This window comes from Diuraphis noxia, unplaced genomic scaffold, assembly GCF_037042655.1.
Source record: "Diuraphis noxia isolate RWA-SAM2 unplaced genomic scaffold, SU_Dnox_SAM2 contig0004, whole genome shotgun sequence".
NCBI lineage: Eukaryota > Metazoa > Arthropoda > Insecta > Hemiptera > Aphididae > Diuraphis > Diuraphis noxia.
In genome coordinates, this window is record NW_028301714.1 from 47,202,460 (window position 1) to 47,346,638 (window position 144,179).

The 144,179-nt window shown below is 30.2% G+C and overlaps 5 protein-coding genes across 13 annotated transcripts in view; 3 read left to right on the forward strand and 2 right to left on the reverse strand.

The window, feature by feature from the left end:
* Positions 1 to 3,132: 3,132 nt before the first annotated feature.
* Positions 3,133 to 85,602, reverse strand: Hr4 (nuclear hormone receptor 4). Of its 7 annotated transcripts, none has more exons than XM_015512837.2 (16): positions 85,106 to 85,602; positions 83,957 to 84,300; positions 27,635 to 27,733; positions 17,756 to 17,860; positions 15,371 to 15,485; positions 13,451 to 14,196; positions 12,612 to 13,251; positions 11,621 to 11,769; positions 11,448 to 11,509; positions 10,673 to 10,855; positions 10,448 to 10,582; positions 9,875 to 10,003; positions 8,530 to 8,676; positions 8,261 to 8,453; positions 8,030 to 8,160; positions 3,133 to 7,228 (listed from the first exon to the last, which is right to left on the reverse strand). In XM_015512837.2, the coding sequence occupies exons 3-16, from the start codon at positions 27,657 to 27,659 to the stop codon at positions 7,148 to 7,150; spliced, it is 2,841 nt and encodes a 946-aa protein (XP_015368323.1). In that variant the 5' UTR covers positions 27,660 to 27,733; positions 83,957 to 84,300; positions 85,106 to 85,602; the 3' UTR covers positions 3,133 to 7,147. The 7 variants fall into 7 exon arrangements, with proteins under 7 accessions (XP_015368323.1, XP_015368324.1, XP_015368321.1 ...); XM_015512838.2 differs by having other exon boundaries at positions 84,861 to 85,602; XM_015512835.2 differs by having other exon boundaries at positions 84,616 to 85,602.
* An 8,004-nt stretch (positions 85,603 to 93,606) lies between these two features.
* LOC107172431 (PHD finger-like domain-containing protein 5A) lies at positions 93,607 to 94,917 on the forward strand. The gene is made up of 3 exons (XM_015522721.2): positions 93,607 to 93,780; positions 93,904 to 94,094; positions 94,166 to 94,917. The coding sequence occupies exons 1-3, from the start codon at positions 93,729 to 93,731 to the stop codon at positions 94,253 to 94,255; spliced, it is 333 nt and encodes a 110-aa protein (XP_015378207.1). The 5' UTR covers positions 93,607 to 93,728; the 3' UTR covers positions 94,256 to 94,917.
* Positions 94,307 to 98,836, reverse strand: LOC107164842 (glutamate receptor ionotropic, kainate glr-3-like). Its single transcript, XM_089226891.1, has 7 exons — positions 98,634 to 98,836; positions 98,415 to 98,563; positions 97,397 to 97,772; positions 97,053 to 97,339; positions 96,492 to 96,995; positions 95,978 to 96,246; positions 94,307 to 94,867 (listed from the first exon to the last, which is right to left on the reverse strand). The coding sequence occupies exons 2-7, from the start codon at positions 98,534 to 98,536 to the stop codon at positions 94,473 to 94,475; spliced, it is 1,953 nt and encodes a 650-aa protein (XP_089083017.1). The 5' UTR covers positions 98,537 to 98,563; positions 98,634 to 98,836; the 3' UTR covers positions 94,307 to 94,472.
* A 4,560-nt stretch (positions 98,837 to 103,396) lies between these two features.
* On the forward strand, positions 103,397 to 141,908 carry tay (tay bridge kinase). Of its 3 annotated transcripts, none has more exons than XM_015512844.2 (17): positions 103,397 to 104,392; positions 121,157 to 121,387; positions 121,530 to 121,703; positions 121,766 to 121,801; positions 125,969 to 125,995; positions 130,700 to 130,748; positions 131,094 to 131,464; positions 133,372 to 133,935; positions 136,455 to 136,654; positions 136,726 to 136,887; positions 136,964 to 137,136; positions 137,195 to 137,439; positions 137,511 to 137,669; positions 138,630 to 138,662; positions 138,729 to 138,966; positions 139,043 to 139,694; positions 139,848 to 141,908. In XM_015512844.2, exons 1-17 carry the CDS (start codon positions 104,153 to 104,155, stop codon positions 140,041 to 140,043), a joined length of 3,750 nt encoding a protein of 1,249 aa, XP_015368330.2. In that variant the 5' UTR covers positions 103,397 to 104,152; the 3' UTR covers positions 140,044 to 141,908. The 3 variants fall into 3 exon arrangements, with proteins under 3 accessions (XP_015368330.2, XP_015368328.2, XP_015368331.2); XM_015512842.2 differs by having other exon boundaries at positions 103,400 to 104,392; positions 138,627 to 138,662; XM_015512845.2 differs by lacking the exons at positions 103,397 to 104,392; positions 121,157 to 121,387; positions 121,530 to 121,703; positions 121,766 to 121,801; positions 125,969 to 125,995 and adding an exon at positions 128,443 to 128,772 and having other exon boundaries at positions 138,627 to 138,662.
* Positions 141,909 to 143,032: 1,124 nt separating this feature from the next.
* Positions 143,033 to 144,179, forward strand: part of LOC107164853 (leukocyte surface antigen CD53-like) — an 8,059-nt gene continuing 6,912 nt past the window's right edge. The window contains exons 1-2 of the mRNA XM_015512828.2: positions 143,033 to 143,266; positions 143,567 to 143,761. Of these exons, the coding sequence (XP_015368314.1) occupies positions 143,207 to 143,266; positions 143,567 to 143,761 (255 nt within the window). The 5' untranslated portion in view covers positions 143,033 to 143,206. The remainder of the gene's footprint in view (positions 143,267 to 143,566; positions 143,762 to 144,179) is intronic.

A 144,179-nucleotide genomic window follows, 5' to 3' on the forward strand; every position in this document is an offset into this window, starting at 1 on the left:
CATTTGCCTGTGGGCGCCAATACCCCCTTTCAATTTTTATTTTCAAAATATATCATTAGTTTAGTTTTGTGGACACAATTTATAAACCTAATTAGCCACTTGCGACAAAAAACATATTTTTATCATGATTTAATAATCCTTCATGTTTTATTTCATTTATTTTTCTTGAAATTACATAGTGAAGGCTTCCTTGTGTATTCTAAGACTGTAATTTTTTCCAAATTTATATTTTTTATCCTTAAAAATCATTTGCCTTGAGCGCCAATACCCCCTTTCCATTTTTATTTTCAAAATATAACTGCAGTTTATTTTTGTGGTCACAATTTTCAAACTTTTTAAATCATGTTCAACTAAAAAACATAATTTTCATAATTTAATTATCATTCTTTTACTTTTCTTGAGAATACATATTGCAGTCTTCATTGAGTATTCCAAGGACTCTAATTTTTTCCAAATTTCTTTTTTGATCCTTAAAAATCATTTGCCTGCGGGCGCCAATACCCCCTTTCAGTTTTTATTTCAAAATTTATCACCAGTTTCTTTTTGTGGACACAATTTTTAAACTTTATTAGCAACTTGCCACTAAAAAACATAGTTTTATCATGATTTAATAATCCATCATCTTTTATTTCATTTATTATTATTAAAAATAAATATTGAAGGCTTCATTGTGTATTCTTAGAACATAATTTTTCCAAATTTATATTTTTAATCCATAAAAATCATTTGCCTGCGGTCACAAATGCCCCTTTCCATTTCTCTTTTCAAAATATACTTGTAGCTATAGTTTATTTATGTGGTCACAATTTTCAAACTTTATCATTGGTATTGGTATTGGAATTGGTATTGGTATTGGTATTGGTATTGGTATTGGTATTGGTATTGGTATTGGTATTGGTATTGGTATTGGTATTGGTATTGGTATTGGTATTGGTAATGGTATTGGTATTGGTATTGGTATTGGTATTGGTATTGGTATTGGTATTGGTATTGGTATTGGTATTGGTATTGGTATTGGTATTGGCACAAGCAGGCAAATGATTTTTAAGGATCAAAAATGCTATTTGGAAAAAAATTGTCCTTGGAATACACAATTAAGACTGCACTATGTCTTTTCAACGAAAATAAAATGTTTTACGTGAATTGTATGATTTAAAAAAATATATCCACTTTTCTTAACCTCATTAAGAAGTTGTATGTACCTACTCAAAAGACAAATATGTATATTTTATATATATAGTTTAGCGTTGAATAAAAATAAATCGACTTTTATTCCATTTGCCTTGTCCAATATTAACACCCCTGACCAAATAATTATAAAATCTTATTGTAATGATTGGAAAATGAAACATTTAACAGATATATGCAATAAGAATTGTAGCCTTATAACAAGAGTTAAATCAGCAAGATATCTTGGTGTGATTTTTGACGAGCATTTAAAATGGAAGCCACTTTTCGATATACTGTAATATTAAGCTTAAGAAAATGTTTTCATATATTTAAAGAGCTACGAAATATTCTTGACATACCTTGTCTAAAAATGGTATATTTTGCGTTGGTTCAATCGATATTATTATATAGCATAATAGTATAATGGAATTCAACAAATCAAAATGTATTGGAACCTTTAAATATAACTCATAGAATACTTATTAGAATAATGATGAAAAATGATTTTATTGATCAAATTTATAACACTGCTGATCTATTTAAAAAACTAAAAATATTAACGTTAAAAAAATTATACAATAAAGCATCAGTAATCAGGGCCGGCCGTAGGTTTTTTGTCGCCCTAGGCAAATCTAATTTACGCTGCCCTATGCAATAGTTAATTTTTTATAGAGGAGGGGGTTGAATAAAATAAGGACATTCATTTTTATCTATGAACCATTGTTTGGTATATTTTGAACAATGAACATACAATTCAGCATACTTTATTATATATATATTATAATGATTAAATCACTTTGGTTCATTTGAAATTTGCCGCCCCCACACTAGTGCCGCCCTAGGCGGTGCCTATTTTGCTACCACATTGAGCCGACCCTGTCAGTAATAAAAATTGTCATCAATAAAAGACTTTAAAACGTATATCTATAACACATGAGGTGAAGATAATGGTAATTTTCTTATTAATAAATCTAATACAACACTAATGCAAAATTATTATATAATTATATAGAGGCATAAGATTATATTTTAACTATCTTCCCTCAGATACCTATTAAATTAATAGAGAGCAATCATATTTTAAATTAATGCCCCGTGCTCTATATATATACCAGCCACTTACATAAATTGTCAAGTCCTAAAATACAAGATCAAAATACGCTCATTCTCAAAATATAAGGTACCTACATAAACGTCTCATTAATAACACATTTTCCTAATTAAAACTAATATTTTCGAAACTTTTTTTCACAAAAATGTAATTTATTGATAATGTAATTTTTTTATCGTACAATGTACAACAGTGCCTAATAATAATAGGCACTTTTTATTTAACACTTGTACCTATACATAGTATACATAATTTGTTGATACAAAAACTTAAAATTTTGGTTTGCTGTTAAAATTATGTTTTTTATTTATAACGCAAAACCCAGCTAAATCTGGCACTGAATTTAGGCAATATAAAAATTAATTTTCTCTTAAAAAAAACGTATGGCCGAGTTATTTAATGGAGATTCAGATGTTATATATGCATACAACTACAATGTATTTCTATACTATTTTTATAACAATACATTATGTTTAATAAACTGCAGTGGTGTAGTAGTACATATTAGCTTTATCTGACTTGCAGCTGCCTGTGGTCTATACTGTAAAAGAACTAAGTGAAACAACGTAATTATTACTCAAAACACTCGAATCGAAATAATTAAACGCACTGATAATTGCTCAACATAAGGAGTCCAGTTGTCGCTCGCAGGATTCGGTATTTGGGAGGTTGTTACTGTCGTGAATGTTGCCCATGCACTCTTGAATGGTGCTCATGCACTGATGAGAAGATACGACGTGGTCAAGCCAGCCAGAGTATAGCAGGCGGCCCCATCGGAGGCTTCTGCGTTTCCAAATAGGTCTTATATATTATAATAGATATAAATAATAAAACATTAAACGGAAACAGTATTGTTATTTTTTATTTTTTATTATTTATTTACCAAATTACCTGTCTAGTTTATAAAACAAATAGGTAGGCGTTACATGTAAGATATCATACAGTAAAAGATGTTTTTTCATTTTGCTTTGCAGAAGAAAAAATAAAGTTTTTTCTCTTTTCCAATCATAGATTTTAAATAGGCTAATGATAATAATAATAATAATAATATTAAAAACAAAATTAAAATAAAAACAAACAAACAAAATGCAATATTACACTAGTATCGACATTTAAAAAGAAATAAAACAAACAACATCAAATATATATTATAAATTATAATTATGTTTATCTTTCAAAACTTAATCAGCGTGTTTAATAATCAATTAATTTAATACCCTAGCTAATAATATGTAATAATCTTTTACTTGAATCGTATCAAAAATCAAAATATTACACTATAGTAGTAGGTATAAAGTGAATGTCTATAAATTTTGTACAAATACTGACTGAACGTTTTTTATTTACAAAATAAAATATTGTAATAATTAAAATATCAATTTATGTACAAAATATAAATAATTTCCTAGCGTATTGTTTTAAGTCATGTAGGCTATAATATTCGCATTTATATAGAAAAATGACGACTCACATTAAAAAAAATTTAAACAAAAAATGATAATAATAAAAATACACTATATCATAATATGTATGTATTATGCAGTGAATATTATGTAATATTAAAGTCAAATGAAAAGCAAAATATTTTTGAAAAATCTAGAAAAAAAGGAAAACAATTGAGCTCGTTTAATGTTCAAATAGTTATCACAATTATGTTTTAATTTTTTAATTAAATATTATATTAATTATTTTTGTTAGAAAACCATTGTTTAAAAAAAAAATTAGAAACGTATAAAATTGTCTTTTATGTGTCATGAATTACTTAAAATTCCATAATAAAATGATATATTTACAGGTGGTTAAGTGTTTCAGAACGTTTTACAGTCATTTTGGGTGTTTAAAATAAATATCATCGTTACTAAGTTACAAAAAAATTACATTGATTTAAATCGCAGTATTAAAAAGTACGATAAAAAATAAAAATTGATTATAAACTATAATAAATTACACCGATAGAATTTAATAAGGTTGTGTGAACATTACATAGATGATTTGAACAATAACAGGCCCGATAGACAAGCTGTTGAGTGTTCTAACTCTATTTTTTTTTTATTATAAGAAATCATTTATCGCGTGTAGTTCACTAATTAAAACTAAAAACTAAAACACAAAGAATTTAATTCCAAATTAAAAACATTCTGTATCACTTTTTTGTATTGCAGATGTTCGAAAAAAAAATCGAACTGAACCGATATAAATATTACATTATATTGGCCGGTTAAAATTATATAGTAAACAACCATCAATAAAAGAATTATTATATTTTTGTGTACGTAAAAATGTTAAAATAAAAATTGTACATTAGTAATCGTATAAAATTGAAAAAATGATTATTTTTATATATAGATATTATAATAAAACAAGTCTTTTGATTCAGTTATTTAAATTTGTTTTCCAATTTACTACTTTTTATTGCTTTGATAGATAATTTTTATTTTAAATTACTTTTATAGCCTACATTTCTATCAAACATATTAAATTATATATTTTTTATCAAAATGACAGATTTTGTTACAATATGATTTAAAACAAAAACAAGCGCAAAGGCACCGATTTTCACGGATAACAGTCAGTGTTTACATAATATAATATTATTATTATTTTACATATATATAAATATGTATATTATGTATATATTATTATAGTATTATAAATATTTTTTCTTATACACAAGTAATAAACATTTAAACATTTTACAAAATCTAGTTTTCAAGTACAACGTTAGTTATGTTGGAACACAATTTATAACGATCAAGAAAATAATAAAGGTTACAAATTAACAAAAAAAGGTTAAACAAGATAATAATACCTATCCCCAATATCATATTACTCCTATAAAAAAAAATTACAATGGACATAATTTACAATATTTTTCTTATCAGTTATACTAAAGGAACATGTTTGCAACATATATTATATTATATGTGTGTACCTATTTTCAACATTATTTTTTTCGAGCCTAATATTCGTTTTATGTTTTTATTATGCACCTTAGCCTACGTAGCATATAGTCCGTAGGTATATTATATTTTATTATTTATAATAATATCTCTTTTTTAGTTTAGGAGTCGTTTTTATTATATTTCAATAAATTGGTAACTTTAATATTTGACTACCTACTCAGCTATAGATTTAAATCTAAACATGTATAATTTTGTGTAGTGTAACTACCTAAACCGTTAGGTATATTAAGTATATATTTCAATAATCGTGAATATTAAATAGGTTATCTATTTGAGGTAAATATATCATATCATATTTTTTGTATGTGTAGGTAACCTAGAAATTGCTTGAGGAATAGGGTGGTATTTGAAAACAAACCGACCGATACGATTGAGATTAAAACGCATTGGGATTTTATTAAGAAAAAACCTAAGTATTAAATTTAAATGGGTACCTACCATCCGTTGAGATGATGTTGTGAAATGCATAATACATATTATATCATTTATGTTAATATGTATAAACATAGATATCTATCGAAATTCAATTTTTTTAATTTAACTTAAATTTTACATTATTATTATTTTAATATATTAAAATTAATTTTTCGTTTATACGAAAAATGTATAAAAATATAATTTTCACGTTTTATTTTTTTTACTTATTTTTTTTTTATGAAAATATAAAAGTAGTATAATGCAAAATTGTTATTTATATACTGGCAGTGTGTCAATTAAAAAAATTAAGTATTTACTTATTTTTTAAAAATAATATAGGTACGAAAGTAATATATATTTATTTATATTACGAGACGAATGAAAATTATGTAAGTCAAACTATATTTTTACTATTATAATTACATAATTACGTTAATAAGAAATCACAAAGTTGTCAGAAATACCAAAATAATTTATAGCCATCTCGAGTATATTATGTATGTGTGTGTGTGTGTGTGTGTGTGTGACAATGACGGTGCACATTATGTTTTGCCTACCGCCAATGGAGCGAAATAAGGAAGAGAGTTTACTGTATAGAAACACCCGAAAAGAAAAAAAATAGATACATGGGGGATGGAGATGTAAAGAAACACAGACAGAGAAGATAATATACTTCAGCAATCAGCCTACTTCATTTAAACATAGTACATACCTATACTATCGTATTTAATGTATATATGTATATAATATGATTTAGGTACGCACCAGTTTATAGTTTTATACGCTCGAAATACAATATAACATTACTACTACAATTAAGCCTAATTAATAATTAATAATAATACAAAGGTAACCCATATGCGTATACCTATATCATAATCATCATATATTATTATTATTATAATCTCATTCAAAAACTTTTCTCGTATTGTAATAATTATACTATCTTAAAATTATATATATATATATATATATATATATGTATATATATTTATATACGTAGTTTATACAGAAGTGGGACAAATTTTCGCGGACATTTATTATTATACTAACATTATGTTAACATTATATAGATATTCTCATAAAGCTTGTACCGACGACTAAATAACTCCCAAATCATAAAGGAAAATATCAAGAGTTACAAAATGAAACGTATTAGTAATACATTAAAAAAAAAAACAAGACAAACTTAAAAAAAATATTCCTAATATAAGAATATAAGAATCTCCTCTCGGTCACATAATAATATAACAATCAACAATGCTCAATTTACCTACAAAACGAATACGTACTAACTATATAATTATTATACGGTAGCAATCACACACGCGTGCGCGTGAAGGTGACAACATCTAGTCGTTTCCATTTCTTCTGTGTTCTAACTTTCATATATTACATAATATATTATAGTTATTATTTTGGTAACTGGTTCTATTCTATTATAATAATGATGATCAGTAGCTATCCTCCGTGCATAATGTACGCACTAACTTCTGATCGTGGAGTTCAAGAGGAAAGGCACATAAAACATTTTTGACTCTAACAAGAGCGAAGCAGCTGACTGAATCTGTAAGGTGGAAAAAAGTGTAACGTAAATCAATTCAAATAACGCGATTAAATGTCAATTGCATCTGACGGTATTTATATTTTTCGTGAGAAGGGGTAAGTAAAAGGTACACGCAGGCCTTGTTCTAAGAATTTTGCACTTTACAATCCAAAGAAGAATGTTGATGACTAATACTCTGAAGACAATTGGCAAGATAGTAGTAAGTGTTGTAAATTTTAAAATCAATAATTTAAGCACAATATAATTTTGATATAATTGTAATTGTGGTATGGGTATACGAGAATGTATTGGAATTGAAATAATATATATATGCAGTGTTGTAAAGTATTTGAATAGTATTGAACAGGTATTTAGTTTTTATTTTCTGGTTGTTCAATTTAAAAATTTTTATTTTACATGAAATTTTCATGGTAGTGTGTTATTTACAATTGTGAAAACGCAATATTGTAGAATCATTGATTAAATTATGTGTTGGTAGGATGATTGATGGACATTTCAAATAAACAGTGTTAGTTGTACTAAAGTGTAACAATATCTTATTTAAAAATGTATATATATAATATATTATATTGTATTGTATTACCAACCTGTACATAAATTAATGTTTTTATGTATTAAACCTATAATTATTTGAGTATTACTTAGAATTATTATTCGATAAGTTTTTAATATGTATATATATATATATATTAAAAGTATTTGCCAACTTTGATTTTTGTATATTTCCTTAGATTAAGGCCAGATAGTACCTATACTCGATTTAAGGACACGGTCGTTATATTGCAAAAGTATATAATTTACCTCTGGCAGTCGTTGAAGGAGATCTTGCAACCTGTTGGGTTGCATGGGAAAAGTGTGTTCGACATAAGTCTTCAGGCAAGATGTATATCTCTCTTGGATGGTTTCCAGCTCACTAGTGGTATTACCATTATCTGTAGAAGAAGAAAGTGTTGAGTAAAACGATTATTATAAGATTTTATTCTGGAATCTGGATTGCCTATAGGTGCTCATGGTAATATTTAATGCACTTACTCTGTGTCAACATAATTATGACTTTCAGGCAAACGTACTCTTCCATTCGCAGCTTTACCCTCCTGAACATGAGAGTGACGTGTGTGATCTTCTCCACCATTACGCCAACATCTTGCCGGAGCTGGTCCATCGTTATGGGTTTGCCCATCATCGAGGACAGACAGTTTTGTAGTATACACAGATTTTGAAACACCTGCGGACAATCAGGTTTAATATGAAGTATATTGTAAATTTGTAACAGTAAATATAGCGTCGTCAAAAGTTCATACCTCTTGGTGGAACTCGGAATCCTCGTTCCGGTCACCGTTCATATTGGTTGAGTTCCATATCTTCTGAGGCCCATGTATTGCTTGGTACGCAGAGGTGGTCAACACTAGTAGTTCATGCCACTTGTGTGTCAAAAGTCTCGTATGCACCTGTAAAACGTAATATTTGAGTTATTGTGATCTCAAAATACGTAAACACGCCTCATGCTCTAATCAATTCGTAGTTTATGAATTGATTTGTAGCAGGGTGTATTAAGATGATAGGACAATTTTACATTTCGATTGAATTAAAAGTTAGTTATTCCTATATGGCTATATATATTGCACGCACACGACTTTTCCGGTACAAATGATCTGACTGGAAAATGTATATAGTGTACGGTGAAACTGCTTTCTGTACACTATCACCGTAAGTCGTCGACCTTCATATGTATGTATTTAATACAATGACGTTAGTTATAAGTTTAGCTAACGAATAGTAATATTGAATTATTAAATTGAACGGATATTATTTGTATACCGATTGTCAAAATAAAAAAATGTATATTTAATTATTTTAGTAATATAATGTATAATATATTGTAAATCACGCTATTTGAATATATGTATTGAAACATTTGAAACAAATATATAATATTTTTATTTTATAAGTTTAATGATCATAGTAGGTATTGAATTATTTAATGGATTTATATTTATGAAAATTTTCATATTTCTTTTCAATGGCATCCAAACTGGTTGTCAAGTATATTGCAACTGAGTGTGCTCTCGAAGGGATGGATGTAAATTACTGGTGTCACAAGAAAATTTATAAATTTATAATATAAACAAGGCTATAATAATCAATTTCCACGAACTACAGTGGTCAGTGATTAATAAGTGATTATAATTGATAGATTGAGTACAATAAAATTGTAGAGAGCAGCAAGAATATTTTTTTAAATAAAAAAAAATTAAGTGGATGGTTGGATGGATAACTTTTTTTACATGTGCTATCAAAACACCTCTATGCATCAATGTTTCTTTCTATATGAATATAATGTTACTATAAAACTTAATATTGACAATATTGTACATAACATATCAAACAACACTGTTGCTAAAATTATTTATATGATTTATAATGAAAAAAACTCCACGTTTATCTTTATACAAAAATGTAGTATATACCTACAGAAATAAGAATAATTTGTAAACTAGATAACCTTGGGCCTCCACACGAATTTTTCTCAGTGAGGTCCAGTAACCAAAATATTAAATTAAATTAAAAAAAAAAATCTGTAATCTATATAAACTTTAATAATAGAGCTTTTTTACACCAAAGTTTTCAGTAGTTAACTAGACTTACTTCGACTGGCAATTCGAGATAAAACGGAAGACGCTTGGTCCACTGCACCAGTTTGTACACGATCGAGTCGCCGATCTGCATCAGTTTGGCTGACAGATCGGAATTATGTTCGAGCAAGTCCTCCATGTTCTATAAACATTAAACAAAATACCGTACAGTAATATTATATAGAAATCAACTCAACAAAATAACAATATTATGCAATTTACATAATATTTAATATTAAAACCGGTATTTTCGATGTGTGTTTACAAATACACAATATGCTATACAAAATTTTTTACAGTATTATACAGCACACGAATTGGAATATATCAACCAACGTTTTCAGTTTTGTATATCAACCATTATTTTATTTGCTGCTTAGATTGTAAAATGAAAAAAAAAAGTTTTCAGTGTAAGACTTAAAGAATTTATTATGAGTATGTTTACAATTTTCACTCGTCAAAATTAATGTAACATATTATTATTTATGTTACCATTTGATAAATAAATGTTAAAATTACCTATATATCTATCTACATACTGTAGGTTTTCATTTCTTAACAAAATGTTAATATATCGTGTATTTACCCGCAGAGTAGCAATATCTTGAAACTCGTCGCAGTCCATGAGGTTCTTGATCATGTTCACCGTAGCTTCGATCGAAAACGTACGGTCTCTTGACGAACTCACAGCATTGTCTAGTCGTTGTCTGAGATAAACGACCTGTGGAGGACAATGACAATAGGTATACATTTTTTTTTATACAAACATAAATTTAACACTCTGGCGTAACATTTAAAATGTACTATTTACCTCGCTGGGATTCGTTAGTGCAGTCTTTAATATGGTGCCGTTGACCAGAGTCGACATGGACGAGGAATTGTTATCCTGGTTTTCTGTTTTAATTGTGGTCATCGTACTGGCCGTTGTACAAGCAACAGACTTCTCCATTTTGACTTGTCCATTCTTTGGAGGCCTCTTCTTCTTATATTTTACCTAAAATGTGAGTGGTTTAGTATAATGTTATTTAAGTAAGCGTATAATAATTCAACGATGATAATGTTACATTTCTTAAATCTTAATTTAAAAAAACAAAATAAAAAAATTGTAAACATCTAATGATCAATAACAATTAATCCGTAATAATATTATGCAACATGTCATAATTACTTTTTCTATAGCCAGTGGAGTGACTTGGGCGAATTCAAATTATTTAAACAGGGATATTTTTTTTAATAGGTAGTCATTAAAATACTTACAATAAAAATTTAAAAAAACATTATTCGTATTTTTAATAAATTAAGTAGTTACATAAAAGTGCAACATTAATCAAATTAATCATAATACAATATTATTAATTATTATAAACGTGTATTAAAAGTATAACGACAGGGAACAACAAAAGTCGACAAAATAATTAAATTATATTTATAATTATTATACCGTTTGTGCTGGTCACTACTCACAAAAGCAAAATCAAAGGTGCCTACAAACGTTATATAATTTAATACGTGACCCCTGCTTTAATCCCATGACACTTGGCTATGCAAAAATAACTCAACACTAATAAGCTTATTAGTATTATTACCTTGTACAAATTGTATACAGCGCCAGAATTTCGTCCACCGGGCATTCTATCTTCTCGGACGGCTAAATGAAAGAAACACGACAAAATAAAATATTATTACCGTATTATTTCTTTAATGATGTCTTTATTTTTATAAATATAGTTAATTAGTGCTCTCGACACAATTTGCTTACCCTGCAACACCATTCCTTGACCGATGCATTTCTTAAACCGGCAGTATTGACATCGGTTTCTTTGAGCTTTTGTTATTTCACAAGTGCCTTCAGCTATACACGTGTATATCCTCCGATTTTGAACGGTACGTTTGAAGAACCCCTTGCATCTGTTTTAGAAAATAAGAAAAACGTTAAACATTTGTCAGATAAAAAAATAATTATAATAAATACGATAAATTTTATGATTTTTATGCTAGTGTTAACGACTCCTATATCGAATGAATGGAAACGTGCGCGTAATAAAATTACTATGCTATAACCTTGTAGTAAAAAAGTCGTCGTCCTTGAGGGAGACGAGGCGTACCGTTAAGAGTTATACAGTTACACTGACGACGATACGTACTTATAACATATATATATATTATATACCTACACCGCACCGTTGATACATTTGCGACATCCGTTGTGCCGTGTGTTTTTCCAGAAAAAATACGCACTTTAACCGAATTTTGAAGCGATGCAATTTGGACTTTAAAATCTTAGAAATTAATTCAAGTGATAGTCGTATACGACATTAAACTCTTGAGCAACGCGACTTCATAAAAAAGGAAAAACGTAATGAAAGCTACGTGCAGAATGCCCACCTGATATGCATTATTGCTGCACAATTTGCGGTGGAATAGTGAGAGTGTTCGATTCTAGTTATCTAGCTCAAATGCGCTCAACCAAACCTAACCTAATAATACATAAAATATTTTTATTTTTAACATCTTATAATTTTTTTTTTATATATTAAAAATCCACACTCCAGCTACCTAATTTAGGTTATTATTTTATTTATTGAACTATCATCGAGATGCACGTCCTATATTAACGTTGCGACTGTTCTAACTTCGACTAACCCTTGTAATTTGTAATACTAAGCTGCTCTCACGCAAAATCACGTCAACAAACTATTTTTATGGATTTACCCCTACACAGTATTTACTTCGAATTTAATAATACGTACCCTTCGCAAGTGATAATGCCGTAGTGGAGACCTGTGGCTCGGTCGTCACAGATCATACACACCATGGGCTGTTCCTGTTCGTCGGCCTCCTCCATTTGGTGATATGCGTTGACAGGCGCAGACTTGTTGTCGTTATTGGAACCGGCCATTGGCCATCCAGGTCCCGTGTTAGCCGTCAGGTTGAGCGCGTGCATCTGATGCGTGGCGGCCACCGGCAGTTGCGACAGGTCTCCAGCCCACAGCCGTTCCATATTGAGCGGCACGTGAAAGCTCTGCTGTCCACCACCGGTGACGTTTCCACCACCACCACCGCCTCCGTTTCCACCACCAGCAACCGATGTCTGCTGTAGTTGACCCCCAATGGGCCTGAGACCGGGCACGTGGCTGATGACAGACGCTACATCGTGGCCAGCGGCCACGCCAAGGTTCAGCAGGAGATGGGCAGCTGACTCTTCACTGACCGACGCGGGTGACGGTGACGGTGACGAAGTGGACGACGTATTGGACGACCACGTGCTCGCAGACGACCAGTACGGCGTGCTGACCGTTGATGCTACAGAACCGCAACCAGTGCTGGCGGGTGACGTAGATTGTTCCACGGTGCAGGGTGGACTGGACCAGATCATAGTCCGCACTCCACCTGTGAAACACAATTATCTTAGAATTACAAAACTGTCATTGAATGAATGACGTGTGGTTGATCACTTTGGTTGTTATTATAATTGACAGCAGAAAATAAAATTTCGGCCCCCCCCCCAAAAAAATCGTCTACTCCTCGAATCGTTGTATAGGTTACGTTTAAAACGATGATGATGATATTATGCATTTTAATGACTAACCTGCTTCACCCATTATGACAGTAGGTGCAGACCGGGTAGTCCGTGGAGGTATGGCAGCAGGTGGTTTCATATCAGTGTTGCAGGTAGCGACCGCAGTCGTGGTCGCGAATCCTGCACCACCAATAAGCTCAGGCCGGACGCCGTTGATGCGACACACGGACAGCACGGACGCTGCGGCGGCGGTGGCCGCGGATGCGTTACCCGGCGCAGTGGACGCGGCTGAAGTCTGCGTGCCCGTGTTCCAAAACGCTGATGACACGGAAGTGACTACGGATTGCCGGCGCTGCTGGTACTGCTGCGTCACCGACATCGAGTTGGCGACGGAGGAGGGTGTGTAACACCTCAGCGGTGATGGATTCGTTTGAGCTGTCGCCGTCGTCCAAGTTAAGGGTGGCGACAACGACGACGACGATGGTGGCGGTGGTGGGGTTGATGGTGACTTGACAACGCAACTCAACGGACTGGTCATCACCACCGACTCGCGTCTCTGCTGCTGCTGCTCCTGTTGCGCTGCTGCCGTCGCCGCCGCCAACGCCGCTGTGACCACCGCCGAAGGTGATGGCGACGGCGACGGTGGTTCCGTCTTGTTATCGGCCACCGTCCCGTTTTCGTATCCCATCCCGATCGCATCTTTCGGTTGCGTGTCGTCTAACATCTCCTCTTTTACTTTGACGCCTTCTCCCACGTCATTCGGGTCTTGCCCGCTATCCGTGGTCACGCTTCCGCATTCCGGAGACGACGTCATTCTGTATACACACATACCCGAGACGAATTTATAAGCAAATGTATATTATTTTACGTTCACAAATAATATTGAGTAATGATGATTGGCGCTTAGACGAAATATTTTTATTTAATTGTATATGGTATAGTCGGTATAGAGCACATAAAGCCATAAAGATATAAATATTCAATCTAAAGCTGGACCTACTCGGGTACAATATTTGGGCATCGAACCTTATCGGGGGGGGGGGGGGGGGCGTTAAATTAAACGTGGGTTAATCATGGTTGTACATCAGTAAAAGCAGAAAAGTTAAAATAATAACTTATAAACATAAAAATGTTTAATTTTGTAACCAATCTGCTACTTAAAAAGAGATTTATTCACACAGAACTAATTTTTTTGCCGAAAACATAAACCTATATTACTTTGTATTTACATACTGTTGTACCGATATCACTAGTAATATGATAAATAAATCTAAAATCAAATTTAACTAAATTTTTTATCAAGGTAACTTGAGATTGATTATTCCACTTTATAAAATGTCGACTTTTACCTTTCGCTTAGATTGAATAATGTTGAAACACTAAACAGAACAGCCACTACACATAATTAAAAAAAAAAGAATAAATGAAATTTGGATGATTAATCTCAAGTAAACTTCTTAAAAATTTTAAATATGTTTTTGAAATTTAACTGAATATGATGGTACCATGGGATAAAAAGAACTTTTTAGCAGAAAATATTAGTCGACAATTACAGATTGTTGAAATGTGGATGCGTGTGCTGAAGCACTCGTCAATCTCTTAGACAATAAAGTCGCAAGCACTTAAATTTGCCTATACTAACTCCCTTAAAACGGTCGGAATCGAATCTACTTAATATGACGTTTGCCTATTATTGCGTCTCATACGATACTTTAGAGGTCTTCGAGGTAATGAATATTCTTGAAAGTTGAAAGCATTGTGTATAAACAGATTTTTGTTTATAGACAGTTGTATTTTTCAACTGTTGAATAAAGTGATAAAAAAACATAGAATTTAATCAAGAGGTTATATCGCAGTGTATAGTTGCAATCACGCGATTTTGTTGAAAAACGAGTTGTTTATAGATGGTTTCAAAATCTATTGAAAACCACGATCAAATACATTTGCAATTCCTAAATACGTTTTTCGATATGTTAGCATAAATCGTACCTATCCATCGATATGATGAGCCCAGGTGACGGTACTGATCTGTCCATTCGGTTAGATGGTGACGCCGGACCAGCGACGTCTGGTGATGAAGTACTAGTGTCCGCTATGCTCTCGCCTGTCCAAACATAAATACAAAAAAAGATCATTAAAACTTGTATAATTAATAAGAAGTATTTAATTAAAGTTTATTTTAATGGATGTATACGCGTTATACCGATATTGTTGTCCGTATAGTTTCGTGCATACATAAATAGGCCCGCAAATAAATGTATAGGTATAGTCATATAGGTATTTCACTATTGCAGGACAGATAAGATAAACTAAGTTTATATTAAGTCGTTTTGACTACTCCTTATTAGGTCACGCACTCAGGGGGCCATATATACGCAGCGAATTACAATAAAGTAACTATAATAACATTATATTCGCCTAACTACTGAATGATGTGATTTTCAAATAAAGTATATAATAAAATAATAGGTATCTATATTGATTACATATACACACAGATTTATATATATATATATATATTTATATGTTTATACCCTTATAAACCTAAGTCAGGAGAATGACAGGTATATTACAGTGAAATTGTTAGAAAAAAATCGAAAACATTTGGTTTCGGTTTTAGAAATAGGCGTGTACCTTAATATATAATAAATAATAATATTGTTATTATTGTTGTCAAAGATTATCGATGAATTATATGATAATATAGGTCGTCTGATTCTTGGGGAAAAAAATATCATGAAGGAACTGATATGTATATATTATATTGTACATAATAATACTGATATATGAAAAGAAATAAAAACGACATTACGGAATTGGGTCAGGTCAGTTCCCATGAGTCGTACCGGTGTGGCCACGTGGGCGAAAACCCCACGTGCTGCACAAAAAACTACCGTGACAAACCCGTGATTAGGGGTTGTGTTACAGATAGGTTCCCATGACCTTAGCCACAATGGAAACCAGTCGGTGTCCAACTATTCTGGACGGCTTGGACGTATTTATTGCCATGTATTGTAGTATTTTATAATAAGTACCTAATGTACGTTATTGCGGCTACTATTTACTACATAAGTTTTCTTCCCCAATAATAAATATACGGTGACTCGTAAAGAATCATCATAATACGGACGAGTTCAGTGTCAAAACAACAAATATGTTGTATCTGAGATGTCGATTTGTCTCGGTCAGTGGGTTAAATATTTCGTTCCAACGGCTTGTAGCTAGGGTCAACTTCGATTAATAAGTATATTATATAAATACGTCATATTGTTACGGGTTGACGACGAAGAAATTACAAAAACTAGTATTCGTTGTGACGCTTGTTATACATAAATATTATAATATATACAATATAATATAGATAGAATAAAATGATAAAAATTAAATTTTTATTATATTGTATTTCTGATTTTATTAAAAATGAGACTTTTAAATAGGTATGTCTGTATGTCCATATATTATACTCCTCTAATTGTTATTTAATATTACTATATAATATCTAACATGAAATAACTGGAGGAGGTGTTAAAATCGTCTAAATGGTTTATGCAAAATAGTAAAAAAATTGTTAGGAAGTTATCTAAGTAAAACTATGATATATTAATAGGGTGAATAAATGAATCAAGTGAATAATATGAAACAAATCGAAAATAAGATTTTAGATATCATTTGTTATATGAAAGCAATAAATAGCTTATTTTACCACCTTAAATCATGAATTTTAATATAAATATTTCAATAAAACTGCAAACATAGATAGTTAAAATACTTAAGAATTATATGTTATTATAATAACTTGAAAAGCTTAAAATTATTAAAGGAATTAGTGGTTAAGATGTGGGGAAATATTAAATTATTTTTAAGGGTTTTATGCAAATAATTATACAATAATCTTTTTTTTGAATAAGCAGACATTGAAAACTATTACCTCATGGCTCATAAATAGGTACAGTACGACAGAAATAATACATAAACTAAGCAATTGAACAAAATAGGTACACATTATATTTATATTTTTACAGTATAAGTTCCTTATCATTGATTTAAAAGTTGGTAAAATTTATTTTTTATAAGAAATAAAAACTGCAAGATATTAATAAAAATAAGATTGAGCTATTATCTATTATCACATATTAGTTATCACGATACAGCTGAATCAAAACAAAAATTAATTTCATCTGATCTGAACGAGATATTTTCGTCAAAATGAAATAGTTATCTTTCTAATTAGATTGAATTTAACTATAAAACAAACATAGTTTACTTCTTTAAAATCGCCCTAGTAAAAATCATAAGATCGTTAACCAAAAAAGAGTTAAATATGATAGTTTTAGGTACATAATACTACTATTATAGGTATCTAAAAAATCTTACCGTCACTGCTGCACCTTGAATCTATTTTGCGCCTCTTCAGTTTCAGGTCTTGAAACAGACTCATGGTACTCAGGTCACACGGGGTACTTGTTAGGGTCATAATTCCTGTTCAACAAACAATATATTGTTGCAATTAAAATCTGGCGAAGAAAAAACGGTTTGTTTATTGTACAACAATAATATCACGTCTGATATTTTTTTTTTTGCGAACTTTACGATGTATTTTTGTGTACTCAAACACGTGAAATCATAAAAAAAAAAGTAACAAAATAGTAGGTACAGTAGGTATATTACATAAACGTTAAACAATTACCTCGCTTAACGTAAAAAATATTATTCGTCAATATGTGCGCGTACAAGTCCGATCATTTAAAACGTGACGCGGCGGAGTGTAAAAAAATCTGCCCCATTTCACATAACAATAATCGCTACTGTAGTCGCATCGCCGCAAATAGTAAGAAAAAATTCAATCGTATTATTGTTATCACGTCGAAGAGAGCGCGGCGGCGTCGTACATAATGGGAGAAAATCTTAACTAACGATTATGTCGAATACGACCGACACCGTGCGGCGCGTTCGGTCATCGAGCGAATACTGTCACTTTCTCTTCAATCTTTTGTCGCACACGAGCTACACGAGCACGCCCCGTAGCGCACAACACCCGCGTCACGCGGCATCTATCTCCCAGCGACCGCGAACACGGGGTAACGCCCAGCCATCGCGATTGTTTAACGCCGAAAATGGTATTTAAAAAAAAATATTTTCGGACATAACCGTCGAAAAACGTCTTTGGTGACGCGAAACGAATATCGACGATGAGAGAATTTTTTTCTTCCCAAAGTTTTCGGATTTTTGAGTTGCGGCGGCGGCGGCGGCGGCGGCGGCTACAACGATAACGGGACCGGCGTATAATATCGATGGCGATTGGTTCGGGAATGATCGAGCCGCTGTCGGCGGCGGCGGAGAAAAGCGAGAAAGACGAAATAGAAAAAAAAATATATGTGTTAAACGAGCGTACACACGGAGCGGAGGCTTGTGCAATCTTTGTCTGTTTAATGCAAAACGAACGGTTTTTTTTCTGGTGGGACTTTCGGCCGCCAATGGTAGATGAGGCCACTGCCGGCGAACGACGACGGTATGAGAGCGTGTGCGTGTATGTGTGCGTGTGAGCGCTTGTTTGTATATCACGTGAAGGTTATAAGTGGGGCCTCCGCTGCTGCCGGTGTAAACGAAGAGGGAAGAGGTCGGTAACCTGCGCCGCGGTAAGTAGGTCAGCGCCGTGCGAGTTCGCCCACCCGTTCGGCGGCGGTAACGCTACCGTCACCATCGTCGCCGTATATTTAAACATCGTCAAAACACACGTACTGTGTTATACTCATTTATACGCCTTTTGTATGTACCCCACCTCATCGTCCTTATCCCGGGAAAACAAACATCATCATCCCCCGCGTGGCTATTCTATTTTCCTCACCACCAAGCGAAAACGGCGTGAAAGTGTGCACAAACGTGGGCGCACGCGCGCACCCGGAGTCTGATATCGGTCGTCTGCCTCAAAGTCACCCCAAATTATAGTGGGTAAGGGAATAACTGATATTTTGTAAGTGGTTGCGTTCCAAGGGATTGGGAGTTTTGATTTCGATTAATGACTTACTCTCGTTGACTAATCACGATTAAACGATATTTTATTTTACAGCCCTTACACAAATCATTGTTGTTAATTATTATCAGTCAATATTTACTATTACCGAAACATTTTTTCGATTGCATATAACTACATGACTCGCATTAACAATGATAAATATGCAAACGATTTTTGGTTGTCGGGTTTTTATCTTTTAAATTTTTCGTTTCTTTGCGTAAACATTTTAGTGTCTATATATTATAGAGGAAGAACATATTATGGACTATTAGGCTTGTTATTATTATTATTGTTGTCTTTTACCTAACCGGATTGCCAGACAGAGCGAATTTCGTTCGGATTTTTATTTTTGTTTATGTAACATGCATCTTACTCGTTACAGGTTACATCTTTCACAGGTATAATACATGTAACAGAGTAACAACCTAACCCATTTATAAGACTAACATAATATTCACCGTTGACGTAACGATATTATAATATCACATATCCATATACAATATACATGCTATATCTATACGAAAAAGTTGATTCCTAAAAGTTTCGTTTTATTAGATAGGATAAAGCCAATCTATTTTTACACGCATCGATTTTTTTTCTAAAACGTAAATATTGCACTAAAACCCATTGGAAAAAAGAGTTTTACATAATTATATGCATATTATATAATTAAATTTTGGGTTTGTTTAGTAAATAAATAAAATACCAACATAATATGCAAAATGTATCCAATATAAAAAAGCTATATATGCCAATAATGGTACGAATAGGTTCATGCCGTTTATAGACTGCGACGGTAAGTTTAAAATGGAAAAATATAATGCCTACGTTTGAATGTCACACTATGAACGACATACGTTTCTATATATATATATATATATATATATATATATTTGTGTGTGTGTAAATGTGAATATGCGTGTTGCCGCATACAACAAAGGGGCTGTTAGTTTTGGCTGCAGAATAATTTCTGTATTGTTTGCGTTCGGAAATTTCTTTTCGTGACAGCCGACGCGAAAAAGGAAAGGGCTTTGAAAATACTATACCATATATTATGTTTTATTATAGGTTCGCGCTGCGAGACATACGATCTTAATAATGATTGTGCACGACACAGCCAACGTTTTATTTCTAGGCATTCTTTACGCGCCGGACCGTATCAAGTCTTGGAGGTTTTGTTTTGTCTGAACGTCCTTCTATCGAATTACGTCCTTTACGTACAGTTAAGTACAGCGACGGCGTATATCGAGATAAACTCGCAAATTATATAGATTTGTAAACGCAGCTATTGAAGCTGCTGACTTAAGTAAGTTATCACCGTCGTTTGCGTTTCCCTTGTCTTAAGACTTAGGGAAACACACAAAAATGAACATTAGCGATAACACCACGCAGTCCGCTGCAATGCTGATAAATGATAATCAACGAAATTTCATCGTGTACATCGTAATATCGTACTTATTATTATTCATGTCGTTATACAAGTGTTGTCGGATCATTAGCCGCGACGCGACGTAAAAAACACAATAACCGATATATTATAATATGTAGGTCGAATTTGTTTTTCAAACGTTATATCTAACATATGACGTCATTTCGAATCCCGGATTCGACTATGCGCGATTATTATTATTATTATAATCATCGTTGAATAAAGCCTTACCAAACCTCATCACTGACGTGTGGCTGATACACATGTTTGTATATTATGTAGATGCAATAGGGATTGAAATCTTAAAGGAGGGGGACTGGGAAGCCAGATACGACTAATGTCGGTTTATATCGTTTTGTCTATTAGGAGGTATTAATTATACTTCTTTAAAATTAAAAAATATAAAATCGATACGACATTATATGGCTTTGACAAGCTATTACTTATTAATTGTTTGCCTATTATATAGGTACATCGTATTATTATTATAATACTGATCACTACAGGATGATTCATTTAACAGTAGATAGTAAATAATAATTATCTCAAGAAGTACCTACTAATGTTCTTAAAAATAAATTTTTTCCTCAAAAAATTGTAATTTTACCTACTTTGAGAGATAACTGGTGTATAATGTTAAAATTGTAATCACCCTGTACATATAGTTTGAGTTCTCAAATTGGTACTATAGAGATGATCGCTGTGCAACGTTGGTTAAACTGACCTGTCAAACGATTTTGGAAATGTAGGGGATATATTCCCCCTAACCTTTATTTTAAATATTATATTAAGCTAATATTTTTATAATCAAAAATTAATGTACCCAAATATTAGTTTTTTTTTTCTGTAATTATTAATCTGATAAAAATGTTCACAATTTTCTATATAAAAATTAATTTTTATTTTGATAAGTGATAAAAAAAAAAACAAGCTTAGATTTTAAAATATTCATTTTTATGATCAAAGTGCAAGAAAATCAACGTTATAGCGCTGTAATATATTTTAGTGTGTGTATATTATAATATCATTGCAATAATAATAATATATAGGTAAGGTATCATACAATAAATAGAAATATAATAATAATAATAATTATATTGTAATATAGGTAGGTATAGTCGGTAGTCCGACATAATCGTTTGGTCGGCAGGTAACAATAAAACGCGGTGGCAACTTTTGTCGTTCTTTCGCAACACGAATAGAGCTGTTTTTTTTTTAATTATTTGTTAGACGTTTGTTTTTAATTCTCTCTCTACGCCAATCAAGTTCACGTCCACGAATATAGTTACAGATATTATTATTATTTTATTTCGTGCCTATTACAAGTAATGTCAGCGGCGGTATCAAATGTAAAAATGTGACACTAGCCAAGAGCCGATCGTACGAAAATAGAATGGTTCTTGGAAGATAACTCTACTGTGCGCAGCGGCAGACATGGGACTTTTTCGGCCAACAACTGTGACATACATTCGCCGTGGTTTTAACACAATATATTCCCCAACAATAATTGACATAATAATGATAATATATTCCGCAACGATACATTTTAATATACTCGTGCAAATATGCAATACGTATGCCATGTACTGTATTCATTAAACATGTGATTCCGATGACTGTCATACCGCGGCCCGGATGTAATTCCGGCATCCGGCTTACGCATCTATCCTGTATAACTATCCAACAAGACGGTTAAAAAAAAAAAAATGTAGGTACGTTGAATTCGAGTCATGGGTTATCGTTTGAAAACGTTTGTTAATCACGACACTTGGTTTAAAAATCAACAATATTATTGCAACCATCAAGGTCTGCTAGAACGGAATAACAAAAAAATATTTTTTTAACTGCTTTTCTGACACATTTGTAGAACATCAACAATACTCGATATCGATTGTTATAATTATGTTTATCAAAAAAATGATCATCAAATCGTCATCATTGTTGTCACAAAAGATGACCCACCCAAGTTTAGAGTTGAAATTCGCACACGTAGCATTACCCAATATATATTATTATTATAAACCGTTTTATATTTTTGGCACAGTGAATATCCAATATCCCATATGCAATCGTAGCAATACAACACACTACCGCACTACCGTAGCCGTCGTACTCTCGTACCTAACTATATGGCAGCTTATTATCTATACCTAGGTTACGGTAAATACGTATCACATAATGAGAAACGGAATACGAATTATATTCCGAAATTATAGACGGGTTAACGTTAAGTTTGTTGTTCCGGCTAATGCAGAAGGCTTTATAATTACATTATTTTTTCGGCACCTTTATTTTATAATAAGATAAACAAATTAATTACATTATTATACAACACTAAGCAACGTTCTTTGCGTTACGTTCAACGTTGTAGTCAGGTTTGAGAGATAAGAGGAAAATAAAATAGAATAACCGGCTGCCTATATCATTGGAAACGAGTTCAAGGCAAAACGGGCGGCAAAAACCTCGCACCCGTTGTCGGCCGGCCAACGACCCGGCGACCGAGATCTCGGTTAGTGCAAAGGTCGTTACATGAGATATTCTCGTCCCCACTTCCATTCAACCATTTAGTAACATAATAATCAATGGCCATAATTAGTTTGGCCGTCATCTTCCAAACGATTTGTACTTGTGAAAGATTCCCATTATACATTATATATATATATATTATATATTATATTTATATTATATATATACATTATACACTATAATGCCTGCGTATATATTATTAATATTATCATCATCATCATCATCATCATTATTATTATTATTATAAATTACTATGTACAGGATTTTTATCAAAAAAATTCGCTGTTGTAATAATTATTATATAGTATAAACTGTGTGTACGTAGGTATTTAATTTCTCGAAGAAATTCAATGACATTTTTCATAAAAAGCACATTTTGCAACATTTATAATTTTTGCGTACTACGGTTGTATATAAATAGCTTATATGCTATAGTAGCTACACTGCATGTATAATTATATACGAGCAACCATGTAAGTATCTAATAAGTAAGTATAATAACCCCGTACGATGAGATAAAAAAAAAAAAAATACAATTCTGTTGTTTTTCGAGATACTTAACAGTATATTATTTTATTAATTCGTTTACTTGTTAAAAGTGATATGCGACGAGGTTGTTATAATATTTTCATATTACACGCATGTAGGTATACCTATATTGTATTATATATTAATAGTTATTATATTATACATTTCAAGACTATTAATGATAACAAGAGAAAAGAGTAACCTAATACTTTATATTATTAAATATTGGTGTATTAATGTAAAATATATAAAGAGTTTTTATTTAAAATAATTGCACTTATTTTTTTAACGTTTGATATTGAATTAAAAAGGTTGACAATATATAATTTGTATTAACCTGTAATAATATTATAATTAGTTGTAGGTATTAATTTTTTTACAAACAACATTCGATTTTATATTATTTAGTGTATTAAAATATTTTATTTTAATAAATTTGTTAAAAACAAATATATGATTTGATGTTGTTACATTTATAAATTTAATTTTTATATTATCTCTTATTTAGAAAAATAAAAGTTTTGTGAGCACACATTTGAAATGTCCAATACTACCTATTACGTCATTTAACTAATTGTTATTTAATAAAATAACATACATTCTCCTTAGACATAGTAGGTAAAATCGGTCATGATTTTATATAAATACGTCATTGCAATTTGAAAAATAACTTAATTTTTACTTTATTGAAACTATCCAGTAAGTTTGACGTAATATGTAAAAATCATTTATACTAAGACAGGTTGTACACTATAGTTCGTTTCTTTTACCTGCAGCATAATATATTGACATAATATTGTGAATGTATCATTATGATATTATATAAAAATTTGAAGTTTATTATTCCCTAATAAATATATTGATCAAAAATATTATATGAAATTAAAACTAAAAAAAATATTAATATGTAAATAAATTATGGAAAATATTGTGTCAAGTATGATTTCGTTGAGAATATATTAAAATATAATATAAACATAAAGTAATTACTTATTAGTAACAGATAACCTCTAACAATAGTTTGATTTAGAACAAAGCAAAACATTCGTCACTTGAAAAAAATTAACGATTAAGTACCTACTATTCGATTATTTTCAAATGTATAATTTTTATGATAAATAAATTATAATACAGTTATTGTATTTGAAAAATATTGTATTTTAAATAAAATGTTGTGTAACAGATTGTAAGTTTAAAATGATGAACCTATTATACGATTATCATTGATATATTACCATTTAAATTAATGAATTCAAATTTAATCAAAACTGATTGACAAACCAAATTAACACTTGTCATTATAAATAAGAAAATAAACAACTATAAAGTGAATAAGTGTTTCACATTTGGTACCCGCTACTCATACTATATTTTAAAGTATAGTAGATATAATATTTTAGGATTATAGTCTATGATCAGATTAAAATTATTGTAAAAAAAGTAAGTACCAATAAATAATATTAGATCAAAATAAATGATTATCAAATATGAATACATAATTAATATAGTTTTTATTTAAATTTGTTATTAGTCATCATGGTATCTCCAGTATGGAGATGCATGTAATATATTTAAACGTAATCCTGCAAAACATCTACTTATAGGACGTTATTAGCCTGTATAATATAATGCACTAATGTTCACTAAAAACCGTTACAAAAACATCATGGCATTATTGTACCTACGTTTTGTTTATTTGGCATGCACATTGTACAAAAAAAAAGTAAAAAAAAATCGAACAATAGCTCCGCTATAGGTTGTCACAATAAATAGGTCCTTGAAGCTTCAATCTGCCTTGAACCATACCGGCCCAATAATTAATTCCAGCACCGTTTGAGCTGTGTAGGTAAAGCCGGTATTAAATAGGTACACGTTTTATCCACTAGTTTAGAGGTTGTGACGTCAACATCCTTCTCGAAGATTAAAAGCGAAAAAAATGAAAACGAAAAAAAAATAATAGATAATAACATGAGAATAATAACTGCCGTTCCATCCACACCTGTCCTCATCATTTCTGCTGCAGCACACGATGCACCAAACCACACGAGACCAATAACATATTATAATATCGTATTTTTTTATGTTTAGCATTGGCCTGAACTATAAAGCAAAAAATACATGTTCAGGGAAAAAATATAATGAAGTAGTTTCAGGTTTGCAAAAGTAAAAAGATAATACGAGTGTTTGGTTATATAGGTGTAGTATATATATAGTGTTTGGTTTAAATAAATATACTAAATATAGAACTAAATGCAGATATATGGATGGAAAATGAAAAATCCGTAGAATAAACGAACTATTTCGATATTAAATGTACCTACTTATATAATAATAATAATTATTATAATTAAAATAAAATAATAATAATTATTATTATTATTATACCCAGGTATTAGTATAAGACAATAAATGAATGGACAAAACGCGTCCAATAACGGATGAAATGGAATTATTGTTCTAATTATTGTTGTTATTATTATACGCATACGTTATTATTGTGCTTACTGTTCTAAAGTTCGATTACGACATTAGAGCACTACAAGATAACGACGCTTCCAATCGTCGACTGGTAACAACCGGGCCAAGGTTATAATCGTTCATAATATTATAATATAGTGGGTATAGTCGCGCGCGTCCTATCACGCTTGCACATCGAACAAACGACATAGCTGCATTAGAACTTAGAATACAATGAACTTCACGCACTTCATTATGTATTATTATTTACTTGTCTCCTCCATCCTCACGTCACACGTGCGCACGTATGCTTGTGCACTCCATATTGTAATACACATTGTGAATCATATGCATTTGTGTATTGATCGATTGATATTCAATTTATATACTATTGTAGCGTTTTTATTTAAGTATACGACGATAATATTGATTTTTATTATTAATCGTATAAAATTATGTGTTCTTGACGATGATAATATAGCGATTTCGCTATTGTCTTTATCGTTTACTCCGAGATCAAGTTTTTGCGATCACGCGAGACAATTTAAATCTACGTATAATAATAAACCTATAACTAAGCAAAGTAACACGTATACAAATATTACTAGACACAATAGACGTTATCCGTCATCCGTTTAAGCCAAAACCCCCTCGGCTTCTGTTTGAAGTACCTAGGCATATTTCACAATTATTGATAGACAATCAAACACAGTGCCGTATTACTAATCAAAGATAAACTGTAAGGTACTTTCGAGAAATAACAATTCCAGTGGTGTAAATATTTCGGCAGATCAGTGTAATTGCAATGTAGGAGATATTTATCTAATATTTCAATAATTCGTTATACCAGATGTCCCTGGACTAGTTGCACGAAGGTGGACACTGTTAGAAGGTTGTAGGGGGTCAAAAACCTCGACGCGCGGAGTAAGTTTTTTATTTTTTAGAATACGGTCACGTCGTGTTGTTGTTAAATATATTGGATAACATTTGTTCAACACTACATCGTAAAAAAGTCATCGACTCCATTCTGTCCAAAAATATCAGTAACAAATACCAATATGGGTGCCATATATTGGTCACACATATAGTACCAATATAATATTAAGTATAAACATACGCGATTCGCGACTATTGACTATGTATAATAACTAATAACTAATATAAAACTCGTTTAGTTATATATATTTGTATGATTAAGTCCTATATATAACACACATATAAGTGCATAACATATTACTATATTATTGAACCTGAAAAGAACAGATATTATATCTTAGTTCACTGAAAAATGAAGGTATACTTGTTTTGTCCAACGTCTGTGTCATTTTATCTTAATCTTCCCGGGTCTTCGTTTTACATTTAACACAGCTGTTTCAAAATCTTTTTTTCAGTCCAAATTCTAAAACACAACCGTAAAAGCTTTTTAGCTCATTTGATAATATCTTTGGTTCTCCGAGCCGTTAATTTACAAAAATAAATAAATAAATAAGATAAATTATAATTACATTGCAATGCACATTTCATATATATATATATATATATATATATATATATATATGTACTATGTAGATATACATAATAATATATTATCCACACATTACATATTCTATTTATAAACATTTTATATGCAAATATTCAATTTAAACAATCTGATTCTCGGACCAAATTGCGGTTCTCAGAGTGCAATCATTATGAACTATGCTTTTAGTTAGCTAACACCAGGCTACACTGGTTATAGCCCAAGGCCTGCGCGCAAAAGTGAAAGTGACAAACCAAGCGGCATTGAGCCAGTCCATCTACGTTAATGTTAAGGAAGGCGTTTTGATTATGCAGGTTGTGGCAATGTAGCGATCATTGAACTCGGTTACAGCCAAACATTCTGAGAAATTTGAAAAAAATCTGTGTGTAATAGGTTCATGATGACGGACGCAATATGTACAAGAAACACAATCGAAAACCGTTTTATGTATAAATATATAGATTATAGGTATAGTAATCTATCAAGAAAAAAATCAGACTACAGACATCATTGCTTCCGCTGAAATAATGACATAAAAATAGTAAATAATATAATTAGTTTATGACTACTAATTATGTACGATTTAATAACAATTTGAAAGATATTAATAACAAATTATTTTATAATTAGTCATTGGGTTTTTAAGTAGTACAACTGTACAAGTATAAATTCTCATGTCATCAAATACTCGAACTATCATGATTCCAACATAAAGTCGGCATAGATGGTCACAAAAAATTTAAAAAGAAATTATGTAATAAAGAAAAGTTTAATTTTAATTTTAACGAACCGTGTTTTATGCGATAAATGCAACGAGACACACAGCTTTTGACTTGCGAAGTGAGTGTGTTAATGTGTTATACAATAAAGAGAGCGGATTCTCCCCCTCAAATATAATTGAATACGTAATATATAATGTTCAAACCGGTTTGTATGTTTAACTTGAGATGAACAATTTCTTTTATTTTTTTAGTTATAAATTTTAAATTTTTTTTATTTATTTCGTTGATAATAATATTAGAGGCAAATATATATTAGCTTGGTAATATATATTTATTTATTTTTGGAGGAAAACAATATTGCGTGCCGAAGAACACCAAGGTTACGCTTTACTCGACAATCTCTATTGCGATACACGCTCGAATGCAAAATAGAATCTTTTGGCGTTCATAAAAAAAAATAAGTTCCAACTCGAGTACATTATATAGTTTTCTCTAAAATTTTACCTTATGACATTAAATAACATTTATTTTCATATGAATTGATTCAATTATATAGTCTATGTTAATTAATAGTTGTTGTAAAATTTTGAATAGAGTCTACGATAGTGTAGGTTCAATTAGAATCGGAGTTTCATACACAGTTATCGAATAGTTATGATATTTTATGAATGAATGATATTTGTAAATTTAATTAAATAAATATAATGAAGATATAATTAGTATAAATGAATAATACACGATGAGTTGTAATTATAAATCTTAATGTTATATGCGTGGGAAAGTCTAGTACATGTAATATAAATAATATCAAATATATAATATGTAATATGTATAATATTTACATAATTAAAATAACTTGCACACCATTTGGTTGACCGCTCTATTCAGTGGTTGATGCACCGCAATAAGGAAATGCAAGTGCAATTGACCTTACACAAGGCGTTGGTGGTAGTCTCAAGGAGGTCATTCAGTTGGTAACAGTTCTAATTCATTGGATACGACAGTTCGGTTTCTAAATTATCAGTCAATAATCACAGTATACTTGTCTGTATATTTAATTATATATAATGTAATAGATGGTAGGAGCAAGAGATGTTGGTGGTCATTTTAAACACTCGATACAACGCTAGTCGCTAGAAGTACAATGTTTATATATACGTAGTGAATGTTTTTCCTGTAAAAACTTTGGATAAGTTTCTGGATGCAATTTATGTAAACGAATTGTTAAGAAATTTGCAAATGTTATTTTGCTAATACAGGTACTTTATAATAATAACTATTATTGATTTTTCTATATACCTACTCTATACATTATCTCAACACATAGTTGTATTCATAAGCCATTGTTATTGTCAATTGATACATATATATTATATAGACTAGATTATGTTAGGGCTCTGCATGTTCCTCATTTTTAGCTTAACCTAACTCATATTCTAATATGAAAAACCCCGTCCAATAGTACACTTATACATAATATAAGATGCGTTGTTTGTTAACACCTCATAAAAAATAATAAATAATACCGTTTCCTATATTAAATCTCCAGGACGATAGTTTGAAACGAGTGATGTACACTTATTTTCTAGATTATATTACTCATAATTATTATAATATAGTAACGGCGATACACACTTAAAGTTTTCAATCCGGAAATGGAATTAGGTATGTTACTTTAATGTTCCTTGTGAATAGAAGTCAAAGATTTTATAAAAATAGTAAAATCTAATATTTTATATCATTGAAATATCTCCAATGCAACGGAGTTGTGCAGTGGGCGCAATAATGTCTATTTCTGTACAATGATACAAATAGTATGGGTGTATGGTCCTATGTTTAGAAAAAATATAGTGCTTTATACATTATATATAGGAACGAGAGCAGAGACTTATAGATGATGATGAGTGAGAAAAATATCGGTCACCGACCTTCAAATCTATCTGTTATTTCAATTATGTGTGAAAACTAAAAAGTCACAAACTGTACTCATTGACTGTATTGATATTATTATAGATATATTTGCGATTTGCATCACGCTGAATACATAATACAATGACCCCGGCAGCACATCGTTTAACGATATCATCCGGGATATACCATAGGTATATTATAATGCAGTATAACGATAACAATTAGCTATACCTACTAATATTACAACATTGAATGTAAAAACTATGTACAATATTCTATAAAATGTAGCTAATCAGCTTATAGTGATTTCCAAAAGTTATTAAGATATTAAAGGTTAGTTAGAATTTTTTTTATGTATTTGTAAACAATTTTAGGTACATTGGTAAATTGATGTATTATGAGTAGAGGTCGGATTTTTATGATTTTACATATTTGTTTCTAGTCTGTGCAGTTAAGTGGGAGTGAGAAATCTTTACGATTCATGAAACACAGAATTCATAGGAAAAAATTTATTTTGCATAAAAAAACATATTTTATGGGTTAGAGAATATTTAACACGTTAGAGAATATTTGAGAATATTTTTGTAATATCGGCATATTATAATGAATATATTTCACGTATATCAGCACTTTGATAGGTATAATGTTCACTAAATAATTCTGTTTATAAATAATTAATTTCTGGATTTTAATAAAAATTAATCTCCAGGTATTCCTTATCGATTGCGATAACACGTAGGTTATTTCGTTAGCTAAAATAAATTTAAACTGATTTTTTTTAATATTAAAAGAATATTTTGCATATTTAAAGACATAAAACATCATATATCTGGTATTTTAAAAGAATATTAAGAGAATATATTGCCTAATTTATGCGACATAAAAGCATCATATTTTAAGGATTTTAAGAGAATATAAATCCTACCTCTACATAATTATATGGGGTAGGAAGGTGCTTATAGAAATATTTGCTCAGACTAATATTGTTTGTCTTTCTATTCTTTCTCTCTACATATATGCATATATATTATATATATAAATATAAACATAAATATAAATATAAACATAAATAATATACTTGGCACTTATTAATTATAAATATATACATATTACATATTACACATTACACACAATATATTCTATACCCGAGTGAGTTATTGGATAACCTAACCTATAAGTACTGCGGAAAAATTACAACAATCAAACTGCAAAAGCTGTAGTAGTGTGGTTCGATAGTGTCTTCGGACTTCTCTTCACACATAATAATAACATAGGATTTACGCGCAGGTAAATATGAGGTTATACGAAGTACGCGGGGGAGCATCAAGAAGTTTGCGCATTATGGTAGAAATAAGTCTTCTATAAGGTCAAGTTCAAGGCGCCTGCGTATTTTTTCACCTATACCACGTAGACTAAGACGTCATATGATCAATAGTCGTAAAATATAGACATTAAGAAAATAGGCACAAAGACACGTACCTTAGTGACAAGGAATCCATTTATTTTGGTGTCTGTTAATTAATCGGGAAAATGGTCCTCGAATGTCGTACTACAGAACCGTAGAAAACTAAAAAACGTCGTTAATGTTATTTATATATTACACCAAAGACGGACAATCCACGATTTTTTGCGCACAATATTGTCAACGAATATAAAACGCACAAAGCGCAAAACTTCCAAATAAACGGCGGTGACGACGACAACGAAAGTATTATTGTAATCGTTTTGTTCTTTATGATATTCTTTATTATTGTTGTTAAAATCATACAAAATACGTTTGAATATGATCGGTACGCGCGCGGCGTGTGTACCCGCTGTACTATACGCTTTAGGACGCCGAGGAACGCATTTCCGAACCGGCCGACCGGCAAACACTTTCTCCGGGTCCCGGGCATGGTCCACCGCGGAGAGCATGAATCCTTTCTCCTTTCGTTACCACCGTACCACTATTGTACAGGTCTTCGTCGCCGTCGTTAGGTGGAGGGGAGGGATCTATAGTGTATACATAAAAGTAATGTATACCGTATGTGCGTGCGTGCGTGTGTGTGTGTGTGTTTGACGTTTGTGTATGATTTGATTCGCCGAGTCAGTCACCCAATGGTATATACTGGAGAATACTCTCACTCACCGCAAGCATACGAAGGTTTATCCCCACTCCACCAACAAAGTCGTAAACTTATAAGAATACAACAATAATGCATCTATAAACATAAACCTATATATAGTTAATTTCCACCTATTGCACTTCCGCCTTTTTACTTTTATATATATTATATAGTATCTATTAAGAATTATCATTTTATCGTCGTGATCGGCTTCAGAATTTTTCACCACCCACAACTATATGTACCTATAACCCCCAGTCCGTGATCAGTTATCACGATATAAATATCAAATAGAGATTTTATAGACCTACCTATATATATAGGTAATTTATTGTTGCGTCAATAGACTACAATGGCATCAAACGCGTATTCGATGATCGCGTTTCAATCGAGTACCTATATATATATATATATATCGACGACGATTCATCAAGTGAACCGTTCTCACAGATTGGCGATCATTATATCAATCGTCTATTTAGAATATATATATATTCATGTCCGTAAATAACAACACACTCGAGACTCGACGAAGTAATCGTACGTTTATAGAAAGTCAAATAAAGACTAAATACACATTTCACGAACCAATGATCTTGAATCGAAGAAAAAATTGCATTGAAAACAATTTAACTAAACGAAATATAAACGCGAATATTAATTATAGTACCTATATTGGAAAAATTAATGTAAACTTATAAACTAAAGGGACAATAAACAACCATCATCTTTGTGTCATCACCTTACGTCATGCGAAACAACAATTACTTCGTTCCTGGATTCGACCGCGTAAAAAAATTGAACTCGATCACGATGTGATTATTCCGTAACATATTTATTTGTTACGTATTTCTGTAAGAGAAATGTCAATATTAAATTCTAGATTGACGGGTTTCGAGCCAAAAATATCCATATTAACTTTCACATTTACCGTGTTAGATACCGAAAATAGTAGCAGAAGAACAAAGTTCTTACATTAATCATTATTGAAACAAGTCAACTCATTATGTCTAACTAATGAGTAAATAGTTTAATTATTAATACACAATTTGTATGTCGGATCATTTAGGTTCATTTAATATAATAGTATAATATACTATCGCTATTCACTATGTACCCCCGAGTATCATTAAAGTTAACATAGACTTCGTATATAGACAATGATGATATCACCCATATCAATGTATCTCTTTATCGTCATTTATCTAGTTTTAAAAATATTATTATTTTCATAGGATATTCTGAAGTGCTTCCGGTATTATTTATAATATCAAATAAACGTAATAAGATATTAATTATTATTTAAATTTTAAACTACATACTTTAATTTTTATCATAATTGTATGAAATTAATAATAGTAATTTTATTAATACATACCTATATAAAATCAGATTATTGAATTATTTATAATATCTCTATGATTAAATATCCTCCAAATAAAAATATGTGATGATTCAGTAACGTCAAATCCTATGTTATAAACGGGCCATGGCCCGACATAATTTGAAAATTTAGGATAGGGCTCACTAGGGCTGCTTCATATTGACCACTTTCCTCTCCACGGTACGCTATTTTTCCCAATATTAAGATATTGAGCCTCTTGAAATATTTTTCTTCCTACTAAATTTTTAGGACTTCAGAGCCACTATGATGATTAATGATTTATTATTAATTGTTCTAATATAAAAATTTATTACATGCCTACATTCGTGTAAATGTAAGTAAATACATTTCTTTTAAATGATAAATATTATTAATTGTAACTTTAGTAGAAATTACAAATTATAATTAAATTTTTAAAATAGGCAACAAAAGAAAGACAATAATATTTAACTAAGGCTTATTGTAGTTTAATAGTCGAATATTCGTTCATATAGTTATAGTACCTATTTACTACCTACTATTCTAATATTCTATCAAGATAAATACAAATAATTTTTTTTTTAATGTTTTATTTAGGTTAATTCTCTATTTTATACTAATTACATTTTCACAAATACCAGATTTGAAATATTGCCTTGTTATCATTAAGACATAAATTAATGGAAAATATTAGGCACCGTTACAATAAATGGAAATTGAAAATTTGGGCGGTACTTATTATTGTTGATCAACTAAGAATACTTTCTAAAATATGAATTTAGTTTACATAATTCAGACGATATAAAAGCATAATCAAGCATTGTGGAAATTATTTACATTATACATAAACATAATAATTATTTTATAGTTATAAAACAGTTATCTTGTGAAAATAATTATCATTGTTTCAAATCGGAAGTATACTGCAATAAGCTTTGAAAAGTAGGATAACATTTTTATACGACAACTGTATTTTATTAGGTAAAAAAAAAAATTGGATCAGCATTTCGGTGGTGAATGTTTCACCTTCATCCCTTCAGTCCTCGAACAGGATAGTGTAATTTTACTGTATTCAATTTGAATGCAATGATTGCATTCGATAAAAAAAAATTCTGAGCGGACGAGGGAATCATTTTATTCAATTTTATTCGTTTCTATGGTGATAAACATAATGCGTTATAAGAACAGCTTAAGAACGATTTATATAAATAGGTAATTTATATAATTATTATAATTATAATTTATAATTACGAAATATCATAAGAATGAAAAAAAAAATATAAAAGAAAAGAAAAAGTTCAAAAGTCGCTCAAATTTTTTGAAAATTTTTATCATGTCTAGGTAAGGATAATATAAGTAAATAACCCAAATTTAAAGTTTTTAATCGAATTACAACAATAACTCCCAAAATTAAAATTTCTTTAAATAGCTCAAAAATGACTAAAATTTTCCGAACTTTTACCGAAACCGTAAGGAACAAAATCAAAAATACAACAAAAAGATCTCTTGTCATTTTTTATTTGAAGTAATATTTCTGGTAGAAAACGTCATCCGTAATTATTTATTAATATAAAATCGTGAAATGGTACTTTTTTCTCCTTTAACCACTTTTATTTCAAGTACCTTTTCGAAAATCGAAAAATGACCTGTTTAAAGTACCAGCGCGAGAACATTACCATTCAGAAAAAATGCTACACTTGATACTTTTGAGTAAGTTTAGAGGGAGAAAAAGTGTTTACAGATTAAAAAAGAAAAAGAAATAAACATCATTGTAAAACCAATACATTCCTCGTTCCGCTCAGAATCTAAAAATATCTCATAGTAAACCATAATACAGAATATTGAATAGTATAATGTTTTAATTCGATATAATAAAATTGTTTAATATAATTATTATTATTAAGTGAGTGTACCATGTGGTATAGTTATATTAATCATAATAATTATTGCATAGAACTATTATAAAAGTTAAACTAGTTGTGTACTTATTATGTAATACCTACCGCGTTTTATTTTAACACGCTCCTATACTACGTAATATTAATTATTTTAATAAACAAAATAAATACCCGGTAGATATATACATATAGGTATAAAATAAGTGCAGATTATAGGTATATGGTTTTCTCGGTTTATCAGAACAACATTTAACTTCGAGATTAAAATGTTATGCCAAATATATATCATCTTATATGAGTGTCTAATTATAAAAAGCATCAGCAGTTCTACAGAATCTGTTCAAATTAATTTGTCTGATTGACTTGCTAAATATGATAAAATACTACTGATCAACGTTTAAACCTCTCCACTATTTAGAAATAAACAATATTAAAAAATATTAAAACGAAAGTATAGTTAAAAGGCAAACGAGTTGAATAATATTGTACTTCTAGATAACTTTTATTTTTTCAGTTAATTACCCATTTTTCGTATTAAAAATAAAACAAAATAATAATATTTTCTATTAATTTTTCGTACTATAATTTATAATATTCATTTTTAGAGAGTTAAGGAGTAAATTTATTTTCATAAGATCATAAGGTCAATCTTTGTTTATATATTATTGATACTCGTTATAAACATATTATTACACTATTACAATGTTTGGTAATGAATATTGTATGAATTCATTTCTTATAACAGTATAAGTACATATCTACAGATATATTGAAAAAAATAGCATCACACAACTTTAGGTGAAGGTTAAAATACCAATATCAGATTAAAATCGACCAATTTATACATATATTATACTAGAATATAAAAAGTTAGGTATACTGACGGCATTAAGATTAATATTTTATTATATTCTTAATTGCGTGAAAGCAACTGAAAAAATAACCGTGATGTACTCGTATAATAATATCTAATAATATAATCGACAATAGCGTACAGGAGAGCGGGACGATAATTAAGAAAGAAAAAAGTTCTGTTTTTTTTTTTTTACCATCTATAATAGTGTAATAAATACTTCAACGGATTCACGCAGGTAGTGTATTATAATTCTATTATATTCGTCCGTTGTCAAGTGTAAATATTCGGTTTTGGTTTCGTGGAAGACCACGTACCTGCATTCACATTAGAATACCTACACTGGGTATGCATAATATTACTTTTTACTATAACGACAATAATGAAAAAAACAACACAATAATAATAGACAAAACAAAATATGGCGTGTAGGTTTGAACAAAACCCCTTGCACACGCATGTATAAAAATTTGTATATATAAATATATATATATATATACACACACACACACACACACACACACACACACACACACACACACACACACACACACACATCTTTATAATATCTTCAATACATCTACATATTATAAGTATAATATAGGCATGAAGATCTATGGCGGAGCGCGTTGTCCTCGCCAATAATAATAATATAATAACCCGGTCCCGCGCGCAGTCGAAAATATCGCGCAAGAACAATGGTGAAATGAGAAACCGTGACCTCTGTGAATTTATTGAATACATAAAATCCGGTGAAAGTCGCCCAAACCATAACGCGTTTTAAACAACAATATTATATAGGTATATATGCGCACGCGCAAAATATCTGCCAACAGACACATGCGCACGAAAATACGTGAACAATCGGCGGCGGCCGACGAACCCTATGAAAGATTTTGGTTCGATTTTACGGTGTGACGTTTCATCCTGCACTTGACGTGTATATGAAATTATTATAGTAAGTATGCAAGGAGATGGATAATTCGATAATTCATGAACATTTTTGGTTTGGGTAGCATAGTGGTATTAATTGTGTTAGGAGAAGGTGGATCTCACAGCGATGAAATATAATATTAATTACTCGTATAGATGGCCCAATGTTTTTTATACAATTATTGTAGTCTACCATTCGCCGCTCCATTTATATATTTTCCAGAATAAACGTATCCGTAATCTCGAGCTATATACTTGGGCAAACGTAAATTGCGCCCAATAAAAGGAAATAGTTGTAAATTGCGCCCGGTATTTTTCAGGTAAAAATGTCTGTATAGTAAATTGCACCCAATAGAAGTATTATTTTTATGATAGTCATTTAGCATTACCCAGAGGACACCACGAGGAGGCGATTTTGTTAGGTTAAAAATGTTAATAATAAAAAATACAGTTATAAGTTATCTGCATATAGTAATGAGACATCATCTTCACATATTCAGCCCTAACCTAACCTAACGTTCGGCTTATCCACCAATAAATGAACAACAGTATTTTTAAAATACACATAATAGGTAACGATGAATTCAAGATAGTAGATACTATGGACGCAATTACTATACCCGTTTTAGACCCCGAAAAATCTCGGGCGCAATTTACTATAGTATTTTTACTACCTACTTAATGTGAGCGCAATTTACAAGCGCCCATATACTTAAATACAGTCTATGTATAGCGTAATGTAAATAATAATATATATTATCATATAGGTACTATGGGTGGGATATAGTCCTTGCCGTTTTGTTGTTGGTTGAGTTATTCATCCCACGCGGTTATCAATCAATATACGCAAGACATAACATATTAGTATTTTAATCTCGTAACACGACAAATTACAGCAAATTTTACCGATGAATGACATATGCCATTTTAAAGCCAAAAAGTGAAGTAAATGTGATTAATATACTCAATATATAATAACTACTCGAGTTAGTAATATCAGCATATTATAGATGATATACATTAAACACATTACATACCTCCATACCTGTCCTACGAAGCTTTGCCTGATTAGCGTGAACGGTATTATAACATATATCGATTTTTATTATTGACACACGATCATATTAATTTATTAAAGGTACTTATTAGGACGTAAGACTGCAGAAGGGCACTCTTATACATATGGAATCACCCTCGAATTGAAATAATAATTATAATGACGCAGATATACTTTTTCTGCATCACATCCTTTACGCGTGGGTGTAATTAATTTACTCCTGTAGCAGCACTAATATTATAACAAGATCGCATGATACATAGAAAATAAAATTATTTTCTAATCAGTCTTGTTATAGCAGTGACTAACGAGTAATCGTCGTGAACCGTGGAACATATGTAGGGTAGTCCCCTACCGCACAGTTTTACAACCGTAAAATGATTTCAAGCCCCCTTCATAATACTTATGAGGTCTAGTTATAGTTAGTAGTTACACGTGTGGATTTTATACAAAAACGTGCTCCGGAAAATCGTTTCGGACCTACACTATACACATAATATTATATAGTAGGTTGCAGTAGGTATATTATATTATATAGAATACACACGCCTGTATGCGCAAATGGGAAAGACGTCGCTATATAAGGGTTCTTACATTGGATACCTCCCCACACATAAAATTCAAGTCCATCTTACCGATTTGTCTGTATTTGGCGGATTTCTAATAATAACTTAAAAGTTAAAACTATAGTTGGAAAAAATAATTATTATATAGCATGACCGGTCAAAAAAATACTTAAATCTTATCAATTATAGGTTTAAGAATAATTAGGATTTTAGGAATTATGACAATATATCAATAATTTTATAAACATAAATTATTATTGTAGATTCCGAGTGCCACGATGAATATACATATTACTTCTACAACGAGGTGACTCGTGAAGAGTACCTATTATTTTTATTTTTGTAGTAGAAATTGTGCTCGATATTCAACTACCCATAAGGTTTTTGGTAACAAATTATAACTAGTTGATAATTATAAGTTATAAGGGATCAAATGTAAACAATTCCCAGGAGGTATTTAAGGTAGGTAATAAAAAAATAATCGCAATATGAATTTTTGACAACATTTAATTTGTTATTTTGTTGCAATTAATAAAAAAATAACCGCACATATTTGACAATTTTTATAAAATACTCCTTTCAATTTTTAATCAGGTACCTACATAATTTTTTTTTAAATATTATCTACTAAATAATTTACATTAAAAAAGGGAGATTTTCATTTGAAAACCAGAAGTTTGTATCGCCACAGGACACTCCTTGTAAGTAGTACAAAAAATATTAAGAACTTGAAAATATGGTCCGGGTATTAGAAAATCCCGAGGTTTAGAATTAGAATAAATTCTTTATTAAAGGAAAAAATGGGGACAGCAATCACCCTGTGTAACATATTTCTAGATATAATTAAATTTTCAAAATAATTTGGTTTTTATTTTTAAATTTATAGATATTTGAAAGTTTCGACTTTTGATAGTTATTTTCCTAGAAAGATCAATATAAATGTAATTTTAGTTTATAAAAAACTATATTAAGTTTATTTTGATTGAAATAATATTATATTATAATAATGTGTGTACTGTGTATGACGTGTATCAAAAGTTTTATTAATTGGATCGTATGGTAATCGTTAAAATGACTTCAAAACTTCATATTATACAGCCGTTCACAATAGCATTGATCACGAATACTAAATAGTATTTTTAATCAATGATAGTAGTTTTGATAAAACTATAACAAAACAGTCGTCTGTAGCAAGACGTATCAAATTACCCATGTATTAATAATTAATATTGCATATTCATTGTAGGTATGGTAAATATTGAAATTAACAATAATTAATACTCTTAGAACGTGGTTAAAAGAATTCTTTGGAAGCAATATTGTACCCAATATATTATTAAAAAATGTTTACTAGCCTTATTTAATTAAAGACATCATAAAATATGTGTATGTAGGTACATATATTATGTAATAACGATTAAATTCACTTTGTATATGTATGTACCTAAATTTAGGTACATGCAATATACAATATGCATAATATATAAATATTATATTATATATACCTATATATAGGTACTTTTTATAGTATTGGGGCTACGCCCGTTTTTGTAATAAATTAGGATCTATCGACGTAGTGTTACTAATTAGTAATATTTTGCCATCATAATAATAAACTTAAAAGATCTGAAGCATTGCGACAAAGCGTCTCCACGATCCTAAATAAGTAAACACTAAACACTTACTTCGAGTCGCACGCGGATCTGGCCGTGAAAAAACTATTATCATAATATGTAGACGTAAATTAGTATATCGCACGAATGATATTACGGTTGAAGAGAGAGAAAGGTTTTCGTCATCGGTTGCGAATGTTCGCGAATATAAACCTACCTATCTATAATATATATTATTATTATTATTATTATTGATATCTATTCCTACGATTTGCAGCGGCTGGAGTCTGGTTATGAATACGAATTTCGACCGGTCATTGCCACAGTATATCATAATATTATATGAGCGGAGACGGTAGTAAAAATAATAATAAATTATGATAACTTATATTTTACCAATAATTTACCTCTAAGCAAAACAAAAGCGGTTTTGAAAAATATCGTCCCGGTCATAATAACAATAATAATACACCTTAATATAATATGTTGTAATTATTGCACTGCAGTCCTACGCGCACGACGAAATATATATAAAATTTATATTATAGTAACGGAAACGCGCGGGCGTGTGTAAATACGCGTTTTATTTTCCCTCTCATCGCAGTTCGAATCGTTTCTATTCCCAAAAAAATTTTCACTTTTTCCAAACATCACTTTCCCTTCGATCCGAATTGCCGCTTTCTCGGCGCGCCACCGACGCCGCCGGTACCGTTATGTTGTATAATAATGATATTATTATTGTAGAGGTACGCCGGAGTGGCGCGTATTATACGATAAATCAAGCGACGGCCAAGTCACACTCGCGCGGTTAACGGCCCGGGCGGCGGATGGCAACGGTGCCCGCCACTGCCTCGAGAAGAAAACCGCCAATTAAAATCCGTCGACGGCGGTTCCGCGCCGCCCATGGAAACCGGTCTGCGCACTGCCAACTGTACGCCACCGCCGATTCCTACGCGTCCAACGGTGTTGCGTAAACCCGCAGAGATGTATGACCGACTGTCCATATACCTAAATTATTATGTTATACCTAATATACCATGTATAGTCGTACAACCATTGTACACGATATACCTGTATATATATCATTATACTGTTAGGTATTATTATTATTATTATTATTATTTTTTTTTTTATCTAATAATAAAACATACTTTTATTTTTTTCTCAAAACCAGTCGAGTGTATTAATGTAACGTAGCTTTCAGCGATGTTGTTCCGCTGCATCGCGTATAACAGACAGTGTGTATAAATTATATGGATGTGTGATGTTACGACCATATCAACAGAACGTTTGATACCAACACTTTGGTTGTTGTTGTACAACAACAAGTTGTAACAAATTAACGACTAACGGGTCCCGTAAATCCGGAATTCCGGAGTTACGCAATATAGTATAACATATTATTATATTATCATTATTGGCACAATTGGTTCTATGTATTTTTTATAAACCAAAATATGTAAATATTGTAAAATTAATTCTAGAAATATTAATTTAATTTAATGTAAAAAAATCTTTTTGGAATAGCCGGAACTTTTATACAATTTCCTTTGCTACAGTCTGTTGTGTTGACTGTTAACGCGCACAACTGTAATAGGTATACACCTAATATAATAGACAATAGTACCTTTCCCCCCCACCCCCCCCCCGTTCAAAAAACCAGGATCGGGTGAGAACCCAGACAATAGTACCTAGCTAACATCATGTGAACGATGTTATAATATAATATGTAAGTTTATTCAAAAAAAAAAAAATTATTTAATTTGTAATTTAACTGGAAAATACGAATTCCCACAATTTATACGTACAAAAATGGAAAACAATATTATGAAATAAAATCTCTTTAAACATATTTGCATGTCAAAGTCACTTAATTGTGATTCATAAGAAATATTGATTAAATATTTTTCATGGAATGATAAAACTTAAAATGTATTATAATAGTAAACAGAGTTTACTAGATGTATACGTATCTAGTACATTTACTGGTTTAAACGCGTATAATACTTTTAGTGTTATATTCTGCGACAACAATCCGTGAAAAACCGTTTTGTGTTTTATAAAATATAATTCCCATTATATATGTGACATAATTTACATGTATAGTTTCAAAATAGTATTGTTATTATATTATAATAGTTTTTTGAAAATCAAGGTTACAATAGTAGGTACCTAAAACATAATGATAACGATTTCACGCATCACATGATGTGTAGGCATTTCATTCAAAAAACGCTTGCCAAACAATGTATAATATATTAATATATTTCAATTGGAAGTTTACATTTTTGCCTTCATTCTTTAATAGCTTTAGAACAAATGGAAAATTTCAATCAAGATCATTATACAGATAACTGCATGATACTTTACACACCTTTACATCAACCTCTCAAAGTTATTTGTTCGCATGGTAGTTTTCCTAGGGTTGTGCACTCAGTGATTAGCCGTGCTGATATATGCAACTTCTCAATCCTTGTCTTGCTTTCATCAAAACGGCACCGCAATCGCTACACGCGTATTGCAGCAGCTCTCCGAGTATATTACTACAACCATGGTATCACAATAACATCATCATCATCATAACGGTTAAACCGACGTGACTCGATGCAATCGTCGTGACCCGGTGTGCGGGGCAGGCGGTGGCGACGATGGTGAAAGTAGTGCCAGTTTTTTAGCAAAGCTGTCTCCCCCTCCGCACACCACTTATTATTACTATTATACTATTATAACGGGTAGGATAGCCTTCGCGCTCGCGTTTACTCCTGACCACAACCTTCTTTCCTTTCACTGTCGTCGACGATCATTAAATATATTATATTTTACATGGTACACAAACGTATACGGTAATACAATCACAACAAATACACGATTAATGCGCGCACACACGCCATCGAACGTCATAACGGTGGTGCTGCAGCGCACTGTCCAATTCGTTCGAAATCTTTTTCGAATTGTTCACTCTCGCTTTTCCCTCCCACTATAATCTCTTTTACATCGTGATTGATGATTATTTTTTTATTCTTCACCGAGTAAACGTTTACCGAACGAATTTATCACGAAGGAACTATATATAACAAAATTTAAATCACATATACATTTTAGATATGATCATAGGTACTTAATATTATTAGGGCTTAGGTGCATGTGCGCATAAATCATTATTATTATTATTTATTTAACTGCGAAAGCCCAATAAATATATTGGGTGGATACATATTAAATGAAGTTCAATATTATTTTACTTGAATATTTCGTAGACGATCAATTTTTTAAATAAACATTACGCCATAATGATTTTAAAAATTTAATTTTTAAATATAAACTTAGTTATAAATTATAATTTGTTAGCGCTACCTAGTTTTAATATATGGGGTATATATTATTATACAGATTAAACTTCCATTACACGCGCACTGTTTGAAACAAATTAAAAATAATAGTTATTAAATCGCTAAAGTTGAGATCATTTTTAGATACAACCATTTTCAGTTTTTGCATTTATTCATTGAAACGACCTCTAGGTCTTCGCCAATGCTTATCACAAGTGGGTAGTAGGGAGATCATGTGATCTATTTATCTATGTATATATCATCACTATATACATATGATACTACCCCCCTTCTCCAAGAAGAGACATGTGCGGTCTTCACTCCCAGTGGAGTAGGACCTAGTTGGAAACCGGATGACGCAATCGGACGACAGCTTGGGGATTTGGTGATCACGTAGAACCACACAAATTTTTTTTTGCACTTTGCTATGAATCGAACCGATTACTGTGATTACTGTGTAAGTCGTATAGTCAACTGCGCCACTCCGGCCCCCTAAACCATCTGCAGTAAAAAAAAAACCTTTTACTATTTTTGTACTTACCCATAGAAAATGATATGATTACACAGTCGTTGAATTGTATACTAATGACTTATATAGGGTTTTGCTGCATGGAAACAATATTATTTCGCGACTATTTAGTATTTACCCCACTCAACACTCGTTTTCGGGATTCAGAGTCACAGACACTATGAATACGGGTGTGAGGTATACATGAATGTATAATAAACTACTGTAGTGCCGAAATTATGTATTTGGATACACGACAAGCCGACATTGGCGGTTATAACCCCGGGGCAACAACTTTTTCTAGATAATATCTTATATTACATTATAATATCATATATTGTAATATACCTAGTATTATAGTTTATAATCATGAACCTACGCATGTGTAATATGTGTATATATAGTGAATAAATTACTAAAGATATATTTTCATTTTTAATATATTATCTACTTACTGATCAATAGGTACTCGGAATTTTTTTTTATTAAGCTAATACAATAAAAAAAAATAAATAATATCAGTTGCTTAAAATTAACCTATGCTAAAAAGGTTTTGAATTTTCAATTGTCGTAGAAGTAGAATCAAATTTGAATATTGTAATTCGCATAATATAAAAATAGTACTTAAAGAGTACAAACAAACAACTGCCACGATGTAATATACTATTTAAGTTTTTTAATTATTAAGCACTATAAATTAACATTTAAAAAAAATTGTTTGAAAATAAATTGATTCTTCGTGTTATGATTGTCTGTATTATTTTCGTGAATTTTTTTAGAAAATTATATTACTTTAAACGTTATGTTTACGAAACGTCCTTAACTTAAAATGCTCGATAGGTATGCTGCAATGTCCGATTTCTGATGAAAACATTATATATATCAGCCACGTGTAAATTAATCATGGAGGGGTGGGGTTATTAAAATCTACCAAATATTAATAATAATAATATAAGACAGAATAAAAACAATTTTAAAATGAGACACCTTTATAGTTATACAGAAGATATTAATCAATAATCAATGATACTAATACATTCAACTAATAATCCTACAATAATGTTATTAATCAATCTATTAAATTATGGTTGTTAAATAATACTATAGTGACCTACACCCTATGTATTAATATATCAATGTACCTATATAATGTAGTCTATTTATTTATTTATCTATTCTATTTTTTATGTACTTTTTTATATTTTAGTTATATATTGATTGCAATTTATGCTTTTATTACTATAGTTGTACAGATATGTCTATTCAGGCTTTTGAATAATTATAGTCAGATATGATGCAATTTCTTACAAAATATCTAAAATATTATAAAATTATTAATATATACTAACTTAGCTCTTAATAGTACTCCATCATCACCGATAAGAGGTTATCCTCAGTGGTGAGATAGGCCATCTAACCAAATTATGTATATAATCAATGATTACTTATTGAAATTGTATTTTTCTTTTGGCCAATAAATATTATTATTATTATTATTAATTTACACGGATTAAACAATTGCATCAGCAATCACATAATAATAATGTATTGTATCTCAATATATATTATGTTAAAATTAGTGGGGTAATCATATATTTATCCGTAATTAAGATTGTTTATTCGTGTCCAGAGCTTGAAATATCAACATTACCCGGTCTCCGAACATAACATGTTGGAGCATATACACATTATAAATATTTAATATAATATGCATAAGAGAAAGATAATTAGTATTATATATTTATATCACATATAATGACTTTACATTGTGTTTAAAAGAATGAAAGTTATTTCGTGTGAAAACCTCGACACCACCGACGCCTCCCGTTTATAATTTGAATAATACTTGTGTGTGATGGTATTTAGATACATATAAATGTTATGTACAATTTTTACATTAAAGAACGTATTTCCGCGAGTTCCATCGGGGTCGATAACCGAAACGTCGTGGAAAAACACACGACTGGGTCATGACCAACCGCGTTGGTAGCTCCGACGTAACGGTTGCCATGGCGACAACGGGGTATACGTGTAATGTGTATATTGTATATAATACAGTATAATATAATATATTACTGTATTTATGTACGTCCATGCATGTATTATATATGTAATGTGTGTGTGTGTGTGAGAGTGTGTTATAGTGTGTACGTATAGTATATACATTATACATACGTATACAAAGGAATAACGTGTATAGACTCGACGTGAGAGGGAGGTTTGTTGACCTCCCACGACGGTAGCAGCAGCCCAAAAACAAAAACCGTCACCCTGACGTCATTCGTCCGATGATATTCTCTGTTTATATGTATATACAGGGTGATTTTTTGACCACGCTCACCTCATTTTTATGCTTGAATTTTACATATATTCAACTACTTGATGATGATCCTGCAACAATCAAAACTTCTGATCGCAATTTTCACTTTTAATTATTTAGTAGATATTTTTGTTGAAAATGTTGATTTATTTATGAATCAAAATTTGAGCGAGTAGTTTTTTGAATTATAAAACTTCGTGTATACTCAGAAATTTATTATATATCCATGACGCCCTATGTTAATGGATAACATATAGTTTATATTTTTGAAAGATAATTTTCAAGTATTATTAATCTTAGTATAAAATTTTTAACAACTCAGAAATTATCTATTAGAGTTTTCATTTAATTATTAGATACAGCAACATTTTAAAGAAAATCATCCGTTAAATAATTTTCAGTAAAAAAAAAAGGATTCTCATTTGAAAAATAGAAAATTGTATTGCCACGAAGACACTTCTTAGTAGTACAAAAGAAATCAGAAATCAGAAACTATGGTTTTTTAGATAAAACCTAACCTTTTTTTTAGATAAAATAGTATTAAATGTACTATTAAAGGAAAAATGGGGTGTGCGTGATTAAAAATCACTCTGTATGTACTCGTTTACTACTCTCGCTACACCACTCATCATCACTCAGTTAAATACTTATGATGCGTGTACGCACCTATAGAACGAGTGTATATAATATCACCTCTCACAATCAATACTCATCGAAAATACGCTGTATTTAATAATGTGTGATTTTGTTAGATCATTCTGCTCATTTTTATGCTTAAATTCACCGAACGAATCTCAATGATTTTTGATTTTTTTCGTAGTTATTAGGTAGTTATATTTATTTATATACTTAATAATAGTAAACGTCATACAGCTTTTAGCAAACTAGTAGGTAATATAATTGCATTTGAGGTAAATACCATAATAATATACATAGTAATAATCATACTAATTAATGTACAATTGAATATTACAGGCGTGTTACATATTATATATTATAACGTACATATTAAGTAAAAAATCTCAGAAACTAGTAAACTACTAACTAAAACTTTAATTTTAATATAAGTACAAGATTACTAGTTAACCATCGTTAACATGTGTAGAATAAAATATATGATAACCAGTTGATGCCTGGTTTTTGTTCGGGAACTAAATAGCAACGCATGTATATTATGTATTATAAATTATAATTTAAAATATATTTTAGGTATTATACGTTTCTCAAATCTTTTATGAATTGATTTATTTATAGATCATTACAGAAATGTTTGAATTATTAAATACTAAAATTTTAAAATAACAAAATATAATTTATTAAATATTAACGAAGACAAGTAATAGGTAAGTTTGATTTTCATCATTTATTAATTACAATTAATATTATATTAGTTGAGCTAAACTATACTTATGAACTATTCGTATACTTAAAATTTAAAAACCGTTTAAATTTGACTGTTTTAAGGTTTAACACTTATATTATATTAAAGAGGTCATTTATTGTTGTAATGAATATTATTTAAATTTGTCGCATACAATAAAATCAAAGACTGCAGTGTAGTATAAATGCCTACACAGAGCGCCTTCCTACATCTATAAATTCCACATTGCTTTCAGTGGAAGTGTCCTTCTTGTGTTTTATTGTGTCAGTGTCCAATGCCGAACATAGTAGTATACTCGTGATTACAAATTTATAACTATCAAAACGCAATAATTATAGTAGATTAATTTCAAAGCCCATTACTCGTGATTTACATCATGTGAAAAATTCCCATTTTAAAAACATAATATCTTCTACTATATAATATGATATAACGTATAATTTATTATTGCACGCAAATAATATTTAGTTAGAATTTTTATTTAATTAATGTTTGACCTCTACACTGTTTGTTCTGAAAACGTTTACGTGATATAATTATGACAAAATATAATATTAAACTTGCATTTAACCACCGTGGTGTACAAAAACCATATAAATATAAGGACGAAAAACATTTGGAAATTTCAATATGAGGGGAGGTTAGAGGGGTGATTGTAAACTCGGCCCGAGGGGAAAAAAATGTTTAATAGGTCTATTGTAAACTAGGCCCGTGTTTTTTTCAGGTAAAAATTATTTAGGTGTAAACTCGGCCCGGATAAAAATGTTTTTATATAATTTTCTTATAATATTTTTAAAAACCATTTAGCATTACAGGACACCACGAGGAGGCGATTCTCATTATCCTGCAAAAATTATTTTCATTTTCGTATTATTATTCATAGTATGAAAATCGTTATACATATAACTGTAAAATGTAGGTATTTGTGTAAATTTGTAATTGTAAAAAGTGTAAAAATATAATAATGTATAAATCTATTTTTTTAAGTAAAAATGTGTTTAACGTGTTCACTTACTGATATTTCCTAATTTGTATATTTTGTAAGTTTTCTTTCTAAGAGTTCTCTTTTTTTTTAGTTTTCGTATTCTGAAATTGGAATAGTGCATCTAGGCTGTTGATTTTAATGTACGTTCTGTTTGTATTTCTTTTAATTTCGCAATGACGGAATATATATTGGGGTGAGTGGAATTGAAACTTGAATTAAAATGCGCATGAAACGATTCACATGCATTCGTTGTTAAACACGTATCAACTGATGCACAGGCCCACAAATCAGGTGGAAACATAGCATCTTCTCCTATGTTTGTATCGACTTAATAATCAGCAAATTTGGTAACTCGATTATCATCAGGTTTCAATGCAATTAAAGTTGTAAAAAATCTGTATATTTGCGGTTTATATGAAGCTAACGTACGAATTACCTTAGAATATTTAAAATGTTCTAAAACTAAAAGTGGTTTTCCTCGTTGGGATTCAAGTGATTCAACTATGCGTGCCATCGTCACTGTTGTAAGAACACTACTGAAACGTCATTTCAAAAGTCCAATACGAAAATGAAATTATTTGTCTCATTGTTTAAATAAGCTAACAACAAATTGTTCACGATAAGATATAGAAAGGTAGGTTATTTATTATTTTCAGATTAAATTATACGTCGTGCTTATTATATTTTGTCGGCAAATATTATCGGGCCGAGATTACAACCGACCTTTTTTATTACCTGAAATTTCCGGGCCGAGTTTACAACAAAAAAGGTAATCGCGGGCCAAGTTTACATTTGCCCGGTTAGAGTCGGGGACATGTACGTCCGAAATTCAATAGGTGCTTTTAAGAGTATAGATAGTGTAATGACTATAATGAGTCTAATAAACACCAGCAATAATCTGACGACCACTGTCTACATAATATAACCACCGATTTTAAAAAAAAATCTACGATTATGACGCAATAATAAGAAAGACCAAGATATTTTTATACCGTACAAGCTACAATCATTAATATACAGGGTGTCACGCTTTGTAATCATTTTGTAATCAACAAACATTTTTTTTTAAATCAATATTTTTCAAATTATCATTACTGTAATATAAGCTCTCTGAGAGAAAGCCACAATTATTATGACACATATCTCGATATATCATGGTGGATATATATAGATTACTATATATTTATTGTATATACGTAGTATAGGCCAGTTGGTATTGACAGTTGACATGGTACACGGACACCCTATATTCTAATTTTGTTTATCGTTATTCACATTAAGAAGAATAAATTTACATCGCAAAAACACACAATATTTACACATAATAAATAATATCATATCGACGAGTATAACCTGCATCACACCGACCATTATAGATGGCTCTCAATATTTCTCCCTCTCCTTCGCTGAATCTTGCACTCTCTATCTTTCTCTCTCTTTCTCATTGTGTGTCTCGGTCACTCACTTGAACTCTTTCTCCCGCCCGCACAACAATTCATCAGCGCGACGTTGGCACGAACAATGAAAACTGTGTAAAAATGTACACATGTAACGGGCCCGAGTTCGGGTCAACGTACTGACGCCATGGTGCAGAAGCGCGCGCGACAGTGACGGCGACAAGCGATTTTAACGAAACGTTGGAGGCGTCGTTTATTTTTGTAAAAAAAAAAAAAAACTAAAAGAAAAATAATGGCAATCGTCACGAAATGGGAGAAACATCTTATGCACTCTGACAGAGAAATCAGAGTGATAGAGTAAGAGAGAGAGAGAGATGTTGACGGAGATGGAAAATGTCGATGAAAAAGAGAAAGAAAAAGACGGGAAAAAAGAACAACATTGCGTAATCGTATATCGTTGGCATTATGTGTGCGCGAAATGTGCAAGCCCACCGCTTTCACCCGATGACGACTACGCCATCGCTACAGCCGTCCACATAGGATTCTATGTATATATACACATATATATATATATATATGTGTGTGTGCACGAATACGCGTACTTTTCGGGTCATCAAACTCTTGACACCGGTCAGACCGTTCAGGCTTAAACGCACTGGGTAACGCACAACTACATAATAATATAATATGCACGCTGATTAATAATAATAATAGTCATCCGCGCATAATATTTATTATTATCATTATGTTTCTACATCACTTATCAAACGAACTATTATACGTACACATTGCACTGTGTTTTACACGTCGTTTCGCAAATGCACACACTATATAGGTATAACTAAATCACATTTTGTTTCACGTAACAAATTGTATTATACGATATAATATATTATATTATACTATAGAAGTATTTGTCTGCAGTGTAGTCTTTGTATTTTCTGCCGTGAATTTTTTAATTTTTAAATAGTGTACACGTATACTGCAGGTAGTGTAATATAATGTTATATTATAAACGATATATTTTATTTAAGTGCATAATTTTGACGTCCAGTGTATAAATACAATTTGACGAGTGCTTATGAATTTTATAAAATTAGCATACAAGTAGACGATAAGTTCTGTCAACTTGTACATCTATCCATACATACATACATACATAAGATACAATAGCTAAAAATAATGAATAATGTATAAGTACAAGGTAATATTACATATGGACAGCAAGCGAGCGAATTAAATTTAAACTATGTAAATTATGATTGACTTGAAATTTCAAAAGCAAATCGAGTATTTGTTTATATTATACGCTACATGTGAAGACTTTAAAGGAGCTCGTTGATATAGACCTGAATAGGCTGTAATAGCGGATAAATGGCTACAGGGGATACTTAAAACCGATAAGAGACAATGCAACGATAGGTAAGTATAAAAAGCTCACGCGCGATTCGTATTTGTGAAGTATTTGCCAAGAAATTCGCCATCTTAAATCAATTTAGGCATTTTAAAAATTACAGAGCTTTTCAACAACTATATCATATTGGTACCATCAAGGTTTCTATATCCATCGTTAATATCCTGTGAATTACCGGTCAACGACTTTTCTATAACAACTATGATGTGGCTCATGCATAAAATCACATGGCTTTCAGAGTTATATAATATAATAACGAGGTAATAGATAGTACTGCAGCTTTATTGTCGAATAATCAACAATTGAGTAATACAAAGACTGAAAAATGTATTTATCTCGTATATTATTATGGATATAAATGTTTGCAATTAAAATTGTAATATTGTTAATTAAATACAGGTAGGGGAGGTGAAAAAGGGATGGGATGAAAAATAATTATGGTAACTGAATTATGGCAGACTGTTTATAATTCAAGGTATAGGAGGTACAGTAATAATCGACTGATGGTTCACATTACATTTCCTTTTTATACCACCAGTTATGTTGTTTATAAAAATATTAAACTGGTCGTTTTTTTTAAATGTCTACCACAAATCAAAGCACAAACTACGGAAAATATTATAAGCTATGTTATAAAATTCGAATAAACAAAAAGAATATCATTAAAATACGCCATTTTAATTACTCTCTCTTGTTTTAGTCACGGTTTTAAAATAATAATAATAAACTTCGCAATAATTAAAAATGTCTGAAATCTACATCTCTAATCTGAGAAACCATAATATATATATATTTATATACTAATACATGTATATGTTGAGCTTAAATTTAAAAGTCTGCAGTCTGTGTTAAGAGTGCGTCCTTGATGAACAACAGACCTTTGTATCCTCACCCACAGTGTTCACGAAGAGGGTTCTTTGATGAAAGGGTCTGCGCTGCAGCAATGAATACCAGAATAAAACACTTGAAATTCGGTAATACACCCGAGGAAAATTGCGAAACTCCACGAATTCACGATTAAATGATATTGTTTCTAAAGATTAAAATTTGAATGCCGTACTGCAGTTTTCATAGATATACATTATAAACGCACGCTTGGTGAAGAGCTGGTGTATGAGAACAGACATGTACAATAGCCGCCTTTATTAATTTACAACGATTGTTATGAGAACGAGTACTTTTTTATAAAAAAATTAATTTCCATCCATATTGGTTGAAAAGAACCGTCACATATATCGTATATTATAAAATAGAGCCTAAAACAGTTTGCACAAAGTAAGTAGTGAGAGCCGACAAGTGCATATCGACAAAATAACCCTCCATCATTATCAAAATTTTTAAGATTAATTTTTTAATTAATCATTTATTACTTTCATTTTTTTTAACCAAGATTGTATGTCTGAATTTTCACTCAAACAGACCAAACTTTAGGCTGATCCACCCAAACAGTCTAAGTTCGATTACAACTACATAATTATTGATATTTAATTTAGTTTATAATTTAAAGTTTATTTAAAAATCAAAAACAATAATTTTCGAATCTGTACACAGTAGACAAAGTGTTTTGATGTGGAGCATGAAGTTTTATTTCTAGCATTCATAATATAGTCATAACAGTTATAAACATAATACATAATACATTTAATTCAATAATAGTATGCTATATATATAAGTATAGGTATACCGTATGGTATATACAACGTTTAAAAAATGCAGGTACTGTATACGCACATATAAAGCCTTGATGATGTTAATTTTTATTCATTTCATATTTTTTTTTACTCTTACGCAGCTTGTAACGTTCATCCTTTTTATTTTATACAATCAAGTTTTATGTAACGTGCGATATTATATATATAATATTATAGTTCTTGCACGAGTTCGCGGTCGGCAGGGGTCTCGGTGCGCTGAGGTCGACGAACCGATACACCTGCAGATTTCACTTTCTATATTCCGAAGTTTGCATTACCGTTCGTCCGAAATCCCCTAGCCCGCACCGTCATCACTCTCACCACGACCTAAAGACCAGCCTATATACTTATACTGTGTATTGTATATACTATTATATTATATTCATCTGGTTTTAATTATATATATTTTTTTTAATACCAAAAATATAACATAAAAATTAATATTTATTTTGCAACGACAACACACTAATAATATGTTTGGCTCTCGTTGTTTTCCAGACTACATTATCAAGATCAATATAAGAAAATCCTTATTAAAATCGGTTAAAACTGCGATATATATGTATATCGTAGTACCTTCAAATAAATATATAAATTATGCATTTTTCGTGAGGAAATATTGTTGTAGGCTATTGGTGGAATTTTATTATAATATGACTTATTTGGAAAAATAATCATTATTCATTACTCAGTGTCACAAACCAAATACCATGTGCCATTTGTTAAAAAACAAATATCGAACATTCACACAGTTTTTGTTGAAACCAAAATAGAAATAACTAATAATAAACATCGATTCGTTGAATATAAGCTACCTATATACAGTAATATACAGTATGTTTTTTTATAATGAAATAATCAATATTAACTGGTAGAGCACAGGTACCTATTTACTATTAAAATAATCGCAGATAGTAATAAATCGATGAAAATATCAGTTAACCGGTCTAGATTATTTCTTTACAAACTACTAATTTCAAGACTAACAGATCTGTATTTTTGTTTTTTGAATTTTGAATATCCCTTATACAACATACTCAAATTTCTAAGTATTTAATAAACAATATATAAATTTGTATAGACTTTATGTGGATAAAATTGGAAATACAGAGTTACAGAATCACGTTTAATTGTAATGTTATGCCATCTATATTTTTAACACCTAACACCATAACATGTTTACACACCATTCGTCCATTTTAAGAATTTTATTCTTAACAATTAATTATGCAACGGAAATTTGAGATTTTAAAGTGAACTATAGATTAGTAAAGCTATTGTTAACAACATTTTGATTCAAAAGTTGCATTTGTAAAACTTTTACTTTATTATAGTATTTAAACTATAGAAATTGCAAAACACTTAATGTTTTTTTAGAAACAAACATATTATACATATGTTGAACTGTCAATCTAAAAGTAACGGTTAGCTGGCTTTTAAAATATTAACACTGTTCAAATTTAACTTGACAATGCATTCAACAAAGTTGCTTACCACCTGCACATCGTTCAAAGAATGTCCTATTTTTTATCTTAATGTCATTAAATTCTTCAATTTGTTTTTGTTAAGGACGTCGGAGCCGGTGCGTTTTTAGTAATAAAACATGTCATACAGGAAAATATCTAACGCCCTCTGAAGAATAGTAGGATTTTATTATTATTACAATTTTTTCAAAATAAAATAAAATTTTTCGGGCTAATCAAGCCCAATTTTAAAAAAAACTATAGAAGCTGAAGTATGAGATTAAATGGTGCACAATATTTGTTATTTTTCAAACGTATCTTTTAACACTAATTAAAATATAACCAAAATGGCGTGGTCTTTTATTTAACTAATAAAAAGTTTTTATTTTCCAGATAAAAAAAATGATCAAAATTGGACATATCAATGAGGCATGAAATTTAAACGTTTAAAACGTCAAATTGGTACTCTAAATTCTTATTATGCGTATAAATTAAAAAGTAGACACATGCAGCTTTTATTATTATGTATTAGTATCCATACTTGTGTATAGCCCTGTACAGAATAGGTATAGACTTAACTACAAACTAGGTATTTTAAAATATATGCGAATAACAATAATATTATTTTTGTTTTTTGTTTTGTAACTGTTAAGTTACGTAGTTGTATATTAGTGGCTTTAAAATAAAAAAACAATAATATTGAAAATAGATAACTATCAAATTTAAATTACATTTGAACAACTTTTCAAAATCATCCAAACATTCGTATATGATTCAATAAAATTATTAAATTGGCAAATAATTATTTTTTCTAAATAATCGCCCACACACACATACACTCATATTTATAAATGTTAAGCACACTTAATTGTCTTATGTCCTTGACAAACAAAAGCGAACGTCGAACCGGTTTGTTGACAGTGGCATTAAACCAACCGTTTACGGAAAGCGTCACTCTCAGTCATATTACATATTCTAAGCTTTCTCTTTTTTCGTTGTTTTTTTTTTCACATAATAATAGTTCTATAATTTTTTGCATTTGTTTAATCATTCACAACACGCTTATTTACATTATTATTTATTATCAAATTTTGTTTTTTGAAAATGTTATACAATAAACTACAAATGTGCATTAAATGTCAATATTATATACTTGAGGTTTTCCACGAATATTTGCCATTGTATGCAAATTTTGGGAAATATCGATCAAAAAAAATTCAATAATGAAAGAGCGAAGCAACAACTGAGCCTCAAGAAAATAACGTTTATCTCTTATGTCCTACTTCACAAGGTCAATTGATAATCGACTCGAATCTGTATAGAGTCTGATTGTACTGGTACAATAATTTTCCAATACAAATACAATGTACCTATACCGACACAGATGAAATTGTTATGATCGCACGCAACCGTTATATAGGTATACTGGTATACAAAAGTTTAATGTTTTCAATTTTTGTTAAAGTTAAAATTAATCATGATGCGGTAAACGTCGCTTTACAAGTCTTAAATTTTGATTTTAATTACAGAAATCACAATAACACATTGTTCTGTAGAAATTATTCTAACGTTGCGTATCTGAAATAATAAAATATCTGACTAAGGACTGTATATATACTTCACCAAAATAATGAATACAATAAATGGCTAAAAACAGTTCTAACACGTATGTGAACTGCGTTCTTACTTCTTAGTGAATGATATTAAATCGAATTTGGTTTGAATAATCACATTTCAACTTATGCTACCCCTAAACATAAATTATAAATATAGATGCCTATACCAGAGTAGAAACCCTTTTGATATTCTTAGACATTTTTTCGCTAAATCTTAAATGTTTTACTACGCTTGTGCTGTACAGTCATTTGACTCGATACATTAATTTTCGGATGATCGGAAACGTCGGATAATATTTTTTTATATTCTTAAGTGGGTTAAACAAGTATTCCTTAGTTCTCGCAGTTTCTCACTACACGAAAATCGCATCGAAAGACCGAACACTTAGTCTATGCCATTTTCCACCAGTCATAGCTGGCAGAGTCAACGATGTATATAATAGAATTATCGCACCGGATTATCGAACGATTGATACTTATATGTACCTATTATACCCAGTTACACATACGTCGGAGGAGGAGACCTTTGTACTCGTCTAACATACCGCCATTGTTGGCAATGTTTGTAGTGTTTGGTACGCACACGCGCACATTTATGCGACCGAATAACACACACACACACACACACACACGCGCGCGCGCGCACACCTTAGGTACTATAAAATACACACGCACACTATATTGTAGTATATTATTATTGTACGTTATAATATATACACACACGCACTCGCACGCATGACAGTCGACGTTGACGACCTCGGGTATGCACGGCACATTGGTGGCGAATGACGAACCGTGGTTTGCGGAGGCAGGGGGAACCGCGCGTGACCCACATTCGCCATCCGAGTGGATTGACCGCGTCAAGGACTCGCCAACTTTCTCGGTCGTGCTCGGGCCCCTTCCCGCAACGCACACACACACACATACATGCGCGCAAACTGTGTATACGAGTTTCGTACATGCATAATATCACCTGTCGCTATAGATAATGAACGATAAAAACCTAATAGTAAACTACATATATATTATATGTGTGTGTGTGTGTGAGTGTGTGCACATTATACTCGATTACAGTTACGCAACTGTTATATACTTGGTACGTACTTACGATGGATAATGTATACGTGAATAATGTGTAAATATAATACGGTGTACACTTCTTGGAGACTCCACCGTCGCGCTGTTTAATCCCTACGCATAGTCTTATTTCTCTATCTCCCCTCTTTCTCTCTCTGTCTCACACACACACTTCCATCCACCACTCGTCGTGGCCAGTACGAAAACCCGAAATAGGTAGTCAAAACCCTCGTTTTAATTGATCATAATGTTACGCAACATGATTTTACTGTAGTAATAGTGAGTAAGTAGTAAATACCTCGTATCGTATAATTTATGTAAGTTTATTGTATTTAATATTTTTGTATAATTTAGATAATACGAGATATAAACTGTTATAAGTTTATTATTATCGGCCAACAATACTAGGTATGTTTTTGTACCTACTGACTTTTATCGTACAATTATAAATAATTAATAACATAATATTACAAATATTAAACCACCAACATTGATTTTGGCTATTCAGGCAATATTTGATGTGACACGAAAATTCGATCGAGCAGCATTGTTTATAGTTTATTGTTGATGTTGTACCTACCTATATTATTAGTGGTATACATTAAATTATAGACCTTACAACCAACCTTAACATTTTGAACGTTTCAATTGAGTGAACACAAATTTGTACATTAGATTTAAATGACCAACTATTGGACATCAAAAAATAGTTAATGATAAATAATAATAATTTACAACAATATTGAGAAAATAAATTAGTGGCACTTCTCTAATGACTGTAATTGGTATTTAGTATTTATCTCTTTACTAATATTTAATTTAATTTATTTGAAACATAAAATTTAGCGATGATATTATGTAAAATAACTATTAATTATAATGTCATATTTTTATTATATTAACACTTATCTGAAATTCAAAAGAACAATTCTTTTTTAAATGTTTTTTTTTTTTTTTTTTTTTTTTTTTTAATGATATTTATGCGTACTTTTGAAGATAGAAATGCATAATATTAAAACTAAAATTGTAAAACAATGAGTGCACTATCTATCGGCTAAGGTAGAAACTAAACAATTTCACCAGATTTCTTTCCCAGTTGTTTAATTAATTGCATCAAGTGTTTAAACTTAAAAAAAAAAACATTTTAATCATCTAAAATAAAAATATGTAAGCCTTATCGGACTACTTATAAACTTCAAATATTTTAATATTTATAGTAAATACAATATGTACTTATGTAGGTACATATTATGTTTGTTAATTATTAATAATTTGTAAATTCATAATTATTGTTAGTTAATAATCTATTATATTTTATGAGAAAAGAGAAATGAATTAAGATAATTATTTATGCTTACTAAGTTTCAACTCAAAAGTAGTTTTTAAAATAGGTACCTGCAATTAAAACAATAATATGTAGTATCAGGTACTATACTTATACTATACAATACTCAAGCGTAATATTAATAAGTTTATCATAAAAATAACATTTCATTTTCAAACAATTGAGTACCTAATAAAGATAAATTGATGAAATACCAAAAGATAATTTTTATTGGTAAAATAAATACATATAACACTAAAAATAACATGTTATTGAAAACATTAATTAGGTAAGTACCCCAAGTTATGAATGAAAATTTTAAAGTCAATATAAAATGTTTCAACAGTTAAATATCAAAGCAAAAAAAATAAAATTTAAAACTATTTAATAGTTAATAAACGTAAATAAATGCTATATAAACCATAAAAGTTTTTTTATCGATTTTTTGAACATTTGCACTACATAAGTTAAATTATGTATTATAAACATTTTCTAAACATGCTATACTTGAATAATGAAAAATACAACCTGCAATACTGTAAAATAAACCTATACTGTCAGTACCTATAGTAAATCTTTAGTATTTTTTAAACATATACGTGGATATCTCTTGATACAAGAACTAAGAACCAGATAGACCACGTCATAGTTAATAGAAGACATAAAACATGCATAACCAATTTTGAAGTATAATCGGGGTTAAAACAGAGAGATGCCCTCCCTCCCATATTGTTTAACCTAGCTCTTGAACAAGTAGTTAGAGATGTAGGAGAAGACCGAGTAACGAAGCTCAATAAAAATATGACAATGCTGACGTATGCGGATGACATTGTCATACTAGGAAACACTGTGGAAAAATTAATTACATCTAGTTGGAAGATGGGTCTCATAATTAACGAAGCAAAAACAAAATACATGCTAATGACACACCACACGCCCGCTATATAAGAACAATCTGATAGTCGGACCATTCACCTTCGAACAGGACGATGATTTTAAGTACTTGGGGGTTAATATCAACTAATCAACTATAAAAATGACATGCAAAATGAAGTTAAACTTAGAATTAACTCGGTGAACCGAGCATAGGTACTACTCAATGAATAAATTATTAAGCTCAAAAATGCTATCATGGGCTACAAAGGAAAAAATTTAGGTAACATATTTACGCCCAATAGTAATGTATGCTTGTGAGACGTGATCGACGACTCTTCAAGGGGATGAGGAGAAACTTCTTATCTTCGACAGAAAAGTGCTGAGGAAAATATACGGTCCTGTCAGAAATGAAACTGCAGGGGTCTATGAAAGGAGGAAAAATACCATTTTGAAATCTCTGTACAATAAACCAAGTATTAAATGCTTTCTGAATTCCAAGCGTTTAGAATGGACTGGCCGTGAGTGGCGCGCTGAAGAAAGCACAATTCGGGAGGTATACTGATAAATAAACCAGCTGGCAAGCGCTCCAGGAGAAGACCTCGACAACGATGGCAAGATAGAGTCAATGCAGATATAATAAGGATGGTAGACGGAACAGCAGACATTGAGACCGCTACTGAACGTGACGTGTGGAGAGGATTAGTAGAAGCTGCAATAGGCCTGTATGAACATGGTACGTATTGACATAGGTACTAATGAAATTCCAGTAACTACGAATACATTTTATGGTAATTATGTTAAGAGATTTTCTTCAGACATGATATCATAATAAATAATCAATATGTATGTATTTTTATTTGTTTATCAATAATAATATTCTAATTGTTGTAATTATTTAAAAATAAGCTTCAACGTGAAATGTATAGGTACATATATCATAATAATATAAATATATAATATACATAATTCAAACTACACACCCATCATGATGTAGAAAATATTAATTTAAGTTAGGTAAGCGATTAAAATTAGTAACGGTCGAAGTCCAATAAGGCAATAACTAATGTGTGGTTATACTAATTTTCGACTGCAGAACGTCAAAATAAATGTAACTACATAAAATATAATCGGTTTTACTATGTAGGTAGGTACGAAATAAAGACTAATATATATTATAGGAGTATAGACACAATATACATTATGTATAGAAAGTGCTGATAGGTATGCATATATGGAAAAATAATTAAATTTGTTTGTGTCATCTAGAATTAGTTACCTAGATATATTAATTGATTATACATTATTTGAGAGCCTGTATATTATTATCTATTGTGTATCCATGCATGCAAAAATATAATACTAGTTTTCAATTGAAATTAACACATTCATATTTAATTTTGCATGTTAACTAATTGTAATACATTACAAACAATACAAACCATCGGGTATTTATATTATATACATTGAATAAACAAAATAAATAACATGATATTCTATAATAATTCGTAATAACATAATATAATATTGTAAATAAGTATAAAATGTAAATACCAAATGATTCAACACGTTAGTATATATAGCCTAGGTATAAATATTTTAGATGTCAATGTATACTTACTTAACACTGTTATTGACTATTTTTTTGTTAAGCCCCCCCTTTTTTCATTTCTAGATCCACGCCTGCTTAACAGTTTACCTACATGTAGATGGAACAACACTTCCGATAAGGAGATCTTTGCCTCCTTCTAGTAACTATTTAGTAATTTATTATCTTAAATTAACTCCTATGATTTCCAAAATTCAAACTTTTGAATTATAAAGTATATCATATATATTATGCTATTAATTATATTACATTTTACCATAGTAATACAATAACTGTTCATTTATATTCATGTCGGTAATTGGAATAAACTAATAATAACTTTAAAATAAAGCTAATCACAGTAGATATTATATATATAGAGGAATAGGATAGCAGCTATAATGAGCTTATATTCAACCATAACTGAACGGACAGAGGAAACTGCAGACCGCTCTAAATTTAAAGGCGAACGAGTCATCATCAATGGTGTATTGGTGTGGCCGTGTGGATGTCATATCCTCTACTATGACTTATCTTTTTCATTTAGCATATGAATATATGGTAAACCAATGGAAGTATATTTGCCACTATATAACGTTGTCTGAGAATAGCCAAAAATTGATATCACTACCACGTTAAAAAAATCTGAGCATGTCACTGCAGCAGAGCAGCAACAATTATTAATTTGTACTGTTATCATAACTTTTTACTCAATTAAATTTGAGATCATATTCTATAAATTGCAGCATCGTAAACCGTAATCGTACATAATATATTAATTACAACTTTCGTTTCATATTTGAGTTCATCTATTAAAGCGCATACCCAGATCTACACTATTAAAATACTTAGACACGTGCCGGAATTCGGAAGTGATCATACGAAACCATAGAAAATTAGTGTGTACTGTAATACATGAAGCAGAAACGGTAATTAGTTCATAGGCCCGACGACACTACGTTACGTATGTCCAAGTATTTCGAAATCCAACGCTTACTATATATGCTACACAACAGTTCATAGGTACGTTCATACTTCAGAGCGATTTTACTAAAAGTTAACCGTTCGAACGCCATAACGATGTACTTATTTTTCATATTATTATTATACATTTATATCATACACATTTTTATGTATAGGTACTATAGCACCACCATCGTTATAAAATTCAACGAGGGAATAAATTTAAAAACGTACAGTAAACAATAACGACTGCAGTCTGCAATGTATCTGTACCTATACGTATTCAGAATATTACTAAACATATTACAAAAACATAACTAAGTAATTAAATAATATTGTAATGAAGTCGTACGATGTCGGGCGCACACGTCCTTACGCGGGCCACGACGACCGCCGCCGTCATCACCGGTACCAACATTGGCGACGCAAGCACAGGCGCCAAATGCACATGCGTGTACATTTCCGGAGAGTATGGTGTGGGAGGCGGGTGGGTGAACACCGCCGTTACAAGCTTACAACATAATAATATAGACGTACGATATAATGTAGAGGGTGATTCGTTGAACACGGTCGTATACATATTACATATATATTAAACAGTGGGCATAACATGGCTGGGGTTTCGATTGGTCGACCGTAAAACGGCTATATTATGTAGCTGCAGAGAGGTATAGACATTACACGTGCATATTATTATTGATAAACTGCAGACTTAGCGAGTTCGTGGGGTGGGAGTGCGATAATATGTTGACACGACCCACGCGCCGTATTCTTAGCGCACGCGTAACGCAATATCGTACTTACCATTCTCTTTATTTAGGTATATAAATGTGAATGGCGAATAAATCGGTAAAAAGACAAAAACGTACCAAAAACGTTTGAATATTTTCTGAAGCCTTGACTGTTGATTGTTGACTTTAACGATGAAGTTTAGATCAGTGTGCAATGGTGTATCCAATTATACAAATGAAACGGTGGCAAAGTGGGTTTCAAAAAGCCGTAGTGCCTTAGTTCAAGCTCACCGCGAATGAAGTGTATATGTACATATTATATTGTAATCACCTTAGGAAATATGTGGTTCGGAACTATTTTTTTTTAGGAATTCCTTTGATTCGATCCTGCAGTGACTGCTCAATGTCAATAGATTTATGATAGGTTAGGTTAGCGACCAATGGAAAAAAAGATTTTATAAATATATATAATTTATTAAAAAGACCTTAATTTTGGAATATCGATCATAATTTTTAAAAATCTATCAATTTATTTTATACATTGTTTTAATACGTTAAGTTATATTATTCTTATGTATAATTTTAATTTAATATAAAATATGTATACTATAATATTTAATATTGATGTATTGATATTTAAAAATATTTGATAAAATCCTAGCCAAACTTGAATTTTCATGTTTGTTAATCATTTGAACTAGATCGTATTAATCAACGTAGCTTACGTCTTGTTTAGGTACTTTTGTTTTGTTTAATAGGCTGTATTTATATGTTTTATACAATTTTAAATTAAACATTAGTTTTAGTTAATTTAATTGCCAAAGTAAAGTAAAATATGTGATACGTAAACACGTCTATGTAGGTATATTTATCTAAATTAAAAATTTAACTACTTACCACGGTAGCGGTATCAAAACTACGATGACTACGACGAAAATAAAGTTCAGACATCAGACGGTGTCGGACAACATTCGCCGTACATCATAGAATAGCACTGCGATGGTGGCAAAAATAAACTATTCCGGTTCTCTTTCGGTGATACCGGAATAATAAGAACGAGAAAAAATCGTCATCGCGATAATTTTAAGAATTTAGGTATTAATCTTAGTTTATACTTTATTTACGATAAAATAATATGTCGCGCATCAACTGCCGCTGCTGCTGCTACTTTACTGTGGGCCACGCCGCGACTAGACAATTTATTATTTGTTTTGTTCATTACGCACGTGTATAATATAATAATAATTATCGTATGTCGTTGCACAAATATAGTGCATACTGGCATACTGCATTTAGAGCATATACGCGAAATATACGCGACGCGACTCTCTATTAATATAATAGCACTGCACGTCCGTTATGCCGGCTGTAACGCACACGTTATATTTTCAAGTTCAGTAACCCGCGCGGGCCCGCGTCGAGCACAACCCTTTCACGGCCAGACGCACTACACCGCAGAGGCCACCGCCCTTCGCAGACGGTCGGGTCGAAGTTCATGCTCGGCGAGCTTCGATTTCGCGCGCACACTTGAACCACCGCCCCCGCCGATCGTGCCCACCACCACCCATCGGCGAGCGTCTCATCCCTCTCGCCGCCACCGTCCAAGCCGCTAGTCGGTTTTAGCAGCCACCGAGGACGCCGCCGTCGGTCCCGGACCTATCGCAAATCTGCCGCTCGAATCTAGCCGTGTAACCATGACGACGACGACGACCGCCACCGCCGCCTAAGTACACTTATACGTACACATACGCATTAAAATATCGAGTAGGTATATACCTGGTAGAGCGCTGACGCCCTGTTGTCTATAAATGGTTCGCCTCCGCTTCCGGCCACCGCCACTGTACGGTCGCTAACATCACCGCCGCCAAACGGACGCACGCAAAAGTGAAAGCGGAAACGAAAGGTGGTTGAACCGTCGACTAATAAATACATAAACACACACGCCGCCGCCGTATGCATATTATATTGTGCAATAATACAAACAGTCATAAAATATAATATATTTTATAAAAGTATAACGTAGTCATATCAAATGGCCGATAAAAGTTAGTGATGATTTGTATATTGAACATTATTATATTATATTGCCATTCTAGAATATAACAAGAATACGACTATCGTAGTCGTAATTTGAGGGTTGGAGTAATATGTCCCATCCCAACTCCTCGAAGTCTACTCTTGGAATTAGGTATACGAAAATAAATATTGATCAATGATGTCGATGAAAAATCCCGAGTTATTTATTTAATCTATTTAATTTTAACTCATCAATGTAAAGCTAGGGGATGATTTAGTCTAGTAAGTCAATAAATAAACGTCGTTTATAATTCCCATCAGAATATTTTTGTTTAGGTGTTTTAATATTGATATGATCTGATGAAATAATAAATTATATAACTTCAGGTAAATTATAATATTCTAATCAATGTACCATATTACTCGTAAACATATTATTTTATAGCTGACAGATTTCAATAAAAGTTTGTTTATTATAGCTTAAAACAACCACACGATTAAATATATTTCTGTAGTCGATTTACTTTTATAGTTTTATGTAAAGGAAGGTTATACCTTATACATTCTTACGTAATATAGAGTATGATAAATATTAAATATCTATTCAGTTTTTAATATTATACCTACTTATATTAAATTTTCTCTAGTTTTTCAATATATGATGTAGGTATAATGGCACATTCATCTAAGAATCTTAAACCAATAGTCAGGCTCACAAAAAATGAGCGCTACAAGTTGAAAATGTCCATTAGTGGTTTTCAAAATAACTGGGACGCTTTTTAAAAACTATGTACAGTCTCTACTCAACAGCTGCTAACAACAACTATGGTACTATAAAAAAAATGATAAACGTAAACTGTAATCATATACACACAATACTGAATATTCTAAAAAATAATATATAATATGACTTTATCCAACAGCTGACAACAATTATAATATAATATACAATTCGAAGAACTCATGGCGTCGACAATGCCGTATTTGGACATCCCCCATAGACTGCCATCGACCATCTTTCACTTTTCGTGAGCCCGCGACTATGGGTTGATTTTTAAAAATCAGACAAATTTATTAAGAATATTATGGTATTTATATTGTATATATTCTTTCATAATCCATTTGATGTGAAATACAAATTTTGACATCAGTTAAACTTTCATATAATTTAATAAAATAATATTAATGACTTGTATAGACCTGAGTACTACTCGACAAAAAGATAACGATTCATCGCGTGTTAATACAAATGATACGATGTACATACACCATTATGATTTATGATTAAGCGTGTTATTAAAAAGACTCGTTAAAAATTAAATGGGAGTAAATATTTGAATAGATGGCTCGATAAATTGTGAATAATCCAAACTAAATTAAATTTGAGTTGGTATGAAAAATTATATGTTATGAGGTGGAACATTTAAAGCACATTTGAAAGTACAAAACAAAAACATAAGTTTTCAGTTTAAAGTCAACAACCAACAACAGATATTAGGTGGATAGCCTTTAATCTATTCTGAGAAAGAAAAGTACCGGTGGTCGACTTATATGAGCATGGGTGTGGCTTCGTTCCGAAACTTTGCCACGCGCACCAGCTAGCATTGATGCAAGGATCATCTGACTGCCACGGACGAAAACCGGTCACCACCCGGTGCTTTTCTTATTATGAATACTTTGTAGATTATTTTTACCAAAATCATAAGGATATGGTATATTATAATATAATTATTAATAGTTCTGGTACATATTATCACATTATAGATTCTAAGTATGTTAATTTTAGACACATATGATTTATTAACGGAAAATGCATATAGAAACTAACAACTTGGCATGCTCGCAGAGTGTATGCAGTTGGTTATAACTAAGCATGTTTTTTTTTACAATGTCTCAACTTATCTAAATCTAATGTAGACATTTTGAAATCCACTAATCTCTACATTATGTGCGATTATAATAAATTAATTAACTATTGAGACACTAAAACAAACCTAACACGGTGTCGCCGAAAAGTTTTGAGTGGTTTGACAAATCGTCGAAAGCAATATCGACGAATCGAGGAATATCGCACGAAAGCAGGTATAACTGCTATTATGTTTCCGATTATTTTTTTATTAACATATTATATGACTTATTACATTCAAAATGCAAATAATCTATAATGCATTATTAGAAACGTCTGAATGCCGATAATGTCATAGAGCGTAGAATGATTTGTGCGATCAGCTACCTACTTATAATTTTATTATACTGAACATCGTCATGAGTATTAATTAAATAAACGAAAAAATCTAAAAAAATTCAATCATTCTCTTGCTTTGCAAACTAAAATATTGTGAATAAGGAAATAAAGATTTTGGTCGGTGTCACTTGATGAAATTGAAAATATAGAATATTTGATATACCTATATCGGGATAAACATATTATATTGCATTATAACGTATTACGAATATAATATATATTATTCATAAAAATTAAAAATCTGCATCAGCATCAGCGGCGTCCTAAACTACATAATTGTGATGAACAAAATGTTAGATATATTTATTATATTTGTTGTATATATAATATATTATTAGAACTAACGCATTCTGTATCGTGCCACACACCAGCCAACTTTTTCTCCACGTTCAACCACTCGATTTAGATTTAAGTACGAGTATATGTACAAAATTAAACTAATCGTTGACTAGACGAAAAAAGTTTACGGCAGATTAATATTTAACCTACTTTATACTGGAGTAAAACATATACAAGTGTAAATATTAAGTGTAATATGCTACACTATAAATATAAGATATAACTACAATACAGTCGTGTTCTTTTTATTCGAAAACGAACAGTCATTAAACATAACTATAGATATTAATAAATAATACTAATTTAATGTTACAGATTCTACTCACAAATAACCAAAAACATCGGACTTGGAAATTTAAAAATAAAACCTATTGGAAACAAAAAAAAGTGTAAGCCTTAACAAATATGGCCCATAAAATAAAACACTAAAAAATAATTGTATAATTTTAAAAGCACATTATTAAATGCAATGCAGTATTACAATTTACAATTAAATGAATCGTGGTGGTTAAAATTGAAAAGCAAAAAACGTAGTGACTACATGGTATATTTTATTCAATCACAAAAATGGTTATGTTTAGTGCATCGTCGAAATATTTCTTAAATGATTTTAATGGTCATAACAAATTAACAATTAGTACAATTGGTAATCAATAAATGTTCAAAATATTATAATTCAAACATAGCTAAATAGAACTCAATAAAATAATTTATGGTTAAAGAAAAGTTTAAACAGTTATATACTTATCTTCTATTCTCGATTTAAATTATCACGATTTAAAAAATATATTAAGGATTAATAGTATTAACACAAGTCACAAGCTATATGAATATGATACATTTTAAAATATAACTGATATTGAGATTTTTAAGAATTTTAACCTATAATTAAATTATGGTTTACTTTGTACAATATTTTTAAAAATTTTGTAATGTAATATCAAGCATTAAAATAGAGTTTGGTAATTATAAGTTCGTAAGTATTATGTTTCGTTAGCGAAAAAAATGTTCAGTAGAAATGTCAAAGAATAAAAATAATGAAACCAAAAATATTAAATATAATCGTTTGTGGGTGTATTAGACAAGTAGTAAGTACTTCAAAACTTAAACCAAAATATATATTTCCATGATTCTTTTCATCGTGTGCAGTCATTCTATACCTATTTGTATAATAAATTCATAAACATCACTCAACGATACGATAGTTTCGTATAAATGAAATTATTTAATGACTATAACTATACAAATATCTATAATTAAGTATATATATATCATTAATATTCAATATAAATTTAGAGATCAGTTTGCTAGTTAACATTTTTATTTTAATACCAAAAAAAAAGAAAGTGTTTAATATTAATTAGACATTAATATTATGAATGTAGAAATAACAAAAACATTTTGAATATTAATATTATGAATTATGATTGTATTTTTAATACTTACACATTGCAATTTATATCTACATGTAAATTTACTATTAACTTTTTTTTTTAGGAGGAACCCACGGCAACATAGGCAATTGGGTGTGGTTTGGTACGGTAGGGGTTATTTTTTGTATATTTTTGTTTATAGGTTTTTAAGTTGGTAGGGTACTAACACGTATTCGTGTATGTGTGGCAAGGATATTTTGCTAAAAATCCAGGCTGGTCACCCATCCAGGAGCTAGCAACTGTAGCCGATACGTACGCTCAGATACGTCTTCGCAGATTGAGCGTACGACCGCGTCTCACCAAGCCATCATTTACTATTAATATAAAACCGAATACCTACAGTTTTATTGAACTGTCAAATTAGAGAACAGATATATAAATAGGTAAATAAATTATTAAAATAATTTGATCATAGGTACAAGTATTGGAAAGAAGCTTGGAGAGAAGGGGTTAGCCTCCACTGTATTTCCATAGCCCCCCCCCCCCCCAGGTGAAATATATAATGAATTTCAGAATGCTATAATGTATTTTGATAAATTTTAAAAGTATTTTAATTAATATAGATTATATAATTAGTAGAGTAAAGAAATTTACCAGGAGGAAAAATAATACAATATGATCGACTTTCAAGATGTATTATACAGAGTACTTTTCATACATCTGAAGTTGAAAATCGAAACACTATTTCGAAAACTTGTCATGTGCACAGACACAAAAAAAAACACACACACACACATCATTGTAAAATCAATACATTCATCGCTCCACTCGGAATCTAAAATAACATTCTGTGATGCGGTCAGCTGTGATCTTTACCTGCTTCTATATATAGTTGCATGATACCTATATAAATTTAAATTTCTTGTACGTTACGTATTGTTAAAGTGGAGTGTTGAAACAAATCTGTCAAATGCTTATATTTATTATAATATATATTATGCTGGAATGAGTAGGAGAGACGTTATATTTCGGGAGGTGATGAGTATATTGACCGAGTCAGCCCTGCACCCCACACGTAATATTATTATATATATATACCAGCCAGTCATATTTTTCTCCACAATTTATTAGACTGTAAAATGTATGCAATATGGGTTATTATGCTTGTAAAATACACAACGTTGTCCAGGCAACCATTGCTAAGTATTACGGACTTGATGGATACCTTACCTTATATTATATTATAAATACCTTATGAACGTTATTATAAAAACCCTTAATGTTTACGGTGTGCATAATACACGCACAGATCATCGCGAATTCGGGCGTCTCCCCTGTACCCGGAACACCGACTTTTATAATATCTTGTCCTGCGAACGTCATCTTTCGCGGAAGTTATATCGTTCTGCGCAGCTACCGCGATATGCCTCGAATACAATACGCATGGCCATAATAATTTGTTCTCTGTGCGTGATATAAACAATATTGTGTACAATGCCGATATACTGCGGCTATAATATAGTTGGGCTCAAAACCGTATGCGATGCGATATTCGTGACTGATGTTGCAGTATAGTAAAACGCGAAATCTGCTGCATCGCGGACGACCCTATATAGTAGTGAAGTATCCGCCTCAATAAGAATAATAATAATATTATACAACCGTTAAACGTATAGCGTTGTAGGCATAAATATATTATGTATACTAAAACACGGCATGGCCGCCGCCGCCGACGCGATGGGGTCGACGCTCTTATGGCTCACCCCCTCACCCCCCACCCTCCCATCACCCCAAACGAACGTCGCCCGAAAGCTACTAGTGGCGCGACGTTATTGATTATATTCCGACGGCTCTTCCGGACGAAGCCCGCGGGGCTGCCATTGGACGTAAAGTTCCGGCGATGACGTCACGGCGCGGCGCTTACCCGTTGTCGTAGGTCAGTAACCCTTAAATCCTTGTACACAGACAGACGCCGTCTCGTTCGAGCGTGCTGTACCATCGCATATAAAACAGTATAATACACTATAATGGCAGCATTGAGCATAATATAACATAATATTATCATCCAACTTCAATCTTTTGAGTAGTACATATATGTGCCATGTGGTGTATATATATGTATTAATCAAGTGCTTTGGGGGATAAACGATACACCATAAATAACTGTTAAAAGATATTTCATTGTAGAAAAACATTGTGACGAATTACGGCGATAGCGATTCATATTTTGTAGACGGAGTAAAATTTTATTTTTAAAACTTAATTAATATACTCGGTTAACATGCAGTTTTTAATTTTTTTGCGTTATCTAATGACACTTGGTTACACGGTTACACCACTTAATCACGTTATAAAATGAATAACAATAATATTATAATCGTGGTTCACTTTATAACATCCGAGTCATTTATCAACAACTGGAGTCCTAGTCCTGTACTGGACAGTCGTAGTATTAGTTTATAGTAATCAGAAGCATGAAGAAGTATTGTATAGTCTCATGTTCGTACAGTTATCGTTTGTGGCAAATGATTTTACTTCGAATGTGATTATGCATTATTATTCGTCAAAGTCGAAAAATCCAATTTAGTCTCCGTTTTAGAATAAAAAAGATTACGTGAGACTATGACCTGTAAAATTACGAAGGGAACAAACTCTAGAACTGTAACCAAAAAACCCTCAATCCACGTGGAACATACACCATACATGCTGTAATGCAGTGTATGTAATTTTAATAATAATTATTATTATCATTTAAAAGAATAGGTGTTGATTGTTCTTTTTTTATCAAGGCCGATTCAGAAAAAATTTACAACATTTTTGATAGATATACCTAGGTATGATTTAAAACGTCGCTTACAGTTTTTATTTAAAGAACACCAAGCGCCATCTGTTGGTTAGGTTAAGTCTGTCTCTCGGCGAATGCTATTCACCGCACGGAGAAAGAGACAACATTTACGTGCAGTTCTAATTTTCCCGCCATAATATTTAATGTACCTACTTCAAGTATTGCGGAACAATAATACAAAAAAACTACAACCGTGTTTGTACAACACAACATATTAATAACACTTCGTTTATTAAAACGTGTCAGACTTTAAACGAAAACAAAAGTAATCATGAGCCTATATCTGAATAATAAAATTACTGACATTTATTGTTGACCGAACGCATGCTAATAATTAAACATCGTAATCGATTTCAAAATCAAAATACTTATTGTTTTAACTTAATTTTAATGTCAAATCGATTACATTGTTATAATGAAGATAAGGTATTAATTTCTATACATTTTTTTTTAAACTAACTTACGTAAGCACCTATATTTTGGTAATAGGCGATGAAATTTAAAAAAATAAATAACATTCAATGCGCTCTATCGGCCAATGGTTGTCAACAAACAAGAATTAGAAAACTCGTTCATTTCCAAAATAAATAGATAAAATAGGTAATAATTTTATAGATAATGAATTAATGAATAATAAATATTTAACTGTGTGACATTGTCACATCGATATTGTATGAGTACCTATAACATGATTTGAGGTAGAACTTTAAATCCAATGCATATGACTATATTGTGAATTTATGATTTGAATAATAGGGAAATCATAAAACGATTAAATTCAAACCTGGCGGGATATTTGTACGGGTGTATAGCAAAAAGTTATACAAAAAGTCAAGCCTTAAGTAAAGTATATTTAAATATTTAAAAGTTTTCAGATAGTTTGAATAATACAATTATAATAATAAATATGATAGATTAATAACTATTGTACTATATAACTATTAAAACGGAATATATTAAATTAATTAATCTAAATTTCTACTTGAACGATATAAATTACTAACTAACCTATTAAAAATATCACACCAAAATAAACCAAGAGTATTTTGTATCTGAAAAAAATGTTACAAATTTAATAATGTAAATAACATTGGTTGTAATAAAATTCGTTGTATTATATATTTTTTTAATTGTTTCGTAATTTAATAAGATATCATATTTAAAAAAAAATGCCAGACACACATTAATATCACGTTTATCGCAACGTGATGAAAATGATTAAATTCATCTGATGTCAATAATAGTTTTATTATTCATTAAACTTCAGATAATAAAATCTCTTTTTTATTTTATTCGACTTTTATAAAAGAACATATTATTAAGATCAAAGGTAACAAACGTAAAATATGCAAATAAATAATGATCATATCATATGCAATAGGTATAGCCACGTACAGAATCAAGAGTTAAAATATTTACGGTATACCTAAAATATAACAATAAAGTACTTATCACTATAATTTATTAAAAACTCTAATTTATTACGGTTATGAACAGTTTTCACATCAACTGTCATGTATTATTTCAGATTTTTTTACTGCTGTAAATCTGTAATATACGTATTTTAACTGTTTTGAAATATGTTGTGGAGTGACATATTTTGATTTCCTTCAGACATATTATTATAAAAGGTTGGGTGAGTTAACTATCTATAGTGTTAACTTGCAGGTTTTCCTTCCAAACGTCAATCGATTTTAAATAACCCATACGAAAAGAGTAGGTGCGGACAGGATATTAAAATTGGTTGTTGGGCACTCGTCTCGCTTCGCTCACCTTCATTGTGTTATTACTATTATTACTTTAAATTTTAAAGCTACATTATTACCGAAAATTATTTAATTTAAAACACGATTCTGCTGTGTTCTTCAATAATCTTAAATAGAACGGCTGTATAAACAATTTGAAGTTAATTAACTGCTTCAAAAAATATTTAAATATTAAAAAAAAAAAAAACAAACATTAAAATTATATTGTTATGCATCATAATATATGCTTTTTACTCGCCTTGAAATCTAAAATAAAAATTACTTACAAATCGTTAAATGGTAAAAAAGTCAATAAATTTGCAATAATGAAAATCATATATTTCATTCGAAAAATTACTTGAATTTATTATTAAATAGTTTTTTAATAGATTAATATTTTAGTATTAAATGTATTACAATATAACATGATATATTATGATAATTCATAATTTATAAAATAAAAATGTTTTTACTCCTGTCAATTTAATTCATAATTTAAAGTTTTTATTAAAATGATGATTCAAATAAAATGTGTATCTACCGTTATTTTATAGTTTTTGTTTATGTTGGTATAAAATTCTGTACTGTACTATTAGTGTCATACTGCAGCACACAATTTTAGCTTCAAATTTAATTCTAAAACAATTTTTTATTTAAGTAAAAACTTATCTTAATTTGATTATTTTTACATGTTTTACAACATGTCAATGGTCAACACACCACATAATAAAGGTAGGTACTTATCATTTTATTATTCATTACGTTATTACCGTTATATTTTATAATGAGTACCTACACACTACACGAACAATTTTAATTGACAACAAATAAAAAAATACTTAAATAATAATTTATTCACCTATATACATGTACTCACATTTACAAAATATTGCACGCAATATGTAACAAGACATCTATTTCATTACAAACCTTGTTAATGAATTCGTTTTTCGACAAATTGTCAACACTTAAGCGAGCCTTTTGAAAAGATACCGGCTTAAATATAATTTAACGAGTATAGGTATTCACCATTCTCAACATCACACTCAGTGGCGTACCTGTGGGGGGGATACAGGGGCATTAGCCCTCCCCCCGCCGAATTTTCCATTGCAATTTCTAACAATAATTAGTGGACAATATAGTAGTAAGTCATAAATTCATAATACACAAATATATCCATCATATATTTGTTTTAATTTTTATATGAATTTTTGTTCATCGTTTGGTACATGATGAATAAATTAAGGATGTATACGAAATTTTAAAAATTTTACTACCATTTGCGACCAAATATTATTAATTTCTTGATTTGTGTACGGATTCTTGGTATAATGAATATACTGATAACGGGTATAAAATATGCTTATAGAATATTATTAAATATTAAATTAAATCGAAACTTTTAAAAATAACTCGAAATGAAGTGTACATTATAGAAACATTAGAAACACTTAATTTTATCTAATGTTTTTAAACGAAGTGCAATTGCGCAATTCATACACAAATGCAATGGTAAATATACGTGGTAAATTATATTAGTTTGATTTTGATGGGTTGTTTCAGCGATCGATAGTGATTCTGTGGCGTATCCAGCATTTTTTTTCGGGGATGGGGGGGTTAAAAAATATAACATTAAATTGTGTTGAATTTTGTTTGTGATGTGTCGATCGATCATTAAATGAATTATTAATTGAATAATTTTCAGGGGGGATTACAACCCCATAACCCCCCCCCCCCCCACCTGGATACGCCACTGGGGTGATTTGTTTTACATGCAAGACCGTTGAAAATGAACAGCAGCATCAAACTACTGGATTTATTTGTGCAACCACCATATTATATATAGTTATAGATTCAAGGATTTATTTTCTTAATTAGAATTTGAAAAGATAATCGACAATGACAAACGCGAGTGGGAGGCACCTATCATAAGTAATACCAAATGTAATAACCATCATATAATGAGTTATCAGCCTCATCGTATCTATAACATTGTAAGCATGCATAAAATAATGTAAACGTTTTATATAGAATATAATACAATCTTTTGTCCTATTATTTTTAACTCGATTAAATATCTACATAATATAAATAAATATAACATCATCGGTGTGTCGCAGATATATAACGACATATTCCAGAGTTCTGTAATTTTGGTGTATATAGTGGCAAACAGTAAGAATATGTAATGCACCTAGATTCGAGACGCCAGCTGGGGGGCAATAAACTTTGAATACCATTTGCGTAGATGGTTAGTCGTTAGTGCGTTCGTGTTTATATCGATATAAGCTATGTGCAACGACGATGACCTTTCAGCCACATATGTGTGTAAATGTGTAATATTGGGATCCGCCATCCAAAAATCAAAATTGTTTAATAAAACTTTGTTTTTTTTCTAGTATTTGATATTATTTACGATGGTATTTAGTAACATTGAACCAAAAACCGTTATTACAGATATTTGCAGTCTAATCAGTGTTTGTAAAGTTGAAATACAGTTGGGCTGCAGTGCAATTGTCCGTTGAACAGGATGTAGAGATTCTTCCAAATTTTTTAGTCATTTTTTCTACTTTAAAATTTAAATAAATAAATTGAAACTGAATCGATCAGTTATACTTGTAATAAATTATTTAGGCCTTTTCTAAAGTATTATTTATGCAGTTTTTATTGATATTGTTTTATTGTTTCGTGTGCCTAGCATTTCTGAAAATCTGTTCTATCAAAATATTCGGCATGCCGAGAGAATGCGTTATCCTCGGATTGCGGACCTTTTGCGTATTCGGTTAATCGTAAACACGCAAAGGTGATCATGGGTATAACTGTATGCATGAATTAATTAAAATTCAATAATAACAATTATGTTGAGAAGAAAAAAACACTTTTTTCGGGGTCATACCACATCGCGTTTTGGAAGTGCTGCTGTGGCGGCTGATGTTGTGTTGGAAAATAATATAAACTATAAAGTCGATGCGGAAGTGGTGGGCCGCATGTGCGGGGGTGACCGTTGGACCTGTGCACAGAGTTCGTTGAACCGGGAGTGAGCGCGCGCGCGCGCAAAACGCTCGAGCCGCTGGCATCGTTCACACGCGCGCACGCACAAGTACAGTCACTTTGATAGTACGCACGCACGCACACGCAAGCGAGCTAGGGATCCCGTGCGAGTGCGAAGGCGGCGTCAACGGCGGCGGCGGCGGCGGCGGCTTTCGAAAAGTGGCCGTTATTACTTATTGTTTTCGAAAAACAAAAATATTAAACCACGGCGATCCGAACCGTTACGTGTACGAGTTCGATCAATCACGTGCACCGTCAATCAACGAGTTTTGCTATTTTTATCGTTATTCGCGCGCGTATTTATATATATCTAGGTTCTATAATATTGTTATTATTATTATTATTTCGTGCGTGCGACGAAGACCGAGCGGTAGAGGGCTGGAGAGCGAGCGCGCGCGCGCGAGAGAGAGAGAATCGACGGCGCGAAGCCGTTACGGGTTCATTGGCCGTCCTTTGCATCATCTGTGGCCGTCAGTAAAGAGCATGAGGTCATGAACCTCCCGCCGCCGCCGATCGTCTATACCTGCGATGGGTGACGCGCCGCGCGCGCTCTCCTCGATCGTTTTATCACTGTTATTCCCTCTAAACGCATCTTTCGATCGTCTTCATAAAAATAACGATTACAATATAATTGTAAAAACTGTTCCTACGTTTATTGTTATCGTAACATTACAATATTGTCGTGTTTACACGTTTTTACGTTTATAATTTCTCCACTGCGACAGCGCGCGTGCGTGTAACCATGCAATAATAACTGTTAGACATTATACAACTATAATAACTGATACACGATAATACATTACAATGTACGGTCTTGCTGGTTTTCAGGAGAAAAAGGTCGTTCGCCCCGCGTTGACTTCGCGAATCACGAGTGTACCACGCACCATTGTGGCGCATCGACCAGATGACTGTGGGGGGAGTGGATCAAAGAAATTAACTACCTACTAAGAAACCGCACTTGCTTATAGTTTTTTTGCACAACTTTTTTCCGTGCTGTATTTCGATAGTTTTAATATAATTACACGTTACAATAGTGAGGGAGGGGAATCCTAGAGTTCGCCCGCTTGAATGGTCTACATTGCAACAAAATCTCATCAGTTATAGTCGTTCGTTACGTCACCCACTGAAATCCATCGACGTTAATCATTATTAACCCAATGGCGGTATTTATGCAGTAGTTAGTCGTTACTCATAATATTAAGTCGATTTATCAAAATGTTTTCGTCTATCTCTGTGTATTAACACACTTGCGCACGCAATGTATTATCGATATTCCCAGTTGAACCGTGTATAGACACATTTCACCTATAACCCGATACCATGTTTGGATCGAGATAACAGCGCGGAGAAATGAAAAAAAGCACTATAGTCGTCACGCCGAATTGGACTTGACATTGGAGTGCACAGCGATTAACTATTGCCTTCGTATTCGTAAACATAATAAAATCATTTTTTTACGAATAATATTTCTGACGAACACGTATGCACCGCACGGACAGCATTAGCAGTTCTCGAAAATTCTTATCTTTATCGACTTGCGCTCGAGTGTTGTTGCGAACGTTACATCGGGCAGCATATAACCCCTCCCCCCCTAATACTATGTTTTAACAAACAGCGTCTGGTTGCCCCTCCTACGGCGCCAAAAAGATAATTACTACTTACGTCCAGATAATAATGCATATTTCATAAATAATATAGTCATCAATAATAAATTAATATGTATAGCATACTGGTTCATCGTTGGTCGGAAGACTAAACGCGTACGTATATAACATGTATAATATAATATTATGGTTCATATGGTGTAGATGATGATATATATATTATATTATGTGATATATTTTGAATGACGTATTTCGAGATAGCGACCACATTGTTTTGTTCGATGACCGCCAATTGGCGCAACGCAGAACGAATGCCGAATGCCGAAACAGTCTACTACGCCGCCTGCACTGCAGCACCCAGAAACATTAATTTTAGGAATGAGCAATAATTTTATAGTGTTTGAGGATATTTATTTCTAAAAACCGAAAAAAAGTGAGACTCTTTGAGGTAGATACTCAAACGCTGTAAAATAAAATATATAGCCGTATCAATAACTACTGCTTATACAAATGCACACAAAATGCAATATTATTATAACAATTTATGATTTAAAATTGTAGCGATGACAATTCTCTATATATTATTTAGCAATAACGTAACCTGCAGGGTTATAACAATATTATGTATTATTAATAATTATAACAGTTATAAAATCGAATTATTCGTCTGAATTTAATGTGGAGTAGAAATATATTGAGTATAAGTTTCAGATTATTTTAGTGAAATCCTGTAAAAGTAAATTATAATTTATATGAATGTTTGAATAAAGTATTATACAAACAATAACGCCCACTTTAGCTGTTGATTATTTACTTTACCGACTCATATAGGTAATAATATTTGTAGGATATGCTTTTGGAACTGAAATGTGGTATAATTTGTGTGAATAAAAAAAAAAAAATAATCAAATTATTATATTCTCGATAAACAGAAGACTAAAACATTCAAACTTCTAATTTAGTTTTGTTTGTATTTGAAACTAAAGAAAACGGAAAAAAGTTAGAATTGAACATTGAACACAGTTTTATAATTTTCAATTTTAAATGTACGTGGCTATAAATTTATTACACTTATTACTTGCGTATTTATTATATTATTATTTCTAATGCTCTGTATAATACTCATTATTTCAATAAGTATTAAGTTTTTGGAAATATTTTTATCTATACAACTATATTTTTATATATTTTTCAACCTTATAATTTTTAAGGTTTTAGCAAAAAAATCAGCTGTTTTCATTAATTTTATTTAGAAATTCTTGTATCTTGTTGTTAATTTTTTACAATGAACTATTGTATACTGATACTGACCATCACTAAAAAAACATTCCTAAGAACTTTAAACATGAAGAATGCAATTTTTGGGATTCCTTCATAATCAAAAGGTCTATAGTTTATTAGTTTATGTATCTGGCTTTTACTGCATACATTGTCATAATATATTATCCAGTTGATGTTATACAATTACTATTTACTTTACAAAACACAGTATAACATAACTAATGCCATTTTAATAAGCAGATGTAAGATGATAAAGGGTTATTATTAATAATAATATGATTTTTTTTTTTTTATTTAATAAAACAAAATACATTGTTATATCTACTACTTTTAAGCAGAGCGTGAGTTGGCTTTAATTACTTATTTTAAATTTATGAGATTTGAATAAAGTGTTAAAACTATAAACTAAGTAATTTACTAAAATGTTTTATTTCTAAAATGCTTTTGAACAATAAGATATAATTATATATACAAGTTTTTAAAGAAATTTGAAAGTTCGGACATTATGCATTTATATAGTATACATAACGTGACCATACGTTCCGCTTTCGAGATAAGTGTCCCGCTGTCCCCAAAGAACCTAAAAATGTCCCGTTTTAAGAAAAATCGACATGTGGTAGGTATTTATTGATTACATATCACAATCATAAATTTATACTATATCTATATACAGTTAACAGTATATTATGACGTATACCTACATATTTTAAATATACTGTGAAACACTAAAATCCATAGTTGTTGGGAGACTATTATGATTAATATAATATCGCATTTTTCTGTTGTCATTTTTCATATAAACAATTAATGTTTTTTATTCAATAAAAAAAATTGTTATTTTACCCAAAATTATATGGTTTTCTTATTAAAGTGTAGGTACAGGTGTCCCGCTTTGAATACCAAAAATTATGCTCACATTAAGTATACATGTTACAAGCTATAAAGTTTTAAACTTTTTACCTTGTGTTATAGAGAAAGATATTTTAGTTAACTTCAATGTGAATTTCAACGTGCTCTGTTGAAAACAGTATAGGTACGTTTGATAACGAATGAAAATAGTATATATAATAACGTTTGCTCGTACATTTATAAGCGTATCGCGTATGTAGTGTAATATACAAATATATATGTGTGTTTTTGTATGCGAGTGTGGTCTATGAACTTGATGATAAGACCTCAACCTTCAATTGTTGCAGTCGAAAAAAATCCAATATACATACGTGAAATATTTTTACAATATCACTTACAACCTTACTTGTATATGCTTGCAGCTATTATACCGCACTGGTACGCGATAACTAAGATTTAACAGCTGGTCTTACTAATAAGTACTAACAAATAATATTATCGATACAATAACCAAGAATGGAAGAAAAATCTATAGAAAATATTTACGGAATTCATACAGTGACGTCACGACTACAATATTATTATGATATGACGGTATCTGAACAAACAGAAATAAGTTAACGATAATACTATAAAAAGGGATGACGCAAGAGGGTATGAGTTTCTATTATAATATAGTATAATGGGGGAGAGAACGCCGAACCCGAAAAAATATGACGAACAAAAAGATCTGTCGTTAGCGTCGAGTTTACACGTGCGGTCTTTGGGCACCCGTCGACTACTTATCCGCCACCGCTAGCTCGAACGCAGCCCGAGCGGTCGTTGCTCTCGTTCGGAATCTGAATGTAGGTCAGTAATGAGGCAACGACCCCAAACGACCCCGCAACGCCGCCCTCAGTTATTATTTGTACACCGAGAACGTGAAAACAAATAACCGATTTCCTCCGTTTCTCGTCACGATTTTTCCTAATTCGGAGCTAGATCAGTATTATATACTTATATCATCTTAAATTATCGATAATCAATCTAAGAATTTTCAAAATTTATATCTGTGGCAATTTACAATCGGGTGATGTAAGAAACCCATACATCATAATAACAACGAAATGAGTAATAAATAAAAAATTGCTCATGACGTTATTCCGTCAACCAAACAAAATTCAATACATGCGGTTTTTGTTGTTTTTTTAAGAAAGTAAAGAAGCCGTGACGCCGAACAAGGCCAAGGCCAGTTAAACCGGTTCTTTTACGTTTGGTTATTTATATATTTTTACTATTATTATATTTGTTTCGTCTTCCCACTGCAGGTTTGCTGACATCGACTTTCCTCCAACAAGTATACACAATAATAACATATTAACATAATAGATAAACAATTATTTTAGTTAACATTATAACACTGCAGTTATACTTAAATTTTAATAAATAAATTATTTTATGAACATTATTAATTTTTTTGTTTTATACTTCGTCAAACAGAAACATTCAAAATAAAATAATGTACTAACTGCAATTCTTCGCAAACACGACGTCGCAAGTCTCTCTCTCGCTCCGGTCGCCAATTAACGCGCCTCTGCGCACCCAACAAACACATATACTCGAGTCGGTCGTTGAACTCGACGCGCTCGCGGGAGAGCTAGCACCGCGTATAAATATAGACCACAACTTTCGACCGTTCAACTTTCCACGTATACACGCGCCAACTCAAGTTATCCAATATAGTTTGTTATGTACTGTAAGTTAAATTGATTGTGTTTTTGTCCGAAAACCAAAATCTAGTAAGGATAGGTTATTGCCGCAAACCATTACTACCGCGACAATATCTTATTAATTATTATGTACCTATGCATTGCACGATAATGTCATATAATGCAATACAATTTCGTCACGACGACAATACTACTATTCGGCACCATAAGGTAGTTTATTGAGTACTTAAATAAGTTGCCTGCGGGGTCATCGTTTGGGACGTAACTATACATAAGTGAATAAGTAGACAAATATATATAAATCTTAAATACATTATATTATATAATATTACAATAAGAATAAAATTGTATCACCAAAGCAATGGAGTGATGGTGAATAAAGAAGGTACTGGCAGTATAGTGGCGTAGCCAGAATTATGAAATGATGAGCGGAGGGGTGTCAAGTATAAATTATACTAAGGTTTTTCACAGTTTTCGTGATAAATGATAAAAATAAAACATTTATCACGGAAAAAATGCCAATTGATAATTGATATAATAATAAGTATTATACCTACATCATTGTTATTATTTGATACATAAATAAAAGCACAACTATTCACAAACCCCTTCTAAAATTAAAAGAAATGATAAGGTGATACCAAGGATGGGCAGTAATCAATTAAATATATGTATCAATGTTATGTGAATTAGTTACTTATATTTAAATAATATTAATGTGGTCTTATATACTTATATTCCCATGGTTAGTTATTTTAAATTATATATTTTTAGTAAATACTGTATAATAAGTTAATACTTTACGTATTAGTATTATAAGTACTAAATAAAATAAATCAGTTTGTTATACGAACATTCGACCATCTTTTTTTAGGAGAATGGATTTCAATAATATTTATAGGTAAGTTATTACATATGTTATACAAGTAAAAATAAGACTTTAAGTACTTTAATAAGTTACACAAAATTAATTATTTTTAAATAATTTAAGTCTTGGCATTTTTAGTATTTAATATTCAATTAAATATTTAAATATTTTTATCAAAAAGTCCAATTTCTCTAGGCATTTCATATATTTGTATTGTATTTTATTGATTGACTGCTCTAATGTATATAAACAATATATGATTATTTCATATTTGTTTAAACTTGAAATCAATTATTCTAAATATATATAATATGTAACATTATATAACTAGTAGGTAACTATTAATTGTATCCAGTTACATTAAGTACTGTAACGTGTCCAAGTGCCCAACGCTGGTTCACGATGCCACTGACAACCATGCTATATGATTACGTCACTCGAATAAAAATTAAAACTAAACAACAATACTTGCTAGTGAAAACTGAAAGAAAACTTACATTTTAACGACATACGCCGGCATATTGTTGCTGTGTTGAGGTGCGCGTGGACGGACAATTAATATTATAATTATTGTTGACGTATCAGCAAAGTTTATGTGCCGCTAAACGTCTGGCGGCCACTAGCGGTTTGCCCGAAATAATGTCGCCCACAGCACTCACGAGCGCCGTCACGCCCGATCATCGTGTTTATCGCCGGCGAAAATGAGCGGCTGGCGACGCCGACACCTCGCAAAACGTGTACACATCAAACAATTCGTCCGCACACGAAACGACGTCGCGCACGTCCAACATATATATTCAATTATTATATACGTGTGACAGTTAATATTTTAATTTTTCACCTAAAACACAAAAAAAAAAAAAACGAATCACGTGTCTTTCGTATATAACTACCTATGTAAATATGATATACATAAACATATACGAGCACACATATATATTATACACTCATATATATATATATATATACACACACAGTTGTATAAGTGTGTGTGTGTGTGTGTGTGTTTGTGTATATATACTATTTAGTATTTATAATATATATGAATTTCACGTATATTATCTCATCCGATCTATCCCCGTGGGTCGTACCTACGTGGATTCATATACGGAAATTGTTGATACAATGCGTCTTACGAACGGCCGATGGTACAAACCTGAATAGCATTGATATTCGGGGAACTTGGGAAAAGTTTTCTTTTTCTCATACCTTTCCGTCGACGTTATAGTTGTTATACGCGTCAGTTTGTTTTAAGTGTGACACGATATGTATGGGGACGATAAGTAACGAGGTCGCATATAGCGGTGGGCAAAAATGTCCTGACGTATCAGCTATTCTGTTGAAACGTGGACGGGGATGGGTCAATACTCAATATAATACTACTGTGATCGCAAGATATACCAGATATTTGTATGCCCCTCCCCTAAGGATAGATCGGATCAGATAAACCTTCGTCAGTCCTATGGTGCACCCGCGTATACGGTCAGCGCGTAGCTAAGACTGACGAAATATAGGCATATAGTCCACCGAACAAGGCACGTGATGCACTAAAAAAAAAAAAAAAACACGTAATGATAGATAAACATATGAATCGTAAGCGTGGATATATATATATGAGCGCGTGTTTAAAATTGTCAAAACTGTACTCGATTCTATATCAGTTCCCGGATATTAAACAACGGTAGTATGTAGGTACCGACGCACTGCACGACATGTCAAAAAACAATATTATAATGGGAAAAGAATGAAAGACCACGGCCGATTAATATCACCACACCGAAACACAAACAAAATTATACGTAAACATCAAATTGGAAAAAAAACTAAACTTTGATCGTGGTACAACGCATAAAAATTACTTTAAAAACACACGAAAACACTATGGTTCGACAGCGGTCGATGATAATAATATTGTCGTATATAGCACAGCGTATTATTAACAAGTAATGATTTATTACGGATCAATGTTTTTTTTTTTTTTTTTTTTCAAAAACCCGCGGAAACGAAAGACCGCGTGTGACTCGTGCGAATGCGACGGTGGCGTTGGCGGGCTTTCGACGGGTGCGGAGTTGTACGATCGCGAGCTGGTGCCGGCGCAAACTTGGGAGCCGGGCGACGGCGGTCCGAGCGTGTGCTGCGAATGTATACGAACTGCGGCGGCAGTAACGGCGGCAGCGGTTGTTGTACGGCGGGGTGCGCGCGCACGGCGGGGCAACATGTGCCAACAGTTATCGCCGGTCATCGACCTCAGCCGTGGCCGCCGCCGCGCGCGCATTTACGTTTGTAGTGATATATATATATATATATATATATATATACTGTTTTGTGACTTATATACTTAAATTAGTGTAATATTATGTGCGACTGTGAGAGTATGTGTGTGTGAATCTTCAGTGGTTTTGTTTACGCGTGTACAACGGAAAAAATTAACGATCATTACCGAATCGAAATCGATAGGCCCACCGGCCATCGGCCTGCAGCGATCCTAAACATTCGGGGGGAGGGGGGAGACATTTTGAATTTGTTAAATGTGTGGGAAATAGGATTTGAATGCATGCTAATCGGTAGTGTTGGGCTGCAATGTAAAATTAACGAGTGCGAATAAGGGGTATGAAGTTGGGGTATATAATATCACCTTTGCCTTTTTTTTTAGCTCATATACATGACATTCTATTATTATAAGATTAAACAATTTTCTAACGCTTATAAAAAAAAATTGTGTCTACCTGTGTATCTTCAATATTTTTCAACTACTATTGTAACAATTCTTTGAAAGTTGGGTGGTGTACTGGTGTATATAGCTTATTTATTCAAACACTATAGGTAGGTAGTTAAAGAGTAGCTCATATACATACATTTTTTTCCAGTGCACGATTTGTTTATAAATATTTGTCATAGGTAACAATGTAACATATTATATTACGATCGTAATTATTTGAAATATGGCACACACATTTTTTTACCATTTTGTTAAAAAAAAAATTAACACAGTAAAAATAAAGCTGAGCAAGACAACTATATAGTTTTTTAACATATATATATATTTAAAGACAATACTAGTAAAATTCTTGTGATTTTTTTGTATTACCTAAATAGTGCCTTGAGATTAAAGACTAGCTTCTTCAATTTTTCCAATAAGAAACCCCCATGTTTTTGTGAATTTTTATCGAATTCAAAATTCAATCGAGTAATGGGGTTTCAGAGGTAATAACTAGTATGGACAATAACAATCACAATTTTTAGTAATTTATATTAATCTATAAATATTTTTTATAATTCATGAAAATGGAATATGTATAATAAATACTAGATCCCTTTTTTAATCCTTCACTCTCAAAATACCAATTAGAAACCACACTTAAAGTTGTAGATTGAAGGATTTTAATATTATAAATCACACACACCATCATTGCCAAATATATTTTCATATAAATTCTATATCATTACACTTAGAATTAAATAAATTAAAATTGAAACATCTCTCATTCATATTTCAGTAAATTTTAATTTTAAAGCTCTGATTGTTATTTCAAAAATAATTTGCTAATCAAAAAAATACATAATATATAATAGTATCAAAAATAGGTGTTATAGTATTTAAAAAAAGAATATTGGTATAATATATATTTTAATATATTAATTTATATACAAAACAATTTGATTATATTTGTTATATTATATTGTTAAATTATTCAATGAAGTTATAAAAAATATGTAAATGATGGTATATACAAGAAAATATGGACTTTCGAAATAATTCAGGACAAATTAGACAGATTGCCTAAAAGGCTAAAACGTCTAAAACAACCTGGTTTTCAGATTTTTTACATTGGCTGTAGTTGGGATGGGGTTTTATATTTTAATACTCGACGTATTATGTAGTATTAAGAGATATGACGTGATATAATATTATAAATTTTAATATTTATATTCTTCCATAGACATTTCTGAAGTCTTGAGTTTTGTTATGTTGCTAACCGAGGAAAGATCATCAAGTTTGCTATCACATCTGAATATCATATTGACTATAACATTATAATATACATAATTATAATTTAGAAACGTCCATAACTAGCTAATTACTATAAAAGCTACTAACAATTATTTTCCTACATAATTTGTTCTTTGAAACAAAAGAATAACGTACAAAATGGACATTATACATTATTATAAAAAAAAAAAATGTTTGGTAACAGGTTATAATATTTAATCAGTATATTATTATGATTTATAGTAATATAATACATATATCACGACATGGATTTACAGTTTTATATACGAGTATTGTTCACAGCGTGTCAACGTTATACCTGCACTTGTTAAAACACTTGACACAGACAAACCGTACGAATCACTTCAGTTTTAAATAAACAATATTTTAATTTGAAGAACCATAATATAATTTAAATGAAACTAAATTGTTCTTAACATAAACTAGTACGGCAATAAATTATGTTTTAGATACAGCCATACAGGTGTGTCGATATTCTGTCTTAAAAACTATTTTGTTTGATACGTCGAAAGCTATATTATATTTACAATAAATATTGAATATGTATAATCTTTTTACATGGATAATATTATATTAGGTATATCTTAGTATCTTACTAAAGCCGGTTTATTGTAAATACCGAATGTAAAATTGTACCTTAGTAAAAATTTTCCCTTCAACATTTATTTTCAAATATACTCTTACTGCTTTTATTTCCTCTCGCCTCATTACATTATCAAACAATCTCAATCTAGTTTCTCTCATTGTGTCTACTATCGACGCTAGACCAATACTACCTCTTACATATTCGTTTCTTATTCTATCTTCTCTTGTCACTCCACTCATCCATCTAAGCATTATCATTTACGCGACACTGTTCTATCTTTCTGTCATCAGACCACCACTGCAAACTATACAATATAATTGGTCTCACTAAACTTGTAAAATTTACCTTTCAGCCTCATTAGAATTTCTTAATCACATAACACGCCTGACGCTTCTCTTCATTTATCCACCTGCACTTAATCCTATGTTTAACATCTATGCTAAGCCCCGCACTTTTGTACAGACAATCCAAAATATTCAAAGCTTTCGAATTCACCTATCATATCCTAGCCTATTGTCATTGGTATCCTCATTCCTTCAACTTCTTGGCCTCTTCTTATAAATTCATAGTATTATATATTCTGTTTTATTTCCACTAATCCTCATACCTTTCCTTTAAGGACTAACCTCCACTCATCCAACCTAGCTATTATTAATATTTTCTCTTCCACCAAAACTATATTATCAGCAAATAACATACATCATGGTATCTCCTCCTATGTTTCTTTAATAACTTAATCCATTACCACAGATAACAGGTTGGGGCTTAGAGCTAACCTCTGATGCACCTACGTTAAAATCTTCTGTAACTCCATACAAACTCTTGACACTAATACTCGATCCTTCATACACATCTTTAATCAAAATTATATACAATTTTGGGACATCTTTTTTCGTTAATGCCCACTTTAAAACTTCTATTCACTCTCTATCATACGCTTTTTCTAAATCTATAAGAACCATGCATACCTTTTTATTCTTTTCCCTATACTTCTGAGACTTCTCTTCTAGTTGTCTTACACAAAATAATGGTTTCAATGTCGATTTTCTTGACATAAAGCCAAACTGATTTTCTGATTATAATGTCTCACTAATTCTCATTGTCTTTTCTATGATCTTTTCCCAAATCTTCATGCCATGACTCATTAGCTTTATTATTCTATAGTTCACACATTCTACTAAGTCTCCTTTTCCTTCAAATACCTATTGGTACAATAAAACTATTTCTCCAATCTTCTGGCATTTCCCCTCTATTAGTACCTTATTAAAAGGATCTTTCAACAATTCAATACTTACATTCTCTAAAATTTTAAACGCCTCTTCAGGTACTCCATCTAGTCTTGCCGCTTTTTCTTTCATCGCCGTCGCCGCAACTTATTCACTGACTAGACCAATCAATCCTTACTTTCATGAAATCCTCTTCAAAGTTTCTTTTTGGTACTTCTCGTTCAGTAATCTCTCAAAACATTCTTTTCATATCTTTTTCACGTTGTTATCTTTTGTTAAAAACCTATTTTCCTTATTTTTTATATAACAAATATTTTGAAAGTTCCTAAATCACTTTTCTCTCACCTTAGCTAGTAAATAAATTTATTTTTCTCCTTCCTGTGTTCCTAGCCCTGGGCTGACGCCTCTCACTGCCTACGTGTCCATTCAAATCACCACTAATCACAGCATCTTCATTTTCTGATATTCCTTGCACCACCTAATCTATCTCTCACCAAAACTCTTCCTTTTCTCTTTCTTCATATCCTACTTGTGGTGCATACTCACTTAATCCGTTTAATACTTTCTCCTCACATACCAAATTAATCGTAATAATTCTATTACTTTTCCTCACTATATCGACTACCTTAGTTTTCAGTTCCTCGTCCAATATCACTCCAACAACATTTCTAATACTATAGTCTTACTTGAATATATTATCTTATACACCTTGTATATATATTTTTTTCTCTCCTTTCCTCTTAGTTTCTTGAACACAACGAATATTAACTTTCCTCCTTTTCAATACTTCTGGTAATTTTCTACTTCTGCTACTTCTACAGCGTTTCGACATTCCATGTGTATATTCTTACTTTCTATCTATCTCGCATACCTAGACTCAGACTTAACCCGGGACACAATGGTGATGTCCCTACATCGTTGCATTACTCGTGTTGGGTAGACCTGAACACATAACTGGTGAAGTTGCTACTAGTGCTACTGCACTGGCTGTCCGGTTGGTATCACACATTTCAACATCCAAGCCTCTTCCACCTACGATATTTCCTCTTATCTGTCGTCCCCGTGCACATCAGAGATGGGACAAATCGATAAGTTTTGATAAGTACTTCTCATCCCAGTGGCGTGCTGAACAGCTATTTTTTGAGGCAACTGCCTCTGGGAAAATACGGGTGGGTGGGTGGATGGGTTACTATAGGTGTGCAACTGGCCAACTGGGCACTAGTTTGATCATACATTTTAAATATCATATAAATGTATACAATTTTTTATAAAGTGCAAAACTTGATGGTTGTAGGGTGGGTGTCAAATTGTATAGTTAGCCTCTAGTCTGAAAAATGTTCTGCACGCCACTGTCTCATCCTGTTTGTCACAAATTTTACATCAGCTGTCCACCTGACGCAGTCTAATTAGTTAGTACATATACAACAACTCTAATGACTGACTGAGGAACCGTGGAAGTCTTCTGATCTCCTTTCACAGAGGAAGAATAATAAAATGTTACATTTCAAGATAATAATTTTAACCAAATCCACTGTTCAGAAATATATTTCCTAAAATACTCTTAACAGTCTATTGAAATTGGACGTATATTCATCATATGCTTATGTGAGCGAAATTCCATCAGTTTATCAAATATGATTACTTTAGGTTATTATGAGTTACGATACCTGGTAAATAACGAAGAATGATGTAAATATTTTAGTAGTATTAATATTTTGGTCAGTAAATTCTTAATTTTTATATTCGTAATTATATTTTTAATTTTACTAGTTTTTCTAAAATGTATAAACTGTGTATTAACTTAAAATAATAAAAAAAAAAATACAAAATTCAGAGCCACACATTTTTGTAGACCTTAGACATGCAGGTGCTTACTGTCTATGCATTAATACAGGCACACAGCCATGGTCCATTGATTCAACCCTTCTAAAATCCTTTTGCTTCACTCGTAAACTATTATTTCACAAGGTTCTTACAGAATAAATTCAAAAATTTACAAAATTTACTAACATATATTTTTATTACCTAGTTTTGTCCATTTTTATTCCTTTACCTAAGTATAACTTTTTTACAGGTTTGATTTAACATTTTATAACATAAAATCTGATAATTCTCCTGGCAATATTTATTAGGTACTCTGTGACGATGGCGGCAACTCAAAAAATATTTTAACTATCAATAAAACTACAATTTGACTGTCACGAACGATAATTTTCTATATCAATAGCCAATATAGGTATCAGATAAACTTATACGTATACAGAGTATATTTACGCTAATAAATTCACCAAATGGTAAAGGATAGGTATACGTGATATATACCCATAACCCTCCAAAACACTATTGGGTGTATACTTTATAACTTAAATTGTTTTTAGATTTTATGTACGGGCATGAAATAAAACCTATTTATTATATTTTAAAAATAATAAACTGCAATACTTAATGCAGATGTACACTTGATTATCGGTATTGAAGTCGTTTTTCAGGTTTATACAATTAATTTGACTTCTGTATTTATCAAATTATATAAAATTAAGTTATGCTTATACAGATTTTTTTTATGTTTTTCCATTTTTAAGGGACAAGAATAAAAATTGAGTTATTAAGAATAAAGATATTGATATTCAACTGCAATAAGCTATAGTACCTATATCTATTTTTTTATAAAATGTGCTTATATTTTTATATTTATATATTATCTGTAATAGGCAGATATAATGTACAATATATCTAATATTATGTATCTATTATAATATAATATGTATAATATATAGTGATAATAGAATATGTTCCGTTGTTTTTTTATGATGATCAAAGAACAAAACTTAAAATTAATATAAATAATAGTTTGACTATACCCTTGCTACCCCGTAATCATCATGACCGTAACTGAAAATAATTTTTTTAGGGGGGTGGGCCCCTGAACCACCCCCAGTTACGGTCTTGGCTGTAATGACACCTATTATAGTCATCATAGGCGCCCGCAGGGGAGTGCAAGCCGGGGCATTTGCCCCCTCCTTGCTTTTTCAAAATATTTTTTTTCAATGAATGTTTTAAGATAAATTACTATATACTATACAACAAATTTAAAGTATAAAATAATTTGTAATATAATAAAATATAATATATTGTAGACGAGTATAATAAAAAAGGTTATTAAGAAAGGATCAAACACAGGATATCACACAAACCTCGATGCAGCCCTTGGAGCCAATCACCAACTCAATGCAGATTTAATTAACTTCCTCAAGCAAACCAATATTTATAACCAAATCTAAACATGTAAGCAAACGTTATGTAAAAAATAAAATAACTAATGGCCTTTGTCGCCGAAGTTGTAAACGAACAATAAAAAAAAAAAAAAGTTATTACTTTAAAACACCTAGTAAAATTCTAATATTTATCCTCAAATCCTAATATTGCCCCCCCCCCCCATTAGAAAAATTTCTACGGGTGCCTATGATAGTCATATACTATTACATTATAGGTATATGTACTAGTAGGTATAAGATGATAATTTATTTAACGTTTGGGTTTTAATAAAACTCCGGAGTCTAATAACCCTATGCCCCTATATTAGTCTAATGCCACTGGATAAGATACTATTATAATTTATTTATTGTAGCCTTTAGGTATGTTACACTGATTTGTAATAGTATGTTTTATAACTTAGACATGATGTTAAATCATGACAAATAATTTGTTTTTAAAACATTTTTACACTACCTATCGTAGTTATATTTAAATTCACTCCTAACTCATAATTCGACAAGTAGGTAGACCGTAACATACTAGCTTCGATTGCGCCATAGCTTTTAACTCGTTCAAATATTTAAATATGCATGACAAATAAAAATTCGCAAATTAAAAAGGCTATAACTTCAACACTTAAAAATCTCCGTGGATTTTTTGCACCATTATATTTTTTACTTTTTAATATACATAAAATAGAAAAAAAAACAAACACCAAAGGAAAGCAGTTTTATACTATATTATTTTTATATGTGCCTAATATAAATATACTATCTCATATTCTAGAGTCAGATTTTGGACATTAAGGTAAAATAACAAAAATTATTATTATATATTTATATTTTTTTTATATAATAAATTATATTAATTTATGTTATATTAATAATAATATAATATTAATATATATTAAAAAATACATTACTGTACATAAAGTTTATTTTAAGTCTATGAATTTATAAGCTGGTTACCAAGTTACCATTTTCAGTATTAAAGTTTTACTTTGGCGACACTGACGTTTAAAAATATTATTGTTTGGATGTTTAGTGTAATTGTGATAAGTGATAAGTGAGTATTTACTATTTACTCGCCACACGTCTTGACTCGTTATCCTGCCGGTTAAAATTTAACTAATAACTATTATTTGTCGGCAATAAGTTTTCCTATTTGACGTTAAACAGAAACCCAACAGAATGGCTAAACATCATCCAGACTTGATATTCTGTCGTAAACAACCCGGCGTTGGTAAGTGTAGTGATAATATTTATTATAATTATTATTTTCATAATATTGTAGTCTATTAGAATAATAATAGGTATATTATACTTTTCTATTTATTTAATTAACACATTATACCTTCTGAGTCAGCTATAGGACGATTATGTGAAAAATGTGACGGTAAATGTGTAATCTGTGACTCATATGTCAGGCCATGTACACTGGTGCGAATATGCGATGAGTGCAATTATGGTTCATACCAGGGTCGATGTGTTATATGTGGTGGACCTGGAGTATCTGATGCATATTATTGTAAGGAATGTACAGTTCAAGAAAAAGATGTAAGTTATATTTCAAATTGTATTACAAGTTTTATAAATGCTTCAGATTCATAACTTTTTATTTATTTCAGAGAGATGGATGTCCAAAAATTGTAAATTTGGGAAGTTCAAAAACGGATCTATTTTATGAACGGAAAAAATATGGGTTCAAAAGAAGATAGAACTGCTGTATTATCATTTGTATTTTTAATAATGTATGCAATTATTTTAGATTAGCTCTTAAGATAATCAAAAAATTAATTTTTTGTTTTTGACTCTAGTTCAATTAATATTTATTATTTATTGATAAAAATTTAAAGTTTTCAGTAAAATCACTCAAAATATTTCATCAATACAATATTGTGTTCTAAATCATCACATAGTATTATATTTGTTTTTCTATTGTTTTACATTATAACAGTTTAATGAATACTCATCAAATAGTGGATCTTTTATTACCACTCCATACCAATAACTAATTTCAATTAATAAAACCAATATACTTAAAATATAACCAGCAACCAAAACTACAAAAGCTCCATAAAGTTTTTTTAAGTCCATAAGTGCTTTAACTTCTTCAATTTGTTGAGGTTCTTCGAGTATTACTGTGTCCAACATAACATCATTTAACCATTTTTTCACTAACCCTGCTTCGATAACTCTTCTCAAAAATCTGTCAACTGCTGGTTTTAATGGAGAATTCTTTTGTAACCCTAATGATATTGGCATATTTATTATACATTTTGACATTATATGTAGTGTAAAATCTCCATTAATTGTACCATTCAGTGTACCTTAAACAATTAAATTTAACAATAAATTAAAGTGCAATTATTTACTTATATATATTAGTATTATTATACAGTTTACTGTTAATACACTAAATGATAATTTCAGTCCTCAGTACAATTACTAATTTGTGATGGGATTTAACTTACCAAAATTTAAGCTATAATAATATAATATTTTGTTTCAGTAGCGCTGATCACTCAAAATATATACATGACATAATATGCCATAGTAGATTTTTTAATTGGGGGGGGGGGCCTACCATAAGATACTTTAGTGTGCTGCATCCAAGATTTACGTTTAAACTTAAAAATATACGATTAAACATTAAATTACTGATTTATAGATGCTTTGCATTGCATCTGATGGTTAAATAATAAAAATAGAAGGAATGATGGGGGCCTTTTGATGTACAATACTATACTATATTTTAAAGAATTCGGCGCCACTGTTTTGTTTTATTTTACAAATCAGTATTTCATTATGAGCTACATAGTAAATAAATAAATTTTAGGTCATATCTTTTTATTGATTATTGATAGGTTTTTAAGTTAAGTAAAAATATATATACTCTGTCCAGGATAAGAATGCCTAAGTTTGCAGATGAATAATTCTTCTACACTTTATTCCACGAAAGAACAAGCCAGTTCTTCACATGTAGAATAAGGTCCATCCACCTACTAGACCATTAAATCCTTTCCATGACGTGTTAAATGTCACTGATCATAGTGCACAATACAAATTTAATCAGCTGCTGTTGATGTTGACTGGCACCACTATATTCACGCATTTGTTGGGGGGATACACAGAGCAGATCTATTCTCGTATTTGCACAGCATATTGTCTTGTAATTTGTGCAACAAAGTATAACTGAGCCAATGACAGTTATCTTAGGTATGGTGATCAAATATTTTGTAATATATACTAGCATTAACATGATCAATATCCATGTGCAAATTAAGACATTCTAATCCTGAATAGAGCACAGGAAACATTTTCAGATAATGATTGAAAAATTGAATGAAACACACTAATCATTTAAAAAATTAAAACTATAAAAAGGTTATAATAATCTTTAACCTATTTTGTATCAAATTATTAATATTTTTGATTACCATTAATGAACTGGGAATTTTTTTCAGATGTTTTGGTGTTTTGCATTACTTTTATATATCTCAAAAAATGTATATTGTCATAGTATGCAAATTGTCCTTTAGATACTAAGTCTATAGCTTCGTCGACTTCATAAACTTCTTGAAACTTTTGACCAACTCTTTGTCCAGTTTTATCTAGTGAAGTCATGAAAAATTCTTTTGATTGTTCTCCCCATCCTCCACAGTTAATGTTACTATCAGCAAGAGCTTCCAATGTATCAATTGTAACCCTGTTTGATTTATTATTTTTAAACTTATTATTAAGTAATAATTAGTAGGTTGCATATCTAAGTTTATTAAGGGGTGTGTCACCAACATAATATATATAAACTAAAATATGGTTAAGGGTTAAGGTTATAAAAAGAATAATCAAAACATTCATATATATGTATTGTATGGAAAAAGCTCCCTTTGTATAGTTGTATATGCCACTTATAATAAATATTAATGAGTATCATCAAAATGATTGTATTACCTTGTATCTGGATTAGCTAGGATCGCTGTCATACTAGCTTTGTAAGCAACTACAACTAATAAACAGTACATCCACCACCACCCTGTTAAAATTCTTATAGCCCATCCACTGGGTACTTTTGGCAATGATACAGCTACTAACATCCCATAAGTATATAAAATACTATTCCCTATGTCCTCAAACAAATATAATCCTATTACATCTTTGTTAGTGAGTTGATTACATTTTTTATTTTGTGTTTGGTTATTTATACATTTTTGATGTTCGTTTTTTTTTGATTTTTCAAATTTATTTTTTAAAATATCTATAATACTTTTTTCATTTGCTTTATTATCTGTCAATAGTCCAGGTTTTTTTTCTAATATTTTCATCTTGCCAGTATCACATTGTATCATTTTAATTGAGTTTTCATTATCTTCAATATGTTTATGAGCTGTTGCAAGGGCATAAAACAAAAAACCTCCAATAAGAAGTGTTATAAGTACGCCAACCCACATATTTAATCTAAAAGGAATTATATTTAAATATTAATTTATTAACATAATTTATTAAGTATATCACTTGAAAGGAAGAATCAATGTTTTCCAAGAGTTGTCAGTTTTTGATTCAAATGTTAAGAATGTTAGACATTCTGTGTTGTAAGGAATGGATAGATCTAAAATATTTAGATGATACGGTGTGTAATGTAAATTGCCCAGTGCCAAATCAGCACGAGCCGACCATACTTCTCCTAACAATCCTGATATAGTTCCATTTATTTGCTTTTTACCCCATTGTTCAGTTCGCCAATTTATTGGTTCATAAATTATTGGAATAAAATTCATTGCACTTCCAAGTGATTTAAGAACCTAAAACAACAAAACTAAAAATATTATTTTAGAATTGATACATTTTTAAAATTATACCTCAATTTCTAAACCCTTTGTATAACCAGAATTTTCTTCGTTTTCATTTAATAATGATTTTTTTATTGCTGATGGAATATAATTAAAAGTAACTACTTTAAGTGAATTTCCTTGTAGATCTGAAACTTTGTCAATGAATAAATTTGTTTTTTTTTGAAAATTTCTTTTATTCCATATGTCTAGTCTCAGTGTAACCAATGCCCCTTTGATTGGAGCAGGAAATGGAACAGTGGATAATTCATACATTTCTTTAAAACGGTATTTTCTAATAAACACAACATTTATAATTTTTGTCCATATAGTATGATGTTGCTTTATAAAAAGTCTTCGATCGTGTAATAATATAAATTTTGTTCTAGAATCCAGCATTCTATGCCTGAAAATTGTGTTGTGCTAGTATATTTTTCATCTAATTGTTGTATTTACATTTTATATTATTAGTAAAATATACAGTTGTTTTAGGTATAATTTAATTGTATTTCAATCCACCAAAATACATGGCATTATTAAAGTATTTATTTTGTATACAATGTCCTGGGAAATTGATTTTTTTTTTATTCTTTTTATCTTAAATTTAAGTTTTTTGAATGATCACAGATCATAATTTACATTTTGTTATGATTTATCATATTATTATTAATTTTTTTTTTTTTGTTAAGTATAGGTACTCATTTATTAGTATGAAATTTTTTATTAAAAAATAGTTTCTTTTGGCGTTCAATTATTATTTATATAAAAAAGTATTGCTGTCTAATGTACTAATTATATCAAAAACATTTGTTAAAACAATGAATCAACACATATACTCTGTGTCTAGTGAGTTTTAGTTATCCTGACATCCTGTTATACAATAAACAAATTATATTGATATTATAATATTTTTAGTTACCTACCTATTTTTTCTAATAGGAACCTACTACACTACTACACTATAATCTGTAAAATACTTATTTCCTACTTGTAATATTAATGTATAGTTATATAAATTAAATTTTTAAATTATCATTAAATAATTTACTTATCGCTAAATTTTAGTAATCTCATTGTTTGGTCAGCATTTAGGATAAATATTATATTCATGTTGCATCCTTCTTTTCTAACATGATTTAAAATTTGCCAAGTTTGAAAATTTGGTGACATTAAATCCTCTGAATCATCAACTAATGTCTGTAAATTATTTTCAAAAACTGATAACTTAAATAAAAATGTAAAAAAAAATATTTTGTTTTTGTATTACTTTGAATAATGGTATTCCAGAAACTGCTCTATAAAATGCTTCATCTAATATACCATCATGAAATTTGTCCAGTATTAAATTCAAGCAGGTAGCGGTGTCTTTCCATTTATGTGTTATATCTACAGCTAAATTTTCAAATTCAGAACTCCGTTGTATCTTTTCATAAGAACTTTGAAACAATTATAAATTTAAATTGATTTAATATTTGTTGTATAATTAAAAAGGGTAAATAGTTGAATTGCACTTATTTCAGTCGAATTGCATTTTGATTAAAAAAAAAGGTAATGATTGAACTGTACTTGAGTTCAAAAAGCTTCATTTTATTTTCCTTCCCACTAACAGACTTAAACCTAAAAATGATTTTAATCATTGGCTTAGTTAAAAACTAGTTTTTGTAAGTATATAATTACGTTAATATAATATACATATTGTGTAATAAATTTGAAATGTTTTTTTTGTTGAATAATATTATTTACAAAAAATAATCTTAGGTATAATATATAATATTAAATTAAAAAGTTTAAAAATAATAATTAGTATGCTAATGATTGCATTTTAAGTGAATAGGTTTTATTTCAATTCAGTGTTGTACAAACATTTAGATTAACTTTATTTTTTGAACATTTATGTTCAATCCCCTTTTTTGAACCAAAGTGCAGTTCGACAATTACCTGTTATTAACCCAAGTGCAGTTAAACCATTAGGCACTTGTTTTTTACTAAGCGGTTGATTTTAAATTTAGATACCTAAACAGTGCAATTCGACTATCCCGAATAAAATAATTATTGACAATACATTTTAGACATACTTAAATTTATTCGTATTAGCTGAAGATGTAACCGAGATGTGTAGTTTAAAAATTATGAAGTATTTAATAAAAATATAAAATATGTGAGGATTCATATTATTATAATTTATAGTCAATATTAGATATAGTTTGGTTTTTCTTAGAATAAAACATTATATTACAATTTTTATAAAAAAATTCCGTTTGACATGGTTTCATTAACATGAAATCTATACTTCTGTACGAGTTGAAAATACTATAAATACTGTAAGTAAATTGCATTACAATCCTAACTGTCTAAAACATAATTGAATATAAAATTAGATTAAACTACCTTGTTACATTGCAACAATCGCGTGTAGCAGTGTAGGTACTTATTTATTTTATATTGAAAAGATATGTTTCATGAATATATTATATTTTTCAAAACTAATTTATTTAAACGTAAAATTGAATAAACGCATTAATAACAGTGGTGCGGAGCGGCGAAGCCAGACCTCTTTAAGGAGGTGCATATAGTCGATTGACGCTGCTACGCCTCATTTACTTGACATTTACTAGTAACTTAAATGGTCAAATGAGTATGGTTGATTTTTAATTCAATGAATATGATTTGATAGGTATTTTGCATTTTATCATAGTAATGATTATAACTATACGTCGATAGTATAACTGAGTTTCATATCTTGTGAAATAAATAATTTAATAAATTTAAAATTTATGCTGAACTTTACGTCTTTACTTTGCATTTTTCGGAAGCTAGATGTTATTTTTTTTTTAAATAAGGCACATTTCATATAATATTTTTGATAATAATTTCCAAAAAATAATAATTATTATTATCTTTGTACCATTGATTAATAATTAATAGGTACATATATACATATATAAATATGTCGTTATGGATTTTTAGAAAATATTAATTTTTTTAAAAATAATAAATACAATTTTTGTTTTATAATTTTAAGACGTTTTTGGAATGATTGTTATTATAATAGATATGTATTCAAATATCCAATTTATTTGTCTGTATTTGTATTAATAATTATAATTAGTAAAATAATATAGGTAACATAATTTTATGATTTTCGATTATTAGATTAAAAATACTAAACGAATATCTAATACGGCAGGTGGTAGGTCACGCAGTAGGTTTTTCCTATATTTTTATTTTTATTTTATACAGTTTTTCCAAATTTTTAATAAAAATACTGAGAACTTTTTATTCTAAACTTCCCAAAAATGTAAACTATAGATTTACTTTCCTATCAGAAAGAATTTTGAAGTTGCAAATTGTAGCATTTTTTTTATATTCTCTCAGAATATAAAACTTTTAAGATATATACTATGTATGACATGTATGTAGTATTAGAAAAATCCTACTAAATAGTCAAACATTCATAATATTTTCGAATTTGACATTGATGATGTGATTTTTATTAATAATTTGCAAATTTTTTACGTAGTTTGTCAAAAATCGAAATTTAAATGCTTATATAACATAAATCGTGACTATGTATTTTCAATATTTTTTAACTACCATTGTAACAATATATTAGGAGCCTTGTATTACATTTTATTACTTTTTTACCCAACGAATAACATTTTATTGACATTTATAGAAAAAAAAAACTAAAATAATAGAAAATTTCAAATGTCTCTATACATAACTTAAAAGATTCAAAATATTTTTGAAATTGTATCAAGTATAGGAAATGCCAATATAAACATTCATTGAATATTTCCCGTATTACGATAATTTATTGTCATAGAGTTGTACCAAAAACCAAAATCGATTTTTCCGAAACTCGGTTTTAAGTAAAAATTTATATTTGTTTTAATTTTTTGTTTGATTTTCCTGCCGCGTTTTTGAAAATTATTTAGATTTTTTTCTTTTGACCTTTAAAGTAGGTAGCAACTAGATTCAATTCTCTACCAGAAAGGCAAAAAAGCTAACTTAAGTATTCAAAGAAGCTTTTTTACTTACCCAAAAAGTGATGACTGACACAAAAATAAAAAATTACTCACATCATTATAAAATCAATACCTTTATTGATCCGCTCAGAATCTAAAGTTTAAAAACTATTTTTAATAACAATGAATTAACGACCATGTATATTTAGTTAGATTTATAGTTGTTAATTTTATTTGGACTTTATAACTTTGTTTCGCAAAGTTTAATAAAATATAAAATTAATTTGTTCGTAAAATTTTGTTTTTTAAATACATTAGTCTTAACTTTCAGTATCTTACGTGAAAAATTGCACTTACATGTTAAAAACGCCAAATCTTAACAGTTGAAATAATCGATGTTATCTAGGCGTACGTGTACACCGTATGTGTTGACCGTTATATAGATATTGCTGTACACAAATACACTGAAGTCCTAAAATCTAGTAGAACGAATAATATTTTAAGAGGCTAAATATCTGCAAAAATGGCGTACCGTGGAGAGGAAAGTGGTCAATATGAAATGGTCCTAAATCTTCAAAATATGTCGGGCCATGGCCCGACCTTAACATAGGGTTCGGCGCCACTGCCTGTATGCCTTTATGTATATAGATCGATAAGTTATCGACAGTTACATTGCGTTTAATATATTAAATAATCAAACTGATCAACGAAAACAAAAATAATATCCGATAGCCGTAGCTACGTAGTCGGCTACACAATTGCATGTATGTCTGTCTCTGTATATGGACTATTATATAGGCATTATAGGCTATAACATGCAGTTATGATGCTCGACCATAGACATAATAATATATTATTATGTCTATGTGCTCGACCAGCGGCCCGCGAAGGTATTCTGTGTGGCCCGTTACAAATTTTTAAATCAAACAATATATTCTAAAAAAAGTCAAGTTATATCTGTTTATTTTATAATAGAAATGATGATAATAAAATAACAAAAAATACATAATATATTGATAACTTTCAAATTAATTATCAACGAGTAATGGCATTATTGTGTTGCAAAACATAATATTTAAAAAAAATAACTAAAGATTGTGACTTAATATTAAAAAGGTTTATTTGTATAGTAATAACTAATAACTAATACCAAAGTATAGTAAATAGTTACTGTCAATTGATACAAAATAAAATTAAGAGATTCAATAAATTGTACCTTTAATCGAGCTATAAATCAAAACAATATTATAAACCATTAAAGTGTAATATCTTAGAAACAAATTATTAAACATGCAATTATTGCATTTGTATTCTGATATTTGTTAACAAAATAAATATTAAATAATATAAAAATGTATTACAGTAAAAATACTTAATTCATATAAAAACTGCAACAGCATTGTATTATTGTAAAACTAATTAAAAAATTATTGAAAATGAAATAAATTTTTTTGGAAAAACTCCAATATAAATCCATCATTTTTGTATATAATTGTAGGAGGGATGCAAAATGCGAATTATAAAAGTGGATGGATGACATCCCCCCCAATTAAACCATTGCAGGTATAATACTATTAATAACTAATTGTTATAACCATTAAGGCATTAACATAATAATTATAGCTTATATAGCTATAGCTGCTTAGATAATTCCTTGTAGTCTCCGACCAGCTATTACAGCTAGATTGTAGTCTAATCTTAGATACATTGTTATAGTTTACGGATCAATTATGTTGATCAGCTGAAATTCAGATATTAATATATGATGTTGTATAATATCTCAAATTCTCAACTATTTAACTTTAAAGTTTTTTCTTTGCTTTAAAGTAAGGGTTTGGGGAACGTGGCGCGCGTTTGTGCGACGGCGGCTATGACTTGTGCCTGTTAATTGGCCACACTGTACAGCGGACGGCGTTCGCCCAGTGCGTACCAACCTTACAAGGCGACGGCGACGGCGCTTTTCCTGACATTCGGGGCTCGGGCTGCTGCAGCTCCGTCGCGCGGTTATTATCGTCGCGTTCACTGTCTACGGCCGTCGACGACTGACGTGCGCACGAGCGAGACAGATAGTTTGTTATTTTCTTTTCTATCCTTTATTATTATTATTATTATTTTTTCTATAATACTACTACGTGCTCGACCGAAAACTGACGACGGCGACAAGTGAGTGTGTGCGCGCGCGTTCTCTCCCCAGTCACTGTACCCGACCGACCACCACTGACGACTCTCGCGTCCGTGTGTGTGTGTACGTGTTTGTATATGCGTTTGTATGAGTGTGCGTGTGTTTTGTTAAATCAATTGCCCTGTTCACGTTATCGCTCCGTTGTCGTCGCCGTAAATCTCTTCGTTTTTATTCGTTCCCGTAGCCGTTTGACGCCATCGCCGTCACCGACAGTTCACCACGGCCAGATAATATTCGATCGCAGAGCATCGGTCCCGGCGGTGATGTCGTACGCTAGAGGCACGGACGATACGACGTCTACTGGGCAGACGTCGCCGCCGCCGCTAACCCGTCCGCGCGTCTGATCGCCAACGATAATAGTATTATTCTCTCACGCGCAATCGTGTTCTGCCACCGTACGGGCCAATGATCCAAGCTCACGTCTCGTGATATTAATATTAATATATATATATATATATATTACTTGGCTTTTTTTTTGTGTGTTTTTATTATTAACCCACCAAATAGTTCATTTTCGAACGATGTGACGAGCAGAGGATTCTACCGATATTTGTTTTCCGTTCGCGATGACCGGCCGACCGGCGTTCGACGGGTCCAAGTTTGTTGTGTGCCGGACTACTGACGTGTCGTGATAACATGGAAACGGATATTAAGCAGCAGCGTATCAAACGCAGTAAGCGCCGTGAACGGGCTCAGCGTATGCACGCAAAGAAACATGAGCTGGACAGTGGCGAAGAGGACGAACTGTCCACAAAAGAAAAGGCTCAGAGGCCTCCGCCGCCGAACCGCAGGAAAAAGAAGGAAACGACACTGTTTGACGAAGACGTTGTCGATGGATTTGCTATTCTTTCTTTCAAGTCGTATGAAGATCTTGAAGTGAGTGAACACAATTCATATTAAAATTGTGTAGAGCACCTTAAATTTACTTACTACTTGCATAGGCATTTGTTTTAACAAGTCTATGACCTATAAGTTCTAATTTTGTCGTATGTTATCAGTTGACTCTTACTGATGATATCTGACTGAATTTTTATTTAACTTTTAAGTATCATTATTCTCTTCTAATCTCCAATATCTGTTGTATACTTGTATACATATGTATCTTAAATGCTGTTATTTGTAAAGGTAGCTGCAAATGCTAATCAAAATGTTCTTCAACGTGATAAGGCTGACAATTTTGTCATTATTGAATGATTACTATGTTACTAATCGTTACTAATCATTGATTTCTAAAATGAACCAGTATATTATAAAATCAATGTTAGTATATTTAGGTATCTACATAGTATAATATATATAATATTAATTTTCTGTACAGACCTAGGTAGTTATCGTATAATCTTCATGAAATGTTGTTAAATTTTATTTTTATAGTGGGTTAAGAAACGTTTACACAGTGTTTTGACCTTGTAGACAGTGAAACAGCATGGTTGTATTGCTTTATGTCTAGACGCTGTAGCAAAACCATAGATACCTTAACTCCAATTTTATCCATGTCCAGACATTGCATTATGCGATATGAGTGTTATTCTCCATTCAGTATCTATTCCCTATTATTAATTTAGCTATTGATACAATAATATAAAGCCTTGATTTATACATAGGTATTTACTCTTTGTTTTAATCTTAAATTTAGTATTGATTAATAATTAATAGTAATGTGTAATATATAAGTGTATATTGTATATAAGTTTATGATTAATTCAATTTTATTATATATTATATTTATGTGATAAGGTATCACATTGATATGTAACAATAACATTACAATATTTAGATAAGTACTTACCTACATACATAACAAATACTAATATTGACTATTCTAAAATCATACCTACCTATGTAAAACTCATAAACATCTATTATTTTTCATCATATTTATTGTTATAAAAGTGCTGAATTTGTCAATTGTACCCGAGATTGTACCTATTTACTTCGAATGAGTTAAAATCATAATATTTTAGGTGCTATCAACAATCTACTACTGGGTTTGGTTAATGTCACTGGATAGAATATAAGAACATATTCATTTAGATGATAAAAAAAAAATATATATATACATATATAGGTACATACATTTTTAATAGCTTAAATCGAATGTTACTATAATATATATATTTGATATTTAATGGATTTAAAATTGTAGCTTATCTTAATGTATTTCACCCATTCATAGATATTAGTTATAATAAATTTATATGAATACAATATTATGCCATTGCTTATGTCATTGATATTTTCTAAAATAATTCTTAATTTAATTAAAAATATTTATTTCAATAGACATAAACTACCTAAGTACTTACCTATTTAAAGTATATTGTTATGTTTTTGTAGAATTAGATTTAAATACAAGATGATAGATAATTTAATTACCAAAGGTAGAGGTAATTTCTTTATATTATTGTCTAAATATATTGATAATATTTTACTCATTAAGTAAGCCACATAGTTTGTATTTATTATCTATTATTATTTAAACAATATTAATATTTGATTTATAATTTGCTGAAAATACCTACTGTCAATAGTTGAATTAACCCCTGAATTAACCATGTTTAATTCTTAATTGATTTTAATGAATCAGAATTTTTATCTAAGTGGATATCAATTCAATATTTTATATACCTGTTGTATCTAACCTAAATAAATTTGATAGTCATTATCCATTGTATAATAATAATTGTATGGTAAATAGTTGTTTAGTTTAAATTTGGTTGATTGATTACTTATAAGTCCCATAATTTGTACATAGTTTATCTAGGTATAGTGTTTAAAAGTCCTAACTATTTTTAATTTCATAATTTCCTCATAAAGATAAGGTAAAAAGACGTTCCTACTTACCATTAATTATAAATAATTAATTATTTAAATTTCTCTTTAATAGATTATGTTCAATACCTATCTTATATATTTAATATATCATATCATTGAGTTAAGAATGAGGATATAGGTAGGTACAACTATTTAATTATCTAAATATTGCTTTATTTAAGACTTAAAAAGTTAACATAATATCAGAATAAATATTGCTGTTACTTTTTGAGTAAGTTAGTAGAGAAAAGAAATATATTATAGGTACATTTTTATATTGTTGGTTGCATTTAAAACTTTTTTTTGTTGCGTATGGCGCTATGTCCTGGAGTAGACACAAAGGCCTAGGTAGTTTCAATGTCTATTTAGCTAAATTTCAAAGCCCAGTTAGGGGATGGTGGTCTCGTTCCCTAAATAGTTGCTTGTCCAAAGAGAGATACCACTCATGATCGGGATTTGAACTTGTGTCAGTGAGTGTTAGAACAGATGCCAATTGCCACTCCATCCCCCACATTTATAATGAAATCAGGTTTGATTAGTAGGCACCAATGATTTCCATCTTAATAATCACGATAGTTTAAAATATTACTTAAATTGAATGATATAAAATATAGTTAGTATTTGATTGATGATAATGTTGGAACTAGCTATATATTTAAGCATATTATTTATTATTGAACTTAAACATAGATCATGTTATACCTAGCCTTATAGTAGGTATCTAGTCTTTAAGTTAATTTTGTTAATCTTAATTACTCAATCATCTAGTTAATGTTAAAAATAATTTATTTTGAAATTTTTTAAACTTCTCTTGGGTAATGTAGAATTATTTAAATTTTTATAATTTAGTAATTAATCATAATGTTATAATGTTGCCAAATGTGTTTGACTTTTGATCATATTATCAAATTCCTGAGTGGCCAGGTCATGTACTCATGTCTAATGCATCATACTGACACAAATAATGAATAGACACAAAATAATCAATGGAATGTAATTTATTTTGTGAATCTTTCATTAAGTTTTTTTGGCTTACTTACAGATTTAATTTTTTTTAAATAAATGCTTTTACCCAGCTTTTACTTACATAACTTAGAAATATTTAGTATGAACTTTTGTTTGTATGATCTTCAGTTATAGTACCCTAATTTTAATTGCTGCTCATATATATATATATATATTTGTATGACATGGCAATGTACAAACATTTTTTAATCTATAGTGTATAAACCCGGGTATAAATGTTACTTATAATTGGTATTTTTAAGTAATTTAAGTTAAAATTGATAGAGTATGCATCTAATAAATTTAAAATACGCAAAAAAAAATATATATTAAATTAAGAACAATTACTCATTAATAATATGAAATTACCTATATTAAATACAATTCTTTTATTAAATATTACCATAATCTTATAAAATTTACTAACAATTTTCAAAATATTCTGTAGAACTACTAAACTACTTGTTGTATAAAATTACTATATTATTGTAATAAGTAAAGGTAACCTATTAATTCTAAAAAAATTTTAAAAATTATTTATGATGTAAATTACATTTTAAATTATTTTTTAAAAAATCCTATTGCTATACAATTATTAGATTTACAGCTTGTTTAAAGAATATTTATAAATATTGATTGTTATAAATTCTTTCTTAGCTTAATGAAGAATTTTTTCAGTTGAAAGTTAGTTTGTTTTTTTATTCTCAATATTAATCTATTTTTACAATTTTTTAATGGTAGTGAGTCATGAAATTATTGATTTATTAATTTAATTAAGCTTGGTGAAGACTTAAGATTAAAACACATTTCAATTAATTTTTTTTAAGTATTAATTGTTTCGCAAATTTTTAAATATTAATTAATTTTTCAGTATGATAAACAATATCAATTGCGTTCTTGTATTGTCATTTACTCATATTAGTATACAAGTATTTTATTTATTGTTTTACTATAATTTAGAAACAAAATAAAAATTTGTTTCTGGGATTTAAAATCTAGTAATGTAAGTCTTTAGTGTATTTTTCCAAGAAATTTTTATTTTTGTTGAACTAATAAATATACTATAAAAGTTGATTGGTAGTATTGATTGATATTTATTTTATAATCATTATAAATTATTATGTTAACCAAAGAGTCATAACTCATAATTCATAAATATTTAATGTTATATTTAATTAGTGAATACATCTAGATAATTATTTGATATTTCAGTTGGATTTTGATTTACACTTTAAAATATTTTTAGGTATTTATTTAGGTATTTATTGTGCAATATGTAGTAATTTTTTTACTTGTTTTCTTAGAACTTACTTGCTGGGATAGTAAAGTGGTCTAAATTATTCTTAAGTATTTCGTCAGTCAATAGATTACTATTTTAACACATCAAATTATTCTTTATACTTAAGTAAAACATATATTTTTCAGTAATTAGAATTTGTACTAAAAAATAATTTTGAGTAATGACGCAAACTTTAAACTAAATGTGAGGAATAGTTTTATAAATGTAATTATTGTGTGTTAAAAATTAAAATTTAAAGCCATCGTTAGTTATTAATCTGAATTATCGTGTTATTTACTTATTTTTTTATTTTTAAACATAAGATAAACAATACAAGTGTACCTATCAGGAATGATGTTTATTTATTATTCCCTTAGTAAAATAAAATGATTTTGAATCTTTATTGTCTTAGTCAAGTATTTTTGTGGCATGTGATTAAATGAATTAAATAAAGATATTTTAACGTAAATAATAATTTCAGACAATGCAAGGGCTTTTTTTTCATTTTTGTCAATTTGTGATATTTTTATATGATACGCTATGTAGTAAAACGGGGGGTAATTTGGAACTCGATCAGTTAGCGTAATGACTTAGGTAAAGGCGTAAAGTTCGTATAACTGTTTGACATATTAATGACACGCGTTACTATGTCATTGGGCCCGAATGCCTCGGATAATTTTACCGATGTTACAGTTAAAATATATTTGATTAGGATTAGTATTATCCATTATCATATTTTTCGACTATTAAAATCATTACTTAAGCTAATATAATATTTCTATTTATAAAATATTGACATAATATTATTATGTTATTATTATAAATAATGTGTAAGCGTACATTATCTTCGAGACTGATGCATATTAATCACAATTGAATAACATAACTTGAATTAACGGCCGAAACCATAGGCGTCGTAGAATTTTGCAATGGTGGGGGGGAGGCTTGAAAATAAAAAATCATTTAATGATACTACGATAATCGGATTGTTGATAATACCAGTTCAATATAGTAGTTATAATCTATGTTTATGGACTATGATTGTAATAATTAGGTAAACACACGATTGAAGATACTATATTAAATCATTGGTAAACATATTAAGAACAAATATTAATAAATAATTATGTGGTCAATGAAGAGGGAGGACTTCAAAACTTTAGACCCCTCCCCCTGCGGCTGACAATTGAGATCGATTTCCGCGTGGAAATTATATTACTACACACATCTTGACCGAGGAAATAATAAAATATTTTATTATTTAAAAGAAAAATAGTAATAGCTGGTTGCAGTGTACGACTGTCGTTTGTATTATTAAACGATTTGTGGACGAAGAGTTGGTGAGGGGGGAGGAGATGATAATTTGTCCATGTCATGTTCATCCGTGCGCGTCGCGGCGGCGGCGTGCCGCTCGTCGTTTTATGGACCCGAGCCGGTTGTTCCGACGCTAACCCCACCCACCACATCGTCGTTCCTTCCATCACAAACCTTATTGAACAAAAGCGATGACCGACGGTACGGCAGCGGTAGTTCGGCCGTGGTCGGCTACCACCCGATCGATACGTGCTGCCATCCGTTGAATTTGCCACTCGGTTGGCGGCGAGGAAGAGTCCTCAGCATCTTTACCACGTTGATCGGGCGGCGTATGGTGCACAAACTATACGGTTGTAGCGCCACGTGATAGTCTAGACACGCGTTTGTGGTGTTGACGACGATGATTACGGTGCTTCTTCTTTGTTCTCTGCAGCAGTGGTTTATTTTCGCGATTCGCGCCCTATTGTCGTTATGTTAAGGTTTAAAAATTCGTCAGATTTCGTAATTAGAAAAATCTACAAGATCCTGCAGTTACTGATTAGTTAAGTTCCTCGCCGTCGTCATTAACGCTCATCGTTATACTAATAGTGGTGCATTTATGCCTATTAATGTTGTTTTGTTGTTTGGACATAACAATTTTCAGTTATAAACAAATATTAAAAGTCAAAAATCTCTTATGCTTAAAATATGAGAAACCCAAAAGTTTTTATTCGTAATATCTTTTTATGTGTATCATTGGTGCTTTAAATTATATTAAGTCAATTTACCAACTAGAATATTTATATTTTTCCACATAACTGTTGGGCTAGGTTTTGACATGCTATATTTTATAACGACTTGTTTTATGTGCGTAACCGAGACGTTAAACATCGTTGGTACAAGACAGGTTTTTTTTAGAAAGAAGAATCTTAATGTAAATGTTGAGCAATTTTTTTGCTGGGTTGAATATATAGGTAGGTACGCGTAAAATTATTCTGTTCGTTTATTCATTGCATATTAACTAGCGTGTGTTAGCTGACTTAACTCATGATTAAGCCGAACTCGAGTAAATCCATACTCTTGTTAGTCTGCATTCTTGTCGACCTTCCACCAATGCAATCAAACTATTTTAAGTATGGAAACCTTGTTATCCATCAATAATAAGAATTTAGAATAGTAGATATTGCAAAAACTGCAATTACCTTCAGCTCTATTTATTTTGTTTATTATAATTAATGTAGTATTAGCTTTGTACAAAATATGAGTTAATGTAATAATTTAATAAAATCTATTAGTTATGGTTTTATAAAAATATCAGATGATTGATACCAGATATATGACGTATATTCGTATTATGTTTTTAAATAATATTTAAAAGTAGTGAAATATTATATTTTATATTACAATTTTTTTTTTTTTTTTGATTATTTATTATTTTAGAATGGTATTATACCTATGATAATAATTTAAAGTCAGGTATTTATGCGTAAATATTAATGTAAATTTATGTTTTAAATATCGTATTCAATAAAGCAACTGATTAATTAATTAAACGATTATATTATCAACTTATCATAGATCTATTTAGTAGGTATATCATTTTAAAACGTATGACAAAAATACGTAAAAGTATAATTCGTTTAATTTAATATTACCTTAAATTATTATGGATTCGTATTTTTTGATTAAAAGTTTTACGATTGTTATATCTTATATTTTATAATATGAAAATAACTTTTACAACACTAGTAAGTAAAACTATTGTGAGATATTTTTTTTTGTATATTTATGTAATGCAATACATGGCAAACTAAACTGCTGAAACCACTTGTGTTTGTTTTTTAAATTTCAAACATAAATTACAGTTTTATTAAGAAAATAACTAGAAAGAAATGTGATCAAGTATTCGTTACTTCGTTAGGTATGGCATTTCCGGTGGACTACGATTGTGCGCGTTTTACTTTTTTGGGCATACGATTGCGCGCGGTGCCGGAATAACAAAGAACATGCTTTTGACTATTCTAAAGCTTACGATTGTGCCTGAAATTGGATGCAACGTTGTCAACTTATTATTAAAATTTAAAATAATTATTATTATAAAAAAATTTGTTTTTGTCGTAGGTATATGTTGTTGACATTTCAGTTGACAACACAATTGACATTTCAGTAAATACGTATAGACATACACTGCGAGATCATAGTTTAGGTATAATCGTAAATGAAAGGGAATTTACAATAAAGATAAAAGATCCAATATAAAAGTATGATATAAAATATAATAACCTACTTCTTAGTGATAGAAGCTTTGTCTGATATCGGCAATAATAAGTATTAAATAACGTCCTGATCGCCACAATTGGAATCTTATCGGACCTTGCACCTATAATCTGTATATTTGGCAACGTTGTTTAGAAGCAAAAATAATTTAGCACGCGCAATCATACACCTAGGTACCGTTGGTAAGGACCGCGCGCAATCGTATTGCAGCCGGCATTTCAAATATATATGCGACCCTAAGCACTTGTAAAATATGTTTATAATAGTTCAGTGGGGACTGAGTGTGAACAAATATGCTACCCTCATTAAAATACTCTCGGGACCTTATTCTCATAATACATAAGTTTTGAAGTAGGATATAAATTAAGTATGTATAACATAAATAAAACACTTGATTTTTTTTTAATGTAGATGTTGAGTTGTATATTACATGCCTATACTGTTAATTCATTATCTTAAACCTTTTAAAAAATCAAATTGTAGAATACTGATTATACAAATTTATATGTCCTCAAAGGTCACATAACGCAACAATATTTTTGTTTGTGGCATCGCATAAATATAAAATAAGAAAACGATAAAAGATTGTAAACATAATACATAAATTGTAGTTTATTTATTTTGATATTATGTAAAATATAAAATATATAGATAGATTATTTTTTTTTTTTTTTTTTTATTAAACAACTATCCGCGGCGTCTATGGCCATTGGATGTAACAGTACATTATATATTAGTATATTTACATATTACATTAATATTTAAAAAGATATACAAAGTGATTTAGTATTTAAAACAAGACAAAGTAGTAATAAGATTATTTATTATAAAATGTCAATACATGAATACAATATAATATTTAGTAAGTGGTAATAAGTCATAACGATTAAGTGAAACTCTCACTCAGCCATCAGTTTAATTAGTTATTTCGCTTTTAATACCTAGTCCTATATATTTAGCTAAATTCGTGCTTTAAAGTATTAAACTGAAATGCCACTTGAAAAATAAATTCAAATTATACAACTTATATATTTTGATTTTTAAAGGTAAATCGTTAAAAAATAAAATATTATTGAAATGTAAACTCATTAAAATTTGAAGTTATTAGGAACGCGGATTATAAATTAAAAATGTAAACAAGCTACAGGTTAGTTGTTAATGCATTCGCCTTGCGTCGATCATCTTATAAATAATTGTATGATGTAATAGGTATTAAAGTTGTTATATTTTTCAAAGCTAAATAAATTATTGCACTTGAAAAACGATTTTTTTTGTTTAAGAAATAAATTAACTAATTATGTTAAAAATAAATTTAAAAACTGTCCAGTTAACGATACCTTTATAATTGGGCAATACCCTTGTTTTGTTTACCGTGACCAGGATACGTATGTATGCGTAAATATGCAAATGTAAGCAATCGTTTTTACTACCCTCTGAAAAAGGTGTACACTGTACACCGTTTAAAGCACTCATTGTTGTAAATTAAATAGGTTCTTGCCCAGGTTAGAATAAATTATGTAAAAAAGATTTAAAAAATTTTGAAATGTATTATTGTGTAAAATAATTTATAACTGAGACCCACATATTATGAGTGTGATTAAAATGATTCGAAGGCCAGTATCTTCTTTTGCGTTACCACCTAGCTTCCTTTAAATTGATTAATTAGGTTGCACCACCTAATTCATTCTTATGTAAGTAAGAAAATGTTTTATTACAATGTAGTATGCATCATACACATGTAAACATTCGTACTATGAGAGTTGTACATGGTACTGTGTAATTATTGAAAATAGATTTTCAGCTTCTAGGTTAAACAATAGAAATAATAGGTATTTACTCATTTTCTAAAATAATTTCCGACCGCACAATCTTTGAATTAGAGTCTAATTATTATACACTAATAGACTAATTTACACTGCAGGTAGCAAACAGTTGTTACTCAGTGGCACACACAGGCGTGCGCACAGGGTATGCGTTTGCATTACCCTGCAGGCAGACGCTTGGGAGCACATCAACAAATTAGTAAGTGTAAGATGAAATATCATGCTCATTAATTTTAGGATCATTTATATCTGTGGGAGAGGGATATATTTTATCAGCTGCATAGGTACCCTGCAAACAGTGCAAACAAAGTCTGCGCACGCCTATGATTATTGAATAATTTGACGCATATAGGTATTAGGGGTTCTCAATTCTGAAAACATAATCGTGTATACATAATATTATATTAAAGAAAACTAGTTAGTCGTGTTGATATGTATTATTACTACAACGACTGTACAATAAAATAAATTATAGGATTATGTTCTCTAATAAAAACCATAAATATTTAGTTTGGTAATTTTAGCATATTTACTGCAGACTGTAATGTAATGTATTGCAAGTTTCCACACCACCTTAGCTTATTAAACGATGACAATATATAATATGTCGCATTTAATGTCACATGAGGTATTGCATGAGGCGCGTTTTTTTTATTGTGGTGTCCCCATGTAGGCCTATTCCACAAAGAGGAGAATGGGAATGAACTGCCGGCCAACTCAAATGAGACAAACTGAGAAACCGTAAGAAATTTATTATGTCATATCATTGTTTTAGCCAATATAATAATGCAGATTGATATAAATATAAAGATGATTTAATAATGTATCTTTTTGCTAACCACAATTCTCCCTATGTCTCCTGTACCGTATTAAATTCAAAACGTGGATATCGTTATCGAAAGTCCTTAAAACGCTTAACGCGAGACCAAAGAAAACAATTACAAAAAAAATGTATTCTATATACACAAAATAAATAATTAGTTATATACTGAATTTAACACGGCAATATTATATTCTACCTATACATAATTTAGATTATACATTAAATAAAAAATGTAATAATAGTAGGTAGCTACTATTATTGTATACTACTTATAGCTAATTGTTGTAAATTACAGTTAATAATATTATTCCTGGAAAAAAAAAACCAACAATAACAATAAACTTAAACAAATAAAATTATCATCTACTAAAAAATGATCAAACTCAGTAATAAAGTTCACACGACACGAGGAAATCATGGTTACCAGAGTACGCATTGGACAAACTAGACTCACACATTCCTTCTTATGTGTAAGAAGACCGAACACAATAAAATATAAACAATACCTCACTCAAAGAAGCATTCGGCTCCGGACGAGAAAAAAGAATAATCGATTTCATCAAGATTGCTGAGCTCGCATATTATTTCTAAAAATAAATTAAACTTATAGCTTACCTGTACTGGCTAGTTTGGCTACTACCACTATTATAACTGTCAATTGCTTTTCTTTTATCCTGCAAAGCTTTATAACGTTAATTATATAATTAAAATTTTATTCACGTACCATTTTTAATCCAGTTTAATTTTTTTTCAATAAAACCATAGCTTGATGATTTGTATATTAAGAAAAAGCAGTACATCTGAATTATATAATCGTGTCTTATAATTATGATATATTCTTGTATCTGAAAAATAATTCCCTGCAATAACTGAATAAGAAAACATTAAAATACATTTCCTTAAAACAACTATTTAAACGAAAAATTGACTCTAAAAGTATTAAATAAAAATATTATATTCATGTTTGATGAAAGTATGAGTATAAAATAAATAGAATTAATAACTATGTACAAAATTACAATAACCGAGAGTCACAAAACACTTAACAAAATAAACATACTTTCGTTATAATAGGTAATGCAAATACGTGTATAATAGCCAGTACAGTTTTTAATTTGTTTACTTAATTCCAGCCAACATAATAATAAAATAAGTTGGTTTAATTATTAAATAAAAACTACCACAACCGCACTAATTATCTCTATCGAATTTTATTATTATACATAATAGTTGCTTATGTTTAAGTTAGTGTCTCTGTGGAAATTGTCGTCGTTGTTATAATTAGATTTGTGACATTTTCGTATTGCGTGTATTACATCATCGTACCTTATAATTTTTGTCAGTAATCAACGGTTAACTCAATACCCGACCAGACTTTATGGTTATGGCGGATTGAGTGCTTTAGGCCGTCACGTCGTATATCCGATATACCTTTTCGTATATGTAAGCAATTTAAAGTCATAGGCCGTGTTTGAGTACCTATCTAGCAAGTCGGTCATCATCGGCAATAGTCTATAGGTAACTGACTATTAATTTTAGACAACACGTTGAACAACAATAAGTAACATTGCATTGTTTCGCAGAAACTATAGTTTATATATTATACTATTATAGTCATAAGATCACATAATATAATAATATATGGAGATCGAGTGTAGTCACTCACATGGGCGTTTACCCTATGCGTTTGCATACCCTTCGGGCAGACGCTTGGGAGCACATGAACAAATTAGTAACCAAAAGTGTAAGATGAAATGTCATGCTCATTAATTTTAGGATCATTTATATCTGTGGGAGAGGGGCATATTTTATCAGCCGCATACCCTGCAAATAAAGTCTGCGCACGCCTATGGTGGCAGAATTATGCCGAATTTTAAAATTTAAATTCCTTGTTAAACTAAAAAAAAAATCCCTAAATGAACGTTTTGAATTGTTGACTGAAATGTAAAAGAAAAGAACATCACGGCACGTGCCCGAGTTATTGAGTATCCTAAAAGGTTTAGAAGAGAGGTGGGAAGAAGTAGAAGATGATCAACACCTGAGACATCCTATTATTATATTATTAGATGTAGTGCATACAGCACTATCGAAGATATCGAAATAAATACAGCAATGTGTGATAATGGCGGGAAATTAATTTATTTTCTAGAAAAATGTGTACAAAATTAGTTATACACTTTTACCTATCTATTATGATATTTTTATAATGTATACATGTTTAATATTTCCAATTTTAGTTTTATCTCACTACTTACTTTTTATGGAAAGTTTGTAAAATGTATACATACAATTATATATTTACATTAATTTAATAAATATATATGTTATGTTGTTAATTGATATTATTATTATATTTTATTATAGAATATCTTCAATCCCTGTGGGTAGGGGGCCAGAATACACCCACGGTAGTCCATGCCTGTCGTAAGAGGCGACTAAAATGGACCTGAAGGTGAGCTGCAGCGCCTTCAGTACTGGCTATAGGTGAATGCTTCGTAAGCAGGTACAGCTATAGCCAGGTGGAAGGAGTGGGCGTGCATGGAGACCATGAACACGGCCACTGCACTGCGATGTGGAAGGCAAGAGGAAACCACCACATTAATCTCCTTAGTCAAATAACAAATGATCAGCACAATAAATGATAACATGTATGGAAACGACCTTATCGGAGAGGTCATTCCCGGCAGGAGGCCAAACAAGGTACCTCAGGTCGTCACCAAGCGAAATCCTTGTAGTATGATAGGAACATGGAATGTCAGAACCCTGTTACAAACAGGGAAACTAGAAAATCTTAAGATTGAGATGAAACGCCTCAAAATTGATATTTTGGGAATAAGTGAAATGAGATGGAATGGTCAAGGTGACTTTATATCGGGAGATTACAGAGTCATCTACTCCGGCGGTGACAATGGAAGAAATGGAGTTGGCATTATTCTAAATAAAAAATGGGCACAATGTGTGAGAAGTTACATAACTTACGATGATAGATTGATAATGATCAAATTAAAATCTGTCCCCAATGACATCGCAATAATACAAGCATATATGCCCACAACACAAGCGAACGATGAAGAAGTAGAAGAAATCTACGAAAAGATAGAAGAACTCATTAGTCTAACAAATAGTAAGGAAAATTTAATTATCATGGGAGATTGGAATGCGATTGTAGGTGAAAGTACAGACGGCAGAGAAGTTGGCAAATATGGACTTGGAACAAGGAATGAAAGAGGTGACCGTCTTGTCGAATTCTGTAGACAACATGATTTAATTATAACTAATACTTTATTCATGAATCATAAAAGAAGACGCTACACGTTTAAAATGCCAGGTGATATCAACAGATATCAATTAGACTACATCATGGTAAAGAATAGATACAAAAACCAGATCAAATCTAGCAAATCTTACCCAGGAGCTGATATTGACAGTGACCACAACTTGGTAATGATCAAATCAGTATTGAAGTTTAAGAAATTAGAAAAACCAAAAAATAAAGGACCTGATTGGAATTTGTGTCAACTAAAGCAACCAGAAACAAGAAGACTGTTCGAAAAGAAATGCAAAGAAATATTTGATACCAAAGACAAGCCGAAGACAGATGACTGTAGTAATAATATAGAACATAGGTGGCGTTGCATAAAAGAATCTATTACGCAGTCTGCAGAAGAAGTATTAATTAGGGGGAAACCAGCACCGAAAAGCGAATGGATCACAATGGAAATAGTTCAAGATATAGAAAGAAGAAGATTGTTTAAAAACAAAACAGATGAAGAAAGTAAAAAACAATATAAGACGTTAAGAAATAAAATAAACCGTGAAGCGAAAAAAGCCAAAGAAAGGTGGATCGAAAAGAATTGTGAAGAAATAGACAATATGATGAAATACAATCAACAGGACAAGGCATATAAACTCATCAAACGTTACTTTAATGAAAAAAAGTCACAATGCACACACGTAAAGGATAAAGAAGGAAATTTACTCATAGATGAAATAGCAATAGCGAATAGATGGAAAGAATACGTAGAAGAACTATACAGAGAAGAAGAAAACAATGACCTACTCGTCGAAAACCCAACCGACGGTGACTTTGATCCAAATGCAAATACAAGGATCCTAAAATCAGAATTTGAAGACGCACTTCAAACAATGAAGAAAAACAAAGCACCAGGCCCAGACAGACTAAACACAGAACTCCTACAACAGACAGATGGTGAAATAAAGAACGCTCTGTACGAACTGTTATGTAAAATATACGAGACTGGAATAATTCCGAGAGATTTTGGATGCAGTAGATTAGTCATCCTACCAAAAAAACCAAGAGCCAATCAATGCGAAAATTTTCGGACCTTAAGCCTGATATCGCATGTAGCTAAATTACTGACAATAATTGTAAGTAAAAGGATAAGTAAAAGGATAGAAGTTAGATTAGACAACGACCAATATGGTTTCCGGAAAAACAAAGGAACCAGGGAGGCTATTTTAGGTCTGAGAGTAATACTTGAAAAACAAATCGAGAGACAAAAAATCACTTATATGGCTTTTATAGACCTAGAAAAAGCATTCGATAGCATAAATTGGACAAGTCTCTTTAAAATTTTGGAAGAAACAGAGATAGATTTTAAAGACAGACGTATTCTCTATAAAAAAAATTTATGAAGAACAAGAAACCACTATCAACATTAATACAACAACAGTGACTGCTAGAATCCAAAAAGGTGTGAGACAAGGGTGCCCACTTTCCCCTGCATTATTCAATGTATTTATTGAAAAAGCAATAAATGTCATAAAGCATTGGTTAGAACAAAAAGGAATCGGAGTGAAAATAGGAGGGGTACTAATAACCATGCTTCGCTTTGCTGATGATATAGTCGTTCTCACAACATCTGAGGAAGACCTACAAGCAGCATTAAATGTAATGAATTTTACGTTTAAAGAATATAGTCTGAAAATAAATTCAGCTAAGACCAAAACCTTAGTATGCTACAAGAAAAACGTACCATCTATAAATATAACATTAGAAAACAAAGAAATTATCCAGGTAGACCATTTCAAATACTTGGGCAGCATTATAACAGACGACGGGAAATCAATTAAAGAAATCAGAAGCAGGATAGGTCAAGCAAAGAACACATTCCTTAAAAAGAGAAAAATACTAACATCAAAAAATATGAACATAGCAACGAAGAAACGGCTCATAAAAACATATGTCTGGAGTGTGGCATTATATGGAAGTGAGACCTGGACAATTAATAAGAAAGAAAAAGATATGTTAGAAGCTCTCGAGATGTGGTGTTGGAGGAAAATGCAGAGAATAAGTTGGACTGATAGAAGATCAAATGAAGATATCCTGAGAACAATAGAGGAAAAACGAACACTGATAGACACCATAAAGAAAAGGAGATGGCAGATGATAGGACACACGTTGAGGCATGGTGACGAACTGCATAGTATAATAATCGAAGGTATGATAGAGGGTACAAGATCAAGAGGAAGACCTAGGACGAAATACATTAGTCAAATAATGCAGGATGCAGGAGTCACTTCCTACAGGGAGCTTAAAAATATGGCGAACGATAGAGAAAAATGGAGAAGTCATTTATTGTGAAACATTTGTTAAAAACCAATCTCCGGATTGAAAAACAAAAAAAAAAAAATCTTCAAAAGAAAAGAATATAGTATTTTGTTAGTTTTTATCGAGGTTTTGATATTTGAGTGAATCGACTTTTTATCGAAATGTTGGGTAAGAAAATTACTGTGTTCTCATGTTGGTTTCTTTTGATATTTTAATTTTTAAGTGAGATGGTCGTTTTCATATTTATAATTCATTAAATTAAAATATCGTGAAAAACTAACACGAGAACACTACAGATTATGTTCGTTTGATACTAGATCAATTCACATTAATATCAAAACTAACAGCATACATTTGAAATTGGTAACGAAAATGTGTCTAGTCGTACGTGTGTCGTGTATAAGACGGAAACAACTCATGCGGGTGTGGCGCTCTCTTAATATGATTTTATTTATTTTGATATGGTTAGATAGAATTTAAAAATTTAATTTTTTGAAGATATTTTGTTTTAATTTAGTTTAATATTGTAAACAATGATTAATGATACTTGCCTATCGATGGAAACATTTTTTTTTTAAATTTGGCTCGTATAATTTCAAAAATCACTTAAAAATTAACTTTTATTAATAATATTTATTGACTGTTACGATTAAATAAAAATTGTTAAGCTTGTTTTGTGATTCAAAATTAAAGGCTTCGTACTTTTATATGATAATTTTACTTAATCAATGTATGTTGACATTTATATGTTTAGAATTGTGTGCAACAATGTTTGGTGAAGAGCGCAGTGACTCTTGGGTTAGATCCATCATCTCAAGGCTTTTTACATCGGAATCATCATAAGCATCACCGAAATCATGCACATAACCACAATAACAATAATCATCACCACGACAGTAATTCCAGTACTCCAGTCACGCCAGTCAAAACAGAATATAATGTTCCCAGTCCTCCGACAACACCTAATAATTTTAATCATAATAAGGTAAATCAGAAAACAAACATATAAATTGTAGAAAGTTCCAATGTTTTATAAATAACCCCAAACCCCCATTTTTAAGCTTTGATCTCTATAAAATATTTATTTATGATTTTACTAATACGAATGTTTATTATTATTTATATAGGATTCTTCGTCGTTGGACTTAAAGCATGACAGTGAAGGTGGAGACAATGATGCTTCTGTTGTGCATTCAAATTCTGTTCAATCCTTTAAAAGACCATCTGGTAATAAGGTATCTACTTCTTCGCTTAGTCAGAGTGGTCAAAGACGATCAAGTTCGAGGGAACGATTCAGTGATGTAAGATCAAATGTCTATTTTATTAATTTTTAATCATAATTAACGACTGTTTTGTTTTACAGGCGAGTAGCAATTGTAGTTCAGGCAGAGGATATATTGTAAGTTGTGTTTATTATTATAATTACTTTTAATGGCGCAATTTAAAAATACATATTTCATATTAGCATATATACATTTTGGTAAATTGAGTACTTAAAAAAATTAGATAATGTATTCTTATATAATATATAACAGAAAACATATTATGTTAGAAAAAAAACCGTAAGTTTTACTGTGTAATTGAATTTATAGACATTTTTATACTTTGTATTTTTGAAATATATGTATGAATATTGAATATGAATTATAGTACATATTTTACGAATTCCGTAAGTCTTTTAACACATTAATTTTATTTTTTTCTGTTGGCTTTATGAATTCTCAGAACACATAGAAAATAATTAGTTTCCTTTAAAAAACTAATTTATGGTAAATTATAGTAGGTAGTTAGCCATTCAGTTAAAAATTAATTTGCTAATATTATATATTTATTTCCTACGGATAACATTTAAAGGAAAAAAAGCGGGCAAGTAGATGTCGCTCATCTGTACAGTATAGTTTACATGTAAGTTACTGTAAAGGATAATATTATATTTGAATTCAATTCAATGATATAAGATCATTGTATACGAAAAAAGATTCTAAGTGAAGATGGTTTGTCAGTCTTAGATATTATCTTATAGTTTTATACTATATTAATTAAATTGCTATTATTAAAAAAAAAAAAAAAAATGTAAGTGCCTAAAATAAATTCCAAATTAATCAAATCAAATTCATTATGTACCCGACTCACTCAATCATTCATAGTAGGTATATAAAATGTATTATAAAGTATTAATATAAACCAGTGTTTCTTAACCCTAGGGTTCCGCGAAAGTTTAAAATCGCAAAAGAGAGAGACCGCCGGCGACCGGTACTCTAAAGATAATTTTCAACGGGGTTCCGCATGAAAATTTTTTAAATATTATTATTTGGTGTTCCGTGATATCAAAAAGGTTGAGAAACACTGACATAAACTAATAAAATTAGAATATAAAATATACTTTAGAAATTTTAAGTACCCACGAATAATATTTTTAAATTACAATAATATATACTATATTAACTAAAATTGTTATTCTCGGTTATCTAATATGTAATTTCATCCAAACTTGAAATTAAAATAACTATTAAAAAAATCTGTGTTTTATAGATTTTAGATTTTTTTTTGTCGCAGAATTAACTATTTACGTAGAACTTTATTTAACATTTTGAATTCTTAGCTATACAATTTAAACGTTTTAATAAATTTTTAATAATTAAAAAATTTGTAAATTTTCAATTAAATAAATTTTGTCAAAATTTGACCTTTAAATGGGTATAAAAAAACGTATTTTTAATATTTTCCAACTGTTATTATATAAACTTATGAGGAACCTTATATTAAATTTTCAAGTGTTTTGCAGACCCAATGAATAAAATTTTATCGATATTTATGGAATGAAAAACGGAACATTTCAAACATCTACAAATAACTTAAAAACTGTTGAAATATTTTGAAAATTGTATCAAGTATATATTAGATGATAAAATTAAAAATAAACATTTGGTGTGAATTTCAAATTTCTACAGTAATTCGTTTTTGAATAACAACAAAATAAGAATATCCGGTATACATGAGAAATTGAGTGAATATCCAATGTTGTAATTCAAATGTTTATAAAAATTTAATTTGACTTTCGGTAGACATTTTTTGTTTAATAAAAGTAGATAAACTTATGAAGAATCTTGTTTTGAACTTTCAAACCTTAAATTTAAAAAGATAAATTTTTATAAAATTCTAACTCCAAATAAATCACAAATTTTCGTGATTTTTACGTATATTTTATCGAAATTCGAAGTTAAATGTTTATTTTAAAAAATGTTGACAGTGTATTTTTAATATTTTTTAAATGTTGTTTAAACAATTTATTAGGAGCCTTATGTTTATGCCTGTATAAATGTTCAGTGAAAATTTCATTTGTCTACGGTAATTTGTTTTAGAGTTACACCAATATCAAAATATTTGATTTTCTCAAACATTTATTTTGCGTAAAAAATTCCTGTTTTTCCTTAATTTTTTTTCCCGGTGCTTTTGAAAATTTCTGGAAAAGATACTGAAGTTGATAATCGAAGCTTTATCTCGACAACTGGTCGTGTACACTGATACACGAAAAAAAAACACACAACATTGTAAAATCAATACATTTATATGAAGATATATATAAGAAATAAAAAAAAACGAAGATTTATTTATTATTGATATCATTTTGGCCTTTCTTTTACTTTTACAGTTTTGTGCCTATGTTTGTATTTTTATATTTAACTACTTTTAGAAATAATAATTGGTTGTCTGAATAAATTTTAATTATTTTTTCCACGCTGCTTAAAGTTACCATTTGATTAAGATTTATTGTATTCGAAATGGCAAATCTTTCAGTATAATACGTATTCCATCCAATAAACATATAACTGTAGTACACAGTACACGATACCAAATATTATATTTAAAAGTGTTTCTAGGTAGTTTTAATATTTCAGAAAACTGACCTTTTATCAAACTTAAGGCCAGCTCATTATCTGTGTTCATTGAACACTGTTCAATCTTTTTTTTAACAATAGTTTTAAATTTTTTTGTAAAATATGAGTATGTATAATTTTAGAAGTTAAAATGTTGCTTAAATCCAATTAAAGAATATGGATTAAGTTATTACCTTTAAGTTTTAGTCTAGGTCAATTAGCTTTAATACATCAATATTCAATATACTAATAACTAATACTCTAATACTCTTAATGCTTACTACTTACAATTGGAACTGTTTAAGCAAATTTGCCATGTTATTCATTTGACAATCGAATGCGTTGATTGTAATTTGTAACATCTTCTATACGAAGATCGTTGCACACGTATTTGTTATCTATATACAAGTACTTGTATATACACTTATAAGTTATACTACGTTATAGCAGTGTTTCTCAACCTTTTTACTGATGGTTACCCCCTTTTTGAATTCCAATTTTTTAGCGACCTTCCTACATATATTTTTTTTTATTTACCTACTGACATAGAATATAGATTAATTTTAATAAATTTTTAGTAAGCTATAAATATTGAACTCGTTGTTTGTATCAAATGAAATACTAACCATCTTAATGGGGAGGAGGGGGATTCTCGAGTTGTTTTTGACTACTGATAAGTTGCGTAGAACTCATCAGGACTAAATGGTACGCTTCGATTAGTTGTCAAAATATCGACCGAACACGATCGGACGTTGCGGCACTAAACGATGCAGCACTTAGTTCTTCGCCACATCGTTCTCCAAACCTTTCATTTTATGATTTTTTTCTTTTCAAGTACATTAAAGATGGCATTTATGCACTTCCTCTTCCGAAAGATCTCGAAGAACTGGAAAGTCGCATTATATACGCCATAAACTTAATCACGATCGATATGTTTCAATAAGTTTATGAAGAATTTGATTATTGATTAGATGTGTGCCTGCAAGTAATGTAGGGCACATTGAACATTTTATGAATATTGTATCATAAACTTAATGTCAGTTTTAACCTTTTAAACTTTTCCTAATTTGTAAGTACTAAAATTCACAATCAATATTATTTTTTGAAATCGGATGAATCATTTTGGGACACCCTGTATACTTTTTGTGTTTTAAATATTTTAATCATACTTGACCCCCAGGTTGAGGAACACTGCAAATTAAGCAAACAGAGCTAAGTAATTAATACAACATAACAATTTTAAAATATTTATAACTCGCTTTAATATTTAAATTTTGTGTATCGAAGTCCAACGATAGAGCTCGAATAACGTTGCTATAATAATCATTGCACTATTTATATATTAAACATAAAGACATGAAATATGGATCTTAAATTTCGTATGTTATTCCGTCTGCTGTGTGTGTAAGACAACACTATACATTTGAAATTTCCATTTACTTTTACATGATTCTTCTAGTTGACTGTAAAATATTTTAATGATAATGCAAACAGTCTAATTGAAAATTTACGTTTAGCAACATTAAAAAAAAATCATGTTAATAATGCGGATAAGCTCTTGTTATATTATATAAATCGAAGTATCAATTATGAATATTATTTCTTATATCGCAGAAATATGTATTTTTTTATTGGAAGTATATTATTTTCAATTGTGTGCTAATTGTACGTTTTTATTCTATTTTTAGTGTGATAGTGAAGACGAGGGTGATAAGGTAAGATTTTTTTAATTATTACTGTTGTTGAATAATTAATTTTAATATAATATAAGACCTATTATAGGTAATTAATTCAATTTATAAAATATGGAAATTTATAATTTCAATTTCGTTTTTAGTTATAATTTCTTTGACGGCATATATCCTATTATTATACTCATAGACCTACTCTGTCTATTATAATATCTGTCTTACCTGCCGAGTTAGAGGGTGTGAATTGACCGATGCACATGCAAATTCTGTTTTATATATATATATATATATATATATAATATTAAATAGTTATAGTTAATACCCAAAGAAAACCTCGTTGATGTAAATAACAGCCATACAAATTATAAATTTAAATCGCGGGCCATCTAAGATTACAATGTGTGCCACATGAGGTCTATACTATACCTTCTATCATGGTCCGATTTTGATTTAATTTTATGTTAATTATATTTTTTATTCCTAGGTATTATAATTATAAATGAATTTGAATTGTATTGATTTTTAACGTTGTTTTCAAACCTTGGTAAATCATAAAAAGAAAGTTGTCTTCAAGGCTAAAAAAATTGTATTTACGACGAGTGAATATTAGATGATTGATTAAAATTGAGTGTCATTAGACGTTAATAATTCTTATAATCTTGAAAACCAAAATAATTTTTATAAAACCAAATCCACCATAGTTTCAAAAGTTAAACATACATAGTTTGGTATAAATACGGTGGCTATTTTGATAATTTTCAATTATGCTTATCAAATAGATAAAAGGATTTTATTTTAAGTTAAGGCTATTCGCGGTGTTGTGCGTCACATTTCAAACCTTGATGTTTCCGTCAAATTTAATATTTAATATTCATATTGTTTTGTATCTGAATGGCCATACACAACAGATCTGATGATTGATTTTTCTCGTTGAAAAACATCAACGAACCCGCGTTTTAATGTTCCCCGAAGTAATAATAGTAAAAATAGTAACGTCAACTCCAAATTGTATAATAAGTAACACATGTTATTTATTAAATTGGATAGACTATACAGGTTAGGAAAACAGAAAACGCCGCTTTTATACAATTTTGTGTATTATTTACACAGCAGAATAAGTTGACGGATACGACTTGTAGCTGTTCAGTGTAATACGTCATGTTTAGCCCCAGCTTTGATATTACAGATTTATTAAGTATATTATAATTAGTATAATTGATACGTAGTCGTCACTTTTTTATAGTACAATATTGTTTTTGTAGTCTTAAATAATGTGAAAATCGTCGAGGATTTTGTCGGTAATCTTTGTTCATAATCTTTATTAACATTTCTTGAGTTCATTTTGTTTCTTGTAATCTTATTTATTTTAGTAATAAAAACTGTACCTAAAATATTATATTATTTTCTCTACGTCGCCATTTAGAAGAGAATCAGAAAAACGGCCGTAAAAACTTGTCAGCCTGGGACCTTTTTGCACTGTCTCCCCAATTCTCTTCTGTATCCATTTAATTTTTATTTTCGTCGATTTGTTCCCAGTGAGAAAACCCTCTATTCCCCTGGGCGCACACACAAAAGTCTGAAAGTTATCTTTAATGGAGGGAGGGAGGTAAAATCTTCGTTGATGTTTTTCTTTCTGCAAATAATAATAATGGGCTTTTCGACATCGCTTTACAGTGGTAGCGACATGAATATTTATTATAAGTTTTAACACTGCGGGAGCAAATAAAAATCATCCCACACACCCATGGCACCTCTTTAGTTCCTGTATATACTTATATATAGGTATATATAATATGTATGAATATTATATGTGCGTACTTTGCTGCTTTTGAATATATTGAATTTTTTATTGCTCATCTCCGTCGTCTGAGCTTTTCCAACCCTCAAACTTCTAGGTGTATAAACATTGCGTATATTTCGTACCGTAGACACGATCGATGTCACACGTCGATGATAATCGCGAGCCACAATCGTTTAAAAAACAGAGTGCCTAAAGCTCTGTAATATTATCATCGTGTTTTTTTTCTATTCGATGACATCGAAAGCACCGGTCGATATTTTTTAAATAAAAAAAGGGACGAGGAAATATTGTTGTATTTATAAATATATATATATATAGGTACTATATAGCACGATTGCTGGTTACTATACTTCTTCTCTTGCGGCAGACGAGCAGGAATTTTCTCCCATATTTTTCCACTTTCCAAGCGCACACTCGTGCGCAAGTCCAGCAAAGTTTTTACGACCCTAGGGGGAAGTACAAGTGATGGTGAACGGCGGTAATCAGACGGCAGTGTATGTTTGAAAAGAGACGCGTGCGCGTCGTATCGCGTTTTCCCTTCCCGACCACAGCCGTCACGTCTACAAGAATACGGCGGGTGGCATGTTGGCTGCTACCTTAGCACCAAGCCACGAGTCACGTCAGTAGTCACTTAGTGAGCTTGGCGTATGCGCCGTCGTTTACGTATGTGTTTACGGTCTGCCACTCAGTTGCGGTCGTCACCGGAATCTGATTCACGCCCACGTGTTCGTCTGCAGTGCGTGTTCCTATGCTTTTCGTTTTTTTCCCGCCTATTTATAAAATATTAAAAATATTAGTTGGCCGTGATTTCGATCGATCGTTGACACGATTTATATTCTAATCGACACGGAAACGCCCGACGTGTATTGTGATTCGTCGTCCGACATAAACACCCGCCCGTCCATGGCCATGCTCCTTTTGAAATATGCCGCCTTTTGAACACAGTATCATCTCCGCAACCACTATGACCGTGGACAGATCTTGTTGCAACAACCGGCTGGTAAATATCGTCCATCTGTATCTGATGCTGTATGCGTTTTATTGTTGTGTCGTCATGATCGGTCTCATGATGCAATAATATAGCATAGGTACATTAATTATTGTACTCGAAAATCTTTCTTCTTTAATATTCGTTTATCGATAATTTATAATATTATAATAATGCTTAAACTTAATCTATTTAGGGGAACAAGTGTGAGCGTGTGAAACAACACTCCACTTTTACATTATTAATACTTTTTCGTATATGATGTAACATTTTGACATGAGACATTTTAGTGCTTACACAGCTTTTTGCATCTTTTCCTCTTATGATATGTCCGTGATACATGTATACCCCTAGTAGTGATTTTTTATGCTACCCCCTTGGTACTAGACGGTTGGTGACTACGGTAACGGTTCCACATTACGTTCTTTATTGTGAATCAAATTCCTTTATATAAGAAATTACGATATTACCACAGAAATATTACTTAGTTTGTATAGCCGATAGTAATGACTTCTTATTTTTTTAGCTTTTTATATAGATATATTTTATTCCATTTTTCACTTATCCCATTCGTATTACGGAGAGAAGAAAAACGTTTTGAGGGAAGTAGCTTTCGTTTAATTATATTTTATTATCAACATAGTCTGTATCAATTCTCCCAATTGATAATGATATTGAGTTAATTAAGATCATAATACGTACCTAAATCTAAAACGAACATGCCAAAATAGTAGTTATGAAATATTAATTAATTGTATATAAATATTAGATAAGTAATATATATACATATATATATATATTTCTCACCTCGAATAATAAGCACATATTCTTTGTCTAGGAAAATAATCTTATGTTTCAACTTCTAATCAATATAAATAATTAATATAATATTTGTACGCGTTTACAAGTTATTGTAACTAATTTTCCATTATCTATATTACCTATGACCTTGTTTAACGCGTATTTATGTACACGAAATATTATCTGTAAATAAAAAAAAAGTGGGAAATATTAAAATATACTTGATACGTTAAATAAACTGTTACTATATGGATGTTAGTTAATAAAATATGCTCGATCATCATAATATAGCATATCGATATTTATGTTGAGTGTAGCACTTGACGTTTTTACTTTATCCCGTGCACAATTTTAAATATAAATTTGTGAATAGATCGACAGTGACGGACCTTGAATTAAATATTTACAACATTAATTTTTGTTTTTTTTATTCGTGTATAAGAATCTTATTTTTATTTATCGCTTTTCATACATCTTATTTATGTAGGAGAATACGGTAAAATATAAAAGGATTTTAAGAATACATTTTATTTTACTTTTAAATTAAATATATCGGTTATTTTACGTCATTATAGTGGATGGACGGAATTTGTTGTACGTGTCAGAAGAAAAATATTAGTTTGATAAAAACCATTGCAGAATTAATTATTTATAGCTTAATCATATCAAGGGTCAAGTTTTATTTTTATGTGATTTGATAAAATTCAAATTAATTAAAAGATCTGGTGTGAATTAGGTTTGGACGTATTTGTACAAAAATTTGAGTAGTTTAATAATTTAAATTTTAGTTCAGGTGAAATGTTTAGATTCTTGTTTACCGTCAAATTATCACAATCCAACTATACTAATCTCTAAAAATGACATGGTTTTAATGTCAATGAATTCGAATAGCTCGACTGCATTTAAATATACTTAACGATCGTTGTAGTGAATCGTTAACTCGACTATCACACAATGCTTATATGTTTTTTTTTTAAGATCCATGGTTGTAAAACTCGGGGGTTATTAAAAATATAGTAGGTCAAATTATAGCTTTTAGAAAATATAATAATAATAATAATGGTAATAACATTTTATTGAGCACAGAAAACAAACTAGATGAAATAATATAAGTTTTATTTTATTTTTATTGTTTCAGGGTTCAGATAATTCTGATCTCTTCAGGACCAGTTTGGTTTCTAGAAAAGGTAAGCAGTCTCTAAAATGTTTTAATGGTGTTTATTTTATTGAATTTTTCATTTTTACAACTTTTAAATTGTTTGCTATTATTTTTTCTTCTGGTCTCCTGTAGTTACTGATCTATTGTATGATGTTGAACAAATGTTAAAATTCAAATGTTATGTAATTTTTATATATGGATAAATTTATATAATAAAAAATATTTCTTCTGAATGTTAATAGTATTAATAATGCATTTATTAATAATAATTAAGTGGTGATTTTTTTATAATTTCTCACTATTAAAAAATGAATTTATTTAAAAATTATATTGTTTTAATGAATTAACCTTTATATAACTAAAATCTTTCTAGATGAATTACCAGGAAGAATTTCTTCTGAACCTACCCAGAATTTACCTGCTACGGTTTCTAAAGAACCTATATCAATAACACCACCCGGTCGTCAACCTACTCCTCCATTAGTTAATGGTATAGAGTTTGATAATCATTCGACGTCTGAAACAACAACAGCATCTACGACTCATATAAGGCCCTCACAAAATTCCATGTTACCACCTCCTTCAACTACTCCTCAAGCTCTACAGGTGTCTCAACCAAAATGTCCATCTCCTACTATACCTCCACCATCCACGCCACCTACTACACCTAAACCGCAAAGTACACGTGTGAATGGACATGAACTTTCGACGACTCCTGCTACAGTAACATCGAGGTATTCCCCAGTAAGTAAAATTATCATGCGTTTTAATGTACAATAGTTCAAATTATATTTAGTATCTAGCTAATAAAATGTGAGTTTCCATTTTCGTACATTATTTTTTCAAATAATAGGTACCTACTTAACATTTTTATATATCTCTTTTCTGATTACGCAGAAATAACTATAAGATAAATATGTATAAAAATGTCGGATGAAAAAAATGATATATTTGAAGAGTTAATTATTTATTAAGTTTATTAAGTATAATATAAAATAAAATAGATTAAAACTGTATTATATTTATATCGGTTATAACATCCGATTTATTTTCCTAGAACAATATCCAGTGTTCTCAAAATGTTATTTCATTGCTAATAATAATATATTGTACCTGTCTCTCGTAATGTTGTCAATAATATCCTTATCGTGACAAATAATTAATAACATTTTTAAAAATACTTAATTCACACATTTGGTGGAATACATCCTAATTAAATAAAATATGTCAAAAATTAAGTGTTGATAAAGCTAAAATAGTATTAAACAATATCCATAAAAATAATAATACATAAATCTATTAAAAAAAATACACTGAAGCAATGGCTACCCGAGATTTTTCAATGGAGGGGAAAGGGGTTTAACAAAATAAATCAAAATTTAATACCCTTATCCTCTTATACTAGGTCGTTATTACTGTATCCCGTAACCGTAATAACCTCTACAAATAATTGATAATACTGAAGGTATTGTGTTAAAGATCTGTTGATAATGATGAGCCAATAAACTTCTTAATAATCATTATTGGAGATAACATTGTGTTAGTAAAATAAATCAGAATTGTTGAGTGATGTACCAATAGTAACGATGAGATATAGTTTTATCTACCTATTTTATTTTATTTTTTCAGAATTTTTTATCCTTTTATGATTTCTCTAGTTATTTTTTTGAAAATAGTTCTACCCATTTTACTGTAGACTTAGCAACCTAACTACATTTTAATTTATTATCAGCTTAATAAAATAGCAATAATTATTTTAAGATGAATAATGTACTAATGTGTTTCATCAAATGTTGTTACTTTTTTATGTATATTCCATATTCATACTTCAATGAAAGTATTTATTATCATTTTCTCACTAAATTAAAGAATTTAGTTGTTTTTATAAACATAGAAACAACACTATTTTGAACTGTATTTTATTCCGTAAATCATATTAACAGATAGTTTATAGGCTATAGTATTTAAACTCTGAAATCCATTATGTATTCCATACACTCGTTTCAAGTTTCCCTTTATAGTACATACCATTATTGGCAAAGATTTTTTTTTTTTGTTATTATATTATTATCGCGGGACATTTATACAGTACTCTCCCCGGTACATTAGCCGGATTGCCATGGAAACGAGTTCATCTTAAAACTATCGTGTTCATCGTCACATCAGTATTCTCTGTAAGAAATAAACCAGCTTTAAGCTGCCTAATATCGCACTTGTTTGGAAAAAAACCATGTAGGTATACACTCAAGAATCATTTTCATGTTTCACACGTGCATCATAATAATTATCATTACGGTGACTTATAAATAAATAAAATAAGTATGATTGCCTTATAAGAAATGTTACCAAACAGAAGTTAATAATATGGTTTTGTCATAATTACTACCAGTAATTACAAATATAAATTTATATAATGTAATACTTATTCTTTCGTTAATTTTATGATTGATTCGTAATGACTAATGAATAATAGTTTAATGTTTATATTATTATGAAATAATATTATATCTTGCTAGTTGAGTGTCAATTTTTCATTTATTTTCAACGTTTTACTGAAAAAATTGGTTCTCGCTTTAAATTTTCAATGACAATTTCACTTTCGTTATAATTGTTAAATTTTACTAAAATAATGGTTTTAATATTACTTACAGGTACCATCTTCAGGACTCAATAGTCCTAGGAATTTTTCAACAAATCCGGTACCGCCTACGAGTGCGTCGCCATACCAAACACCACCTCAAGCGTGTCCATTGTCTTTGAGCATAACAAATTCTTACATAACTCCTTCAACATCTCAACATCCAGTCTTATCCCACGCTGCATCGAATTACATCCCAAAATCTACTAATCAAACACCTTCTCCTCACCAACATACTTCTCCTTATGTGCAAAAACCAAACATGATATACCATCCACCTCACGGTTCCCCTTATCCCTCGCCTAATTATCATCCTAGTCCATATAAATCTACCCCGTCATTATTGGCTACAGTGTCTAGTGCATATATGCCATATTCTACCCCCCAGTCATCCACAGTGACTGTATCTGCTTCTTCGACGATTCCTAGCACATCCAGCAGTCCGATAACAATGACAACGCCAGTAAACAATTTTAGCTCTCCATACCAACCTCCTGTACATCAACAACATTATCCACCGTTGTATGCTCCATACAGAAATACACCATATATGCCATCTGCGCTATCAAATGCAGCCGTAAGTATTGTTATTATTTAAAAATATTATTTTTTGTATGACTTAAAAATAATCAACATTCAACACAATTGATTGAAAATAATATTTCACATTATTAAAAATAACGTTTTTTATACGTAAACGTAAACGTGTATTGTTATTATTATTATTACTAATTAATAAGTTTTTTTTTTTCATAATTTAACTGTTATTTGAAAATGCATTGGCTATAGTTTTGATTATAGTTAGATAGACCATCGCTTTGCTGTTAAACTTAACGGCATCATTAATATTAATAGAGTTTCAACGGAGCAGAAAACGGGCTTGTAATTAAGAAGCCAAGGGAAACGTTGCACGGAATTTATTCGCTTCACTCTTTTCCCTCCCACTTTATCTGTTTCCCTTCTCTCTACAGGGTATATGGGGATGTTAATTTTTCCATTCGGCTGCTTCGACGAGAAGTCTAGAGAAGGTTAATGATAAAACTACATGATGGCAGCGGTGGTGGTACCTCCTTAATTACTACAACAGAGTCCTTCTCCCCTCACCTTGTACATAAAGCTCACCGCTTATCGACTTTTGCTCAGTCCGATATAAACTTTAGGGTTTTCACGAACTTATAGTTTTAATTTCCCATCGTTAAACACTTAAAAACTCCTTCGTGTAATCGTGTATGTATTAACAAACCCTTTACCTTTTACCTAATTATTTATTTATATTATCTAAAATTTGTCTTCTAAAAATTAAAATTACCTTTTATGATGCTTTAAAACTTTTTATTATATTGCCTATATTGATCAGTTTCATATTTTAATTATATATTTTTACGCTCTTATTAAAATGGTTAAAACGAAAATCAATCATAAGTTAAAATTTTAGCATGACATACTATTTAGTTTTCTTACTTAAATTATTTTCTAACATTTCTGTGTTCAAAAGATACCAAAGATAAAATGTAGTATATTAGTATACCTAGTTATTATAAATATTAATAATATAAGTAATTAGTAATTTATTTTTCTATAGGAGACAGAGGCGTACTATGTGTATAACTATTTTTTGACAAAAACATCGCATATTATATACAATTATTAGTTATTGATTATTATAATATTATATCATAGGTACATTATGGTTATTGAATTATTAGTCTGCATCTCAATTTAAGATACGCCTTAACAATTTATTATATCATAACTCATGGTCTGTATTAACGCTAACCGTAAAACGACGTGAATAAGTTTATTGGCATAACGTATGCCAAATAGTTCCAAATTTTTGTATTTATTATTTTTTAGGAAAATAATAGCTATTTTTAAGTATACAATTTTGTCAAAATTAGAACATTAAATGTCTAGAAAGTAATTGTCTATAAGACTACCCCATGGATCTATAAGGTATATTTTATCTATGTGGTCAAATTAAAGGCTTAAGAACTTGGTATTAATTGTTAATCATCGATTATTAAAATATAAAATAAAGATAGTAAAGATAGAAGAAAATATTTATATATAAAAAATAATTTTTAAATTTACGTGATTTACCACGTGTTATGTTATTCAAACGACCATAAAAATTATGTGACTAAACTAAACCTTTTTCTCAAGTCCATTAAAAAAAAAAACATGAGAAATTTCATATTATACTTTTAATTTTAAAATTAAAATGGTTGGAAAATGAATACATCTCTGTTATATGTTATGAGGTGTCAGGTGTCATTTAGATCACTAATGGATGACATGTTGGAAGCCTTGTATTATAGCTTTTTGACCCAACCAATAAAATTTTATTGACATTAATAGAAAAAAAAATTTTAAAAAATTTAAAAATTTAAATGTCAGTAAACAACTCAAAACTTATCAAAATATTTTGAAAATTTTATCAAAATATAGAAAATGCTTATATAAACATTCAGTGAAATTTAGAGTTACACCTAAATCTAAAATCGACTTTCTTAAAACTTGATTTTGCGTAAAAATTCCTGTTTTTTCTTAAACTACTGGGAACTTCAAAAATTTACCTTCCTAATGCACCAACTAGATTAATTTTTCAACTGGAAAACCTATTGAAGTTGAAAATCGATGCATTCATGGCTCCGCTCAGAATATAAAATAATGAAAAAATGTGTGATTCTGTGTGAATCAATTTTCTCGAAAATTTGTTTAGCATTGTTTTTTTCCACTTATTATTTTATATTTTTCCTATCAAAGTGTCTAATATAAATCCAATAAAAAATGGAAGACTGTAGAAACTGTTAACCACTATCAAAGTTGAAGATTTTTTTTACTATTCTTACATAGTGGTTATACATCTCTGTGAGCTATTACATTCAATGGAACGCTCAGAATTTAAAATAGAATATTAATTTACGTTTTGACACACTGCTACAATGGTGGTAAAATTATATTGTTTTGGTAGTACTTTATTATTTTAGTTTTGATTAATGAGAGTAAATAATTTAAGACTTATATTTTTCTCCAAATGTATAAATTGTATTACTTATTTTTATGATAAAATTTTTTTAAATTTGTCTAATTTAGAGATTAAGTCGAACTTCTCCAATGTCTGTGATATCAACAAAATCAAGTGTTGTGACTGCACCTCATCTTGTTGCACCAACAGTTGCTGCTGCTTCTACTTCTACTACCACTACTACGTCAATTTTGAGTGGACACGCTGTGTTAAGTAGAGGGCAGTCACCACGAGGACCAAGTCCAAACAGAGATCGTGATAGTTATATGTAAATTTGATATATTGTTATAATCATTTTATCCAATTAACATGTATTAATTAATTCTGTAATATTAATAGTTTAAACCGAAGTAATGGCCCTCCGATAAATTCTCCTTCGTCATTCAATACTTCATCATTAGTATTGCCTCCTGCCGCTACTCCAACATTAGCACCTACTGTTTCATCTTCAGGACCTTCTAGTCTTGTATATAATAAGCCACCATTGTGGGGTCCAATGGGGTAAGTACACAAATTTATAACTTAGTAGTATAAACTACTATTAGATACAAATAATGAAAAATTATACTTTTCTTAGAAACAACAGTATTGCGACATCTACAATGGCAAATATTACTCGACAACATCCATCATCATACCCCCCTCCGTTATTTTCTTCGCCAGTATCTACCGCTACGTCACAATCTTCTTCTTTACCATCAGCACCACCTGCTCATAATCCCTTTTCCGCTGAATCTTTATTTCAATCAAGTAAGTCAAATTAAAAAATATCACTTGTGTTTAGGATTCTAAAATGATTTTGATTTAGATCAAGCTGACATGTTAAGGAGAGAACTAGACTCGAGGTTTTTAGCATCATCACAAGAAAGATCTTTGGCTGTTGGTGCACCATACTTACGGACAGAAATGCACCATCACCAGCATCAACATACCCATGTTCACCAACACACAGCAACACCACTAATCCCTGCTGTAGCTGCAACTGCTACAACTATTCCAAGTGCTTCAACAATACCTCCAGCACCAACGTCGGCGTTATACCCTCCTCCTCTGGTTAGCAATATTAAACAAATATAAAATAATATATATAGTTATAATTAATAAACATATTTATGTATTTATAGTTTAAAGATATACCCAAATTGGGAGGAGTTGATTCACCATTTTATAGGCAGAATTTGTTGTCTGGTAGCTATCCAGGATTTACACCAGGCCTATTACATTCGTCAATGGGTCACACACCATTTACTCCACCTAATCATATGCCGACATTTACACCAAAAGTAATTATGCAATGCCATATGACTTAAACTGCTTTATGTATTGTGTTTAATATAGATTTAACCCTATGTAGTATTCTAGAATAATAAATATTTCCATTAATTTTGAATGTATATCTATTTATCTTTGATTGATTCTCCTAACTCCAATATAATGTAGCAAAATTATGTATTTAATTTTAATATTAATATTGTCAATGTATTTTATTCTCTCAAAAATGTCTTCTATTTAGTAAAATGTAAATTATCTAATTACTAATTACAATAGGGCTTGAAACGTAAAGCATTTACATGTTTTTTTGCTTGACTTAAAATTTTGCAGTGTTATAGAAATTTATGTCGTTATTTACTACAATTGAACAAAAAAAAATGCTTGTTTCTAGTTTTATCTAGTCCTTTTTTTTTTTTGCATATTTTCCACTTTGAGATGACTCAGATGGTAGACATTGATAAAAAAAACCATGTTATTATTCTATAACTTTTTTTCTGATGTATGTTTATAATAAAATGTTGATTTTGTGTTCTATTACCTTGTATTAATAATTAAGTTGTCTATTTAATATTGGTATCTTTTGTATTGGTAATTACTAATTATATTTTCTAAAAGATAATAATTCTTATAATTTTGAGCAATATACCAATATCCTCAGTGTGATTGACATAATAAAATATAAATAGTCAACTCTTTGTCTCATTGTTCTTTATATTATGATGTTTTTTTTTTTTTTTTTTTTTTAAATTTGATACGAAGAAGTCCTAATTTTAAAATTGCTAATTTGCTTATTTTCATGACGTTTTAATTGCTTATAATGAAGTTTCTAAGAGTTTTTTATTATTATTATTATTTTGTGTGCTTTAAGTCCTAAATCCTACACTGATTACTTACTAATCTTTAATTAATTTAACTGTTTTTATTGTATTTTTACATTTGGTATTAATCAATGTTTATTTATTTTATAGCAGTTGACTGATACATCTAAGCCTACAAAGTCAAGTGTAAGTAAATATAACCTCTTGAATCTAACTTTTATTTAATTTTTATAATTATATTTTGATTTATAGAAACCTGGAAAATGGAATGCAATGCATGTGCGTTTAGCGTGGGAAATTTACCATTATCAACAAAAACAACAAGTTGCAGAAACCAAAAATGTTGCAAACAATCCGGTGCCAAAGACTGAATTATTAAGGCCACCCACACATTTATTTCCACCTAGTCGACCACCTCACGATCTCTCTCCTTTTACATCGCCTCATCATCATCATCATCCAGGATTGCCTCCTGGCTATCCACCTATGGGTAATTAATTTTTATTGTTTTTATTGTTTTTATTGTCAATAAATATATTTTAAAATCAATTCAATGTAAATTTTAGGTCCTGCAGCAATGTTTACAAGGTATCCTGCAGGATTTCCACCAATATCCTCATTCCCACCCAATCCCATGAATGATCCATGGGCTAGGTTACAGCCTTCTCGTGGACTACCTACACAAAATTCAATGTATGGCCCTTCTGGAGGTTGGCCTATAAAACCAGATCCTGTAGAAACAGAACGAGTAGAACAACAACAGCGAGAACGTGAAAGAGAGCGAGAGCGTGAACGTGAACGTGAAAGAGAACGTGAAAAAGAAAGGGAAAGAGGTCGAGAACGAGAAAGAGTGAAACGAGAAGAAAAGAGAAGACACATGATTCAGCAGCAGCAATTGCAGCATCAACAACAACAGCAACAGCAGCAGCAACAACAACATCAACAACAGCAGCAGCAACATCAACAACAACTTCAACATCAACAGCAACAGCAACAGCAACATTTACAACATCAACATCAGCAACAACAACAGCAAGTAGCTAAAATGAGAGAACGATCACCTCTTAAAGATCCTAATTTGATGTCCAAAGAAGAAGATTTAAATAACATGATGTTGGGTCGTATACCACCTCCATCTCATTACCTTCCTCCACCTCCAAGACATCCTCAAAGAGCTACTCATCTACCAACACATTTTTCACCATGGGATCAATATAGGTATGTATTGCTGTATTTTTTATTAACTAAACATTTAAAACAATTCACAAGGACAGTTAGAAATTGTGTCAATTTGGCCTTATCATATTCAAACTTTTTACTTTGAGTCTTGAATTAATTAGAAATATTTGTCTTTTATTTGATATATTTTAGATATGATTCTTTGAGGTTTAGTCCATTAATAGCTGCTGCCGCCTATAGAGCTGAAGAAGAAGAACATAGAGCCAAACTATTTGGTTACCATCCTCAAGCCCATTTAAGACCAAAAGACCCATCTCCTAATACTCATCGATCAATGCCTCCAGATATGCAACTACCTAAAAAGGAAGAATCTTCTCAATCTAGGTAGTCCATAACTTAAATAGTTTTTGTATTTGAATATATTTTATTTTTATAGTCGAAATATTGACAAAATACATTTTATGTTAATTTATTCTTATAATTTCTCATTACTATCCTTATTAGTGTCCTTTAAAAATAACTACCTTATTCTGTGTATACATTTTTATTTTATATATAAAATGTAATGAACAATTTTTACTTATTACAATTATTATTTCATGCAGATTCTTATATTTAATTATGTGCAATTAATTTTATTTAAATTATTTGTGTTGAATTAAAATTTAAGTAATACCATTGAAATAAATTAAATCTTCCGTTAATGAAATATGATTTTTTTTTAATTCTTAAATAATATTGTATTCGTACAATCAAGTTATAATTTAAAATATATATATTTAATATATACCCATTCATAAATATTTAAAAAAGTATTTAAAACCTGCAACATTCTTTGTAATAATTATATAGGACACACAGGGTTAATTTTTATTTTCTGAACTGATGTTTTGACCCTTGATATAATATATTTATGTCACATCAGAGTTGTATACTACCAAATTAAATTTAAAAATAGATAAGAAACCCTAAATTTTTAATTAATATTTAATATTATTTGTAAAGTGTTTTAATGAATTTTCATTGCTTTTGTTCCTATTATTGTTTAATATAATATATCTGTGAATACATAATTTCTTCATTGAAATAATATTGATTATAATAAATTCAAAAAAAGAAATGAACCCCATTATTTAAGTTACCAGTTAAAAATAATAATGATAATAATGTATTATTTATTATTATTGAATACTTTATAAAGTAAATGTTTCGTGCATTATGTTTCGTAAAGTATAGACACTTAATAGTAATTTTGCTGTATTAACTTAAAATATATTGTACATAAGAATAATACTGATTACTGGAAAAATAAACCTGTGTCTTTCTGTCTACAATAATTAAGTATTCTATTTAGTATATTATTTTATAAAGCAGACTTACATGTTAATTTGTCTATATTGATGAATCGTTTTGCATGATAATCAATATTCTATTTTAATCTCATTCTAGTAATAGTTGCAAATATATGTACATATTATATTTTTATGTTTATTGTCAATCTTAGAAAGCATTGTGTTGTATTAAAAAACTGAGTATAATGTATTTCTATTATGTGATTTATTAATTTACATTTATGTTATAATGATAATATCATTATGTTATTTATAGAACTTATGATTCTTTTGAGAATTTGTAAAAGAAAACTTTTTGTCGGTTATCTTTATATTTCATCCAGCTAGATGAATGTATAAATGGGTTATTTTTATTTTTATAACCATAATTGATTATTTGCTTTTTTCAATTAATTTCTACATTTTAGAATGCAATTGGTGTTTCATAGTTTTAATTTGTTATTTTATTTTATGTGCCAGTGATAAAATTTTCAACCCAAAAATTCTGTTAGAACATTATATGTGGTTATAATTCATATAAAACAAAAACTTTGTAATTATGTATATATTTAAATATAAATACATTATTGTGATTCTAATGTTAATTAAGTAAGTGTTTATAAACCTGTAAAGTGATGTACAATAATACAATTTTATGTACCACAAAACTGTTTTTTTTTTTTAAGGATACAACAATATGGCTATAATACTTATATGATTTATGTCTGTTTTTCCTCGCTTCCTACCTATAATCATCAATTATTATGCTAGATATGCACAAAACTTCATACCGTTAAACGAGTGAATAATTGGAAAAAATGTCTTGTTGCCCTATTTTTCAGTTTTATGTATTAATTTGTATAATTTGTTTACCCTACAAGAATTAACTAAAATTAATATATCATATATTACGATTTTTTAATCAGCGTTTTGTAAAATACCTTATTATATTAAAGGTTAAAACTTAGGTTGTAAATTAAAATTGTTTTAATTTTAGATATAACAGAATAATGAATATCTTTACTATAAAATGATGTGTGTTTTTTTGTCATCACTTTTTGAAGAAGTATTAATTCTGAAATAATCAACTTCTATAGTTTATGCAATAAAAGTGAAGTTAGCTGTTACTTTGAACTCAAAACGTAAAAGTTTCTGTTCTATTTTTAATAATTGGGAAGAGTTAAATAAAAATAAGGAACAATGGTAATTTTTACACAAAATCATTCTCTTAATATTTTTAACTCAATTATAAACAACTAAGGTTATTTAACATTCTTACCAATTGTTTGAGTAAGAATTTTTATGGAACATAAGTATAACTCATAATTTAACTCTTTTTAGCTATTATAGACATTTTTGATCTAGGTAGGTAAAAATCTATCTCTCATTCTAAAAGCTTGAAAATGTGATACAAGGTTCATTATAACAGTAGCTATTTATGAATATTAAACGAACGTTGGAATGATTTATTTTTAAAATAAATATTAATCTTAAGTAAGGTATTTTATTTATACACTAGTTAACTGTTAAGTCAGACCAATAAAATACGTTTAATGTGTTTACTATGTTTTGTTATAAATTCCTCATAACTTAACAAAACCAACTATCAATACTTAATATCTAATCTATTATGTTGCTCATTACAATTAAATAACAATATTTATATTATTTTTGTTAATTTTTTCTCTACCCAAGTTAGTGTAGGTAATGCAAATTTACACTACACAGCCTAATTACCGTGTTATTTTAGGTATTATTTCCAATTATTATTTAATAAATTCCAATTTTAGTGTCCAACTATAATTTTAAAATCTCGCTAAAGGTAAAAAAAAAGCCTAAAATATTAGGGCCCCTTCTTAATAGCTTGATATATTATATATAATTTACCTCTCAATTCCCGGATTTTATTAATTATAGACTATTTTTAATTGTTATCGTTGTTTATTGATGGTCTGAACTTTGAACTCATATTTATCTGAACCGTTGCCATTATTATATGTAATTTATTATTGTTGTTGTCTTTAATCTTTAGAGTAGAACTTTTTATGTTTGGTGGCAGCCATTACCTAACGATATCGTGTCGTCTACGTTTCTTCTTATTCTTCTATGATACGTTGATGCATAAACTGTAATATAAATATTATCTTTTTGATTTTTTTAAAAACCAATACATACTTATTCGTTATCGTCTATCGGATAGAATATAAGAATATATCAAAAATGTCCATCAGCAAGGTTCTAAGCAAGTTCGTGTTCCAGTTTTTCAATCTGTTTTGTTTCGTGAGTATCTAATTCTAATTCTATATTTTATAGTATAATAGTCTATATAACAGTATAATATTATATTATAATATTGCGATTTACGAACATTTGAGCTGTGCAGTCTTCAGGCATGCACTGATTTTATATTACAATACATTATAAATACCAAAATATGTGTTTGTAACGTAGTGTGTCTAATCTTTTTCTTTTAGTTAGTAGTTGTGTTATAGAATAAACAATAGTACTATATGTTTTAAAAATTATTCGTGTAATTATTAATATTATGAGCCTTTTTTTTTTCATGTGTTCGGACTGCAGATATCAGGCATCGGTATTTTGTGGATCGCGTACTTCATGGACAAAAAGTTGTACAAATGGTCAGGGTTTGTTGATTCGGAACTGACCACAGTGCCTCAAGTACTGACCGCCGTTGGTCTCGCTCTTCTAGTCATTGCCATCGTCGTCATCTGTATGTGTGGTACACTCAAAAACATAAAATATCGATTACTTCTGGTAGGTGTTTATCCTATCATGTGACTTATAACTTGAGTTGTAGACAATTAATGCCGAAAATCAAATTAAATCGTTTTAAGGCATGGTAATTAATTATTAATCGTTCAAGCGGTATGTCTCTAGGCGTTAATATTAAAAGTGAAATGATAATCTTATAACCTTCTAACATTAACATAATAGAATATGCACTCTTAAATACAAATGCTGGCTAATTTAATTACGAAAAGTTGCAACAAAGTTAAATTATTAAAATACAAGACTAATTTTTATATGCTATTTATTTAACTGCATAGAATTAATTAGTCATACTTGAATAATTGTAGTTGAAATGTTTTCAAATTAATTTTTCTCTTTTTTTATTGGGGTTGAGGCATCGACAGCAAGTGTCATTACTCATTAGCCTGTGGAATTCTGGGGA

What these genes read in the sequence shown, in the direction of transcription:
- Hr4 (XM_015512837.2), bottom strand. Translation starts at nt 27,659, where the DNA reads ATGACACAGACGTTGGACAAAACAA. An exon ending in ATTCCGAGTTCCACCAAGAG is followed by an intron (nt 8,454 to 8,529) that starts GTATGAACTTTT and finishes GATTGTCCGCAG; the next exon opens with GTGTTTCAAAATCTGTGTAT. An exon ending in TCCTTCAACGACTGCCAGAG is followed by an intron (nt 7,229 to 8,029) that starts GTAAATTATATA and finishes TCCACCTTACAG; the next exon opens with ATTCAGTCAGCTGCTTCGCT.
- LOC107172431 (XM_015522721.2), top strand. Translation starts at nt 93,729, where the DNA reads ATGGCTAAACATCATCCAGACTTGATATTCTGTCGTAAACAACCCGGC. An exon ending in TCGTAAACAACCCGGCGTTG is followed by an intron (nt 93,781 to 93,903) that starts GTAAGTGTAGTG and finishes CTTCTGAGTCAG; the next exon opens with CTATAGGACGATTATGTGAA. An exon ending in GTACAGTTCAAGAAAAAGAT is followed by an intron (nt 94,095 to 94,165) that starts GTAAGTTATATT and finishes TATTTATTTCAG; the next exon opens with AGAGATGGATGTCCAAAAAT.
- LOC107164842 (XM_089226891.1), bottom strand. Translation starts at nt 98,536, where the DNA reads ATGTCACCAAATTTTCAAACTTGGCAAATTTTAAATCATGTTAGAAAA. An exon ending in CAAAGGGTTTAGAAATTGAG is followed by an intron (nt 97,340 to 97,396) that starts GTATAATTTTAA and finishes TTGTTGTTTTAG; the next exon opens with GTTCTTAAATCACTTGGAAG. An exon ending in AAATTCCCAGTTCATTAATG is followed by an intron (nt 94,868 to 95,977) that starts GTAATCAAAAAT and finishes TAATTGTTTAAG; the next exon opens with GTACACTGAATGGTACAATT.
- tay (XM_015512842.2), top strand. Translation starts at nt 104,153, where the DNA reads ATGGAAACGGATATTAAGCAGCAGCGTATCAAACGCAGTAAGCGCCGT. An exon ending in GTTCAGGCAGAGGATATATT is followed by an intron (nt 121,802 to 125,968) that starts GTAAGTTGTGTT and finishes TTCTATTTTTAG; the next exon opens with TGTGATAGTGAAGACGAGGG. An exon ending in TGCCGACATTTACACCAAAA is followed by an intron (nt 137,670 to 138,626) that starts GTAATTATGCAA and finishes TTTATTTTATAG; the next exon opens with CAGTTGACTGATACATCTAA.